This window comes from Macaca thibetana, chromosome 12 (assembly GCF_024542745.1).
Source record: "Macaca thibetana thibetana isolate TM-01 chromosome 12, ASM2454274v1, whole genome shotgun sequence".
In the NCBI taxonomy this organism is placed as follows: Eukaryota; Metazoa; Chordata; class Mammalia; order Primates; family Cercopithecidae; genus Macaca; species Macaca thibetana.
Window position 1 is genome coordinate 15,798,839 of NC_065589.1, and position 144,179 is coordinate 15,943,017.

At 40.9% G+C, this 144,179-nt stretch overlaps 1 protein-coding gene and 1 long non-coding RNA gene across 3 annotated transcripts; one reads left to right on the forward strand and one right to left on the reverse strand.

Annotated features, from left to right (window-relative positions):
- Positions 1-10,487: 10,487 nt before the first annotated feature.
- Positions 10,488-21,924, reverse strand: LOC126932900 (uncharacterized). Its single transcript, XR_007718360.1, has 4 exons — positions 21,850-21,924; positions 14,337-14,480; positions 12,879-13,039; positions 10,488-10,729 (listed from the first exon to the last, which is right to left on the reverse strand). It is a non-coding gene; the product is annotated as an uncharacterized LOC126932900 (long non-coding RNA).
- A 1,174-nt stretch (positions 21,925-23,098) lies between these two features.
- IRS1 (insulin receptor substrate 1) lies at positions 23,099-89,505 on the forward strand. 2 transcript variants are annotated; one of them, XM_050752147.1, is made up of 2 exons: positions 23,099-27,105; positions 84,750-89,505. In XM_050752147.1, the coding sequence occupies exon 1, from the start codon at positions 23,332-23,334 to the stop codon at positions 27,082-27,084; it is 3,753 nt and encodes a 1,250-aa protein (XP_050608104.1). In that variant the 5' UTR covers positions 23,099-23,331; the 3' UTR covers positions 27,085-27,105; positions 84,750-89,505. The 2 variants fall into 2 exon arrangements, with proteins under 2 accessions (XP_050608104.1, XP_050608105.1); XM_050752148.1 differs by lacking the exon at positions 84,750-89,505 and adding an exon at positions 29,691-29,923.
- The last annotated feature ends 54,674 nt before the right edge of the window (positions 89,506-144,179 follow it).

The window sequence follows — 144,179 nt, forward strand, 5'->3', positions numbered from 1 at the left end:
AAGGAAGAGCCTGAGTGGCAGACATAGGAGAGGATGGGGGTACCAGAAGCCTGGAGGAACAGAGGGAAGGTCTGACTGATGCCAGGGATGCTGTTTGCTCACCTTCCTGATCCAGTTACAGGCCCCTTTTCTTCATCATTATTCTTTGACACACCAGCTAACTTTCTGGCAACCCCTTTTTGATCGGTGTTAATGGCTTTTCTGATACTACTTTCAAAAGTAAAAATCAGTTTTTAAATTTTTTTAGTGACAGGGTCTTGTTCTGTCTCTCAGGTTGGAGTGCAGTGATGCCAGCTCCTGGGCTCAAGTAATCCTACCCCCTGAGTAGCTGGGACTACAGGTGCATGCCACCATGGCCGGCTAATTATTTTTTCTTTTTTTTCTTTTCTTTTTTTTCTTTTTTCTTTTTTTTTTTTTTGTGGAGATGGAGTCTCGCTGTGTTGCCCAAGCTGGTCTTGAACTCCTGGCCTCAAGAGATCCTCCCGCCTTGGCCTCCCAAAGTGTTGGGATTACAGGCATGAGCCACTGCACCTGGCCAGTAAAAGTTAATTTTTAAAAGAAAGTTACTTCTCTGTAGAATTCTTTGGAGTTTTTACCTGAGAAATATAAGACTGAGCAAGATGGAGTCTTAGGTAGGAGTTATAACTGGCTATCAGCCTAAACAATGTTGTCATGGAAAATAAATTCACTTACCTTTCCTTTTGTGGGTGAATAAAGCGGCTTAAAAGAAAAGTCAAAAAAAGGGTTTATGACTTCCTTTTTAAAGCACTTTTCTTAGGTCCTGTGGAAATACTGTTTGGTCAGTACAGAAAGAAATTCATTGTCACTAATTAAAATAAGGGCTATCATTTATTGAGTGTGTGCCATGTACTTTATTCATCAAACTACTTGTGTCCTTTTAATGAGTATATGAGGTAGGATTATTATCTCATTTTACAGAAACAAAGTAACTAGTTCAAATTCACAGTGCCAAAACGGGAGAGACTTGAAACCCAAACTTAAATTACCATGAATTCACCCACAGATTTTTAGCTGCCCTAGCTAAAAGAGAGACTTGAATTTCAGCAAAAAAAAAAAAAAAAAAGCAAACAAACAAAAACAATATGTAGTTTTCACATTTAAACCTGAACTTAATATTTTACCAACAGGTTTTTATCTTGGATTTTCTTGAGACATGTTTTTAGTGCACATAATCAAGGGAGTGAAAGTAATGAGGGGAAAGGCTTATTTTGCAATGCCATGTCATATTTGATCTAGGAAAAAGGATAGCATGTTCACTTTTCAAGGTTCTACTGAGAAATAATGTGAAATATTTTAAAGTATATTTTTTATGAAGTAGAAAAAACATAGAGAATGTTGACCATTGAATATTCTTGGGCTGTTAAGCACCTGGGATTGATTTCAGATGAAATTTTTTTGAGACTTTTTTAAAAAGAGCAGTTTTAGGTTCACAGCAAAATTAAACAGAAAGTACAGAGATTTCCCATACACCCCCTGCATAGCCTCCTACATTATGAGCCTTCCCATCAGAGGGTATATTTGTTACCATTGATGAACCTACATTGACACATCAGAATTACACAAGGATGAGTTTTTTAGAGTGGTTTTTAAAGTGGTTAAATTTTTGTAAACGACTGTAAACAGCTATGTTTTCTATAAAACAACAGCCTCTTAAGCAGTATCTTTCCTTTTGCTGTAGAAAATAGAAAATAAAATATGTACATCAATTAGACATGGAAATTGTGTAGTCTCCTAGAAAGACTTGAGTTAGATTGGACTTTCTTTTGATTAATGAGCATTCTTTAAATGAATTAGCCCAGATTCTGCCCAGGAGCATAGTATGTGGATCCCAGGGGAATGCACCAGAATAAGTCTGAATGTGGAATATCTGTCTTCATCATCAAATACTGTTCAAAAGCAATTGGTTTTGAAGTACCCTTAAGACAGGGGTCATAAACTCAAGTGCCTAGAGAATATAGGCAGGTGATATAAATGAGTCAAGTGGGCCAGATGGAAGAGAGCATCTGAAGCACCGTGGTGACAAATGGCGCCTGACATTTGGCCATGGTGTCAGGGAAATGATCTGGAGTCATGGGACTATGGAAAACTACCCATTGAAAGGGGGCAGCTGTTTTTCAATTCTAGCTGACTGAGGTCTTGTAGAAATCAGGGCTCAGTACTCTCAGGTCATCTGTTTTTATTTGTTTGTTTGTTTGTTTTTTGAGATGGATTCTCACTCTTGTTGCCCAGGCTGGAGTGCGATGGTACGATCCGGTCTCACTGCAAGCTCCACCTCCCGGGTTCAAGCAATTCTCCTGCCTCAGCCTCCTGAGTAGCTGGGATTACAGGTGCCCACCACCACGCCTGGCTAACTTTTGTATTTTCAGTAGAGATGGGGTTTCATCATGTTGGCCAGGCTGGTTTCAAACTCCTGACCTTCTGATCTGCCTGCCTCAGCCTCCCAAAGTGCTGGGATTACAGGCGTGAGCCATTGCACCTGGCCAGGTCATCTGATTTTTAAAGAGAAACTAGAATTTCAGATTTTGGTGTATCATCTTCTAATGTTTAATGTTGGCAAATAATTTAAAAAATACTCGACCGGGTGCGGTGGCTCATGCCTGTAATCCCAGCACTTTGGGAGGCCAAGGCGGGAGGATCATGAGGTCAGGAGATAGAGACCACCCTGGCTAACACGGTGAAACCCCATCTCTACTAAAAATACAAAAAATTAGCAGGGCCTGGTGGCGGGCGCCTGTAGTCCCAGTTGCTCAGAGGCTGAGGCAGGAGAATGGCGTGAACCCGGGAGGCGGAGCTTGCAGTGAGCAGAGACTGTGCTACTGCACTCCAGCCTGGGCAACAAAGCAAGACTCCATCTCAAAAAATAAATAAATAAATAAATAATGTTTGGACCACTTAAAAGACTATTCATGGACCAACCACATCTGACCAGAAGTTTGCAACTCCTGATTCAAACAAGTAATAGGAGAAAGAATCCCCTCCAAATTATCATATCATTCTGAATTCTTATACCTCTAAACTAGCTTCTGTATAACCTTAACAATTAAGTTAGACTTTACCAATACAAACAGGAAAGACCTAGGGATCTATGTGAAACCATAAAGGGTATCTCTCAACATGTGAACTGTAAACCACTGACTGCGGAATTCACTGAAGAGCTTGTTAAAAAGGTGCATGCTGGATTTTTTATTTATTTGGTCTCATGTGGATCCTAGGAATTTAACTTTGTGTGAGCACCCCAATCCCCAAATGATTCACATATAAACATGAGTGGAGTTTCTCCCTTTGAGAATATACTGGTTACAATGTCATTTAACTGCCAGCCTTAACTGCTGTTGTCTTCCCTATTCTTCCATGCAGAGACAGCTCCATTTAAACAGGGCAAATTTGGGATCCTTTGGATCCCTGCTTGGTTGGGTGATTCGGAACTCATCTGTGCATTTGGGTTGTTCAATTACATAGTTTCAGGTTGATACTTCATGATGACAAATGTCTACCTCATTAGCTACCAGTTTATGGTTGCTCTTCATTTAGCTAATGCCTTAGTGGGTTATTTCCTCTTGGTTCCCTGCTGAGTATCAGTGTAATGTACCTGATCGGTGCCCAGTAATTTTTGATTGACTACTATAAGGCATTAATTAGAACACCATCAACTAGGCCTACCAGATCAACTGTCTGTGACTGAGCTGAACAATCATTTACTGTAACACTCTAGGCATTTTAGTTAAGCCAATAACTGGACCAATTTTTAGCTCTCAGAAAAGTTATTTGCTGACATTGACCAATGAACTCATCCCCAAAGAATTAGTATAACTTCTGACTTTGCCTGCTCTTAAACACAAGGAATAAACATATTACTAGTAGTATATAGCTCATTATGCACTCCTACATGGGACAAAAATAGTATAATGAAGGTGGTATAGATGATGTCACACCACTTCAGACACTGGAAGCATTAGCCGTAGAAAATGCCAATAGACTGGTGTGTTCAAGAACTATACATTTTCGTATGTTTAAGGAAAACCACCATTTAAATGTAAATTGTTATTTTACTTCAGTGAGAAATGAACTAAACTGCAAGTTGTCCCTCAGAAAAAGGTATTAGACGTGTGTGTGTGTGTGTGTGTGTGTGTGTGTGTGTGTGTGTGTGTGTGGTTTTTTTGAGATGGAGTCTTGTGCTGTCACCCAGGCTGGTGCAGTAGTGCGATTTTGGCCCACTGCAACCTTCGCCTCCTGGACTCAAACGATTCTCCTGCCTCAGCCTCCCGAGTACTGGAATTACAGGTGCCTGCCACCACGCCCAGCTAATTTTTGTATTTTTAGTAGAGATAGGGTTTTACCATGTTGGTCAGACTGGTCTCAAACACCTAACCTCAGATGATCCACCCACCTCAGCCTTCCAAAGTGCTGGGATAATAGGCGTGAGCCACTGTGCCTGGCCTAGACCTGTGTTTTATATTTTCTTTGTATAACCTGTAAACAACAGAGTCTTGGATATGGGGCAGTTTAAGAGATTATTCATTTCTTAACTTTGACCATAAGTAGGCTGTTTCTTAAACCATTCCAGGGATCCTTAGACAGAAGAAATTTATGACCTTCAAAGTAACCTTCTCCAGAAAATAAACTGATAATTTATTGCATAGCTTATTGTTTTTTTTTCACCATTCCCATACCATTCTTGTTAATGCAACCAGGTTTGCAGTTCAGAATATTCAGATATGCTCTTGGTTTCTGGACACGGTGATGAGTCTTGAATTCCCCCTAGCAGAGGTGAAGTAACATTAAATTTGTCACTGCCTAGCCTAAGTCAGCACGATGCCACTGTATAATATCCTTAGAAATACTAAGTTAAGAAGTTCATGGGGAAAGAAGGTGAAGAGAACATCAGCTCCTGACATCAAACTGGTGCTACATGTGATGACCTTAGTCACAGGCTTTGTAGCCTGCAAGTCAACCTAATGTTGTTGAACCCAGCTTCTAGCTGAAGGCAGCATCACCTACACACTAATAGACATGCTATCAGCATCATGTCACAAACTAGAGACAGAGCAGGGGGCAATTCATAAGAAAACCTAAAGTTATAAATAGATTCTGTTATGTTCTACTCTTCCACCCCACCTTTACTTTAATGTCTAAAGAATCCATGAATATGTTGTAACAGAGAGAGAAAATTTAACCTTTAGTAGCAAGTCCTAAAAATCGTACTTTGAAGAACTGGAAAATTTCATCTTCCATTTGTTGAGGAACTGGAATTTTAAAACTTTAGTTTAGCTAGAAACAAATATAGTGGCCACTCTTCAAATAACATTTTTTTTTTTCTCCAAAGTACACACTTACCAGAAATAGCTTAAGATAGAATTAATGGACTGGAATAGAGATGGCAAGTTCTAATCTTTACTTTTGCCTCCTCTTATGTGGGTTAAGTTCACAGTCTTTAGAAATCAATCAACTTTGATATGCTTCAATTAATACAATATAAAACTGTCTAAAATACTTTTATATTACCTAGAGGAATTAAGAAGTAAAATATTCAATGTATTTTTACAGTTTGGATGAAATATATAATAACTTTATTATCTTACATGCTAATCTTTATTTTAGAAAAGAGAATCTGCAAACTACATAAAAAGTGGGATTCCAGAAGGAAGATTCTAGGAAAGTATTCATGACAAAATATTATAAGAGAAAAATAATATCAGCTGTACTTATTACAGAAATTAACTTGTCATGTCATTAGTGGTAAGAAATTAAGATGACCAATGCTCTCAAAGTTACCAACAATTAGAGTTCAAGAATAAGGAGCATGGAAAGAAAAAAATTACTTAGATTAGCTTTTGGTAAAGAAAGGAAAATAAATTCAGGCCATTTATAGTTGGAAAGTGATCAGAAGTGTGCACTTTAAAAGAATGGTGTTGGAAGGAGCATTCACCATGGGATAGAAACAGTCTGAAAATTCTTGCTGAGTGGCCAGATTGCAGGCAGCTCCATCTCCAAACACTGAGCAGCTTCTGTAGCTGGTCATACAGGCAACCCAGTAGGTCAAGGTGCCCATATTTCGCCACTTGCTGGGCGCCTCCATGGCCCTGGGCTCCTCTTCCGTGCTGTAATCTAGTGTGTGCAGCACCTGTCTTGGCCACCTGCATCACCAATGTGGACTTGCAGGGTTAAGGAACTGACGTAAACATGCTGACTTCTGGCTAAAGATTTTTCTGTGAGTAATTAACTTATTGGGTAAGGAGATGGGGAGAGTGGTTAGATGTCTCACTAGCCTACCAGTTGCTCAGGATTAAAATCCCAGTCATCTTTGACTTTTCTCTTGCCATTGTCCCAAATATCCAATTTGTTTCAACAGCCCATTGTTTCCTCCTCTGATTTTTTTCTGCACCTGCTTTCTCCTCTTTATTTCCACCACCACAAGACTAACTGAGCCCCTCATGCTCTCCATCTCCTTTGGTCTATTGAAACAGACTCCTAACTAACCTACCTTTGCTCAAGATTTCCATTTTACTCTATACGTCAGTTCTGCTTATGTTACTTCTGTTGATCATACCAAAGGCTCCTCATTACTGACAAACTAAGTCAAAACTTTTGATCTGTATTCAAAGTCATCCATGTGGGCCCTCAAAGTTATTTAATCCCATTCTATTCTTTAATTGAATACCAAGTGCCTGCTATATCCCAAGTGTGGTACTAGATGCTCTGAATGCTTCTCAAGGGAAGAGGACACTTTCCTTTCCCTCTAAAAGCTCAAACTCTCTTCTTGGAATGACTTTTGTGATGGTTACAGGATGCTGAATGCTTCAAATGCGTGATCCCTCTTATAGACAAGACATCATGTTCACTTTACTCCATTTCGCATGGAACGCCATCTTTCCTTCATGACTTTTCTCCATTGTTCATACAGTCCCACTCATGGACTGCTTTCTTCACCCCCTTTATTGAACTCATATTTATCACTGTCCCAAAGACAGCAGGCAACAAATCAGACACATTACATACTCTGAGAGAACAAATAAACAGAAAGTATATCTGGTGATATTGTAATATTTAAGAAAAATAAAATAGGTTAAGGAAGAGTCAAACTGGCCAACTCTTGCCCCTTCTTTACATATGAAATTTCTGTAACGATTTTGTAATCCCCACCACTATATGCTAAGCCTTGTTGTGCAAAGGAGTCAGGTATTAATGTCTGGGGGACATGAGGAGTGGTGTGACTAATCCCATTTAAAATACATGGTTGAGAACAACAACAAGAAGGAGGAGGACAGCTGATATTTATTGAGCACTGATAGCACAAGTATCATCTGTTTAAAACTCCACAATAATTCAATGTGAAACTATTACTATTCCTATAGTATTGATACTTGAAGCATGAAAGGCACTAAGTTGTCTGCTTTTACAATGATGTCAAGTGGCAGAGCTGAGTGAAGGAAGGCAGTCCAGACTTAAGCCTAATCTAAGTGGCATTCTATTAAATGACTGGTGATATTGTGTAGAGTACCCCTGGCAAAAGATGGAAAAAGTGAATGCTGGATGGACACCCTACAAATCTGCATGACAATAGCCTATCTGCCTCCAATCTCCTTTCTTGTAATTCCATCCCTCAAAACTATAAGAGTGATCTAACATGAAAGCCCAACTGTGTGGCATTGTCCTGATTCCGTGGCTCCCACTGCTGGAGAGAGAAACCACTGTTATATACTTGCTCTCTGATGAAATATATGAGGTGGTGTTTACCTTGACAGTCAATTTAAGAAAATCACTACACCTAATCTAAGTACCTGGTACAAAAGGAAAAGTTTTTCTTGTGTGTGTGGTTTGTATTGCTAGCCACTATTCAGTCTTTATTGGATATCACCAATAGACTGCCTGCAAGGAAATCTAGTTTTTACATGGAAATTCTTCCTTATGGATATTATAGCAAACTCACTTTAGCACAGATATGCAAAAGGGAGAACAGTTAAACACAAGGGCTTTGGAGCCAGAGGATGGACTCATGGCATCATTACCCTTTAAGCTTCATCAACCTCATCTGCAATTTGAGGAGAACTCCTCCCTCCTAGAGTTGCTCCAAGGATTGAATGAGATAATATATGTAGAGGGCTTAAAATAGTACCTACCTAGAAATTCCTAAGCAAGTGATATTTATGCATACACCTCTAAGGTTTTTATTGTTCTATATTTTAATCACATTTAGTTACAGCTTAACCCAAGTAGAATACACGGATGTGTTTAACAAAACAAAACAAGCAATATGGGAGAATTTTTTAAATGAGTCCCCTCCCAGAAAAAAGCTATTGCAAAGATATCTTGTTTGCCATTCTAGAACTTTTCCTGTGTATATAAAAGCATATGTGTGCTTTCCAAAAAAGAAAAAAAAGAAAAAAGAGAACATCTATGATACAATTCTGTACCTTATTCTTTTTTCCCCCCATGGGGATTGTTCCATAATGGGACATATAGATCTACTAAATTCTCTTCCACGGCTATGCAGTATTTCTCTTTTTTTTTTTTTTTTGAGACAGAGTCTTGCTCTATCACCCAGGCTGGAGTGCAGTGGCGCAATCTCGGCTCACTGCAAGCTCTGCCTCCCAGGTTCACACCATTCTCCTGCCTCAGCCTTCCGAGTAGCTGGGACTACAGGCACCCGCCACCTCGCCCGGCTAGTTTTTTGTATTTTTTAGTAGAGACGGGGTTTCACCGTGTTAGCCAGGATGGTCGATCCCCTGACCTCGTGATCCGCCCCTCTCGGCCTCCCAAAGTGCTGGGATTACAGGCTTGAGCCACCGCGCCCAGCCGGCTATGCAGTATTTCAATATGTAAAGGTAGCATTAATCATTTAGCAAGTTCTCTATTGATGGACACATGTTGTTTTGACATTTTCTATGAGAAAATAACATTTCAATGAATACCTTTTTATGATTACTACTGTAGAATTTACTTCTAGAGGTGGAATTGTTAGGTCAAATGCTATCAGCATTCAAAATTTTTATAGTTCTTGTTCAACTGCCCTCAGAAGAAGCTGAAATAATTTATACTCCTACCCCATTGCCATATAGAGAAGCTGTATAAACTTTTTAGAAACCATTTCATTTTTCAAAGTCAGTTTTCTCACTGCCCCAGGAAATCCCAAGCTATGTTCCCGTCTCCTTGCCTGTAATCTTGTACTCCTAGCCTAGAATTCCCCTTCTCAATGGAATCTACCTGCATTAGTAGAACTCATTCAGTTGCAAGTGACAAAACTCAAATGAAACTAGCTCGAGGAAATTTAAAAGGTGGATGTTGGGGGATAATTCTTGAGAGGATCCTGGGTAGTTGACAGAATTGACAGATGAGCTGCAGGTTCTGGGACAGTCCTGGAGACTTTGGGGACTGGAGCCTGCACACTCCTCATCCATTCTAAACCCTGCTGTCTCTGTATGACTTAATTCTCTTCTGTGGTGAATTGGTGCACCCCATAACTGTCAAAACTGTAAAACTTTACATAAATGGTAGCAATCAATAAATGCAAACTTCAAAAGACATTTGGCACTGGTGGCTTATGGCTACTCCTACTTTCAGGGTCCTCTTATCTTTCATTAGATAGAATTCAGTGGAGAAGTTTAGAAAGCACTGGCCAAATGTCCAGAAAAGTCATTCTCCTCAAATTTCAAGGAGCCAGAATTCACTGTTACTCCTTACAATAATGTCTTTTATTTTTTTATTTTTATTTTTTTTCATGATTAGATGCAATATTTTTATTTTAAAAATCAGTTTATGCTTTGAGTATTCTAAAGATGCAAATATTAATACTTTAGTTAACTTTATTGATCTTCTCATTTTAAAAGCAGTGCAAGAACCCTTAGAAAAGTAATAACAAAACATTACATAAAAGTAATTGTAAAAGTCTATTAAAATTTCAGAATGGAAGCATTTCTTTCATAGGTTTAAAACTAGGATTCTGATCAAGAGATGAGACTTATCTTTTCTTGCACTGCTTTTAAAACAGTAATGTCTTTTAAATAAAAATTGTCCAGCAACAATTCCAGGATCGGCCGGGCGTGGTGGCTCACGCCTGTAATCCCAGTACATTGGGAGACTGAGGCAGGTGGATCACTGGAGGTCAGGGATTCGAGACCAGCCTGGCCAACATGGCAAAACCCTGTCTCTACTAAAAATACAAAAAATTAGCTGGGCATGGTGGTGCACACCTATAATCGCAGCTACTCAGGAGGCTGAAGCGTGAGAATCGCTTGGACCCGGGAGGCGGAGGTTGCAGTGAGCCGAGATAGTGCTACTGCACTCCAGCCTGGGTGACAGAACGAGACACCCTCTCAAAAAAATAAAAACAATTTCAGGATCATCTCTTTCCCCACCTGCATGACTAAAACGCTTTGGTAGTTCCCCTTCCTTGCGCTCTCCGTGGTCCTGAACCATCTTGAGCTCTGTTTTAGAGTCCCTCGAAATGTAATAGGAGGGGAAACAGGGAATAGAAAAAATGAGGCTATTCGGGGAGAAAAGAAATGGCTTTTATTTTGGCAATTTTTAAATACTTTCAGTTATCAACAAATAAACCACAACCAACCACGGACAGAATGAAAGAGAGCAAGCAATTTTGTGGAAAACGTTAATCTGAGCAAATATCCACATGCACAAGCAAGGTCACCTGGGGGAGTGGGGCGAGTCACCATGTGGCAAAAGTGAGATGAGTCCTCTGCCATTCTCAGTTGACCTATAATAAATTGTACACAGATTAGTTTTACTTTTGCTTTTATATCATGATGGAAAAACTGCAAAATGAAAACAACAGTAACATTAGTTTTACAACTCCCAGGGATGTGTTTAAGTATACAGCTGGTCCTTGAACAGCAGGGGTTTGAATGGCATGGGTCCATTTATCCACGATTTTCTTCTGCCTCTGCCACCACTGAGACAGCAAGACCAAACCCTCTTCTTCTCCCCCCTCCTCAGCCTACTCAATCTGAGGATGATGAGGATGAAGATCTTTAGGACGCTCCACTTTCACTTAAGGAGTAGTAAATATATTTTTTTCCTTATGATTCTCTTAACATTCACTTTTTGTGTGTGTGTGTGTGAGACGGAGTCTTGCTCTTTTGCCCAGGCTGGAGTGAAGTGGTGTGATCTCGGCTCACTGCAACTTCCGTCCCCCCGGGTTCAAGCGATTCTCCTGCCTCAGCCTCACAAGTACCTGAGATTATAGGCGCCTGCCACCACACCCAGCTAATTTTTGTATTTTTAGTAGAGACGGGGTTTCGTCATGTTGGCCAGGCTGATCTCGAACTCCTGACCTCAGGTGATCCATTCACCTTGGCCTTCCAAATTGCTAGGATTACAGGCATGAGCCACCGTGCCCAGTCAATATTCACTTTTCTCTAGTTTATTTTATTTTAAAAATACAGTATAAAATGCAGATACAAAATATGTGCTAATCAACTGCACTATCAGTAAAGTTTCTGGTCAATGGTAGGCTATTAGAAGTTAAGTTTTTGGAGAGTCTAAAGTTATATGCAGATTTTCAACTTTGTGGAGTTGCCACTCCTAATGCCTGCATTGTTCAAGAATCAACTATATTTTGTAGTTCTATAGAGATTCCAAGAGTTATGTTATGGTTTTTACACCTTGGTAAATTGTGTGTCCTGCCAATGACATGGTGATTTTATGTTACATTATTATTATATTGTTGGGTATTTATGTATTTTACATAAGATTTTATTTCACATTTTCCAACTTAAAACTAGGTGTTGGTATTGGTATTTGTCTTTTGCACTAAATTACCTTATATTAATCTTTTAAAATAATTTTTAAAAAGATGAAAGCTATTATTTGTTATTTTGTAAGTTTTAAATCAGTAAAGACTAATAAATCCAGAAGTATATTCCTAGATATAAACTTTAGTCTAAAAGATTTTAAAATATTTGGTTTAAAAATTAGGACATATCTTGGTAATTTTTCCTATTAATATGAATATCTCTCTCTCCCTCTCTCAAAATCTTAAGAATGTTTAGAAGTCCAATCTTAGAGACAAGAAGACTAAATTGCATAGTGAGACTAAATATAGCATCCACTGTACTTTAGTATCTCTATCCTCACAAGAATTTTTCAAGTTAAAGTTATTTAGGAAATATGAAGTACGTTGCCATAATTATTCCTACAAACTCTACTAACCTACTGTACACATCTGAGTATGTTGAACTTTTGTGATTCTACTAAAGAATTCAGTCAGATCATAAACATTGTGTGCATCTGTGATCAATGTTAATATCTTACACATAACACAAACATGATGCTAGATCTTATGTCAATTCCAAGTCTTCTTCTGACTTGATCATCGGCAGCAATTGACTCAGTTGTTCACTCTCTTTTTCCTGATACAGTGTCTTCCTTTTGCCTAAAAGAGAGCAACTTTACGGTTGTTCTTCTGTCTCCCTTGCTGGCATCTTTGTCCTATTCTTTTCTCTATCTACTTTCTCTCTTGATGATTTTATCCAGTATTATGGGCTTTAAATCCCACTCATAGGCTGACAACCTTTACATTTATACTTTGAGCCCAGACTCATCTTTTCAACTCTAGTCTCATGTATACAAATGCCTACTTGATATCTCCACTTGGAGGATCAATAAGCACCTGAAACTCAACATGTCTAGAATCAAACTCCTGATCTTCCCCCATCTTCCCCATTCCTGTTCAGTCACAGTCTTTCAATCTGTGGTAGTTTAAAACAATGACTACAAGTGTTTTTTTTGTTGTTGTTTGTTTGTTTGTTTGTTTTTGACACTACTTCCATCAAGAACTGTGGTCTAGGTTTCTTGCCCTTTTATCTGGGTGGGCTCATGTCTACTTTGATCAATAGGATACATACAGTAGAAATGAAGCTCTGACTTCTGAGATAAGATCACAAAAGGCTACACAACTTCTCTCTGATTCTCTTGGAACACCTCCTCTCTAGAAGCTCCCTCTTGGCATGTTAACTCTTGAGATGGTCTCTCTTCAGACACTCACCTTTGAAATCCAGCCTCCACTCTGTGAAAAGTCCAAGTCACATGGAGAGACCAGATGTAAGTACTCTAGTTGATGTAGCCTTCAGTCATTCTAACCCAGGTGCCAAATACATTAGTGAACAATGTTTCAAATGATTCCAGGCTCCTGCCTTTCAGGTCAAATAGTTCCACAATCATCTGAGCCATCCCAACCGGCACACAGACAAGCCATCCACACAGTGCCCTGTCTGAATTCCTGGCCCATAGAATCCTAGAGTATAATAAAAGAGTTGATGTTTCATAATTATTTCTTTTTTTTTGAGACGGAGTCTCACTCCGTCACCCAGGCTGGAGTGCAGTGGCGCAGTCTCGCCTCACTGCAAGCTCCGCCTCCCGGGTTCACGCCATTCTCCTGCCTCAGCCTCCCGAGTAGCTGGGACTACAGGCGCCCGCCGCCACACCCGGCTAATTTTTTTGGTATTTTTAGTAGAGACGGGGTTTCACCGTGTTAGCTGGGATGGTCTCGATCTCCTGACCTTGTGATCCGCCCGCCTCGGCCTCCCAAAGTGCTGGGATTACAGGCATAAGCCACCACGCCCGACCTCATAATTATTTCTTTAGAGCAGTTTCTTAACCCAGCCATAGAAAACTGATACACTGTCTCAGTTGATGGGGATTTTATCTTTTCAGTTGTACAAGTAAAAAACATCTTGGAGTCATTCTACACTCTTTTTCTTCCATGTCACATCCAAACCACCTGCAAATCCTGCTGATGCTGCCCTCAAAATATATTCAGAACTTTATTACTTCTCACCATCTTTACTAATGACCATAATCTCTTGACCATATTTCTGCAGTAGCCTTTTATGAGGTCTGCTTCTGCCATTATCCCTGTCCTCCTCCCAACAGTCTATTCCAACAGAGCTTCCAGAGTGTCTTTTTTTTTTTTTTTTTTGACGGAGTCTCGCTGTTACCCAGGCTAGAGTGCAGTGGCGCGATCTCAGCTCACTGCAATTTCTGCCTGTCTGGTTCATGCGATTCTACTGACTCAGACCCCCGGAGTAGCTGGGACTACAGGTGCCTGCCACCATGCCTGCCTCGGCTTCCCAAAGTGCTGGGATTACAGGCCTGAGCCATGGAGCCGGGCCCAGAGTGTCTTTAAAATATGTCAGATTACATCACTGCTCTATTATACACCCTCCGGTGGTTTCCACTCACAGAGTAAAAACCAAAGTCCTTATAAAGGCCTACATGATCCCTTATGATTGTGTCCACTGTTATCTCACTAAGCATGCTTCCTCCTATTCTCCCCTTCCTCACTCTGCTCCCACTGCACTTACCTCCTCACTCTCCTAGAATGTGCCACATGCCCTCCAGTCAGGAGCTCTTTGCATTGGCCATTTCCTCTGCATGGAACGTTTCTTCATCATAGTAAATATTTGTTGAATGAATTAAGGGGAATTAGCCCTTAAAATTTTAATTTCCTAGGAATCAAAGATATTTGGTAAATTAAGAAATACAAAATAGGAACATTTTATCTAGTTTTTATGAAACTAATGTTATTAACAAAACTAATAATTTAAATTCCTAGTAAGCAGTTTTTGAAAACTTGTCTTCTTTATAAAAGAAAACAGCTATTTTCTCCTTTAACCCCAGTCCAAAACTGATGCAAATATAAAATACAAATTTACAAGAATATATTTTAAATATATTTATAATCTCTAACTTCTTTTCCTCCAATACTTTATATAGCAAACAACATTAGCTCAATTATTACAATGAAAATAATATTAGGAAGTGAGGATACATGTCTATTTTTAAAAACAGTAACTCAATCACATTCAATGTTCTTAATTTGCCTTTTGCCTGTCTTTAGATTTCCACTGTATGAAAACTGTAAGTGCATCAGATCTTATTGCTTAAAAGGAACAGACTGGTGCCCAACCACTTAAGAAAAAAAGCAGTAAAAAAACATTCTTGGTTACTACCAAAAATAATGTTAAGTAAACTTGAATCCATTGGAAGCATTGTGAATTTCCTCCTTAGGTGTTCTATGGGTGGTGCAGCCAAGGATCTAGAGATGATCATTGTTCTGTTGTTTTTGAATTCAGAAATATTCAGATAGAAAGTTGGTGTTTTCAAACTGTAGGTCATGACACCTTAGTGTGCTGGGAAATGAATTTAGTGGGTCTTAGAAAGCATTAAAAGAAAAAGAGAAAGTGTGAGATTGAGAGAAAGAGAGAGAAAAAGAAAGGGTAAAAAGATCTGAGTGCATTGCAGGTAGTAAGGCTAAGTTGTATTTAGTCATGAGTGAGTCTGACTGTGTGTGTATGCACTGATGTACAATGTGTTTCTAAATGTATCTTTACTGCAGGTCATGGTCAAAAGTTTTAAAGTCACTGCAGTAAAATATTTCAGAAAAACTATTGACCAAAGTTGTGACAGTTGCTGGAGGTCAATATTGCATACATTTCCTAATATCTTCATTTGTAATCTAGGATTTTAGAGATAGGCCAATCAGTGGGTTTCAAATCTTAGCATACATAAAACTCATGGAGGTGGGAATGGGAAATGGTCACACACATGTAGGTCACACATTGACCTACAGAGGATCTGATTTAGAAGCGTCAGAGGTGGGATGCAGGAAGCTTTGATCTGAACAATTCCACAGGCGATTCTGATATAGGTAACCCTCTGCCCACTTGTAGAGTCAGACCAGACAACACCACAGGTAGTGATGTAATTACAAATCTCTTAAGTTCAAATTAACTTGTATCTTCCCAATCCACACAAAGCTAATGTCCTTAAGCTTCTAGTTAGTTTTTTTTTTTTTTCCTTTCTTAAAATGAAGAACCTTGGACTGATGAGACCCAGTAAAAAGAAGAAGGAGGAGGAGGAGGGGGAGGAGGAGGAGGAGGAGGAGGAGGAGGGGGCAGAGGAGAAAGAGAGAGATGGTCCTTAACCTTGCAGTTAAGGAGAGGATGTGGGAAGAATGAGGGGAACATGGTGACCCAGCAATTCTTTGTTAGTGAAACCAACTAGTTCTACCACCAGACCCTGCCAAGTGAATAGAGAGCATGGGACATCCATCATTACTGAGAAAAAGAGATGATTATTCGCCTTGCAATTGAGGAGGGGATGTGAGAAGAATGAGGGGGCCATGGTGACCCAGCAATTCTTTGTTAGTATGACCACAGTAAAACCAACTAGCTCTACCTCTAGATCCTGCCCACTGAATAGAGGGCATGAGACATTCTTCATTACTGAAATTCACATTAAAAAATAAACAAATGAAGTTGAGAGATTACTGTGAAGACATTTTTGGGCTATCAAATTTTAGACTTTAAATATAAATTTAAATTTAGAAAGTTTAGAGGGCACTGCACCAAAAAGACAAATTTAAGATAAAGAAGGGGGCAAAACCAGCAAAAGGTGTTGTAAAGTCTGCAAATCTTTCTAAGCATGTGCTTCTCTAGATATAACACTTGGCTCTTCAAATATAAGAAACAGTGGCTGGGCATCGTGGCTCGCACCTGTAATCCCAGCACTTTGGGAGGCCGAGACGGGTGGGTTACCTGAGGTCAGGAGTTCAAGACTAGCCAGGCCAACATGGTGAAACCGCGTATCTACTAAACATACAAAATTTAGCTGGGTGTGGTGGCACATGCCTGTAATCCCAGCTACTCAGGAGACTGAGGCAGGAGAATTGCCTCAACCTGGGAGGCGGAGGTTGCAGTGAGCTGAGATCGCGCCATTGAACCCCAGCCTGGGTAACAGAGTGAGACGTGAGACTCTGCCGAAAGAAAGAGAGAGAGAGAGAGAGAGAGAGAGAGAGAGAGAGAGAGAGAGAGAAAGCAAGCAAGCGAGTTGGAGGTTCTTTCTCTGGATTAAATGACCAAAAACACTACTGGCATTGTCTAAGATAACAAATTGACTGGCAGACCCCTGATTCTTATCAAACAAGACTGTAAAAGAAAATGAGAATATACTAGTTAAGGAAATCAAGAAAATTAAAAAAGGAAAAGCTAGTCGTCTTTTTATTCATATTTAGAGACAAAGTCTCACTCTGTCAACCAGGCTAGAGTGCAGTGGCATGATCGTAGCTCACAGCAACCTTGAACTCCTGGACTCAAGGTTCTTTCTGCCTCTGCCTCCCAAATTGCTGGGATGACAAGCATGAGCTACTATGCCTGGACCAGGACCAAGTTTTTTAGACAAATATCACTTATGGATTCTCCCCACCGCCCCCAAAATCACCAATTAATCACTAGAATTTCTGAAGCGAAAGAATTAAACAGTGGCATGGAGTTTTCACCTCCCTCCTTTCCTCCAACCCCATCCATCTGTTTATTTCATCCTTTATTTGCTCCCCAAACAGCAAATGTTTTGAAATCATCTGTTGAGGGCATTACTGTCTTTCCGAAATCCCATGTTAGTTCTTGGTGCATTTATTTCCCCTCAGTTCTCTAGAATAGATGAGGGATGAAATCAAGATGAGAGCAGAACTGGATTCTCACTAGCTGATTGCCAGGAATTGATTTTCTTCAAAGGAAAATCAATTCATATTGGGAGATTCATGCAGGTTTGGGTCATTGCCTGCTCTACCCGGTTGTAGTAAACAGTTCACAGGTGAAGATCTTTGTTGACTGGTTAAGGCTGTGCATTTGCCAATTCTGGAAGTATATAATTACAATTTTTTTTGTATTTAAGCCAATGATTCTTAAATTTTAATGTAAATAATAATCTCTTGTAATGCTGCTTAAACTGTGAATGCAGGGGGGCCCATATATCGCTAAGAGATTTTGGTTCAGTAGGACTGGGATGAGGTAAGAAATCTCCATTTTTAATTACACCTTGGAAAACACTAACACAACTGTTTGATAATAACTCTTCATGCTTACCAGAAAGATTTGATGCCTGTTACTGAAAAGAGAGAAGCCCAAACACAATGATGCCTCAGTTAAGTAGAATTTTTCTTGCTATTGTTCTCTTTATACATGTATATAATACTAAAGTATGAGTGCCTTGGTTGCATATCACAGCACCAAATTATTGTGTCTTTCAATTAAGCATCAGTCGTTAGAACTATGCTACTTACCCAGCAGAATCAGCACCACCTAGAGTATGTTAAAAATGCAATGCTTCAGCCTGCCCTTGACCTTCTGCATTTAACCAGACCCTGCATTTTAACAAGATCCTAGGGTTTGAGAAACCCTGATCTAGCCGATTTACAAGCCAAGTGTGACTTTTCAGCTCACTTTCAATTGGCCTATTTTATATTTTTTAAATAAAACAGATGAAAGATTTTAATTACATGAGAAAACAAAGTTTTTAAGGGAAGAGGCACCTTTCAGACTCCCAAATTGTACTGTCTGTGACTAATAATGTTTATGTCAGAAGGCAATTTGTTGTTACGTGATCTCATTTGCCCTGTGCCTATTTTTTCCACAAAAGACAGCATAGTGCTCTGTGCTTGTGTTCATCTGCCATTTTCAATGTAAGTTTCCTGTGGGCAGCATGTCTTTGATATCTAAATCCTCAGTGTCCAGCCTAGTGCCTAACGCAAGTAGGTGTTCCAAAATACTTGAGTGGGATAAAAAGTGCCAAGTATCTGAGTTATAGCCCATTTCAAGTTCAAGCTTAAGGCTCCTCTCTTCTGTAAAAATTTAGTTAGTTATTTCTTCCATCATGAAAGTAAATACCAATTGTTTGTTATTCAACATCTCTCTCTCTGTCTCTCTCTCACACACACACACATTTTAGTCATCAATTATTATTTTGTACTCTTTTATTACTCCATCAAAGCTGTAAGAAGCTGTCTTTTTATGTATTTCATATTGCCTTGCAGAGTAGGCATTCAAATGCTTGTTACTATTGAGCCATCTTAAAATAAAAATACATCTTAAAGTGAGAAAATCCACATTCAGTTGTCCTTCAAGCCCTGTTCTAAATTGCCAAAATTAATTCTAAGAGATGCCGGTATTTAAACAGCTCTTCCAGTTATGACCCATACATCTTAAGGAAAACATATGTTTTGATACAAGCAGTGTTTTATAATTTTGAAATGTTTAGCTTTACATCTACCCAACTCAAGCCCTTTACAGATATATGTAATAATCTATAAATTTTGCATTATTTTCCTGGTAGTATCATACATAAACCAATAATTCAATTTTAAAGCTAGTTGTAGAGGTATTGCCCCAAAGTGCATCCATAGCATGTAAACTCTTAACTCCTTTAATTAATATTGTATTAGTGACATCAACATAGCTGTTGCAATGTTGTGATGAATCACTATTTTAGCCCTCTTTTAAAATGCACCTTAGCGTATTACGCAAATCGGCTCTAACTCTCCTATAGATGGCAGCATCGAGCAACAGATTTTGGTAACAGCTTGTTCTTCTGTTCCGTGAATTTTCAGTGAGGAGTAAATTTTCCATACAGTGTATTTCATTACAATACACCAAAAGACTAATTTAGCTTAGGTGACAGAATAATATTCATACCTGCTCAGCATTACTTCAGTGAGTTCCCATAAACGCGTCTTTTTCTATTCTATATATTACATGAACCAAATGTAAATGCATTTCCAGTTAGCCCATTAATTTAAAAAAATGTAAAGAACAATTGAATTTACTGTAGTATAATTATAACAAATGTTAACCACCTTTAAATTGGTAGTAAAACATCAGCAAGTAGAAAAATGGCACTAATATCCTATGATCAGTGACTATCTTCCATAGGAAACCCATGGGTCTGAACATAATTTGTCACAGCAGTGCGGTTTATTTCATAATTTTATCGAATATTTAGCAACTGAAATTGTGTTTTTTAAAGCAGAAATGCTTTAACCCTGAGAGATATATTTTTAAAACGGTTTATTATCATAATTAGCTTTTTATGATCAAAATCCTTCCTATGAAGATAATTGTAAAATACATGCAAATAAATTATCCAACCCTCCCCTCCTTCTAGAAAAGAGTATTTTTTCCCCCATAGAGGTACAGTACCTTTATTTAGCTTTTTTTTGGTGGGGAAGGGGGGAGGTTGGAGGGATGAAGGTAGGGACCGGGCCATTTGAAAAGTAAATGTGTATGGATTTGATTTGTTGTCTTACAAAACGTTAAATACTCCACTACCCCCATCGCAGCGCTAAACATCAAACCTGTAAAAAGCCCTTTGGCCTTATCTGGATTACATTTTTACTAGTAAACAACCCTTTTATCATCTCTCTTTTTTCTTGTCTAGGGTAAAACCAGGCACACAGTTACACTTTTCCACCAACTTCAGGCGTCTCTATTCTTCACCTCCCTGCCCCACCCTCCATAAGGCACTCTATACCCCCAGAATTTCGGTCACTGTGAGTGCCGCCTCGCTTCCATTTCCAAATATCTGCTATTAATAGCCTTGCTATAGTGGGCACGTGTGCCCACATCACCAAGCTGTCAGAGGAAAAGGAGGGAGGGCTTTCAATTCAACATGTGTACTCAAATTATAGATTAACCAGGTTTAGATGAGGCTGCAGAACGACCGGGAACAGGAAGGAGAGAGGAGAAACGGGAGGCTCCCAGGCTTGGGTAGGGAGGAGCCCCTCTGCAGATGCCCAATCCCCCTAATTTACGTATCGCACACCTCTGAATGGCGCTTATGGTTCTTTTTCTCCTTCATCATCATCATCTTCTTCTTTTTCTTTTTCTTTTTTTACTACGCTTTGCAACCTACCTTGGTACCCTCAACCCTTCTCCCCCACCTTCCCTCTGCAGTGCAAGGCTTGAAAAACAGGCCATCCCACCAATCAGCAGGCCGCCCAGGGAAACTCGCCCCGCCCCTCAGCCCGCATTGGGCCGAGGCGCGCTCCCCCGCGGCCCGGAGGGTCCGGGCCACTGAGCATGCCCAGCGCCTGGACTGCAGAGTGCCCCGCCAACATCCCGCAGTGCTTGGAAGCCCCAGGCCGAGGAGGGTCTCGTAGTAGTAAATGGGCGGCAACCCCAAACGGGCCGGGCATCAAAATGAGACAGCATTAAACCGAGTGACATCTGTGTGGGTCCTTAGTGCCAGGCGAGCAAGCAGGGACAAACTGCTTGTTTATAGGTCAGCTTAAAAAATAAAAAAACTTTGGGGAACATTTGCTTGTGGGGAGACTGATACCGCAAGGTGACCCTGAAAGGGGCGCTTCAAGGAGACCCAGGCTGCTGATCTGGTCCATTCATGAAGTACCCATTTTCCTGTACAGTTGAGCTGGCACCATCCTTGTTTTCTCCCTATTATCCTTGTGGTCAAGGTTAAAAATTTATAGGGTGGTTCAATGGGTGTGGGAGCTGTGTGTGAAAAAAACATTTCAGCCAATATTTGCACAGTAGGGTTTTGGCCTTATGAACCCTCTGAAGGTCCCTAACAGCTTTTTAAAGTCACGGATAGACTTCGGAATATGATAAGGGACCTCTCATTTCCCCTCCCCCATGCCCTCAGCCTTATGTGTGAATCCCCCCTCACTCGGATGGGCAAGGGGAGCAGGAGAAACGGTGATATTTACATTTTCTCCCTAATTGATCAGCAGCTAATCCCACAGCGCCGGATGTGAGACACTTCCTGGGGATCCCTGTTCTCCTTTTGCAGTGACCATAACTGCTCCGAGTCACTGCCCTTCGGCGTCCCTCTGTGCCTTCCAGGTACCTCACGGCAGCAAATCTGGGGATCCCAAGGTGGAGGGCTGGCCCAGAAGTCCTTTAGAAAACCTTACAAAAATACAGATCCCTCACCATGGCCTATCGCCCTGAAGCCGAAATGTAGCTTTTAAATTTCCTGGGAGAAAAAGCCTTGACTAGAAACCTCCCTCCCGTGGGTAAGTCTTACCTGCTAGGTAAGAGGCAGCCCAGCTCCCGCGCCCCCGCCTTCCCCCGGTCTCCCACTCGGGGCTCTGTAGCCGCAGTGCCCCCCCCGTCGCCCCCCACCCTCACTCCTGCGTCTTCTCGAGCTCGCCCCCTCCCGTTTTCCCAGACTCCCCTCGTGCGTTCGGGTAGCCACCCAAACACCCCCGCCCGCGCCCACCGCGGGGATTCCTGCGGGCCGGGGGCGCCCTGGGTGGCGCGCGGTGAGGGAGGCGCTGCGCCTGGGCTGGCGGCCGCGCAGGGGCGCTGTCCTAGCGCTGCGCCGGGGCTCGGCGCGGGCGCCGCTGCAGTACGGCCGGGGGGCGGAGAGGGGCGGGCGCGGGGCGGGCTCGGCCCGGAATGTAGAGACCCGGGCGGGAGCCTCCCGGCGGCGGCGGCGGCTGCCCGGCTGCCGAGCGCGGAGGCTCCGTCACGTGTTTTTCTCCTCGGAGTGAGACGGCGGCGCGGTCGGAGGGGGCCGGCGCGCAGAGCCAGACGCCGCCGCTTGTTTTGGTTGGGGCTCTCGGCAACTCTCCGAGGAGGAGGAGGAGGAGGAGGAGGGAGGAGGGGGGAAGTAACTGCAACGGCAGCGCCTCCCTAGGAACAGGCGTCTTCCCCGAACCCTTCACAAACCTCCCCCATCGCCTCTCGCCCTTGTCCCCTCCCCTCCTCCCCTGCCGACTGGAGCGAGGGGCAGGGATGAGCCTGTCCCTCCGGTCGGTTCCCAGCTGCACTGGCTGCCCGGTAGCGTTTCGCATGGAAAAGCCACTTTCTCCGCCCGCCGAGATGGGCCCGAATGGGGTCTGCAGAGGACGCGCCCGCGGGCGGCGGCAGCAGCAGCAGCAGCAGCAACAGCCGCAGCGCCGCGGTCTCTGCGATTGAGCTGGTATTTGGGCGGCTGGTGGCGGCTGGGACGGTTGGGGGGTGGGAGGAGGCGAAGGAGGAGGGAGAGCCCCGTGCAACGTTGGGACTTGGCAACCCGCCTCCCCCTGCCCAAGGATATTTAATTTGCCTCGGGAATCGCTACTTCCAGAGGGGAACTCAGGAGGGAAGGCGCGCGCGCGCGCTCCTGGAGGGGCACCGCAGGGACCCCCGACTGTCGCCTCCCCGCGCCGGACTCCAGCTGGGGCGACGAGAGATGCATCTTCGCTCCTTCCTGGTGGCGGCGGCGACTGAGAGGAGACTTGGCTCTCGGAGGATCGGGGCTGTCCTCACCCCGGACGCACTGCCTCCCCGCCGGGCGTGAAGCGCCCGAAAACTCCGGTCGGGCTCTCTCCTTGGCTCAGCAGCTGCGTCCTCCTTCAGCAGCCCCTCCCCGGCGCGGGGGGCGGCGTGGATTTCGGAGTCGGGGTTTCTGCTGCCTCCAGCCCTGTTTGCATGTGCGGGGCCGCAGCGAGGAGCCTCCGCCCCCCACCCGGTTGTTTTTCGGCGCCTCCCTCTGCTCAGTGGCGGTGGCGGCGGCAGCAGCATGGCGAGCCCTCCGGAGAGCGATGGCTTCTCGGACGTGCGCAAGGTGGGCTACCTGCGCAAACCCAAGAGCATGCACAAACGCTTCTTCGTACTGCGCGCGGCCAGCGAGGCTGGGGGCCCGGCGCGCCTCGAGTACTACGAGAACGAGAAGAAGTGGCGGCACAAGTCGAGCGCCCCCAAACGCTCGATCCCCCTTGAGAGCTGCTTCAACATCAACAAGCGGGCTGACTCCAAGAACAAGCACCTGGTGGCTCTCTACACCCGGGACGAGCACTTTGCCATCGCGGCGGACAGCGAGGCGGAGCAAGACAGCTGGTACCAGGCTCTCCTACAGCTGCACAACCGTGCCAAGGGCCACCACGACGGAGCTGCGGCCCTCGGGGCGGGAGGTGGCGGGGGCAGCTGCAGTGGCAGCTCCGGCGTTGGTGAGGCTGGGGAGGACTTGAGCTACGGTGACGTGCCCCCAGGACCCGCGTTCAAAGAGGTCTGGCAGGTGATCCTGAAGCCCAAGGGCCTGGGTCAGACAAAGAACCTGATTGGTATCTACCGCCTCTGCCTGACCAGCAAGACCATCAGCTTCGTGAAGCTGAACTCGGAGGCAGCCGCCGTGGTGCTGCAGCTGATGAACATCAGGCGCTGCGGCCACTCGGAGAACTTCTTCTTCATCGAGGTGGGCCGTTCTGCCGTGACGGGGCCCGGGGAGTTCTGGATGCAGGTGGATGACTCCGTGGTGGCCCAGAACATGCACGAGACCATCCTGGAGGCCATGCGGGCTATGAGCGATGAGTTCCGCCCTCGCAGCAAGAGCCAGTCCTCGTCCAACTGCTCCAACCCCATCAGCGTCCCCCTGCGCCGGCACCATCTCAACAACCCCCCGCCCAGCCAGGTGGGGCTGACCCGACGATCTCGCACTGAGAGCATCACTGCCACCTCCCCGGCCAGCATGGTGGGCGGGAAACCAGGCTCCTTCCGCGTCCGCGCCTCCAGTGACGGCGAAGGCACCATGTCCCGCCCAGCCTCGGTGGATGGCAGCCCTGTGAGTCCGAGCACCAACAGAACCCACGCCCACCGGCATCGGGGCAGCGCCCGGCTGCACCCCCCGCTCAACCACAGCCGCTCCATCCCCATGCCAGCTTCCCGCTGCTCGCCTTCGGCCACCAGCCCCGTCAGTCTGTCGTCCAGCAGCACCAGCGGCCATGGCTCCACCTCGGATTGTCTCTTCCCAAGGCGATCTAGTGCTTCGGTGTCTGGTTCTCCCAGCGATGGCGGTTTCATCTCCTCAGATGAGTATGGCTCCAGTCCCTGCGATTTCCGGAGTTCCTTCCGCAGTGTCACTCCGGATTCCCTGGGCCACACCCCACCAGCCCGCGGTGAGGAGGAGCTAAGCAACTACATCTGCATGGGCGGCAAGGGGCCCTCCACCCTGACCGCCCCCAACGGTCACTACATTTTGTCTCGGGGTGGCAATGGCCACCGCTACACCCCAGGAACAGGCTTGGGCACGAGTCCAGCCTTGGCTGGGGATGAAGCATCCAGTGCTGCGGATCTGGATAATCGCTTCCGAAAGAGAACTCACTCTGCAGGCACATCCCCTACCATTACCCACCAGAAGACCCCGTCCCAGTCCTCAGTGGCTTCCATTGAGGAGTATACAGAGATGATGCCTGCCTACCCACCAGGAGGTGGCAGTGGAGGCCGACTGCCGGGACACAGGCACTCTGCCTTCGTGCCCACCCACTCCTACCCAGAGGAGGGTCTGGAAATGCACCCCTTGGAGCGTCGGGGGGGCCACCACCGCCCAGACAGCTCTACCCTCCACACTGATGATGGCTACATGCCCATGTCCCCAGGGGTGGCCCCAGTGCCCAGCAGCCGAAAGGGCAGTGGAGACTATATGCCCATGAGCCCCAAGAGCGTGTCTGCCCCACAGCAGATCATCAATCCCATCAGACGCCATCCCCAGAGAGTGGACCCCAATGGCTACATGATGATGTCCCCCAGCGGTGGCTGCTCTCCTGACATTGGAGGTGGCCCCAGCAGCAGCAGCAGCAGTGCCGTCCCTTCTGGGAGCAGCTATGGAAAGCTGTGGGCAAACGGGGTAGGGGGCCACCACTCTCATGTCTTGCCTCACCCCAAACCCCCAGTGGAGAGCAGCGGTGGCAAGCTCTTACCTTGCACAGGTGACTACATGAACATGTCACCAGTGGGGGACTCCAACACCAGCAGCCCCTCTGACTGCTACTATGGCCCTGAGGACCCCCAGCACAAGCCAGTCCTCTCGTACTACTCATTGCCAAGATCCTTTAAGCACACCCAGCGCCCTGGGGAGCCGGAGGAGGGTGCCCGGCATCAGCACCTCCGCCTTTCTGCTAGCTCTGGTCGCCTTCTCTATGCTGCAACAGCGGATGATTCTTCCTCCTCCACCAGCAGCGACAGCCTGGGTGGGGGATACTGTGGGGCTAGGCTGGAGCCCAGCCTTCCACATCCCCACCATCAGGTTCTGCAGCCCCATCTGCCTCGAAAGGTGGACACAGCTGCTCAGACCAATAGCCGCCTGGCCCGGCCTACGAGGCTGTCCCTGGGGGATCCCAAGGCCAGCACCTTACCTCGGGCCCGAGAGCAGCAGCAGCAGCAGCAGCAGCAGCAGCAACAGCAGCAACAGCAGCCCCTGCTGCACCCTCCGGAGCCCAAGAGCCCAGGGGAATATGTGAATATTGAATTTGGGAGTGATCAGCCTGGCTACTTGTCTGGCCCGGTGGCTTCCCGTAGCTCACCTTCTGTCAGGTGTCCATCCCAGCTCCAGCCAGCTCCCAGAGAGGAAGAGACTGGCACTGAGGAGTACATGAAGATGGACCTGGGGCCGGGCCGGAGGACAGCCTGGCAGGAGAGCACTGGGGTTGAGATGGGCAGACTGGGCCCCGCACCTCCCGGGGCTGCTAGCATTTGCAGGCCTACCCGGGCAGTGCCCAGCAGCCGGGGTGACTATATGACCATGCAGATGAGTTGTCCCCGCCAGAGCTATGTGGACACCTCGCCAATTGCCCCTGTAAGCTATGCTGACATGCGGACAGGCATTGCTGCAGAGGAGGTGAGCCTGCCCAGGGCCACCATGGCTGCTGCCTCCTCATCCTCAGCAGCCTCTGCTTCCCCCACTGGGCCTCAAGGGGCAGCAGAGCTGGCTGCCCACTCATCCCTGCTGGGGGGCCCACAAGGACCTGGGGGCATGAGCGCCTTCACCCGGGTGAACCTCAGTCCTAACCGCAACCAGAGTGCCAAAGTGATCCGTGCAGACCCACAAGGGTGCCGGAGGAGGCATAGCTCTGAGACCTTCTCCTCAACACCCAGTGCCACCCGGGTGGGCAACACAGTGCCCTTTGGAGCCGGGGCAGCAATAGGGGGTGGTGGCGGTAGCAGCAGCAGCAGCGAGGATGTGAAACGTCACAGCTCTGCTTCCTTTGAGAATGTGTGGCTGAGGCCTGGGGAACTTGGGGGAGCCCCCAAGGAGCCAGCCCAACTGTGTGGGGCTGCTGGGGGTTTGGAGAATGGTCTTAACTACATAGATCTGGATTTGGTCAAGGACTTCAAACAGCGCCCTCAGGAGTGCAGCCCTCAACCGCAGCCTCCCCCACCCCCACCCCCTCATCAACCCCTGGGTAGCAGCGAGAGCAGCTCCACCCGCCGCCGCTCAAGTGAGGATTTAAGCGCCTATGCCAGCATCAGTTTCCAGAAGCAGCCAGAGGACCTTCAGTAGCTCAACTGGACATCACAGCAGGTGCGTTTCATGGTGACAAAGTCAGAAGACAAAACTGTTTTTAACCTTGTGCTTCAATTCTGTTCTTCGCCTCTGCCCCTTCCTGTTCTTTCCCACTGCTTCCTCAGGGAGAATGCGCTTACATTCTCAGGGTACACAAGATGCTCACCCCACACTGACATCTGGCAGAGAGTCAAACAAACATGTAGGAGCAGCCACAGGAGGGCTTTTTCGTTTGAGAATTTCCAAGTGAAGGAGTTACTGCCATATTTTTAAAACGTATATCCTATGCCAGTTCTGAGGTTTGTAAAGTTCCTACATAAGAAGCTTGATTGGTTTGTTGAAGTTTTCTTTTCACTATATATTTAAGTCAGCCCCTACAGGGACCGTTCTACAGAAAATATTTATTAACACAGGGGCTAAACCCTTCCTTTAAGATAGTTTCTGGGAGCCCTTAAGGGTGATCTTATCGAGTTGTTCTCTGTCCTTTCGTTCTGTGATTTCATAATACCAAGGCAACATAAACAGTAGCGGGAAACATTGATTTCTATTCATCCTGCCCTAAAAAGATAAGGAGTAAGAGCTTTTTAGAAATACATATTTAGAGAGAAGTACCTATCTATTTTTATGATCTCTCAAAGTAATTATGGGTTACATTGTCCTTTTGTTCCTGTACCAGGATTTGTGAAATATTATTCACACACCAACCCACCATCCCACGGGCCTGGCCTCTCTCATACAGGATATGCAGGAAACTCTGTATGTGTCTGGGACCCATGATTAAGAGTTATGGGAGTTCATCCTAGGATGTCTGCCTTACAGTTACCTCTTCTTGCATTGAGACATTACAGATATCATTTGGGGGCTACTATACATCTTCTGTAAAATAGCTTTTATTTGTTGAGAAGAATGCATACTAAGGAACATGCCTTAATATGTTTTGTTTTGTTTTGCATTGAATAGAAGGGCTAAACTGTATACCCTCCACTTTTAGGGTATTTGTTGTGTTCCTTTAAGTTCAAGAGTAGACACTGCAGTAAATGCTGAAAGTTGGCTTTAGGTCTTCTGTGGCTAATGCCGTATTGAAAATGAAAAACATTTGTAATAGGAAATTAGCCTGCCCTTCGTTCTGTTGATCCTGTTTTCTGGTGGTCATGATTGTGGGTAGAAGAGAGGAGTACAGTTTGCAAATAATGTGATGAGTTGGCAATACAGAAGTTTCCAGCATTTGGAAACATTTTACTCTGACAAACTGATTATCTTGTGAATTTTATCTATGCTCCACAGAATAAGCTTTTCAAAGCATTGATTTTTCTTAATTTGTGTCAATTCATAAGAAATTAATCTGTGCCCTGGTTTCCTATTGATAGGTATTTGTTTATCATGTGTTCGTAGTCTTCTTAATTCTGTTTCCAATATTCGATCCATATCATTCTCTATTTTGTAGAAGAAAAAGGTATATGAACACTGAAATGAAGATTTTAGGTGATATGTTATAAAAAGCATTTATTTGATAAGCATTTATTTCAACATTTATTTTCATCATTCACTAGAAGATTTAATTGTGTATGTCAACGTCAACAGTACAAATCTTGTTGTATCAAATGATGTTTTTGGGAGTCAGAATCCCTCAACACTTTAAGCATTTGTATTATAAAGTGCCTCATTGGTAAAATAATGAGAATTTGAAGGAAACAAGCCCAGCAGAACTAAAATTTTGGTTTTAAAGGAGATGAAGAAAGTTTTTCTTACTTGTCATCTTAATTTTTTTAGGTTTCTTTTTATAGAGTAGAATAAATAATGTTTGCTCTGAAGAAAATTGATGTCCAACTAGAATTTTCATTTTTAAAAAGGGCTTTAAAATAAAATTCTCCTATGTGTTGGATGCATTTTAAAAAAAACAAAACTCTACAACCTTCTATCCTTAACCTTCTTTGGGAAAATAAAATATTCTGGAATAATCATATAATCCTATTTCTAATAATTCTGGAGTAACAATAGACCATGCTTTGCACCGTACCAGGAAAATTCTACAATGCATATTTGAGATGTTTGTGTTGGTGTTTAAAGTGAGGCACCAAATGCTACCTGGCACATTTACATCCTGATTTCTGCTTGCTTGCCTGTGCCCTGTTGAGTCCAAAGATGTTATTCCATAGTTATCTGAAACAGACAGAAGTCAGACCTGTGAGTGGCAAACGGCTTCTGCTCCGAATGAGTATGTGTGTGCAAACATTATTTTCCTCACTTCCTCAGCAATTGCTGTCTTTGCGCTTTTTCCTCATTTCTCAGGTAAAACCTGAGACTCGGTGAAAGGAATAGAGGTGTGATGAGGGGTGTGCGCTGTTGAAACATCTCGGCTTGTTTAAAATTTTTCATTGTGTTAGAGGACAACACTTGTGAAGCACTGAGCTCAGGAGTTCGACTTGTTGGAAGCCTTTCTGCTTTACCTGTAGTCCAGTTACCTTTTCTGCCTGCCCTTTCTGTTGCATCGCCTCTTAGTTCTGGCCTGCTCGTTTTCTAGTACTATCCCCTGCCATCCCTTTGTTTCCACCTCTTATTTCATGTTCCTGACAATGTCCTTTTTTTCTTTTGCTCCTTTTCAGAATTTCGCAGTACTCGTGGCCCCCTCTCTGCAGAGAGTAAATTGAGAGCCCAAGAAGCAGGGCAAAAAGAGCCTCTCAGACTCGGTCATAGCAGCCCCGCCACCTTTACCCGGCATCAAATTTGTCTTTTAGTTTTGAAACTGCAGCTGACAAAGACACAGACCCCAGCCATGCCTTTTGGGTTCAGTTTTTTGTTTTTGTCATTCTTTGTTATGCCCTCCCCCTTTAAAAGACCAAAAAAAAAAAAAAAAAAAAAAAAAAAAAAAAGAAAAAGAAAAAAAAACCAGAAAAAGACTCTTTCCATTTCTTTTTCATTCTGTTTCCTTTTATGTGATGTCAAGGATTCCGTACCTCCAAGGTTGCCTCCCCTCCCTCCCTTTTCCCCAGCCGTGTGGCCTTTTTGGCTGGCGCAAACCCTCTCAGCCCTGGCACTTTCCCTTTTCCGGGTCACCTCCGCTTCCTGCATTCCTTCTCCTCCCTCCTCCTAGCCCCCTTTCGCCCGGGGTGGGGGAACCTGCAGCCAGGCCGCCCTCGGGTCTCCCGCCCCCGCCCGTCTCGGGTCATCCCGGGCGGCCGGGCCGGTTCCCGGGCCGCATGGTCGGCGCTGGCTGGCGAGGCCCCGCCCTCGGGCACAGCCGCGCGGCTCCGGGTCCCGGGCGGGCGGGGGGGCTGGGCGTTGATTGGCCCCCACCACAGCCAATCAGCGTGTGAAACGGCTGAGCCGCGGCGGGCGCGGGGCGGGGCTTTCCGCAGGTCCCCTGGAGGTGGTAGCGGGCGGGTGGCCCTGGGCTGCTTTCTACCACCCCGCCTGACACCTCTTTCCCACTGGTGCCCGCAGGTTGAACCACAGGCCCCCTCCGTACCGCGCCCGCCGACTGAGGACGTTGTGCCCTCAGCCGTATTCTTGCATTTGGACCAGAATCCTAAGAACGAAAAAGTCCAACCAGCCCACGGACGGGGGCCGGAAACACACACTTCCTCTTATTTTTAATTGAGAAAAATCCAGGCCGTAACCATGTGACGAGCCCCATTTTGTTTCCCTCCTCTCTTTACTACGGTTTACTACGAGGCCACGTTCCTTCGTCTTCCTGTCTCGAGATCCGCGAGCAGGAAGGGAGCCCCGCACGTGGCTGCGGGCCTGCGGGCCGGGTGGGGTTGGTCCGCGATTCCTGCCCGCCCCCCGCCACCAAGGGAGGGAGAGAGACCTGCGAGTGCTGCGGCTGCCGTCGTTTTTGGTCACTGGGGGAGGGGAAGTTCCTTTGGCTTGAAAGTGCCCTAGGCTCCATAGGCTTTACTGCAAAGCACCTGAGCTAGGTAAGAGCTGGGAAAACGCGTCCTCCTGGGCTGTGAGGGAGCTCACAGAGAAATGAAAGACGGGACTGCGGCTTGCAGATCCTGAGAACTCGGTGTGACAAGGGTTTGGGTAGTGTGTTCCTTCAAGGCTTAGAGGAAATGCTGTCGCGTTCTTAGACACAGATTCATTTTTCCATCATTGACAGTCCCAGTGACAGCCCGTCAATTTAGGCTAGGCACATCGATTTTGAAAGCTTGCTAGAGTTGTGTTGTGCACCCTCCAGTAACCAAAATTATGTGAGATATATTACTACATGGGATGGAAAATGTGTTGCGATTTGGCCTTTCTAAAATAAGGAAAATAAGAAAGAGAAGTGCTGTGGGCGTATTTTCTCCTCCTTCCCTCTCAAATAAGCATTTCTCACCAGCCAGCATCCCTCTTGCATCACTGAATCATAGATCCCAGGGCAGCGCTTTTTCTGAGGGGCCAAGTGAAACATCACAGGTGGAAACGTACCAAGCAGGTGCAAATGCTATGCCCCAAAACTGCTATTGAGCAGTGGGAGAGAGTTTCTCTGTTATTCCAGAAAAGTTTGAGCATGTAATAATTTGCTTAACTTTTGCAATTGTTTAGGTAGCCTTTTATATTTAAAAAAATCCATAAAATGTTGCATATATTGTAGTCATTTCTCTTAGTTTACCCTCAATAAATACTATCTCCAGCATTGCCTTACAAGAAGAGACTTGGGATCCAAAGGGCATGCCACTTTTTTTTTTTTTTTAAGATCAGAATTCCAGGAATATAGCTTTGTGCTATCTTAAATGATGCAATGGAAAAAGCAGTTCTTGGGAGCCAGAGATCTTGGGCTCCAACACAGCCTGTGCCCTTCACCAGCTGAGTGACCTTGGGCAAGTCACTTAATTTCTCTGGACCTATTTCTTCATCAGTAACTTGAGGATTTTGTTCTCAATTATTCTAACCTCCTTTGCAGCTCTAAACATAGGAATGTTGTGGAGAAAATGACTGATACTCTTTAATGGGTCAGTTGCAATGAGGATTCTGAAGAAGAAGTTGTTGACAGGGTCATCATAAAGCATTAGAATAGCCTGTTCTGTCCATTTCTAACCTTTGGATCAGACATTCTTTACGGCCAGACCAGGGCCTGGAAGGAAAACATCGTTTGATTCGGGCCTGACATTAACCTTTCTTGCTTCAAAGGGGCGTTTTCAAGTTTTAACAGACCCCAAGACAAACCCTCCTGACTAACCAGCCTAAGTTTTTGGAACCATCTCTAGAGTGGATTATGCTCCTCTTCCTTCCACCTTTTTAAAAATAAAATGTGTGTGGGAAGGCAAGGCACCTGCTAGCTCCTACATCCTAAGGTCAGCTCTCAGAAACATCCCACCCCTCCCCACAGTATAGATTAAGCTTTAACCAGTGCACACTGCGGAAATTAACACATGCATCCTGTTGGAAATCACCTCTTTTCCAGGGGTGGTGTGTTTGTGGATAATGTTTCGCATTTGTGCCATCAGTGTTCTTCAGTGAGATAACCATTTAAGTGAATGGAAAGGAAATTTGAGAAGCCAATTGGGGACTATAGGAGGTCTTCCAAAATTTTTTGTTTAGCTTTATTTTTCTCGCTTAGGTGTATGAAACAACTCAATATTTCTCTTGCTGGCAAAATTAGTGTTGTCCAGATTTTTTTTGTGCTTTAGGATTTTTGATTAGTTGAGCCAACACTGCTCTTCCAACCCTGTGTTATCTTGGCTGTTGAGTTGCCAGTATATTCAGAAGCTCCTGCCTTTTTTGTCCCTCCATGTGGATTTCACAAGTCATTAAAATAGTCTCTTGCCTCTTAAGAAACCCCATGGACTTATTCTCTTCCAATCCTCTCACTATAATCAGATATGTCTTAGTTGAATAGTATATAAATCGTTCCTTTTATTTTGATGGGTTGCTAATTTAGTATATTGGAACATTTCACGGTTTTAAGGTTTTGTTTTGTTTTAAAGAAAGCCATTTCCTCAATTATTTCCTCATGTTACAAAGTTACTGGAAATTGTATTCAAGGAAAATAGCTTCTTGTGAATCATGCTTGAAGCCAGTTTCACACTAAAGATCCTGTAACTTTTTTTCATACTAGTATTTTTTTGTATGTAAAATAATAGATCCTGCCTCTATCACATTTATAATTATGTAACTGATTTATTCTTTTGTTACCTTATTAGTCCATAATTATGCAGCAGACTTTGAAAGTTCTTTTTAAAATGTTGTTGAAACATGTTCAGAAAGTATAATCATATTGAATTTTAACTTAAAATTACCTTTAAATATTAGTATGATGTAATTGTATACTAATTTCATAGTATGACGTAGTTACTAAAATTTATTGTAAAGCTTTTTAAGATGATAGATTAGTAAGTATCATCTATTTGCTTCTATTTTCGTCTTACACCTTGGAAATGGTAGTATCTCTCCCATTCTTAATTCACTGAAAAAGGGAGAAGATGGATTAGATAAGTATAAGGTACTGTCATGTGTGATAAAAGGAACACTTTTCATTTTAATAGTAGTCTTGCAGCAGGCTCTGCTATAATCTATTTGTTGAAATAAATTTGGTTGGATAAATGTTATTTGTGCTTATTCAGTGAGTCAGTGATCTTCAAATAATAGGGCTTTGAAAAAGATGTGTTTATGTTGAAAAGGCTTTTTGACCCTTTTTCTGTATTTTCCATTGATAATGGCAGTAGAGTTGAACACATAGGTCAGACTGTGATTTTAGTTGCAGTTATCTTAAAGCAGAATGGAGATTTTGTGGTTTTATTACTCTACCAGGAATGTTTTATTGAGTAAGCTGAGTTGGATTGCATTCATTGTATTCCTTTTACCATCCCAAGTTTTTTAAATATTGAATATTACATATGTATCCTTGCACTCCGCTTTTATTGTTGACCAAAGAATACTTTGATAGGTGTTCTCTGATCCTCCCTGACATATTTAGGTCATGTTGCTGAACAGTATCATTTAATCTTGAGAAGTTTTCTCACGTTTGTTGAAATGATCAAAGAGACTTTTTTTTTTTTTCCAAATATATGTAATGTGGCAAACAAATTATGTTTTGCACAGAAAGTCATGATTTTACTTTTAGGAAGGATATGATCTAAGTGAGCTAGCAAAATATTAAAAGCCATTTATAAACATTTAGCAGTTAGTTAAAGGCCACTGGAATATTCAGTAATTGCTCTGTAGTCAACTATAATTTATCTACTCTTCTTCAATTGTCATGTCCCTATTCACTTCAAAATTATTTGGAGGGCTCTATGGATATGAAAAATAATTATATTTACCCTTGAGTTTTAGGGGTTGTGGGAACAATCAGAAGATCGGAAGATCTTTAATTGTCTTTAATACTATTCAAGCCCATCACCCATTTCTCAAGCCTAACATAAATTATCTGCTTTTGGTCAAATAGGCCCTAAGCCATTTTTTGTTGTTTTTCCCCTCTCCTGCCTTTTACTCAGTAAGCACTATTGAGCACCTATCATGTTCCATGTAGTACATCTTTTAGTGAAAGGGGATGAAGGTAGATTCATGGAAATGGAGGGAAAAAATGGTACTGAGAGGAGATCACCAAAGTAGTTACCAAATTTCTTTGACAGAAGTTATCCGGGAGAAACAAATCAAGATTCAGATTGTGTAGTTCACAAAAGTTGGCATTTTTCATAAACCTAATGGGCAAAAGTGCCCATCTACCTTAAAGGTTTGTGTTTTTCTAAATCTTTCTAACCATGGCTTCCTGTCTGACAATACCATCAGCATACTAAATAATCAGGAAGGCTGTTGAAACTCTCATTTGGAAGAATGGCCCGTTTTTGGATATTAAGCTTGCAAATGTAATATTGACAAAAAGCAGGAAAAAGATATCTTGGCTTTGGATCTTTAGTCCCAGTGAAAGTAGCCAGAAGAAGAGGCATCCAGCTGTTAAATGAAGAGGGGTTGAATGTGGACTTGTTATGGGCGGCCAGTGTTAGGAAACGTGGGGTGAAAGTGGGGGTTACAAAAGAAATTTTAAAGTCTTTTCTTGCTATCTTAGCTTTGTTATTCCAGGACTTCTTTCTTTTTTTTCCTTTGGGTGGGTGGTTTTTATTTTTAATAAAGAAAGGCTCCAACACTTTTAACTGTGGTTCCTTGCTTGCTTCTGGCTGGAAGTATAATCACTTTTGAGATTTCTCTCCCTCTGTTTTGATGATATGCAGTCATATTTATTTTTAAGTTTGTGGTAGTCTCTTACAGAAACATTTTTAAAAAGCTTCTTTTAAGACTACCAAGTTTTATAATAGCTTGCTGGGTCTCTTCACACTATTTTTTCTCTATATTTTTGTATAGGTGATACATGTACATGCTATAAGTTTCAAGTGGTTTTTTTTCTTTTTTAACGTAGAGAGTGAAACATAGAACTTCCTCCCACCTTTGTCCCCAGTTTCTCATAGGCCGCCATCACTGCTGGGTTTTGTTTATCTTTCCAGAGATAGACTGCTTATAAATTTTGAAGCTTTGTAATAGAAAGTTGGTTAAATGCCCAACTGCTCCAAGTCTTCTATGGAAGAATATGCTCAGATCCCAAATTTCAGCACTTAAAGGGGCACAGCAGATAATACACCTCGTACAACAGACTTACTTGTTTTTTGTTTGTTTGTTTGTTATTCTTAAAGGGAAAAAAAGGACACACTACTTTCCATGTCTCTTTTCAATCCTCAGGTTCAAAAATTTCTAGAGATTAATCAGTCTATCATAACAGTGAAAGGGGAAAATATAGGTTAAAAAATGATCTGGTGGCTGGGCGCGGTGGCTCACGCCTGTAATCCCAGCACTTTGGGAGGCCGAGACGGGCGGATCACGAGGTCAGGAGATCGAGACCATCCTGACTAACACGGTGAAACCCCGTCTCTACTAAAAATACAAAAATTAGCCGGGCGCAGTAGCGGGCGCCTGTAGTCCCAGCTACACGGGAGGCTGAGGCAGGAGAATGGCATGAACCCAGGAGGCGGAGCTTGCAGTGAGTGGAGATCGGGCCACTGCACTCCAGCCTGGGCGACAGAGCAAGACAAAAAGAAAAGAAAAAAAGATCTGGTTTTTCAAGTTGGAAATGTGCAAATTAAGACACGTGTCTTATTTATTTGTTTATTTTTGTTTGCTTTTTGAGATGGAGTCTCACTCTGTCACTCAGGCTGGAGTGCAGTGACACAATCTTGGCTCACTGTAACCTTCGCCTCCCAGGTTCAAGCCATTCTCTAGCATCAGCCTCCTGAGTCACTGGGATTACAGGCATGCGCCACCACACCTGGCTAATTTTTGTATTTTTAGTAGAGACGGGGTTTCACCACGTTGGCCAAGCTGGTCTTGAACTCCTGACCTCAAGTGATCTACCCCCCTTGGCCTCCCAAAGTGCCGGGATTATAGGTGTGGGCCACCACACCTGGCCAGAAAAGTTTTAAGTTTTTAAACATCACCAATTTAAATCTTTATTACTTTATTTTCTTTTCCTGTTCACTTTCATGGTACTTAGGCATTCATTCCCCCAAGACTGAGTGAATAACTAGTTCTTAATAATAGTGTAATGGGATTAAGTATTAAGGTTAAGGATCTTTTTGAAGACTTTCTGGATACCAATGTCTCATATTTTTCAGTGCTCAAAAGAATTAATGCTTTTTATTGGAATAGTCTTTCAACATTTCAAATTCTGGGAGCAATTTATTTTATACATAGGACTACATACAGCTAATTAATGAAATTTATTTATACTAGCAATGTCCTCTCACTTATTTTCTCCAAAGTTATTAATACTGGACAGGAATGGAATTTAGAGAATCTACCGTGTCTCCTAAGGAAGGTGTGTATTGCTGAGATAATTTCTATTTTGAAGCAAAGAGGAGCTTCTGTAATGGTCAAAAACATTATGACTGATACCCTGCTATTCTTGCTAATTGTGGTCCAGGAAGAGAATGAATAGAATGGGGTAGCTCTTGTTACAAAATAGAAACTTTCGAGAATGTGGTAACAGATAACATTTGAATTAGAGGCTGGGCACGGTGGCTCACGCCTATAATCCCAGCACTTTGGGAGGCCGAGGTGGGTGGATCACCTGAGGTTAGGAGTTGGAGACCAGCCTGACCATCATGGTGAAACCCCGTCTCTACTAAAAATACAAAAATTAGCTGCACGTGCTGGCAGGTGCCTGTAATCCCAGCTACTCGGGAGACTGAGGCAGGAGAATCACTTGAACCTGAGAGACAGAGAGCCGAGATCACACCACCGCACTCTAGACTAAAAGACAAGAGCAATACTCAATCTAAAAAAAAAAAAATGAATTAGAATTGAATTAGAATCGTCAGCGTTTGATCGTGTTTTTGGTGACTTACCGATAAGAGTATACTAACAGCAGTAGTATTAGTTTTCTTCCAGATTAAAGTAAGGAGGAATGAAATTCCTCAATATGAAGGAAAGTTTTTTTTTTTTTTTTGAGACGGAGTCTTTGCTCTGTCACCCAGGCTGGGGTGCAGTGGCGCGAACTCGGCTCACTACAAGCTCCGCCTCCTGGGTTTACGCCATTCTCCAACCTCAGCCTCCCGAGTAGCTGGGACTACAGGCGCCCGCCACCTCACCCGGCTAGTTTTTTTTGTACTTTTAGTAGAGACGGGGTTTCACCGTGTTAGCCAGGATGGTCTCGATCTCCTGACCTTGTGATCCGCCCGTCTCGGCCTCCCAAAGTGCTGGGATTACAGGCGTGAGCCACCGCGCCCGGCCCGAAGGAAAGTTTTAAAAAGCTGTTAAAAGAATTTTGTGTCTAGTTTCTCAGGAGTATATATCATTTAGCTTTCAATATGTAACAAACCACAACCAAATAAAGTGCTTTAAAACATTAGTCATTCACTAGGTCACAATTCTGTGTGTTGGTAATTTAGGCTGAGTTGAGCGGGGCAGTTCTTCTGCTTGTCTCATCAGGCTAAACGCATGTGGTTCAGTCAGTTGGAGGACTGACTGGCTGGTTGTCTAGGATTCTCTTCCTAACATATCTAGTGGATGATAATGGCTGTCAGTTGGTGCTTGCTATTGACTGGTCCACGTGTCCGCAGCAGCCTGACCCAGTCCTCATGTGGTATTGAACCGGTTCCCAGCAGCAAGAGCAGGGAAGCAATGAATGCATAAGTACTTTTCAAGCTTCTGCTTACATCACATTTGCTACTAACCCATTGCCTAAAGCAAGTCACATAGCCACATCCAGTATCAAGGGGATAAAATAGATACTATTAGAAAATCCGTATTTTCTGACTTACTATGATACCATAGTATACTAAATGCAGTTATTTTGTTGTCATTAGTAAATGTTTATCAACTGCATTTGAACATTTAGAATCAAATTATTCTTAGATGTTTATAGTGAACAGTTCTACTTTTGGGTGAAATATCAGCGATTTCCTTCATACTAATTTTTTTGGAAAACATGAACACTTATGTTCCCTTAGATAAATGTTCATTGAGTTTATTCTGTGAGCCGGGCAGTGGAGACTGAAATAGATGTGTCCCTGCCTTTGTGGCACTTTATGGGGGCAAAGAATAGACAAGTAAATAAAGAAATATGCTACTGCAAAATGTGGCATGAGGAAGAGGAAGGGCAGAGTGTTATGAAGTAGAATAATGGGCACTACTGTAAATGTAGCGGCAGGAAATGATTTCAGAAAATACTTAATGTACTTCTGTTATTCAGGTTTGTAAAGGAGAAACACATATTTTTATATTACATGCTCTGTGGGCCAAGTGCAGATTCAGGTCTTGATGGCATCTTTTTAAGAGTTAGATCTCCTTAAGAATACCTCTTATTAGATGAGTGAAGGCTGAAAGCTCACCTCTAAGTAAAACATTGAAAAATGACTATTGAGGTTTCTAGTAGTAGACGCGGTTGTCTCTATTTTTAGTGCCATTGGTGGCTGGTGAAAATATACTGTTTGTTCCAGATGTCTAACATGAGCTAGGTTAGAGGATTATACTTTTGTTTCGTTTTGTTTTGTTTTAGGACAGAGTCTCACTATGTTGCCCAGGCTGGAGTGCAGTGGTGCGATCTTGGCTCGCTGTAGCCTCCGCCTCCTGGGTTCCAGCGATTCTCCTACCTCAGCACCTGAGTAGATGGGATTACAGGGGTGCGCCACCACACCAGGCTAATTTTTGTATTTTTAGTAGAGACAGGGTTTCACCATGTTGGCCAGGCTGGCCATGTACTCCTGACCTCAAGTGATCTGCCCACCTTGGCCTCCCAAAATGCTGGAGTTACAGGCATGAGCCACAGCACCCAACCAAGGATTACACTTTGTAACAGTCCTCAGGTGGCTCACATAGGACTTGAAAACGAATATGGTACTGGAAGGGAACCCAGAGCCAGGGGATATCTTCCCACTGTCCCTTCACCAATGGCTGACTGCCTGTTCCCACTTATACAACAAGCTGAGCCACATGAGAACTGGTGCAGGGCGCTGGACATTTTGTGGGGAGAGGTGGATAGCAAGGGCCTAAATGGAGTCAGAGACTTTGAAATGGTTTGAAAGGGCTTTTGCTGCCTGAGCAAAAATCTAGATTTGGGTAACACAGAGTTGCTGATTATTGGAAGGCAAATGCAAATGGTTTGCCGTATCCCACTCAAAGCAAAGGCAGTACTTTAGTTAACTCTTCACCCAGCTCTCCCATCAGCTACTATTTACATTTCTGTTTTACCAGAATCTCAAATACCTTAAATGTTCCTGAGGTTACAGAACAAAACAAAACAAGACACTGTATAAAATATGTCATGGAGGGAAGCCAAGAGGGAGAAACTGAAAGTTTAATGTGGTGGTATTTATATTGTTATCTTGGCAGCTCCAGTCCACCCCACTAACCCACCCCTTACTAGCTCCCTCTGCCCCGCTTCCCAATTCCAGCATACTCTTTGAACCACAGCTAAACAATAACTTCCTTTCAAAGCGAATCCCATTCCTTCTGGTTAGGTTAAGGAATATTAATATTACATTTTTAAAAGAATGAGTAATAAATTAATTTCTAAAAATATTTTATTTCCACTTGTAGAGTACCCTGGAAGTTACCAAGAGTATAATTAAAACTACCTTTTTCCCAAACGTGTGTGTGTGCGTGCGTGCGTGCGTGTGTGTGTGTGTGTGTGTGTATTGAGGGGTGAGGAGGAGGACTAGGGAGTGGAAACTGCAGTCCAATAAAAAAGGTTACATTCCTAAAACTTGGTCTTTAAAAATATTTTGCAGCCTGAGCCTTTAGTCCCCCACAAGTCCCTACAAAGGCCGACCTTCAGAAAGTGTGCAGGCTTGTTGTTTTCTTGGGCCTTTGAACTGGGTGAAAAATGTGTCTCAAGATGGGGAAATGAATGGCTGGTGCTTTAGCCTCCAGCTTGAAGCTCGCTGGAGGAATGTTATTGTGTCTTCAAAGCCTGCTTCCCACCACGCCGTATTAGTTAGATGGGCTCATGGAAAACGTCTTTGCATTATCAAGTACACAACAAAAACCCATACCACCCAATTCGATCTAATTCACTGGCTCCTTTTAGGTGGATTTTTAATTAATGTGTCTCTTCTCTATGAATAGAGCCTCATTCCACGGCTCCCTCCCTAGCCTGACTCGTAGGATTTACTGTTACTCACCAGTTTAGGAAACTTCAGCATTTTTCTTTTCTTTTCCTTTTTTGTGGATGGGAAATACTATTTTAAAAAATAGTGGCGGAAGGTATTTAGGAACAACTCTCTTAGCTAAGAAGAGTTCTGAATGGATTTCCAGCAAAAGTAAGTAAAATTGCATTTGCAATGTAAAATCAGTGCGTTTAAATGCATTGACCAAAGAAAATGCCGAAATCTTTTATTAGCTGGGGTCAAGTGTACCTACCACCCTACCTCTCTTTTTAGTTCAGAAAATTGACCCCTTCCTGAAGGATGATGGAAGCGGTAACACCACCTGTCTTTGCTCCAGTTACTGGTTTTATGGCACTCCTTCCTACTAAAAATTGTGAGCTATTTGAGAGTAGGCTCACTCTTCATTTCATGACTCCATTATCCAAGTTGGTGCTCACAAAACACTTGACACATGGAAAACGTATTTATCAACAGTTCAGGGAAGAGTCTTGCATCAAGGGAGAGGGTGACTTTAGAAAAGTTTCAAACAAGAACAATAATGTGGATATTTTTTGAGTACCTCAAACCGTTCCATTTGTCAAATATTTAAAAAATTCAGATTTAACAATATCAGATATATTAAAAACAGTCAATCAAAATTACAAGAGTTTTTGTAATGTGGTATGACTGGATATAAAAACTTGGATAAAATTAATTGCAACTTTCTATGTATCTTAAATCTTGGACACTTCCTTCGTTCCCCCAAACCATTCCTTTGAAGATTGACAGGAACTTTGCTTTGTTTTGACAAGATTTATTTTTGTGCTTCCAACAGTAGCTCATCAGCTTTTATTCTACTAATATAGTTCTTCTGATGTTAATTGTAGCTTACTGATCTAGGTCATAGTGTAGCATCTTCACTGAGGTTTCAGATATCAAAAGCAATGAGAAAATTATTTGAAAAATAGCATTATATCACAGCTACCTCTAATTTTATTTTATTTTATTTATTTATTTGAGATGGAATCTCGCACTATTGCCTGGGCTAGAGTACAGTGGCGCGATCTCAGCTCACTGCAACCTCTGCTTCCCGGGTTCAAGTGATTCTCCTTCCTCAGCCTCCCGAGTAGCTGGGATTATAGGCGCCTGGCACCACGCCCAGCTAATTTTTTGTATTTTTAGTAGAGACAGGGTTTCACCATGTTGGCCAGGCTGTTCTCAAACTTCTGACTTCATGATTCACCTGCCTTAGCCTCCCAAAGTGCTGAGATTACAGGCATGAGCCACCACGCCCAGCCGCTACCTCTATTTTTAAACAGAGGCCAGTTAGAAAGTTTATGATTCATAGATTTCCCTCTTGATGTGTCCCATTGCTCCTCCTTTTTCTTCCTCTTGGGAATATTGTTGCTAATTAGTCCCTCTACTAAAATATGGATAAGGTTTAGGAAAAGGAATTATATTTAAATGAGTCCATTTTGCCAGTGTAGCCCTTGGTAGCTCCTCTGCTAAAATGTTACCTTGATCTGGAAAATTGAACCTAATTGCTTTGAGACTTTTCCCCTGCATTCCCTGACTTTTGTTTCCACACTTCATTGAGGCTGAACTGGTGTGATGACCAAAATAATGGAATGTGTATTCTAAACTGGTGTGCCAGCTATTGTAGCAATTGTTTTTAACTATTGTTGGACATTTGAAGTATTGAGCTAAAACTTAGGATCCAAGCACTTTTATAATACTTATAGCAGAACATTTGCCACATTTGGGTATGAAACCCACACCTCCACAAGATCTGTAATATAAATTAGTTCTGTTTTATTTTAAATAAGACTTCAATTTTATTGGCTCTTCACAGTAATTTAACATTTTTGCTGCTTTCTAAAACTTGAAGATGTGTGTTCTTATAGGTATGTGTCTGGTATTGAGCTAGGCTCTTTCTCTTTTCACCAGCGTGGCTGAATAGATTTGAATGCTCAGTGGAATGAGTCTGGCATTTGGTAGATACTGTTTGTTGTATGTAAGTAATGAATGAATGTTGGACCATAGGGTTTTAAAGCACAGTATGGGAAATATACCAGCACCTCATTTGTCTGTAGATCAGAATCATACTCTATTCAGGAAAACAAAGTTTTTATTAACTACATTACTACTGCTAACACTTGGTGGGTATTGAATATTTTCTTAGATTTTTCCATTCATTGCAGAAGTAAGCTGTTGTAATTGATGAACCTGAAATTTAACAGAAATCATAACCGGTCATGAAGATCTTGGTGGGGAGTCGCTGAAGACTCAAATGTTTGTAGACCTGTCATGAGAGAGCATTCTGGTTAAGTAGTACAATAAGGAGTTAGTGAATTTCTACTGAGTTCCAGGCGTACTCCTAAGTTCTTGAATTACAACTGTGAAGAAAACAGACAAAAATTCAAGCTTTCTTAGAACTTCCTTTCTTGAGGGCCATGTGAACGAGAAAGCTGTAGAGGACCAACTTCCCCAGGGCACATTTTTGTGATGTAATAGGGCAAATTATAAAAGAGAAGGAAGCAAGAGTTGAAGTTGATGTATATGTGCTTCATAGAGAGAGTCTTACATGAAAGTCAAGATCTGGAACAGGTGACATATTGCGAGAAGGATGTTAGGAGTATGTGGTACATCTGGGAAGCCCTAGAGAAGACTGAAGGTGGCCACTAGTGTGGCCATCTATGTGTACTAGGCATTAGGTGTTGGAGGGAGCAGGGGTGTCATGAATCATAGCTTATGTTGCAGCATTGAATGGTAGTAATTTTCACTGGGTATTATTAAGAGTTTTCTTTTTAAGACTAGTGTGCAAAAGTGGTAATGTGTATACTCTAATCTTTCTTTTTCCAAAAGTGTTTTTTGAAAATTCTGTTAGAAAAGTATTTAATGTTTGGGAGGAAAGACTTACCTTGAAACTACTTTTATATAAAAGTTTACTTTGGTATTGCTGTGTATTTTACAAGTAAGGATCTTCAGGCATATTCCTGTTAAATCCATACATCACAAGAAGAAATCCCACAATTTTAAGGTTGCTTTTTCTAGTGGATAACAGCTTTTATGGTGAGGAAATTCCTTTATCTCTAACTTAAATCCTTCATTTACATGTGAGAGAATTTCCCTCATTCTGATTTTAGTAGTGGTGACAAGTGGCCCTTTTTTAAAAAAATGAGGCTATAAATTATATTTTTATCAGAATATTTAAATTATAGAAATATACTGTAAAGTACTATTAAGTTCTAAAAACAAATTTAAAATAAAACACGATGACCATATGTAGATATGCAGAAGAATAAATGGAAAAATCATAACCTTGGTACTGCATAATCAGTTTGCTAAAAGAGGAAATAAGATAGGAAATGAATTTTCTAAGAAATTCTTAGAAAATATTTATAAATAGAAAGTATTTTATAATTGATCAGGCAATTCTAATTAAACTGACTATGACTTTTCTGGGTTTCAAATATAACATATATTTATTTGCTGAAATAGGGTCAGTGTATTAGTCCATTTTCATGCTGCTGATAAAGACATACCCGAGACTGGGCAATTTACATACTAAAGAGGTTTAATTGGACTTACAGTTCCACCTGGCTGGGAAGACCTCACAATCATGGCGGAAGGTAGAGAGGAGCAAGTCACATCTTATGTGGATGGAAGCAGGTAAAAAGAGAGCTTGTGCAGAGAAACCCCTGTTTCTAAAACTATCAGATCTCATGAGACTCATTCACTATCATGAGAACAGCACAGGAAAGACCCGCCCAATGATTCAGTCATCTCCCACCAGGTCCCTCCCACAACACATGGGAATTATGGGAACTACAAGATGATATTTGGGTGGGGACACAGAGCCAAACCATATCAGCCAGTTTCCTCTGAAAGAAATTTTGCGCATCCAACTATTCTCTGAAGAACAATAATTCATCAAATACAGTTTACAATTTGGGATTCTCTAAGTGGTCAGGAACTTTAAATACATTTGAAAATCCCTTGGAAAACAAAATACTTGAATATTTATATAGTCACCTAAGCTTGTTTTATCTAATATTGTTTTCATTTTTAACTCAATAACATTTTTAAAATACACTTTTTAATTTCAGGACAGTTATAGATTTACAGAATGATCGTAAAGGCAGAACAGAGATTTACTATGTACTTCACACCTAGTTTCTGCCTTTATTAACATCTTGCATTAGTATTATACAACTATGTGACACATCATTATTAACTGAAGTCCATACTTTATTTAGAGTTCCTCAGTTTTCCCCTAATGTCCTTATTTTTCTGTTCTGTGGTCTCATCCAGGATACCACATGGCATTTAATCATTACATTATGTGTCTCCTTAGGCACCTCTTGACTGTGTCAGTTTCCCAGATTTTTCTTGTTTTTTATGACCTTGACAGTTTTGAGGAGTAGAATGTCCCTCAATTGGGATTTGTCTGATGTTTTTCTCATGATTAGACTGGGTAATGTGTTTTGGGGATGAAGACCACAAAGATGAAGTGCCATTTCATCACCGATGAAGTGTACCTGTTATCAACAGGATTTCTTAAGGCTGATGTTGACCTTGATAACTTGGCTGAAGGAGCGTTTTTCAGGTTTTTCTACTATAAAGTTAGCCTTTCCCCCCCTGTCCATATTGTGCTCTTTGGCAGAAAGTCACTATACACAACCCACAATTAAGGAGAGGGCAGTTATCTACCCCCCCTGCCACACACACACACACACACGATTTTTCTGCACAGGAGATTTGTTTATTAATTTAGTCAATTATATTAGTATGGACTCATGGCTGTTTATTTTATACTTCAAGTTATAATCCAGTAACACTTTATTTTGTTGCTCAAATTGTCCCAGCTTTAGCCCTTTCAGTTGGCACCTGTGTCCCTTTGACATACTCCCATCATTGTGGGTTCTTGCTTTTGTATTATTTTTTAGCATTCCCTTACTTTTTGACACTCCAATGTGCTACAGGATCACCTTGTTTATTTCCTGCCCCAGTTCTAAAAATCATCCATTTCTCTAAGGAGCTGCTTCCTTTTATTGGAGAACATACAGTCTGCCCTCTGTAACCTTGGGTTCTGCATTCGCAGATTTCAAGCACAAATCAAGACTATTCAAGAAAAAAAAAAGGATAGTTGCATCTTTACTAAACATATCCAGACTTTCTCCTTGTCATTATTCCCTAAACAATACAGCGTAACACTTATACGTAGCAGCTACATTGTATTGTGTATCATAAGTAATCTAGAGATGATTTAAAGTATACTGGAGGATGTGCATAGGTTATATGCAAACACTACACCATTTTATACAAGGGACTTTAGCATCCATGGATTTTGGGAGGCACAGGAATCCTGAAAGCAATCCCCCACAGAAAATGGAGGGACAATTATATTGGAAACTTAAGATCTGGGACCTAGCAGTGTTTGTCACTACTGAGATGTCATTTCTTTTTTGTCTTCTCAGCTGACAGAGCAAGGAAATATATGTGTGTACTAACCCATACATATACACATATCTGTATATATTTCTACATGTAACCATCTGTATCTGTACTAAGCTAAACATGAGTTCACATTGCTGTCTCTAACTCCAGTCCATTTCCACATGGACCATTCTCGCCTCCTTATCTGTCACCTCCCATCCCAACAGTGTGAAGTCTGGCTGCTACTATCCTTGATCCATTTAATTGTTCAATTTCACTACATATGTATACATAGCAGTTCAGGATTGTTAACTCTAGCCCCATGGGAAACAACTTTATCAACTAGAGTACAATGCTTCTGTCAAGTTTCTTTTGCCTTTAGTCTTATAGGTTCTTCTCATTTCCAGAGTTACTTAGGTCAGCACCTTATTCTACCACTTTTACTGAAGTCTTTTCATGAATTTGTAACACATTTAGATTATTTTGTCACATTCTACATTCCATCCTGTGATCAGTGACTTCCTAGGTGTATTTTTTTTTATTTACATACATTAAAGTTTACTGTTTGTGCTATAAATTCTGTGGGTTTTGACAAATGCTTACTTGTATTCACCATTACAGGATCATGCAGAATAGTATCAAGGCCCTAAAAATGCTCTGTACTTCACTTATTCAACCCTTCCTCTCTCTCCCCAACCCCTGGCAATCTCTGATCTGTTTATTGTCTCTATAGTTTTGCCTTTTCCAGAATGTCATAAAATTGGAATCATTATAGTATGTATTTTTATCAGGCTGGCTTCATTTACTTAGCAATATGCAGTTAAGATTCATCCACATCTTTTGTGGCTTGATAGCTCATTTCTTTTTATTGCTGGTTAATATTCTTGTATGGATGAAACATAGTTTATTTACCTAGACCACCGACCTTTTATGGAATGTTTCTCTACATGTGTTTGAAGACATTTGTGAAGTCAGGTCTCAGTTTTCCTTTAATGCTAATCATTTTTAGGTTTTACTCATCATTCTTATTTTTCAAATCTTCAATTAATTTTGTGGCTCTTTCCCAAACCTTGAATTTTTTTTTTGTTTGCTTGGTTTTTTTTACATCATTTTCCTCCCCCAAATTGTCCAACATTCTGTAGTACAGTGTTTCAAACCAACCCCAGACTGGACATAGTTAGACATTTGCTTCCTGATTTCCCCATGTTCTCTCCATTTTAATTTGCCCCATGTTAGTGTTTTACTTTTTCAATGACAGAACTTTGTAGATTATGTACCACCTTGGAGCCACTATGATCATCAGAGCCTTTTTAAGCTCTCTTCCTTGAAGGATAGTTATTTGCATTTTAAAAAGCAGATTTATTTGAACCCGTCTACCAGTAGTCTTTTTTAAAACGTATTTTGTGATTTTAATTCAGTATAGACATTTATAACGTTTTTATTCTTTCTTACTATAATGGACTCTCAAGTCTCAGGAAATCAAGTTAATGAAGTTCATTGAAGCTTGGCTGTTGTGCTTTCTGGACATCCAGTGGGAATCTGGAACTGCCTGGACTGCCTGGTCTGAGCATCCCTGTCTGGATTTGTAGTGTAGGAACAGGGCTTTCTCTGTTGGACCACAGGGAATTACCTCTGGGATCATAAGGAGGGCCGCTCTGCCATGCCTCACTGTCTATCACCTTTATGTGAAAAAAGGCAGCTACTATCCAATTAGCTAAAAGGGCTTGAGGATCATATTTATACAGTCTTTCAACACTCAACAAATATTTTTGAACCTTTACTATGTACAGCATGGAATCAACTTTAAGACTACTCTCCTGGAGTGGCTACAGTTAACCAAGGCAAAACCCCTTCTCTGCCTTCCTGGGATAGATGTGTTGGGGAGGGGCTGCTGGGTAAAGGCAGGGGGTGTGTGGGAAGGAGGTCACAAAAGCACACATGTTTTGTTTAAGGACCGAGATGCAAAAGAAAATAAAATCCTAGGTATGCTCCATAGTCCCATTCTTTTTTTTTTTAACTTGCAAGCTAACAGATTATACAGTCCCGTTCTATACAATCTTTTCTTTATTTCTTTTAAAAACAGAGACATTGATTTTTCTTTCTCTCTTACCGAAATTGTCTCAGCTTATTGTATAATTCTGGCAGTAGAATTCTTGACATGCTAGATCATACAGATTACAGTGAGGCTTCTTTTATACTACTGTGTATGTATGTGTTTTCTCCATATATTTAGAGTTACATGTATAATATTTCAAACACATTCCCTTATAATCAGTTTTGCTGCTCTGTACTCTTTGACCTTGAAGGGTCCCAGAAAAGTTGTTTCAAATAGAGAACCCAGCTGTTTCTATATATACATCCTAGTCACCAAAATGAATCTTTGCAAAAAAGTTGGGTTTTTAATTGTTTAAATATTAACTAACCGAAAACAAACCTTATGTACCTTTATAAACTGATAGTGAAAAACAGGAATATATATCTGCTAATGGCCTTTGTTTCAAAGTTTCCAGAAATAGTCCAGCTAGAGTTACATAGGTCATTAGCTACAGACGGTATTCGCCTCAGAAGGTTCTGTGGCTGTTTGATTTTGCATGTTTCATGTTGTCACCAAAGCCTAAAAGGAATTGGTATTACTGGATTGTATTTGCATTTTAGAGTGTGACCAGTTCTCTGGAGTACATATGCTGGGCTATTTATGAAACAACTTCAGCTGACAGCTGAAGATCAGAAGATGCTATTTTGGGAAGTGTCCTAAATGTGAGGTTCTGTGGTGAAAAAAAATTTAATGTCTTACAGATAAGATACTTAAAACAGGAAGCAGTGGTAACTTATTGCTTCCTGTGTAAATATCCTTATCAGTGTGATAAGCTTTAGGTTTCAGTTCTGCTTTCCTGATCCCAAGATTTATTTTCCTGTAATCATCTTCTATAAGAGGGCTTAGAATTAAAAAAAAAAAAAATGTCCATGTAGGGGGAAGAGAAATAATTTACCAGCATCATTTTTCCTGTCTTGATAAGGTCCTTTCATTTCCTACCACTCATAGTATTTGCTTGGCTAAGAGACAAATTATACGCTACTGTTCACTCATTCATTAGCTATATCTATTGTGTGTGGATAGTATTGATTTTGTATTTGTTTTAGTGCAAGACTAGGTTGACTATTGTAAGTGAAAGATCAAATGAAAGTATAGAACCATTATGGACAAGAAAAGAGATGTGAATTTTATTCCCGATTCTGCCACCTCCTGGGAACTGTCATTCTTTGACCTGATTTTCTGGTTCACAAAATTGGAGATAGTAATATTGCCCCAGTCTGTCTTATATTGTTGTTTTGTGGATCAAATGAAATAATACATGAAAGTAAATTTGTAAACTATGAATTCCTCTCGTACATAGAGTTTGTCATGGTTTGAGTTATATCCCACCAACGCCCCTTTCACCCTTAGAACATAGGGGTGGTTTTGGTTTTTGTCCTTCCTTATTAAAAATATTTTTCGAACTCAGTAAGCTTCTTAGATTTCTTGGCTGTAAGAGTATGTCATGATTGAGTGCCTGAAAAGATACACCAATGTTGACTCTCTTGTTCAGATATTTATTTTACGAAGTATGAGTATGGTGTACTGTTAAATTCTAGGAAACTGGGTTGCATTTATTAGTTTGGCATAGAAAAAGCAAAGTTCTACTCGTGGGCTAAATTCTGTTATAAGCTGTAAGTATAAATCGGGATTAAAGGCTGAAATATATTTATTAAACTTTAAAGGGAGCTAGGTACATGCATTTTATAGTTTCTGTGGATTTAATTATATATTAAAAATTGAAAATAAAAGTATGACTGGGGAGTGCTGAATGCTTTCTTCTGTAGAATTCTTGTCCCTGCTCTTGAGTCTCAGGACTCTTTGACAGAGAGATCCAGTGCTATGTGCTGTGCTGGGCAGAAGGCATGAGCATCTTAAAGAGATGGGTTTATATATGTATATAAACATATATAGATGTTTAAATATACATATATAATATATATATTCAAGAGACATATATACAACAATTTACATAATCCATGCTGTAAGGAAAGCAAAATAACGAAACTACTAAAATTCTAACTCCTGGCCTCTGGGTAATTATAAATCAGTAACTAACTGTGGTTCATGGCTCTCTATAAAACTGTCCTGTGAATTTCACCCCTCCTCCAACCTACTCCTTTGTTCCTCTCATTTTTTATTTTCCTTTTCCTTGAGTGGTGGGGTCGAATGCTCTAAAGTAATTCTGGAACACAAATGAGCCTACTGAGCCACCGGACGGCCAACTAATACCATGTGCTTTGGGCACAGGAAAGGGGCCCCAGCTATAAACTCCTCAGCAGCCATGCCATGCCCCATCACCATCATCCTTCCTCAACACCTTCTGACCTTGATAAACACAGGCAGGACCAAGAATGAGCTCATATTTACATACACCACTCTCTCCCATAAAAATAGGGTAACCTTTAAAATCATAAACAACACAGCCCACACTACCAACGTTCTTCCGTCACTGACAGTGACAGGATCTAGCTAGTTCTCACTCTCACTCTAGTTATATATATATAACTTTAAAGAGGGAGGGTCTCACTCTGATGCCCAGGCTGGAGTGCTGTGGCGTGATAATAGCTTACCCCAAACTCTTGCTCAAGAGATCCTCCCACCTCAGACTTCTAAAGAGTCTTGAGTTTGTTGAGAAAAATACTCAAGTTAAAAGTATCCCTAAAGATAATAAAGCTCAGAATGTTCTTTCTACAGACAAATAGACTCAGTACCAGAGAGTGTGAGTAACTTGGTCAAGATGATACAGCTGTTACATGGTAGAGTTAGCAAAAACAAAAACAAAACCAATATTTTTTTGATATTCTATTTTGATATTCTATTTCCAGGTTAATGTTTTCTCCCATGCTATACTATATCAGGTTGTGCATGTGTAAAATGCTTTGTCTGTTTTATATCTATATATACAACATGTTGTACATATATGTTGCATATTCACATATATATGTGTCCAAAGACTGTATGTTATAGATGTCATTGTTCATTCATTTGATCCTCAAATATTTGTAAAGCCATTCACTATTTTGGGTGCTGGGAATAGGGCTAGGAATAAGACTTAGTTTCCATGCTTCTAGAGCTTATATTCTAGTGGGATAAATAGGCACTACACAGATCAAGTTAATTCAGATAGTGGTAAGTACTCTTTGGAAAAATCAGGCAGGGTAGAGGAGTTTATGAACAATGTATCATCCTAAATTTGTCAAAGAAGCTAAGTGGACCACACCCATATTCAGTTTTATTGTTTTTGAAGTTTCTTTTGAAAAATTCTACTAGGCAAGATGCCATTCAGAGATTCATACATATGTCTGAGGGGAAAAATTATAATTTATTAGAATAATTAAAGGCTTTAAAAGGTAGCTTGTTAAATGAAGTTTTCTCTTTCATATGTAGAGTGTTTGATTTTTAGTCCTGCTTGCAAATACTTTCTGAACACTGGTAATCAATTGCCTCTATCTATGACATAGTCAACCCTAGTCATAAAGTTTTCAAAATGCATTCATGACTGCTAGGACTTTATTAGTGCTCTTTTTTTTCAACCTCTTGTTTCCTTTCTGGGAGAGGAGTAGGTTTCCTAGTGCCTCCACTGCTTACCAGACAGGAGAGCAGTGAAACTTGGAGGCTACATTTTATAAGACTTGAAGGGTCATACCTTATATGGCAGTAAGGCGATCAATGGCTGATATGTCTCAACTAAGACGAATGTATATTTGTGATCAGTGAGTGGCCCGATACATTCAGAAAAGTTGGAAGACTCCATTCCATGGGCTTATGACTAATTTTTATATGTACCTGTTTTTCTGGAGTCATAAATAGAAAGTTTTCTAGAGATAATGACAAGAGTAGTCCTTCCCCATTATCTGCCTCATTCCTACTAAAACAATAGCTTTGTTAAACAACTTTGAGGTATAATGATGAGTTGGTAAGTTGTTGGTTTTCAAGTGAAAGTTAAGTTTCTAAGCCTCCCATGAAATGCGTAGGAAGCATTAAACGACATCTGCATGTCTACATCTTCCATCCATGTCTGGTTGGCTGGAAGGACAGCCTCGAAATGGCTCTGTGGTTCTGTGGGGTGCTGCAGGGGCCTGCATTGCCTTGGTCTAGTCTTCTATAGACCTAATTGCTTCTTGAAGACACTCCAGGCAGTCTTGCAGCAGCTTCCATTTCCTTGTCGGTCACTGATTATTTGAACCTGGACTGTCCTGAGTTCAATGTCCATGTGTGCTGCACTGCCAGTGACCATCTTTGGCAGGGCAAGGCTGGTGGCCTTAGTTGTCTTCAGTTTCATCATCTGTTCTTAACTCTTTTTTGACTCTGCTTAGCGGATTTTCATCTTTGCCTGTATTCCATGCTTTTAAGAATATATTTATGGTCACAGAGTGATTTGGTTATAGTGGGAGTATGGAATTAGGAGAATCCTATTACTAGTTTCTAGGTTCTGATTGTCTCTTCAGTTGCATAAACAATATTGCAATATATTGAATATAGTTAAATAAAACATATTGAACATGAGTTGCTATTTTGCAAACAAGTATTATGACATTGTTGTTAGAGAATGGGTCACCGAAGGCACCATCTCTCTTGTCTCAGTGAGCTCTGGTTACTTTAAAGAAGGATCCGCCGGGTACAGTGGCTCACACCTGTAATCCCGGCACTTTGGGATGGCGAGGTGGGAGGATCACAAGGTCAGGAGTTCGAGACCAGCCTGACCAACATGGTGAAACCCCGTTTCTACTAAAAATACAAAAATTAGCCAGGCGTGGTGGCATGTGCCCGTAGTCCCTGCTACTCCAGAGGCTGAGGCAGGAGAATTGCTTGAGCCCAGGAGGTGGAGGTTGCAGTGAGCTGAGAATGTGCCACTGCTTTCCAGCTTTGGGTGACAGAGAGAGACTCTATCTCAAAAAAAAAAAAAAAGAAAAAAGAAAAAAAAAGATGAAGATGTTGGAGAACTTCTGATGGCATTCAGATTGATTTAGTAACAGCCGGAACCTAGTTTCAAATGGATTTTAAGGTCAGCAGGTACAGAGGAGAGCTCAGGGTGGTTTTACCAAGCCGCTGGTGGTACAATATTTAGCTCACAAACATTCAAATTTTTGATTAGCCCTTTGGCTTTGGTTTGGTTTATTTTAGTCTTATTGATTATTATTTACTTATTATTTTTGTTTAATATTTCATTACTTTATAACATATATTAGTATCAATGCAATGAGTATATGTCCATTCATTTATTCCAAACATCATTCCTTGTTGAGATTTGCTGTGTGCCCAGACACATTTTTGGAAAACAGAGACTATATGGTGAATCAGACAGACAGTAGGTTTCTGTGTTCGTGGAGTTTATATTATTCCAAGGGAAGAAACAAATGATGACCAATGAAACAGTGTAAAGGGATAGAGAAGAATGGGTAGGGTGGGCCATTTTTGATAGGGGTAGCCAGAAAGGAGGCAGTGACTGAGCAAACACCTTAGTGAGGTGAGGGAGAGACTTATGGGGTGAGGCTGTGTGCTGGTGAAGAGTGTCCCAGTAGAAGCAGCAGATGCAGAATCCTATGCTGGGAACGATCCTATGTTCCGGTGCATCTGGAGCAGCAGGGATGGGGTAGAAGGTGAGATTAGGATAGTAGGCTAGGGTCTCTCAGGGCTTCATAGGCCATGGGAAGTTGCTTGAATTTCATTCAAAATATGATGAAAGCCCAGGAATGTCAGCGTGTGTGCCTGGACCACTCACCATGCTATTAAGTTCTATTCTAGAGGGACATGGACTTCTTCTGTGTGACCTGTTACTCCTCATGCCTTTCAGTTTGATAGTGCCAACAGCTGAGACCTCTTAGATATGAACTAAAGCCACCTCTACCCTAGATTTTCATACATTCATTACCAGCATCACCCAGACATATTTTAGGGGTGGCTCCAAAGGGTTTTCTTTTTAGTCTTGCCACAGCGCCAGGCTGCACTAGCTTCTGAGATACCCTTTAGTCAAACCAGGCCCTTTGCATATTGCCACCAGAGTTGATTCCTAGTTCCAGGCCTGTCTGGATGCTTGGCCACCCAGGTTATGATCATTGATGCATTCCTTGCAAGACATGTGTGCTCTGGTCTCTTTAAAGCAGGATCTCAATTCTATAAAGAATGGCTAAGGGCCCTTTTTTTGGGGGTGGGGTGTAAGGTGCTCATTTTAAGCCTCCACCAAACATTCCAGCTATCAAGAATTTATCCCAGTTCTTATGTATCTTGAGTTGGCCTTTTTTTATTTTGGAAACCATGTCACCTGACATGACCCGTTCTCTCATTGGCCCTTATTATGACTTGCGTTTATTTCAGCACTCTTTTTATCTTAAGTGGTTTTTAGGTTATGTGATCCAAATTTAGCCTTGCTGATAACACTTGGCTGCCATTTGACTGGCACTGTGTAGAAGTCTGTATGTTTTAGGAAGCAGAGTATTAGTTCATTTTAATCCTTTAATCTTCCTGTAGGCTAGATACTGTTCTGCTCTAACACTTACATATCAGGCCTTTTTTTGGTGACATTCAAAACCTGTAGTAGAAACATTTGGCACTAATCAGGTAAATGTGAGTTAGCTTTGACCTTCATTGCCTTTTTTTTTTTTTTTTTTTAGTTGATTTTACTGACTTCCTGGAAAATTATGTTGGCTGAGTAAACTTTTAATGATGTTTTTTATTATGCCATTTGCTTTTAGGTGTTAATTCTGTGACCATTCTTGTTTTGAGCTGCTCTAGACAGCTGGCTCTATGGTTTCATGAAGGCACGCTAGTGGGTTGATGAAACCAAATCCTACCATATGGATGGTGGCAAGAGAGTGATCTTCATTATTTGAGTTCCTGCAATTATAAGGGTTTAGTAGGGAATAGAAGATATAAAAATATTCACAAATGAACTAAGCACTTCTAAACTCTCCCCTTGCTTATTATCTCTTTATATTTAATACCAGTGATCCTTCGTCCAATTTTATTCAGTGTGGAAATATACTGTTTGTGAAAGATGCAACATTTCATAAAGTCAATGAAAGTAATGCTGGAGGATTGCTGGGTTTCACAAGTAGTCAATGACCAGTAAAGATCTAGCAGAATTAGATGTGTCAACTGTTGAAGAAACAAATAAAAGATAATGACTACTTTAGTACTTCCAAAATGCATGATAAAAATCGTATAGGATTGGCTGGGCACGGTGGCTCACGCCTGTAAGGCGTGGGAGGCCAAGACAAGTGGATCACTTGAAGCCAGGAGTTCAAGACCCACCTGAACAACATGGCAAAACCCCATCTCTACTAAAAATACAAAAATTAGCTGGGGTTGGTGGCACATGCCTATAATCACAGCTACTCAGGAGGCTGAGGCACAAGAATTGCTTGAACCTTGGAGGCAGAGGTTGCAGTGAGCCGAGATCGTGCCATTGCACTCCAGCTTGGGCAACAGAGTGAGACCCTATCTCAAAAGAAATAATAATAAAAAAATTATGGGATTAAGAGAGGGCCTTGGGAAAATTGATAAAACCTTTGAATAGTTCTACAGAAATGATTATTTTTATGATTGTTCCATGAAGACCAAGCAAGAAGTCCAAGTTGAAACATGAAGGAAAAGTAATCCAAAAACATGAACACTTGATCAAACTTTGTTCATTATAAGAATTATCTAGTAGATTCAATTAAAACATTCTTTGTTAAACATGAGGTAAGATAGTTTTTTCATATATTTCAGTTTTATTCCCTAATGTAAAATTTCAGTTAAATCCATTTACAATAAAAATTAGGTCCATGTTTTCAACAGATTTACTTTTTAAAGTGGCTTCTCTTTGGTTCCGATTATGTTCAGCCGATGAAGACATCCTGCGTAGTTCTTTTATGGAAGTGGCAGAGGAGAAATGTGGGAAGGCCTTTGCTGTTCCTCCCCAATTTTTGCAAAGTAGGAACTGGAGTTTTCTCATTGCTCCAAAGCTGTGAGGCCAGCTGTTGAGTAGGCAGGTGGAAGAGCTCCATGGATACTTTACTCTTGTGAGTCTAGGAAAGGCCGTTAGTGCTCATGGGGTTGTTTTAGAGAACTCAGAGAGCAGTGTTAGTCAACTTTGTAGGAAACCCAAATAAGTTGGCAGTTCCCCACAGGGCGCAATGAAAAGTCTTCCTGACCCTTATGTGGACCAGTCCTGGGGTAGGATGCACAGAGTACCCTTCAAAGAAGCTTATATGACAACAATAGTGATTCAGTAAGAGTTTTTGCTACCTTTTAGTCAATAAAAATTTAAAGGCATTATCTTTTGTCTCATTTCCATTTCAGCTCAACTATGTATTTCCCGAGGGAGGTAAGTCTTAGCAGATTTTTTTCTAAGGAAAGAATATGAATTGGTGATCTGGGCATAGTGGCACATGCCTATAGCCCCAACTACTCGTAAGGCTAAGACCAGAGGATTGGTTGAGCCCAGGAGTTTGAGTCAACCTGGGCAACATAGCAAGACCCCATCTCAAATGAATGAATGAATGAATGAGTAATATTTATAAAAAGAATATGAATTGGTGAAGCTATAGGGTAAGCTTGGGAAAGCTAAATATGTAATTCAAAAGAAGTGACATAGAAGTATAAGATTTTCTTGACTTTGAGGAAAATTAACAAGAAACAAAGTTTGTGCGATAGACTTCTAAGTACACAATTGACGGCATTTCTGTAACCACCGCTTAGATATACATGTGCACTGTTGTCTTTAAGGAGTAGTTGATTAGTGTCTTATGGTACATCTTGTAGAACAACAAGCTAGGCAGCTGGTCCATTTCTGATCTGCTCGCATATAGATGAGCAATTAAACCTTGATGACGGCAACCCAAGAGGTGAATTGCACGAGGATTCACAGAGGTTATGGTGTGGTGCACCATCACTGTGATCTGCTTTCACTCCCTTTTCTAGAACTGGTAATGTCACTCTCTTTAATTCTCTCTCCTTATTCCGGTCTTCATTGAGACTGATGACGTATGTTTCAGGCTTTGAGATACTTTTTCTGATAATTTTAAAAGTCTCTCTGTAGGTAAATAGATTTTCTTTTTTTGAAACAGGGTCTTGTCCTGTTGCCCAGGCTGGAATGTGGTAAAGTGATCATGGCTCCCTGCAGCCTCGCACTCCTCGACTTGAGCGATCCTCCTGCCTCATCCTCCCGTGTAGCTGGGACTACGATGAGCACCATCATGTTCAGCTAACTTTTTATATTTTTTTGGAGAAGGGGTCTTGTCATGTTGCCCAGGCTGGTCTCAAACTTCTGGCCTCCAGCGATTCTCCCACCTTGGCCTCCCAAAGTACTGGGATTACAGATATGAGCCACTGTTCCTGGCCAAAAAGCTGTATTTTTAGCTCTGATTCTTGCCACATTCCATCAGTGATCCTTCGATGTTTCTAAAGCAACGTATCCCTTAGCAGTACAGTAAAAGCAAAAGGAAAATATTACTTAGGAAATCTGGTATGGGGAGTAATCACAAAACCTACTTTCGGACTGAATGGAAATGATTCTTGGAGTGTGTTCTACTGAAGTTTATCCGTGCTCCATTTTTCATCATTTGGCATGAACTACAGAGTTGTGTATAGGGATTTTCATTTTATTTGGATTTGAAGTTCATTTACTATACAACAGTCACACAAATGAGTTTGGAAGCTCTGATTACTAAGTGATTGGCCCCAAAATTATCATAGGATAGATTAATACCCTGAGATTCATTGTAGTTTTCCACAATGAAGAAAAGAGTAGCTTGGGTATTGCTAAAGAGAAATTTGATTCGAAAGTCAGTTTTTGTTTGTTTGAATGGAAGACTTATGTAGGGTCTTTTTTTTAATGGCAGTTAAAGTTGATTTGGAATTACTGGGAGGATAGTGAATAATTCCAGATGAAATAAAACTTGACTAGTATCACAGAAACCAAGAGAGAAAGGCCAGAAAATGTGGATACCTGGGCCATTGGCGATGGGATGCACTCACCATGATCTAATATTTTGGAGTGTAGGTGCTAGTCAAGGAGAGAACTAATTCTGTGTCTGTGTTGCTTTTGGAAAGCAGATGGCATCTTTTTAAAAATATCCTTGAAATTCAAGCTCCCTGGATTGCTCGTTTCATTTTCATGTTGGCATTCAAAGGGGGTAACCACCAGGATCTGAGATGTGGCATGAATGGCAGTTTTTGTGGATTTCGTTGTAGTATTTTTGTCATAAATGTGGACAGTAGTCTTCCAAGAGAGCCTTAATGCAGGACTCTGAGAATCTTGTGTAATTCAAGACTGTAGAAACCACAACATGGTATAAAAAGAAAAACCCCAAAAATGTAGTAATTTGAATAAAAAGAAACCTAAAATAGGATGGTATGAGAAGTGTTTAGGGAATGGTGAATTAAAACTAAGACGACCCTCCAGCAGTACAAGGCCTTCAGCAATGCATTCTCTTCAGTTTCTTTTTTCCTGAAACCAACCATCTTCCCTTTCTTGCCTTTGGAGGTACTATCTCATCATTTTTCCCCCTTTATCTTTCTATTCAGAAAGTTACTGTACATTTTTGTTGTAAAAGCGTTTAAAGGAAGATGATGATATAAATGTTCCCAAATGAGTTTTCCCTTCTGGATGATCACAAGAGTATGATACCATTTTGTAAGAATAACAAATACACGCCCGTTAACGCTCTGGCAGACCACTTGTTAGCTAATATTTGTACCTGATTCCTTCCATTGGAAGGTGTTTTATATTTGTAGGCATGTCACTTTGAGCTGATTTTTGTGCTTATGATCAGCCCTTTTTGGATTTTTATTCCTGATTTACAATGAAATCTGTATTCGGCTGGTGCAAAAGTAATTACAGGTTTTGTCATTTTAAAAGTAACGGCAAAAACTGCAATTACGTTTGCACCAACCTATAGTTCTACTGACTTTACAGTAGACCAGGAGCCAGCAAACTAGGGCCAAATCCAGCTGCCACCTGTTTCTGTAAAACTCATTGGAACAACCATTTATGTATTGTCTGGCTGCTTTTGAGTTACAATGGCAGAGTTGAGTTGTTACCATAGAGACTATACATGGTCCACAAAGCCCAAGATATTTGCAATCTGACCCTATCAGAAAGTTTGCCGACGCTTCACTGGTTAAAACTTTTAGTGCAATGAGTAAATTATACAGATGCTTCACTAGTGTTACCTGTGATAGGTAAAGCTTATGTTTAGATAAAGATTTGCTCTTTTTTTTTTTTTTTTTTTGCGTTTTTATGTTCTGATGGCATTTTAGATAGTAATATCTCAGGAGGTATGAGCTATCTGTCTATTAATTATCAGTGCAATAAGATATCAATGGTAACTTCCCAAAGAATTCTGGCCAGAGATTCCAAGTGAGGATGCCACCCTTGAATGGCGATAGAGCATATTTACAGTCACTAAGGGCAAGGTTTTGAGTAACTAAATTAATAAACCAAACTCACATCTCCATTTTTCTGGAAAATAATGATTGCCAGTTGTTGGAACAAAATGAACCTTAGGGTGCCTAGTGCTTCTGTAATGAGCAAGGGCTGTGTTGTTGCAGGACAACAGCTCAGCCTCTGTGCTGCCATTTTAGTTCTCTCTGACTTGCTTTTTGGACAAGCAGAATGCAGTGCCCGTGTAATCCAGTAACCAGGGGTCTTGGCTAAAGTAATGAAATACTTTAATTTTTCTGTAGTTTATGATGGAACGTAATGCCACCTGGCAACCTTCATTATTCATGTCTGTACTTATGGCTCTGTCATGATTTCCAAACTGCATTCATCAAACAGTCATTTAAGTTTCAAGATTGACAATTTGTAGCTTAATTATGTTATGGAACTCTTCCAAAGTTTTGGATTTGGGGAATTTCGGGTTTATTGAGGTACCTATAAAATTGTAGTGCTGTTCAAATTTTAGTATCTGAATCATCTACAACTTAGGATTCTTTGTGGGAAGAGAAAAGGTCTTTGGAACCTCAACTAGCTTTTATTTGATTTAAAGTTTGATAAGAAACCAAGCTGTCACTATAAGTAACAGTTGACCAGAATGGAGAAGGGGGCCAGAAAGAAATAGAGGAATATAGCAAAATAGGAAAGTATCAGAGATACAATGGATCATTTTTTTTCCCCCTGGGATAGAGATCTTGGAAGTTGGTATAGAATGACAATAAAACCGGCAGTCACCTGGGCTGTGTACGGCACAATTCCATGGAACTGTTTTCACACCCAGAATGGTGTAAATAGTGCCCCCTGTAGTTGTCCTCTCAAAATCTCTGTTACAGCAGCCAAATTTATTACCAAAATGCATTCCAAAGCAATTATGTTGTTGTTTTGGAGAGCTGAATTTTATTGGTCTGCTCTGCTCGTTAAAAACCGAGAGTTAAGAATTGGAGTTGTCTATATAGTCATATTCCTGCCCACAGCTATTTAGGTGGTGTAGCTCGATATAGAACCCAACTTGATTTCTAAGTTTAGCTTCACATCATGAGCTGGCAGTGAACCCTACAAGTGTTGGTTTTCATGGAAGCAGCATAGAAAACCTCAGCAATTCCTGCATCTCTGCTGAAATGCACATATGTGAATCTGCTGCTCTGAGGAGGACAAAGGTCTAGGGTTAGGTTTCACAATGATTCTTTCACAAGATTGACCTTAGCATTCTGCCTATTTGGTTCCAAGTCTTCTGGTGACAGGCAAAGACAGCACTTTGGACTTCAGACAGCTTGTGGTGGCAAGTTTTCAAGCTTTTTTCTTGCAATATCTTTTCTACAAGGAATTGTTTGGGGTCTAATAAAAGTACGTAATTCAATTTTTTAAAAAAGCAAATCATATCCTTCCTAGCATCATCTGAAAATGGATAGAAGAGGGTGCTCGAGGGATTAAACATTTAGCCTTGCATATGCATGCATGCAAGTGGTTGCCCTCATATGTGCCCAGATTTCTACCAGCTGTGCACTTGTTCATCTTTTGCAGAGGGGGTGGGGTTGAGGGTTTTCCTCTGATGCAGAGACATTCCAGATGGACAAGAGTGTAAATGCCAGGTTGCATTTTTAGGGGCTTACTAATGGAGCCACAGCAGATTAAGAGGGTAAAAAAAAAGTATGACTGCATGTATTTGTAGGGAAGTGTGGACCGGACACTGTTGGATTTGCTATCTGTGAGATCCTCTTGTATTGGCATTTTATAAAGTAATTGGGTATTTTCAACTCTCTCCGAGGAGTAAGAAGGAGATTCTTAATGCCGGCTTTTGTCAAAATAATGTTTCAAGGGACGTTTTAGTAAAGCCACTTATTGAATTGTAATTTTAAAATTAAGTTTTAATCTTGCAATAAGACAAAAAAACAAACATAATGAAAAAAATTTAATTTGTGCACATAAATTAAATGACTCATTTGGATGGTGGACTTATTCTGTAAGCATTATTCTTCTTTTTTTTTTTTCTGAGACAGGGTCTCAGCCTGGCGTGCAGTAACACAATCATGGTTTACTGTAGCCTCAACCTCCTGGGCTTAAGTGATCCTCCAGTCCCAGCCCCCCAAGTAGCTGGGACTACAGGCATGCACCACCACACCTGGCTGTTTTGTACTTTAAAAAATAGAGATGGGGTTTCGCCATGTTGGCCAGGCTGGTCTCAAACGCCTGAGCTCAAGCGATCTGCCTGCCTCGGACTCCCAAAATGTTGGGATTACAGGTGTGAGCCACAGCACCCAGCACATAACTCTTCTTTCTCAGCTAAGCCTATGTACAAGTTCCAACAGAGTGCTAGGAGACAAAATGTTTCAGTGCATTTTCATGGCTTTGCTTTTCATGGCATATTTGCATTTTATTGTGACTTCTGATTCTCTTGTGTTTTCTCGGCTATAAAGAAACTACATAGTTTTAAATTATATCAGAAAAGGGTGTTTATTTGTCCTTGCATGAATTTTGAAAAAGTTTCTATGGTTGACCATTCATTTAAAAAATACATCTGAAAATGTATATCTGCTTTAATCGTAAAAGCTTTTCTCTGCTCACATGATCTTCATTCAGCTTTAGTGAGAAAATAAATTTGGGCACATACCAACTTTTACTATACGATAGGAAGTGCTACAGAATTGTGGAATGTGACTTGCTTCAGCAGCTGTTTGGTGGCTAATGGTTCAGAGCATTTGTCAGCTGCCATGGTTCTGCCATGGTTCATTGGGGCTGTGTCAAAATCCTTGAAAACTTCAGGCTCAAGAACCCAGAACTTATTTGTCCCTTTATTAAGTGCTGGTACTATATTTAGAAGTTTATTTGCTGCAAACCTCTGTGAACGTTTTCTCTAGACTAAATGTTTTCCTTTGTAGAAAGAATTTTTCAATTTTCTAGCATAGCATTATAAAAATCTAGCAACCATATCTCACATTTATATAAGTAAGCATTTGAAATTGTCTTTCAAAGCCACATGGGTGCCTAGTGAATATGACTTGCTAGTTGTGACTTTTATTTGTGTTTTGAGCCTTGTGTAATCCCTTGCACCAGCCCCGACACAGGCAGTTTTGGATATTAGAGCTGACTTTTTCATTATCACCCATTGGGCCTCTTTGAGTCATACTCTGGACACAAATAGAAGTGAATGTATGATTACACAACCACTTATTCCACAGTTACTGGGCAAAATAATTTGTAATGTGCAATGAGCATCTTTGCTAAAGGAATTTACAAGAAGATCTTGAAAGATAATCCCCGTATCTGTCTGTAGAGCATCATCACAAATTTCACTTCTTTGGACATTTTAGGAAGGGTAGATGGGGTGTGTGTCCTGTCTGGCTAATTTGGAGGTTATTTCCATTTGCATCCAATCATTTAACCTCATCCCTTCACTGACACCTGTTTTTAAAACTCCCCGCAAACATGATGGCTTTTATGTTTCATTTCCACATTTCTAGCAGTATATACTTTAGGCACATAGAGATACCTTAGAAAATATTGTGTGTCATCACAGCCTCTTGGAAACCAAGAAGGGGATCAAAGTCATTGATTCATTGTAATTCTTTCTGTATTATATTGAAGTTTAACCCTCTAATAAGAGGAGAATTTCCACCCAAGTCTAAATATTTATATGTAGGCATTCAAATTTTGCATATTCCTGATATTCAACTGTATATTGGGAAAGTATTTAGGCTAAAAGGTAATATAACATTCTGCCTAATGTTTTAGAAAATAAAGGTATTTGGTTTTCATTTATGGTGTTTTTATGATTTTAGACATACTCATCACATGTTGGGTCATGGTGGTGATCATGGTGGTCGACTAATGATATAGCTGGTATTCTAGAAATGTAAAATATTATTTTTGTCTCATTCTTCAAGTATTATTTAAAATTGTTTGTGTGATAATAATTTATATAACAGTAATCTACCAACATCATGAAGTAAAAATACAACGACCTTCGTACATGAGTCCTGAAATGTGAAGAATCGTTTTCTGAATTCAAATGGAATCTGTGAATAATTAGGGGAAGAAGTTCTCTCTCCACTTTTCAATCCATTTTTTTCTCTCTCTGCCTTTCTCATTTTCTTTTCCTTCAAAATCAGAGAAGCAAAGAATTCTTTTGACATATAAATGTTTTGGCAAATTGTAAATTATTGATATGTTAGTATCTTTCTTATTGACGACAAACCATATTAGAAATTTAGGGCTAAAAACACAAATATGATATTCTTAAATAAAACATTTTGTTGTTAATTTTTAAATCTTTTCTATTCTAAAACGTATTCTTTTGCTTATGCCTATATATCTTTTGTCTAATATTTTATCAGAATGCTTTGTGAATAGCAAAGGTCAAGGGAAAAGGCTTTTTGAGGGAAAATTTTAATGCACTATTTCTCAAAATGTATTTTAAAGATGTTAGAGTAGTTAGTACAGACATCAAATGAAAACTGCGTATTTTCTGATTATAAGTGTAGGAAACACATGGTTAAACAAAATGTCAAAGCTCTAATATGAGATGAGAGATGTCAGGACAGAGATATGTCCTAAATGTCTTTGGACACAAGACACTTATTTCTTTCCTTGGCTCACTGCAACCTCCACCTTTCGGGTTCAAGCGATTCTCCTGCCTCAGCCTCCTGAGTAGCTGGGACTACAGGCACACCCCACCATGCCTCGCTAATTTTTGTATTTTTTAGTAGAGACTGGTTTTTGCCATGTTGGCCAGGCTGGTCTCGAACTCCTCACCTCAGGTGATCTGCCCACCTCAGCCTCCCAAAGTGCCGGGATCACAGCCGTGAGCCACTGTGCCACGGCCTCACAAGACTGTGTTTCTCATGGAGCTCATGTTCTGTAGAACATGTTTAGGAGCTGCTGGCCTACTGAATGTTCAGGACCAGGGCTCCAGGAGCGTTCAAACCATACCATCCTCTAGTAGTGAAAGCTTCTTGCTCTGTATATTATAGGTACCTTCAGATGTTGTATGACTTGCAGTCGTTGTCATAAATTATTAATTGCAGTAGTTTATAAATAGTAAAGTATATCTGTGCTTCTTACGCACGTACTTTGTCATTGGAAGCAAGCACAGAAGCAGTTAGGCCTGTCTTTGGCTACATACGGCCTGTTAGGGAAAGCAGCCATTGTATTTATTTATTTATTTATTTATTTATGAGACGGAGTCTCACTCTGTCACCCAGGCTGGAGTGCAGTGGCGTGATCTCGGCTCACTGCAGCCTTCACCTCCCAGGTTCACGTGATTCTCCTGCCTCAGCCTCCTGAGTAGCTGGGACCACAGGCGCGCGCCATCACACCCAGTTAATTTTTGTATTTTTAGTAGAGACAGGGTTTCATCATGTTGGCCAGGATGGTCTCTATATCTTGACCTCGTGATCCACCCACCTCGTCCTCCCAGAGTTCTGGGATTACAGGCGTGAGCCACCGCTGCCCGCCCGAGCCATTGTATTTTAAAGGAGACAATTCTGTTCTTGCTTATAACCTATCCCAGTTGTGGATTGAATCCCTGAGCCTTAGATCATGTTGCTATTGTTCTGCATCAATAAGCATATTATAGTTGATCAATAAGTCATCTGATTTAAAAAACCATGTGTCCTACTTGTCTTCTATTGGGAAAATATGTTTGTTTGTTTTCTTTTTTTCATTCTCATTAAACCTTGGGCATGTATTAACACCAGAGCCAATTCTTTGGGTATCAAGACTTTGACTTGTAGTGGCAGGGCTCGTGATTACCTATAATCCTCGGAGATTTTTGAGAGATGGTGATTCACTGACTCGGGATGTTTCACCACCTTCAAAGGAGCATGTATGTTTTGATTCAGTGAGGTCAGCAATACCAGATTTTAGCAACAGAACTTCCTCAGTCAGATGAGTTGGTGATTCACCTTGGGTTGTACCTTAGACATGTGGGTATAAGATAAATGTTTTCTTAATGATAATTCAGGGCACCCAAATCTTGTATCTGCCTGAACTTATTAGCCTTCTTACCATTGATACTAATTTGCAGCTTCTGATGGAAGTTGGCCTCTATTATGTTAAAACTTACATCCTTCTCAGGATGAAGTATTTCTCTTTATAAGGATGATTGAAAGTGAGTGCAGAAAGTCTGTGAATGGGCATTGTGTTTTGAAAACTTTCTGCCAACTGCTTATCTCTTGAATATGTTACAAACTAGAATTTTAAAGACGTGGCTCATCCTTGCTTCTCTCCCACATACATGTATGTTTTTGGGAGGAGGAGCTCCATGCTCTTAAGCTTAGCTTTCTGTTGGGTTAGCATTTTAATGCTTGAAGGCAGTAATTTTTAAAATGGTTATTGGTATGGGGCCACCCAGTTTTTGAAGACTGAGTGTCAGTCATGAGCTGAGCAGTATTTGTGGGTGGCACTAGTTGAAAGGGGAAAGCTACTGAGGGAAAGGAATAAAAAGTTGTGGGGAGGGGAAGGAGGCGATGAAGAAACAGAGGGCCCCCAATAATTGAACCTAGTTTCATCCAGCTTCAGAGCATCCAAGTTTAACTTGAAAAAGCTTTTTGGATTATTTTGATTTGTTAAACCAGTTGTATTCTATGCTCTATAATAAGGAACATATATATTTTAGATTTTTGTGTAGACAGATAATTAACACACTTAATTATAGCTCTCAGTTTGAGCCATTCAGATGAGTTGCTGCCAACTAGAATGATGTGCATAAACTTAGCTCTGTTTATATGTAAACTGTACAATATTTTAACGTTAACGTCATTGTTTTCCCCTTCTCAAAGTACAGCATGTTTTGATCTACAGAGGGAATATTTTTAAAAAGTGGATGTCTAAGAATGTAAACACTGGGAGGCGAGATGCAGCTGTTTATGATTTAGTTTTTAATCTTCTGTTCTTTCGTGGCTTCTAATGTCAAAGGACTTTTATTTACCTATTATAGCATATGGCTTATGACTTTGTAAGTATGCCTTTTCTGGTTTTTATTTTGGCTTTCTAAAAAAGGACGGAAGGACTGAAGGAAAGTTGTTGAATAAAAATATCCCCATGCCTACCAGGTCATGCAGTGTGGCAGGAGAGCTAAAAGGGTTTCTATTTTATGGGATCAATAAATGTCAGGCCTCACACTTTACCTTTTGGCTGTTTGTGTTTGTCAAAATCTATTAGTCACACCCAGTTTGTTGTGTCTACCACTGTCTAGATTCTTCTGGAAATGAGATTTCATATTTAGTGTTTTTATAGGAGGACATATAATAAGAGATAAAAACGTGCTTTTATAATGACAATCTCTTTTGCAGCTGTTTTCTAGAAGTGAAGGTATTTCTGATATCCAAGTACCTATTAAGTGAAATGTTGTTTTAACTGATTTAGTTTAGATTTAACAGAATGGCATTTCAGTATGTAATTTCTCATTACCTTTGTAAACACAAAGCTTACCCTGTTTCCTTTTATAAACATAACTTTGTATATTCCAGTGGACTCTATTTAGATGAAAGGTTTGACAGCACTTCCACCCATGCTTTTTATAGCATTGTCTATAAATTTTTGGTTCATAGCATGAATTTTGAATCCTAATTGCCCTTTTACTAGTTTGAGATCTTGAGGAATTTATTTATTCATCTTTTCTAAACCTCAGTTTTCTTGTGTTTAAAACAGGAATGATAATGCAGTCACAGGATCATGGCTGGAATGAAATGAAATAATGCATATTAACACTGTTCACATACTGCCTGACACGTAATAAATGATGGCTATATTGTTTTTGGCGATTCTAAATTACTGTGTATGTGTTTGTGGGTTGGGTTAGTTTACATACCCCACCCCACTCCAGGAACGGTTTACTAAAATATGCTGGGAGGGAGGAGGATACTAGTGTAATTTGAGAACAGTTATCATCAATATTAAAATTGCTTTATTTTCTTGGTAGAGAGATTTAATTTGTAGCATTAAAAGATAGGCTGAGGGCCAAGGATGGTGGCTCGTGCCTGTAATCTTGGCACTTTGGGAAGAGGATCACTTGAGCCCAGGAGTTTGGAACCAGCCTAGGCAACGTGCTGAGACTCTATCTCTACAAAAAAATATAAATAGGCAGGCATGGTGGCATGTGCTTGTAGTCCCAGCTACTCAGGAGGCTGAGGTGGGAGGACTGCTTGAGCCCAGGAAGTTTAGGCTGCAGTGAGCCATGATCACACCACTGCATTCCAGCCTGGGTGACAGAGCAAGACCCTGTCTTAATCAATCAGTCAATCAATCAATCAATCAATCCGTGCTGAGTTTTAAAAAACATATTATCAAAAGAAAATAACACTTTCAAAAGGTTAACAAACCCCTTTAAACACTGCCAACCATGAGGATCTCGTCACAAAGACTTCGGAGTCCATTATTTTTGATTTGGCTGAAATTACTTATCCTTAATCAAGTCATATGAATCTTAGACTATATATATCAGTACCTATGATTTTCTTATAGATCCTTTCTTGGTATACACATTTATTAATTGAGTACCAGTTATATATAAAACACTGTAATGGATCAGGTAGGAAGTTAGAGATAAGAAACTTCTTAAACAGTTTAGTAAAGGATTGTAATCAAATGTAAGTGTATTCACAGTCTCAGAAAATTACATTTCATGGCATATTTGGAATATGGTATGATTCTACTCTGCCTAGACACAGTTTTACCTTTCAGCTAATGAAGTGTAATAATGCAGGTTACAAAAGTTTAGGGTGCTTCTGAATTGCCCTTTTAGTTAAGGACAATCCATTTTAAATAATGAGTCAATGATTAAAATTATAAGTTTAAAGCAAAATAGGAAGTACCTTTATACCCAGTGATAAACAGTGGTAATTTGGTAATATTCCTTATTGAAGGCCTGTGATAATCACATGATTCATGTAATTGTCTGGGTTTTCATGGCATGATTTTTTGAGGTTCTTTTCTCTGCAAACAGATAGAACTGCAAAGAAGCAGAGCTTCAGTGTCAAGTCCCTTCGATCCCTTTTCAGTTCCTCTTTCTGCCACCCCCTCGGGGCCATTTTGGTTTCTGCTGACTTCTTGCTACTAGATAGAATGAATTGATGGTCCTGTCATTTCTTAGTTGCTAGGATCTGTGCCACGTGCTTTACCGTCGCCATCTCATTTAATCCTCACAACAACACAGTGAGTTAGGTAATTTTATCACTGTTTTACCATGAAACCACAGCTCAGTGAGGCTGATCAAGTGCCCGAGGTCCCACGTCAGTAAGTGGAGCTGGGGTCTTCCTGCTGTCCAGTGGTCACATGGGTCCAGCAGTGAGTACCTTACAGGTAGGATTATATACTGGATACCGTTTTAAAGGTTATATGTTACATTCTCATTGTATCCCATATCCCTTGGTAAAATGTATTCTCACTCTGTTCAACTGGTTAGGAAGACAACTCGTGTGAATTACATGATATGTGAATTGCACTGCCCAGAAGTGGTTTGGAAATTAGCTCTTGGGAAGTGTCTCTGGCCACCTCATCATTTCCTAAAGCCTTTGGTAGCCTATGCTTGCAGACCAGTGGTAAAGCTTCACCTTGGGGTTAGAGACCAGAGTGAGGCCTGGTGAATGAAATTGCCATGTAATAATTAAGGCCTGTTGACTGCCATAAAACTTCATTGACTGGAAAAGAGAATCTTGTAGCTGACTTCCTAATAAGTAGGGCTGACATGTGTGCTGTTGATTCAGGGCCTGTTTGCCTTCCTATAGAAATCAGGGACCAGTTTGCTACTGTCTGCTGGCCTCAGTGGAAGTTATTAGCACACACAAACCATCCTTTCTTTTTTATTTTTTAGTCTTTTCTAAATTTTGGTACCTTTGAGTCATTATGCCTCTGTGCTCCCCCTGATAATACAAAATGTGCTGTTTCGGGATCTTTCTCTGCAAGCATCTACAGTTCTGGGAATGAGCTACCTGCACAAGGAGTCCTCCTTGTTCTTAAGAAAGATTCTGAGGCTGAATTAATACTCAGCAGAAAATGGGAGCTAGCATGTCTTAATATCAGTACTTTTGATATTTCAAAGTTGAAGGTGTCATAGACCATGAGAGTCATTTACCTGTTATGTCAGTTCTACTCATTTATTTGGGATGAGATCGGAGTTGGCAGGTTGGTGGCTTTTTATACCTGCAACCTTCTCAAGTAGTAAAGATGTGGAGTTGGGAACTAGCCTCCAATTTGTGCCTTGTGGTTTATTTGGTAAAACATGGCTGTAGCGCAGGGCGATGTATTTCACTGAGTTTGGGGAATGCCTGGTTCTTTTTGGTTCTGTCACTTTTGAGCTAACGTACATGGCCCTACCTCAGTTCCTCCTAACTGAGCCTCTCCGGTGTCAGAGTCACCCGCATTCATTTTGTAAAGAGATAGAAATGTATTGGGTCACAGTTTCGATCCCTCTTCCTTCCCCCGTGCATCTGCCTCTGTCACTCGGCCTTCCTTTCTCTTTAGCCTGAACACTAAGAAGGGTTTTTAAACAAAATACCCGTGTGGAGTCTTTTAAGGGATTCTAACTACTGTAGTTTCCCCCAATGTCCTCTTTGCAGTCATCCAAATCTGTATTGTTCAAGAGCCCTGGGGGCAGAAGTTTCTCATTCTTCTCTAGTTAACGCTTACAAAACCTTATCCACCTGGAAAATGTCCTTCATGTTTTAATTCAAAACTTTTTCTGCAGTCGAAGCCCATTCACCCCATAGACATGGCTTGTAGTGTAGCCTCCTTATTGGCCCTCAACTAAGCCCTCTTCGTATTCGTTTGCAGTAATTAAATAGTAGGTTTCCTGCTTCCTTTTTGGTTCTTTACTCCTTTGCCACTCAGAGTGTGGTCCTCAGACCCCCAGCATTGGGGTTACTTGTAAGCTGGTTAGAAAGGCAGAGTCTTAGATCCCACCCCAAATGTAATGAAGCAGAATCTGCACTTTCACAAAACCCCCAGGAGATCCTACGCACATTTAAGTTAGAGAAGTGCTACTTTATTCCATATCCTTATAATCTGGATATTTTCTCTGTGCTTTTCTTTGGTATGGCTTAACAGTGGACACTAAAGCTAGACATGCTCCTATATTGATGACTTGGACATTACCAAGTATAGTGGAAATGTTTTACCTAGTATTTATGTGCTTCAACTTCCTGTTAATTTAATACCCATGATATTAAAACATTTTGAACTAAATTTGATGTGTATTCTTCCTTTACAATACATTTGTAGTCACTGACGACAGTTTTGGGTCTTTTTTACTGCTATATGTTTACCCCCTTCACCTGTGGAAGTCCCTATTGTTTAATTTAGTGATTTGGCATTTAAGAATCTTCTTTGGCGCTTATATTGAATATCACCTTGTTTTCTGTCTTTTGTTAGGATCTTTCTGTTTCTCTAAATAGTTATACTGTTAAGATTTCACTGATTTGGGAGTGAGGAGACCCCTTAGTCTCACCCCAGTGCTACTACTAACAAGTTGCACGAACTCAGACAACTTATTTAATGATTCTTTTTCTTTTTTTTGAGACGGAGTTTCATTCTTGTTGCCCAGGCTGGAGTGCAATGGCGGGATCTTGGCTCACTGCAACCTCCGCCTCCTGGGTTCAAGTGATTCTTCTGCCTTAGCCTCCAAGTAGCTTGGATTATAGGCATGCACCACCACACCCGGCTAATTTTGTATTTTTCATAGAAACAGGATTTCACCATGTTGATCAGGCTGGTCTTGAACTCCTGACCTCAAGTGATCCACCCACCTCAGTCTTCAAAGTTCTGAGATTACAGGCGTGAGCCATGATGCCTGGTCACTCATTTAATGATTCTAAGTCAACAATACCATACAACCAAGGAAACCCTCATAATACCAGGCCTGGGACTTTTTGATTGCTCTGTCCATATTAATTAATGAGCTTTTTATGGGGTAACTTGGTTATGTGGTGGATACTGCCTGTAGAAATGAGAATAGGGCATTTAAAGCAAACACTGGAATAACTCATCCAGGTGCATCTTTTGGTTAGTCATCAGTCCATCTTCCTTCCCACTTTTATAGAACTCTCAGGTGGGAAAAATGGACTAAGTTGAATTTTTGTTCAGTTTTCACTTTATTTCTTGGATCTATCTCTGGAAAAAATGCAAGTAAACCACTAAATCGTCGAAGGCGGAGGAAAGAGGCCACCATGGGGAAGGGTCCCAGCTTATTGACTTATGGCGAATGGTTCTCAAGTCAACTTCCTATTGACTCTTTCTAACTATGCATTAGAGAGGTGGGAAATTGGCAAGGACTTAGCAATCCTCCCATCTCTACTCAAGAGTCCCTGGGAAGGTCCTTGTTTCTACTAGAAATTCCCACAAAGAGAATGCCAGAAGAAATGATGTGGGGCAAGTCAGTGGCTGTGTTTAGGGGCCCTGGTGAGTATTGCTGATGGTTGGGAGTGAAGAGAATTCGGAAGGAAGAAAACTGTCTCTAAAGGGGTAAGGCTTTCCAAGGACATTTGCCTGGCCACAACTCTTCCTTATAGTGTTACAGAAGGAAAGCGTGGAGAAACCAAATGAACAGGTAGGCCGTGGCCAGCTTGTGACATATAATAATTTTATGGGGAAAAAAAGCTTCAGGCAGTTTTTGAGGAGAATAAGCAGATTTCACCATAATGCTGTTAATTAAGTGATAATTATAGCCTGTTGATATTTGATAGTAAGGTGAAATTGTGTGGCTCCCTTTTATTTTGAAAGCATTTTGTCAGCGTCTCAGGCTATGGTCTAGAAAGAATAGAAGCTGTTGTTTTCTTGGTGTACTCTGGGACCTGCAGCATCTCCTGTTGCTGTATTTAAGGAGGATCTGTTCTTCTTACCACTGCCTTAGGGTTCAATCTGAAAACCCTGGTATTTAACCACCTGGAAATCAACTTGTTCTGTTCATTGTCTAATTTTTAGAATCTGGAACCCTGTGTGCTCACAGATAATGGTATATATGCCCTGCGTATCCCCCCTTTGCTGTTTTTTGTCAATATTAAATTTGGGGAAAGCAGACCTAAAAGCGTCTTCCTGAGAAGACATTTTAAACCACAGAAACAGCAACTACAATTTATATCTCAGTCTTGCATTTTACTATTGGGTTTTGTGTGTGTGTGTTTTGTTTTTTGATCATAAATTATCTTCCGAGGTGTGGATATTTATCTTATAAAGTGAGAAAACCTCTATGAAACAGTGTTCTGATTTACGAACAGCCTCTTAGAGAATAAAGTTAGTGGGTTTATTTTTTAAAGTCTATAAATTCTGGAACAGAGGGAATCTAATATTTAAGGTTTTGCTGGGTTTGTTTGTTTTTGTTGTTGTTGTTTTTGAGACAGAGTCTTGCTCTGTTTCCCAGGCTAGAGTTCAGTGGCTAGATCTCAGCTTGCTGCAACCTCCACCTCCTGGGTTCCAGTGATTCTTGCGCCTCCTGAGTAGCTGGGATTACAAATGTGCACCACCACGCCTGGCAAAGTTTTGTATTTTTAATAGATATGGGGTTTCATCATTTGGCCAAGCTGGTCTTGAACACCTAAGGCCTCATGTGATCTGCCCTCCTTGGTCTCTCAAAGTGCTGGTATTATACAGGTGTAAGCCACCACGCCTGGCCCTTGAGGATTTTTTGTTTTGTTTTGTTTTGTTTTTTGACTCTCAGAGGTTTCAGGGCAATGAGCGTGATGAATGGGTCGTGTAAGTAATATGTGTCTCCTCGTTCACTGCAGCCTTATCTCATTATCTCCCTGAACTTTGCAAATGATTGTGAAACCAGGTATTGTCTCCATTTTGTTAAACTGTTAATTTGTTGCAGTAGGCTGTCCACTGTGTTGTAATGTGTCTAGTAGTATTCCAGGCCCTTACCCATTAGAAGCCAGCAGCATCTCTCCCCTGCCACCCCATCCTGGTTGTGACAACTAGAAATAGCTGCAGACATTGCCACATGTTCCCTGTGGGGCAAAGTGTTATCACCCACACAAATTGAGAACCACTGCCACCCTAGAGATTTAATGAAATGCTTGGAGAGTAGAGGGTGTCTGTAAAGAGAAGTCGGTTGAGCCTCACGAGCGTGTTTCTGCCAAAGGCCAGATGGATGACTTCTGTCTGGCCCTTCCATGGGCCTGAAGGTTACCCCATTTATCTCCCTTGGGACTGCAGTCCCCTCAGAGTCTCTGTCTTAGTTTGGGCTGTTATTACAAAATTGAGTTGATGGTGGCTTAAACAACACATATTTATTTCTCACAGTTCTGGAGGTGGGGGAGTCCAAGAATGAGGCACCACAGACCCTGGTTTGGTGTGCCCCCTTCCTGGTTTGTGATGGCCGTCTCCTCATTGTAGCCTCTTGTGATAGAGAGCAGAAAGCAAGCTCTCATGTTTCATCATAAGGGCACTTATCCCACCCATGAGGGCTCCACCCTCATGACTTAATTACCTGCCAAAGGCCCCACCTCCTAATGACCAGCATGTTGAGGGTTAGGATCTCAACATATAAATTGCAAGGAAAGGCATGTTTCAGTCCATAACAGTCACTATAAATATTTCTTAATGACGGTTCCTTAGCTAAAAGTTGTCACCACCTGTTTATTAAGAATGGGGCACAACAGTCCACGGGGAGCTGCTTTTAGCTCAGCCAGAGAGGCAGCTCAACACTGCAATAATGTGATATGCAATTTCATTTAAGAATGCTGTTACGGGCTGGGCACGGTAGCTCACACCGGCAATCCCAGCACTTTGGGAGGTGGAGGCGGGTGGATCACCGGAGGTCAGGAGTTTGAGACCAACCTACCCAACATGGTGAAACCTCATCTCTACTAAAAGTACAAAAATTAGCCAGACATGGGGGTGCGCACCTGTACTCCCAGCTACTCAGGAGGCTGAGGCAGGAGAATCGCTGCAACCTGGGAGGCAGAGGTTGCAGTAAGCTGAGATCACACCACTGCACTCCAGCCTGGGTGACAGAGCAAGACTCTGTTTCAAAAAAGAAAAAAAAAAGAATGCTGTTAGGGAACTTTTAAGCAAGAGGCTTTTTCCACATTAAAAAGAAAGAGGCTGAAATGTCAGATAATGGAGAAAATAGAGAGGGGCAGGAACGAAGTGGAAGTAAGACTTGAAAGATGAAAGCAAAGGCCCAGGAGCTTTGGGGTCAGGAGGTGAAAGGTCGGCCCCTCTTTGTCAACTGGAAAAATTTTGCCTCTTTACACAAGGCAGTAAAGAAGTGTTTGCAGTCAGTTAGAAATTTGCACCATTGTCTGCCTCAGTGACCTTAGAGCTGCAAGCAGCGGATGCATTATCAATTATTTTAGATTATCTTTCTGAGATTTTCCCCCCTCCTCTTCCAGCTGCCAACGATTAGATGTGCATCTGGCAGCAATTTCAGTTTTTCGTCAAGTTACTCAGGCAGCAATGACTGGCTAGATCACACTCCTGTTCAGTTCCTTCAGATGAGAGATTGGGGAAAAGAATTCGGAAACAAAAGCCACCCAATTCCCTGCCCCCACCCCCAACAATTATAAACATGCTTTAGAACCTAGAAATAATGCCTAAGAATCTCACTGAACACCGATTTAAGCATATTCATGTGATTTCTTTGTACATTTTTAGAAGTCTTTCATTAGCAGACTAAGAAAGAGTAGGGGTCTTCAAGCTTCTGATTTTTTTCAAGCAATAAAAGTGGCCTTTCTGATATTTCTGTAGACAGCATTCATTTGAGATCTTCCCCGTTGTAGGTGACTGCTATTGTCTCGATACTGAATTTGTACTCTTGCCTGTGTAGGTAGACAGGTCCTTGTATAACACTGTATTACAAATCATATCTTTAGCCTTACTACTACTGTGACTTTGACTTTTTCTTTTTGTTCTGGCATTTTCCCATTCCTCCTTTCTGAAATAACTTTGTCCTCTCTTCGCAAGTTGCATCCTAATTTTGGCTTCAGATTCAGTCCTTGCCTAGCATTTGGTTGGTGGAGTCATCCATGCTTGCTAGTTCCACCACAGTGTTTTTGGCTGGTGTGTTTTCAGGTATCAGGAAAAGATATGGGATCCAAGGGTTTCTAGTTCTTCATAACAGTGGTTACACTAAGAGCTAATGATTGAAGGCTTATTATGTGTCAGGCACAATGATAAGAAAATGTCATGTATTATCTCATTTAATCTCAATGATAACCCTGTGAAATGGGCAATGCTCTCCAGTGTTAGAGATGAAAACATCTGGGATTTTGGAGGGTGAGCAACTTGCCTGAAATCACAGAGAAAAGAACAATGAGAGATGGGATAATGGAACTTGTCTTAGTTTCCTTTCAAATTTTAATTCAGAAATAAGGTTTGACTTAAACAAAATTATCAGTCTTTAAAAAGCATGACAGCCATGTAATAGCTCCGTCTTCATTCTGAAAATAACCTTTTTTGGGGTTGAATTCCCTGAAGTACATTTTTTAATTCAAAATCGCATGCAGGTTACTCACTTGTCACTCAGAAAGAGGCAACTCCGGGGAAACACACATTTATTGCATTATTGCTTTACTGTAAGCAACAGTTCATAGCTTTCTCTTGAATTCATCAGGCTAATTAATATGGTTCCTGCCTATGTATGGCCTTCTGAAATCTAAGATGAATGGTATGCTTTTCCTTGCTCCTTTTACATTGACTTTTGTTTAAGAATTACTATCATAGCCCAGAAATCTTTAGGACTTGCATTTCCATAACAAATATTCTTCAGGTAAAGCAAATGAGAATTGTGGGTCAAATACATTTGAAATATGCTGCCATATACTTGTATTATAATCAGTTTCAATTGGTTTCAGAGAGGGAGTGCTTCTTCAAGAGTTAGACCACTTTGTTTCTTTTTTTTTTTAAAGAACAGTTCACTTCAAAGAATCCCAGATCAAATTCTTCTCAACATTTTCCCCCTGATATTTTCCTCAAAGCAAAAAGGAAAACAACGGCTAAACCTTTTTTGCTTCTGTAAGATGATGGCTTCCTGGAGAGGATCCTTAGATCAGGGGTCTCCAACCTTTTTGGCACCAGGGACAGGTTTCATGGAAGACAGTTTTTCCATGGCTGGGGGTGGGGGGATGAGTGGTTTCATCAGGCATTCTTTTCTCATAAGGAGCATATGCAACCTAGATCCCTTGCATACATGGTTCATGATAGGGGTCACACTCCTGTGAGAATCTAATGCCGCTGCTGATCTGACAGGAAGCAGCGTTCAGGTGGTTATGCTCATCCACCATTCACCTCTTGCTGTGGAGCCTGGTTCCTACCAGGCCATGGATCTCTACTGGTCCACAGCCTGGGAACTGAGGACCCCTGCCTTAGATGTATGTTGTAGGGAAAACCTACTGAGCTTGAGCCTGCCCCTATTAGGAACTAGTGGGAGTGGCATTGTCCTGTGTTAGGCCTGTTTAGGAATCAGAAAAACCTATGGGCAGATCATGGCGCCACAGCTGAGGTACCTCATGCTTGTTTTGGAAGATGCTTGGTCAATTCAGTAGATTTTTCTTACATGACCAAGTTCTTCCATAAAGTCAACCACAACCCATACTACCGGGGACTCCAGCTAAAACTTGCGGTGAGTAGGAAATAGATTAAACACAGGTTTTCCCACTTCTCTAGCTGCCAAAAGTGACGTCAGTGGTGTTAATGATTCTTACCTCAGTTCGCTGCAGACCGGGGATGTCTATGCAAATGCTTGTTCCGTGCCTGATTCCTGGGCTGTTATGGAAAAACTGATGATGGTTGAGAAACAATTGGGTAGTCAGACAGTTACTCAAATGTAAAATCAGACGCTTGCTTTCTTGAAGCAAATGGACTCCAGGGAGAGGGCAAAGAATGAGATACCTATTAGTTTTTAACAAAAAGTAAAGGCAGTGAAAATAGGGTCTGCCTGATTCCCTTTTGTCTAATTATAGAAACAGTATTGCACACAATTTTCACCATCCATACACTAAATGAAGTTGTGATTGTAATGTAAGTCTACTGGTTTGTATCAAAGCCAGACCTATAAAACCTGTATCCTGTAATCTGACGATTACAAACAAAACCCAAAACCCAAAAGTGATGTGAAATTACAATAGAAACCTCAGAACTGAAATGCAGTTTCTGTGAGTGAAAAGACGCTGCGGAAATAGTGCTCATGAAAGCAGAAGGAAGACATCAGTATGACATTCTCACTTGGTAGGGGCTGTTCTGCCATATTACCTTTATGTCTTTTCGTAACAGGTTTATTTTGGTTGAACTCTGTTAAAATTAAAGCTTCCTGACTGGGCGCGGTGGCCCACACCTGTAATCCCAGCACTTTGAGAGGCCGAGGTGGGTGGATCACCTGAGGTTGGGAGTTCGAGACCAGCCTGGCCAACATGGTGAAACCCGTCTTTACTAAAGATACCAAAATTAGCCACGTGTGGTGGTGTGCACCTGTAATCCCAGCTACTCAGGAGGCTGAGGCAGGAGAATTGCTTGAACCCAGGAGGGGGAGGTTGCAGTGAGCCGAGATAGCACCATTGCACTCCTGCCTGGGTGACAGAGTGAGACTCTGTCTCAAAAAAAAAAAAAAAAAAAAAAAATTAAATCTTCTTGCCTGAGAGTACATGTGGTCTGACTGGAAATGAAGAGGGATTTTTTGCTTTTTGTTTTTTTTCCTGAGTCCTTTTACCTTGAATCTGTCATGTACATAGGACAAACTATAGTATTGGTAAAAGGGAGATTGGAAACATTTTGATTTACATTTGAGGGGAGGAGCTGTTATGGTCTTAACCTCATTTTCTTTATCAGCATGCTTCCTGTTAATAAAAAGAATGGGAAATAACGGAAGTGGATATTCTTTGGCTTAAAAGATGTATTAGTATTTATTCAGATGTCCTTAATATATCATTGACAGACTACTTTTAATTACTGAGAATTAAATGTTGTTTTAGTCTGTCTTCTCCACAAATTCCTAACCATCCTGAAAAGTTTCCAGAATCTCCTTCTGCCTTTGGTAGCTGGGGAAGGAGAAATTCACGGGACTGACAGAATTCAGCCCGGTAGCCTCAGCCAGAGCTGACAGACTTGATGGTCGCCTTTTGGTCTTTTTTTTTTTTTTTTTTGTAATGCGTGTGCCTTTCTTCATTGGTGGTCTCCTGAAGTCACCAGCCCTGCCAGAAGCTCTTTCACTGGGACAAAAGGGGAACTGGAGCGAGATGGCCTCTCACATGTTGGCAACTCTCCCTGAATTTTCTTCCTTGGCAACCCTGCACACTGGAAGGTCTGGCCAGCAACCTTGCTATTTTCACCAGCCCTCTCCCATGTGACTTGCACCAGGCAAAAGTGCTATTTAAGCAGCTCCATTAAAGTACTGACTTGGCTGGTTGGCTTAGCCTTTGCCATTTAAGACCACAAAACCAAGTCTTTCCAGCTCAATCCTGGCCTATTTTAAAAGAAGTTGGTTTCCTTTCTTTAACTAAAATGGCTTTCTCCTTTCAACATCCAAGTAGCAAACATGTTGGTCTTACCTCTAACTTTAGCTCAATCTTCACTTGATGTGTGTGAGTATGATCTGAAGGCTTTAGAGTTGAGAACTGAGAATTCACTGGTTAGTTTTCTCCTTTTCCAAGCTTCAGCTTGCCCCCATACCTCCCAGCTGTCCCTTGTAAAGAACAGAGAGATTATCCCATGTCCCAGACTTTAGAGGCTCTCTGGATTTAGCTCTTCTTTTTTGTGTCAGCAATATGACCATAGCTAATAGCGCTGGACCAGGAGAATGCAGCTTACTCCTATGCTACTAACTCAAATGTTAGAACCAAGGCTTTAAGCTGGGAAATTCCTTTAGTAAGTGTTTCACAGTCTGTCCATAGGTCAGTGGTGGTTTCTATTCATCTGAGATTTTATAGTGGGATTTTATCAAGGTATGAATTTGAATGAGGAACACCCATCTATTACCAGAACTATAAAGGTATTTGAGACTGCTGATAATATGTGTGTGTGTGTGTGTGTGTGTGTGTGTTTTACTGGGCTCATTTGCCAGATTCAGGTATGCTGAATGTGTGTGTTATAAGGTGCTTTATTAATAAGCATTCTAGAAGACATGATTTGCTTCCAGTTAGTGATACTGTGAATTAAGTGTATTGGCAGTGAGGTAACTGAAGAAGTGAATTGTGGTAGGAGGGAAGGGTATGCAGTTTAATGTAATTGTGTGAAATAAGAAATCAACAGACGGGGGAAGACGGAATAGAGAGAGGTCACAGGCATCACTGTCAGAATCTTGCAAGGTACAGAGCTACCCACTGACCCCTCTGCTCTCATGAAGGGAATCTTTTCTAACCTGAGAGGAATCCTTCTGCTCTCCTGGCTCTTCCAAATATTTTGCCTGTGCCATTCCCTTAAATACTGAGGCTTTTGGAAACTAAAGCCATGGAGCCAGAAGATTTTTCTACTTTCAAATTCCTACTCTCCCCATATTGTACAGTGCATTGGGATGATGGGGAAGGGATGGAATACCAGGAGGCTTTAAAAAGTTGGATAACATTTCAAAAAAATTTCTCATCGTGGATTTTTAAGAATGGGAAAGATCGAAGTATGATTAAAACAGTATTTTCCTCTCCTACTTAGACTTTTTTGGGGGACATTAAATGTAGCATTTTAAAAGTTCAAATCCTTTAAGTGGATTGTGGAATTACAACCACAGCTGAGTAGTGGTTTTCCTGGTGGCGGGGAATATAAGTCATGTTTATTCCTTCTTTACATCTTCCTGTATTTTATACATTTTCTGTATTATATTCAAGATACATTTTTAAAAAAACACAGCTGTTTGTGTTAACTGAAAGCGAAATATGCTGTTTTGATTCATTTCTTTAAGTGCAGGAATTTAATTTATATGAATTTTCTACTTCCATCTACAATATAAGATTTCAAACAATGACCTCTATTGAAAAAAAAGTCATCACTACAGTCATTTTTTTAAAGCACAGTTGGATAAGGAAGAGTTACTTTCTAACAACTTAGTATATGACAGTAGCCAAGAAACTTAAAATATTTTACTCTTATTTCCCTAGTAAAAGTAGAAATGACTAGCAATGCTCCAACTAGGTTTTTATTACTATATTGCACTTGATTTAACATATTGGCAAGAAGTTTCAAAACATATGAATACAGGATAAAAACATTTGTCAATTGTTTTGACCAAGAACGCATTGCCGAAAGTGTACAGACCTTTCCATCATACTTATACCCTCGTGCTGTTTCCAGCTGCTTTCCCAGTAAAACGATCAGTAAGCTGAGACAATGGAAAAGGAAGCAAAGCCTCTATTTGTTTTTCAGCTATTGTAGGCATAGTTTAAGTCGGTAGACCCCAGAAGATGTAAATTCCTACTAGACGCAATAATGCAATAATCCATAGGTCTCAAGTCGCATTGCTTAAGTGTTGACTTATTTGATAATGCTTTAAAAATTACATTTTTCATTACTGGCAGCAGGATTAGGTGGGTTTTATCTTACGAGAATAGACACGCAGAGGGGCATAGTAGATACTGATGTGGTGATGAAATTTTGTCAAAATGTAATTTCCTGCTACTAAATCTCATGACAGGTGCATTGTATTTCTGCCTTCAGAAGTTATTCCCCAATGATGTAACCAGAGAGAATGTATTGTAGGAACATCACCACTTGATATTTGCAGTGTCTTCTGTTAAGGAAATGTTTTGCCTTTTTTTTTTTTTTCAGTTTCTGTGTGTTAGAAATGAATTTTTGCATTTGTAAAACTTTGTAGCAATATTTGCTACCTCTGGTCAGTCAATTGTCTCCCTTCAGTCAATGCAAGTGGTGTATATATAAAGTGTATTAAACATGTATGGCTATGCGGGCCTTTTCCCTGCTTATTCCAGTCTTTATCATTGTATTTATGCTTACTGCATTGAATGACGGACTGCAATACCCTAGTATGGGCATTGCTGTTTTTCTTTTTTAAAAATATATTAAGTTACGCAAATGTTTGCCTTTTTTGAGTGAGTTGCTTTATTCAAGTTCAGCCTTGCTTGATTGTGAGTGTGTGGAGCTAGGGAGATACAGACAGATGAACTTTAGTCTCATTAAGCTTGTGTTGAGGTCTGTCTCTAAAGTGAGGAGACTTCCTTACCAACAAACTCATCAGAGCAAGTGTTGTATACAACTCTGCTTTCGGAACTTCAGTCTCGGAGCTCTTTGGCTTTAGATAATACCTCACTGGGAACTATTACCCAGCTTAGTCAGTCCCATTATTCACCATATTTGGCTCTTGAAGCTTTTTGGCCGTCTCCAAAGATCAAACATGTTCTCAGAGGGCTAAGACTGGCTACTATAGAGACTATTCAAAAGAATATGCCCAAGGCTGAGCAGGCATTCCAAAAATGCTGCAAACAATGGCTGCATGACTGGAATAAGTACGCAGCCCCCAAGGTGGCTGTTGTGAGGACAGTTCTCACTGAAGGATGTCCATGTAGCTAAACTTTATGTGCATACACAGATACACGTGTCCTGTACAAAGACAAACAGGTGTGAACTTCAGACTTTCCCTTTATGTTTGTCCAGGTCTCTACTGCCTGTTCCCATTGCCACCCCCTCGTCAGCATTGCCTCACACTGTTTACCACTTACTTTCACTTTTTCATAGTCTCTGATGTTGAATGCCACCAACGGGCAGCACTTGTGGCTGAGACAAGTGTTGATCAGGACTTCAGATAAGGGACTTTGAAAAGTAGTGTGCTAAGTAAGACTTTGGAAGGAAGGTATCAGTGGACCTGATATGTCCTTTTATTCCCTGCCCTTTGAACATACTTGTGGATAATGACAGGGATCATTTCCAAGTGGCCCAAAGCAATAGATTTCAGCACCCAGTGAAGCCACATTTTTTTCCCTCTCCTCAAAGGGCCCCGGGTTTCTGTCCTTATGCATCCATGCAGGTTGGTACATGTGATGATAAAAGAGGGTACAGTGTGTTCCTGTACAAAGCTGTTCACCCACCCCTCCTGGAGAAGAGCCAGATAGGAAATGAAAAACATACCATATGCCCTTTGCTTTTCCCCCATTTTATATTCAGCAGTTTGATTGTTTGTCACAAGTCCTTTAATAAAGTATGGCCTTCCTGCCTAATTAGAGGCCCAGAGCTGTGAAGCTCTGTTAAGCGCTAATCTAGAAATTCTAGTGGGAACATTCCTATATGCATTCAGGAGAAGCTTGACAGTAAGTAAGAGATCTGGAGCTTGTTGTGGTGAGTTTCCTAGCATACCAATGGCTTGTGAAGGGATGGGCTTTCCTTTCATTTGTAGACACCACACAGAGTAAATCCTGTTTCTCTGGCAATTAAAGGGGCAAACTTGGAATGCTTTCATTTTTTGTTTGTTTTTACATTGGGATCGTCATGCCAAGTCTTCATTAGTCAGTTAAAAAAATAGTTTGTTTACCTGTCTTTTAGAGGCAGAGTTAATATTTAAAAATAAACAGAAATCTCCTAAAACTAGAGTCCTCATTTGGTAAACTTTGACTTATCAGAAAACCATTGCGTAATGAATGGTGACTGATCCCAGCCATGATCATTCCCTTCAAGAGGAGACAGAGGAAAAAAGATACTAGGTTGGTCCAAAAGTAATTGTGGGTTTTGTAATTTCATTTATGACAAAAACCACAAATACTTTTGCACCAACCTAATATATTGGTCCACACTTATGTTTTGTGTATTTTGGAAGTTGTCACTATCCTTGTAGGTGATGTGGATTATTACTGCTACATCTTGACCATATGTCAGTGTAGCATGTCCTTGTTGTCTCTATAATTAGATAAAGACCTCTTAGCTTGTCATTCAAGGTTCTTCACCATCTACCTCAACCTACATTCGTAGACTTAATTCCTTCTATCCCTCCTTAGATATCTTGGGGTCCAGAGAAGCCACTTCCTCTACTTGAGCCTGCTCACGGCTGCGATCTCACCCCGTAGGACCTTGTCATATGTTCTCAATGGGAAGTGTCCTTTTCCTTTTCATGTATTTTACTCCTATTTATTAAGTGCCGCTATGTGGCAAGCCTTGTGTTACGTTCTGGGACTGCAACACTGAAGCAACATAGACACAATCCCTGTTTCTACCTCCCCAAATTATTCTTTTTCTTCCAAAACCAAGCCAGGTGTGTCAGTGAGGTGCTTCCCTTACACCCCCAGCTGGGAGGATTCTTTCCGTCCTCCACGTGTCTAGAGCTATTGCCCCCACGCGTGTATCATAGCATGTACTGATGTCTACTTCACATGCCATGTACTTATGAACAGAACTTGCCTTCCTTTCTAGAATTACTAAAAGGCAGAGTTTCCGACAGAATTCAACTCTCTACAATTCCTAGTATTTAGTGCAACCATGTACTCATTCAACAAGTATTTCTTATTTACTCTCTGCTAAATACCCTTTGGTGCACTCCATAGATACTGATATTTATAGATAAGTTTTGAATGCATGAAAAATAAGGGCCTCTAAAAGACTATGTAATGTAATCCTTGAGTAAAAGATGCTCTATGAGGTTGAAAAAGAGTCTTCACTCTGAAGGGGAATCATGGATAGTGCCCCTTTAAAATTTACCTTCTTGACTTGCGAAGAAGAAATGCTGTGCTTCTGCCTAAATAACTTATTTCTATTAGACGTAAATCTGAATCCTTTTGTTTTCTTATTTAATGATTAAGTAGGTCTGTTTTGCTTAGGTCTCCCTTTGCATCTAAAATTCTCATGTCAAACAATGTTTGTGCACATTAAAAATTGATTTCCGATTCTGTCATGTGAAGCTCTGCAACTCTGCAGCTGACTTTTAACCAGAGGGAGATGGAACACAGACTGACTACAACCCGCTCATACTGGATGGTCATTTTACATAGCAACTATAATGTATGTTTTTGCTTCCATCACAACACCAAAGAATTTTCTGTTTTTCCTTTGTTAAACCTCTGAAACATCCAGCTCATGTTGATTGGTTTACAGATTCCACATTGATGACTTTTAGTTAGTGATTTCTTTAGACTCTTGCATTTTGAAATAAATAAAAAGTTAATACAGTTTGTTGATTGTATTTAGGTGGACAGTACTATTTGTTCCTGTAATTTCAGTTTATATGACACTGCTCCTTGTAAAAGAAAGGTTCTGAAATAGTGATTGTGCGGTTTGAGATGCCTGTGGTGATGAATTCTTTCATTTTTCTTTTCAGAATGAAGACCTAAATGACCTCAGCAAATCCTCCTCTAACTCATGGGTACCCAGACTCTAAATATTTCATGATTCACAACTAGGACCTCATATCTTCCTCATCAGTAGATGGTACGATGCATCCATTTCAGTTTGTTTACTTTATCCAATCCTCAGGATTTTATTGACTGAACTGCACGTTCTATATTGTGCCAAGCAAAAAAAAAAAAAAAAGAAAAAAAAAAGAAAAGAAAAGAAAAGAAAAAAAAAAGCACTGTGACACCAGAACAAGGAGTCTGCATAAACTTCATCTTCAACCTTAAGGACTTAGCTGGCTACAGTGAGCTGATGTGCCCACCACCGTGTCATGAGAGAATGGGTTTACTGTCAATGCATTTACAAGATCCATTTCATCTGCTGCTGAAACTGTGTACGACAAAGCATCATTGTAAATTATTTCATACAAAACTATTCACGTTGGGTGGAGAGAGTATTAAATATTTAACATAGGTTTTGATTTATATGTGTAATTTTTTTAATGAAAATGTAACTTCTCTTACAGCACATTTTTTTTTGGATGTGGGACGGAGATATACAATGTTCTGTTGTAAAGAGTGGAGCAAATGCTTAAAACAAGGCTTAAAAGAGTAGAATAGGGTATGATCCTTGTTTTTAAGATTGTAATTCAGAAAAAATAATATAAGAATCATAGTGCCATAGATGGTCCTCAATTGTATAGTTATATTTGCTGATACTATCTCTTGTAATATAAATCTGATGTTGAGCTGAGTTCCTTATAAGAAGTACTCTTAATTTTGTATTTTTTCCTATAAGACAATAGGCCATGTTAATTAAACTGAAGAAGGATATATTTGACTGGGTGTTTTTAAGTGTCAGCTTAAAATTGGCAATTGAATGGAAGCAAAATTATAAGAAGAGGAAATCAAAGTCTTCCATTGTATATATTGTAAAGAGAAGGAGATGGGTGATTCCTTCAAATCGAAAACTGTCTTTGGAATGAACAATGTGGGTGTTTGTAAATTCTGGAAATGTCTTTCTATTCATAATAAACTAGATACTGTTGATCTTTTCTTCTCTTCCTCCCCCCACCACTTCTGTAAGTTTCTGCTCTATTCCCACCATTTTTTTTCTGTGCACACATGATATATTTCATTTCCTGCATTGTCTTGAGAAAGATGATAAGACAAGTGAGGTCTTGCTAACCAGAAATTAAAATTCCAGAAAGTGTTTTGCATTATGACCAGGGCTACGTGTCACTTTCCCTAAGACCCTTACCTTATCTCGTATTTTTTGAGAACTTCCAGTGTTACATTATTTAACTGAATGTAATTGGCCCATTTGCCTTGGTGGGTGCTGGCCTATTAGTGATTAGTTAATAAAACACAGTATACAGAGAGCACATAAAAGCTTAATGATCTGCTACTGAAACATCTAGCCAGCAGTGAAAATGTTAATTCTTTTCTTGTTTGGAAAGTATGCACATCTTGGAATTTTTTCCATGTGAAAAAGAAATGGCAATGAATGCATTTAAAGATATTGCCGACAGATTTTTAAATCTTTTTTACCAGGAAACTTCCGAAAGGTTAAATGAATTAATGCACATATCAGGCTCCTTCTGAGTCTGTGGGAGCCTCTATCTCTCTCTCAGGAATTCCCAGCCCTACTGTTGGAAGGAACAACATTTTATTTCTCTGAACACCTAAGCTCCCTGGGTGGGAGTGGGGACTACAAAGTAGGTGCCAGGGTTGGAGGGCATTGTGGTGGCTGCTGCCTCCTGATGAACTGTTTGGGGACCCCAGCTCTACTCAAAAGGGAGCAGAGATAAATGGAACCCCTCACACTGCTGAGGCCCGTGTTACTGTTCATTCAACCAGATGGCATGTACCTCACAGACTGTTGTGCAATGTTCATTGTTGCAGATTTTAATCATTTGCATGCTCATCAATTTCTAAGATAAATAGGGTCTAGAGTCATAAGAATCCATTGTTTTCAAGGAACTTGCAGAATTACATCATTTCCTATTAGTAGAGAGGACTACCCATTTTGAAAATCTGATATGAAAGTTGTTTTTCACTTTTGTAAAAAAGACTTTCTTAGTCAAACTAACTTTTCATATTTTCAAGCATTCTGATTCATACTCTTGCTAGTGGAAGAAGAGAGCAAGCTGCCCTGCTCTTTTCCTTTGAGGACTGAAATAGTTAAAGAGAAATCAATGAACAAAGTCACTCCCAACCATTTTTTCTGTAAAGCTGGTTATTATTTCTCAAGGAACCTACACTTTGAATATGTGTTACCGAGATACCTCTGCATGTGGAATTATCAACATGTTTTGGATGAGAGCAGAAATGAACAGACTGGAAAAATCTATCTCTTGGTTTCTATTTCTCTGACTTTTTGAGTCAAATAGCATAAAGGTAGAAATTCTTACTTAAGCTGCTTCTAGTGGTGCCTGAGCTGGTTTTGATGGTGGCATCAAACTACCAATTTAAAACTGGAAGTTGCTGGTACTCAAACCAAAAATTCATGCTCTGGCAACACGAAGGGTTTCCTTTGAGCAACGTCAGCTGCTAAGTCCTTGTGTTCAGTTCCCATTGAGGAGAGTTGGCTTTTATCCATTTCAAAGGATTTGTACGCCAGCCAAGGGCTTTCATTATTGAGGCTTCTAGTGGCCTCTGGTTAACCTAGAAGTTAGTGGGTTTTTCCTCCTGACACCAACCTCTCACAGCGTTCTTCCTTAGAGACTTAGGCAGAGTTTTAAAATCCTCTTTTGTGAAAAGAACAAATATGTTTCATGACTTTGATGATATCTTCATTCTGGGCAAAAGAATGGCCCTAGAACCAGCTAGAAGTGAAGAGAATCCATTAATGATCAACCACCTGAGTCAATAATGACAAATCAGTACTGATGTTACATTTGTGGCTATTTCTTGCTGACTTTCAAAGGTCAAGGACTCTCTTGACTAATCTAGTGACTGCAAAAATGGATCTACTAAAAATCATCTAGCCAGAAGTAGAGATTTTTAACCTTTCCTTCTCTGGCTTTTGTCTTCTAGCGATCATTTAAATTTGAGACATTGGAAGTATTAAGAAACAATTTTTCTGTATGGTGAGAAACAGTATTTTACAATACTGAAGCCCTGTTTTATTCAGTCTTGCATCCTGAATGCAATATACCACAAAGTCGGAAACTTTAATTTTATTTACTGCAGGTGGTTAAAAAAAGGGCGGCGGCGGGGGGAAGGGTTTCACCATCCACTGACAATGAGAGCCATGAAAAATAGTATCCATGGGCAGTCTTCCAACTGCTGGTGACAGTGATCCTATATTTGGTCTCATGCTGCTTTTGCAGAGCGCTCTGTAGGTCAGTCCATCACACAAGGAGGCCCTGAATCCAGACACTGTGAATCAAGACCTTGACTGGTGAGAGACAGGACCCTTTTGGTAGGAATAGGAAGGAGAATGGGTGGAAGCCAATATGAAATTTCTTCTTTGCAATGACTTGACATGGGAGTTAATGTTCCTAGGATACCATGAATGATGAATGTTGGAGGTAATGTGTGTGTGTGTGTGTGTGTGTGTGTATGTGACGTGTGTGTGGGGGGTGTGTGTGTATATAGGTATATATACACACACACTAGATATATAGATGTATATGTATATGTATATATACATCTATATATGTATATATATGTATAGGCTTGTGAGAAACTTGAGAGGAAGAAGCATGCTCTTCTAGGAATGTGAGGAAATATGACCTTGCCAAGACTAAAACACCTCCAGAATGTGAGCTCAGTTATGGATAACAAAAACAGCCTCATAGTCAGTAGAACACCGAGGATAAACACTGGTGCCGTGGGTCATTTCCGAGGCAGCGCCACAGAAGATCTTCGTAGTCCTTCCATAGTTCTGTAAGTCTGTCTTCTAAGTACGGGTAGAGAAAGTGTAGCCTGTTGTGTGTCTCCCACTGCTTGTAAACAGAGCATCACATTAAGTGCAGGGAGGAGGTGGAATGATATTGGAGGTGCTTAACCCTCCTTGAGAAATTTATTATGAATAAAGAGCTTATAATTAGCTAATATGATTAGGAAACACATGACTTACGTGGAGAGTTATCTTTCTTTTCTAGTTTGTGAATGACTTGCGATTTGTGATGGATACACCAAAAAGATCTGGTGTTTTAGACTTCTGCCATTCACCTGGCATTTAAATCTCTCTTTGCTTATGCTGTTAACCAGTATGCCATAGGATAGGACAAATTCAGTAAACAGGAAAACTTGTCCATATTTGCATAGACATTTGTAGGTTTTTTTTTTTTTTTTTTCTTTTTAGAACTTCGCCATTGGCTTAAGAATGTAGTTCCCAAAACAATTTTTTCTTGCAAAGTACTTTCCTTACACCTCTGGGCTACAGGGTGGGCCAAATTAAACACATATGTATTTTCATTTAATGTATGTGTAGTTTGGTTTATCTTCTTAAGATAGTGGTGCTGTCCCCGGTGCTACTTCATCTGTGTACACAAAGACCAATGCATGGTCTGTATTGCTACCAAAACATTTACTGTATATATGTGTATAACATGTATTATGTATATATGTAATGGGTACCAGGCCAGGTATATATTTTTTATTTAGAAGTGTTTCACTTTTCCAAGTTTTCTTTATAGTGTTATGCTTATTTTCAATTTTTTTTCCTGATTCTGTCTGGTACTTAGAATTGTAGTGTCTTCATCATCAATTAAAGAAAACTGTCTAAATGAATTCATGGATGTAAATGTTAGTGGTCCTTAATGTCTTTGATTGCTGGACGTGAAACAAACTGCCAATTAAATGTTGCTGGGCTGGGACATTTGATTGGGTAAGAGCAGTGTATGCTATTTAACATACTTTCCTAAATGATTTTGGAGCAGATACATGGGCCTCACCCTACCACTCTTCAGTTGGCTTTCGATTGGCCAAGTGTATAAAGAAAAAACCTCAGTCAAGATTTTAAGCTGCTTTTGATGGTATGCTGGCAAAGGGAGGGGGGAGAGGGGAGTAAAAATCCATCCTCGCGGTGGAAAGGTTTCTGTTCCCTTGATATGCATACTTGAACCTTTAGTGTGCACATAGATCTCTTAAAGAGTTTGTTCGGCCGGGTGCAGTGGCTCACGCCTGTAATCCCAGAACTTTGGGAGACCAAGGCGGGTGGATCATGAGGTCAGGAGTTCAAGACAAGCCTAGCCAAGATGGTGAAACCCTGTCTCTACTAAAAATACAAAAAAATTACCTCGGCATGGTGGCAGGCGCCTGTAATCCCAGCTACTTGGGATGGTGAGGCAGAGAATTGCTTGAACCTGGGAGGCAGAGGTTACAGTGAGCTGAGATCACACCACTGCACTCCAGCCTGGGTGAAAGAGCGAGACTCCATCTCGGAAAAAACAACAACAACAACAAAAAAAAAAACCACAAAAATAACCAATGCAGATCGCCATCTCAGGTCCTGGGGCCAGGCCTGAGATCCTGCACTTCTACCCAGCTCCCAGAAGAGGCCAGTCCTGCTAGTTCTGATGACACTGAGTACTGAGGCAAAGCAGCTGGTGTTTCTCAGGCCTGGCTGCATATTAGCATGATCTGAGTGGCTTTAGAAAACACATCCATGGCCAGTCCAACTCAGGAGATGCATACTGACTGAATTGGTCGGAGGTGGGGCCTGGACGTCCATTATCACTGTTGTTGCTGCTGCTGTTTTTCTTGCTTCCCAGCAGATCCTAGCAAGTGGTCAGTGCTAAGAACCAGTGCTGGAAAGAGTTACCCAAACTTGTCAGATTACAATAGAGCAGCTATTAGAGATCCTGATTCCCTGGAGTGGTCTAGGCATGTGTACTTTTAAGCAGGTGACTTCCGCTTGGAAGGTTTGGGAAATCCTGATTTCTGTACAACTGGAGCTTAGTGGGTCCTTTCACCACTAGAAAGGATAATAACACCTATAATTTTTGAAAATAATAAATCATGTTGCCAATATCGAAGCAGTCAAGCCCTCCCCTGCTTCTCTGAGCTATCTTGCTTAAACAACTTAAAATAGAAGATGATTGATGTATGTTGTAGGGCAAACTCGCATTACTGGACACTTTAGTATTTAAGGCTGGGCATGGTGGTTCACACCTATAATCTCAGGAGGTTCACACCCATAATCTGGGAGGCTGAGACAGGAGGATCACTTGAGGCTAGAAGTTCAGGACCAGCCTGCAGAAAAATGTGAGACCCTATCAGTAAAAACAATTAAAAAATTTATCCAGATGTGGTGTGCACCTGCAGTCCCAGATACTTGGGAGGCTGAGGTGGAAAGGTTGCTTGAGCCTCTGAGGTTGAGGCTGCAGCAAACTATGATTACACCACCACACTCCAACCTGGGCCACAGAGCAAGACCCCATCTCAAAAAAATTTTAATTAAAAAAATGTAATAATATTACAAAAATTTTTATGAGCATGATGCTCCACTGAGAGTATAAAGATTGACTTTTCCGCCCTTATTTGGTGCACCAGGGTAGAGGGATTTTCCTTCTGTCTGCCAGTGTAAGTGATATTTTTATTGTGAGAAAGCAGCACACAACACGATCTAGTAAATACTTAGAAGTCATTATTTGATCTTCACTTTATATTATCTTCCTCCATTTATACTTAAACACTGATTTTTCCCTCCCAGTGATATTGCAAAGCAAACATCACTCTAATCCCTATTGAAATTATATGTAAACATCACTAATTAGTATTAATTTGAGGGAAGTCTAGTTGGAAAGAATTAATAGTGCAATTTATAGCATAATTGTCTTATTACCTTTATATACATACAGAAACAAAATAGCAAGTAAAACGTCAGTGAAAGGCCTTCGAGAATTAATGGTCAAGGAAAATTTGTAATTACTTCACTGATCCTATTACAAACAATGGCAACGTTCATTCTGTATTCATTGTAGGCTAGCCACTAGAATTTATATCAATTACTTTATTTTCCCAGCAACCCAGAGGTAGATAAGGAGTAAGTCTGTGGTCACAGGATGCTAAGGGGAGGAACTGCTTTCCACACTGAGGACTTCTTTTTTTGTTTTTTTTTCTAGACGTAGTCTCACTCTGTCGCCTAGGCTGGAGTGCAGTGATGGGATCTCAGCTTACTGCAACCTCTGCCTCCTGGGTTCAAGAGATTCTCCTGCCTCGGTCTCCCAAGTAGCTGGGATTATAGGTGCATGCCAACATGTCAGCTAATTTTCATATTTTTAATAGAGACAGGGTTTCGCCGTGTTGGCCAGGCTGGTTTTCAACTCCTGACCTTAAGTAGTCCACTCAAGGACAGGACCCCAGCCTCCCAAAGTGGTGGGATTACAGGCGTGAGCCACTGTGCTTGGCCTGACGACTTCTTGATGGTTTATATTCTCACTGCAAATCTCTGGTTTCCAAGTACTTAAAAAATAATTTTCCATTAATTAAAAACATTGTTACTCCAGCTGCCTTGTGTAGCAAATTCGCTGAGCAAACATCATCTCACATGAGCCTGAAAGTGAAGCTCTGTCCAACTGATAACTTTCACCCTACAAGGTAACAGGGGCTTATTCTATTTATTTCCATTCTTTGTCTTGGTGTCTAGCTTAGATCATTTGTGTCAAAAGTCATTTTCTGGTTCCCTATTGATTTTCCCAATAAGTGCACCTCTTTTCAGCAACAGGATTGAAATATCTGGCTTTATTTTAGGAACACACGGGACTGTAGGTTAAATGTGAAAGCCACATGAAATCCTAACAGCTGTGGTTTTAGACATTAGGTTTTATGTATTACCTCCCGTAAACCCTTTTAAATGAGAACTTCTACTATTATCTGTTAGGGATATCAGTGATTAGAAAAATGGCCAAGATTGGCAATGGGAAAAATGGGAGGCATATGCTTGAGTATCATCTGAATTGGAGAATGAGTCCTCACCTGAAGCGAATGAGTGATTGAAGCTCTTCTCTGATATACACTCAGTGTTTTTCAGAGCTTCAGCTGCACACCACCTGCATTAGAGTTTCAACAGGGCATAAAACAATACCTTTAACAAGGGCTACAGGAAACTATATCAATAAATGGTTCCCCAAAAACACACACACACACACACCCTTCTCCCTTCTCTCTGGGGTCGTTCTACACCTGACCTTGGAGAAACACATTATTGGAGTTCATTAGGCAATATCCTATCTGCTTCCATTTCTATGTTAGTTGCCCCAAATCTCAAGGACTAAAGTCCCATAATTGTAAATGTGAGAGAAGAAATGATACAGCTGGAGTTCCTCATTGCTCCTGAAAAGCAAACAACTCATAAAGAAAAAATTAGCAAAATTTGTCTAAACTTATGTAGGAAGTAGCATGAAAATAAGGGTATTAGGCAAATTTTTATATATACAGGATCACACAGAATTTTCCTAATACTATAAAATAAGCATATATATATATGCATATATATATATGTAAATAGAAGGCTCTGTTCCAAAATATTAAGAAGTGGTATGTCTGATGGCATTGTGAATAATTTTTCTTTTCTATTTTTCTGTAAATGTTTATAATAATCATATCTCTTTATCAGGAGAAAGAAAACAATTAAATATTATTTAAAAATACAAAGGCGGTTGGAAGAGAATCTTAGTGAATCCCCACATTGAATCTTGCTACTCCACAGTCTATAAATCAAAGATCAATTCTCTGTTAGGACCCTGAGGCCAAATCCAGCCTGCTGCCTGTTTTTTTAAATAAAGTTTTATTGAAACATAACTGCACTCATTCATTTACATACTGCCCGTGGCACTACGACAGCAGAACTGAGTGGTTGCAATAAAGACTGAATGGCCTGAAAAGTAAAATACTCTTTGGCCCTTCACAGAAAATGTTTGCTGGCCCCTGCCATAGATGTTTGCAAGATAGAAGTGGGATCTGAGGCAAACTCCCTTGCCCTGGGCTTCTGAAATTCTCCTGGACCTGCTGAAAAAGCTATCCTGGAAGATGCTGGAGCTTTGTTGCTGCAATTACAAGTGCTGTTGGACAGAGTTCATGATCCCCTCTGACTCCTTATGCAATTCATTGCTGAAGTGCTAAAAGGACTTCTTAAAAGTGTTTATCTACAAACACCAGAGCATTTACAGCTGGGCAAGTAAATACAGTTGAGCTGAATTAGAGGAGAGCTAGGATGATACTTTTTTGTTGATGCCTCAATTTTTCTAGATAAAAAGCAAAAGAGGCAGCAATCAGTTAGAGTGGTGCTTTTCAAATAGACACTGGGTTTCCTCAAGGGTCCACAGGAAGTTCAGAGCCAATTGCGGCACCCAGAGTGACAGGACCTCACCCCATAGGAGGGACAATAAACAGGCAGGTCTTTTCCATTCTCTTTTTCTAACTTAGGGGATCAGCTGCAGTGCTGAGAATAGAGATGAGTTCCAGGAACATGAATTCTGTCCAGGAAGACAGTGCACGGTAACCTATCAGAGGAGGATAAAATATTTGGGGATTACCGGGTTAAAAAAAAAGAACCATTGTTCTAAACTGAGTCATAGATAAACTAGGAAGGCATTTCCTTGGCATTTTGATCATAAAATCCCAATATTCATTCATCACACCCTAAGGTCTAGAAGGGGACTTGTCCAAGGCCACCCAGTTGGAAAGTGGGATTCCAACTTAGTTTCATTAATAATCCGAACACATGGAAACTGAAAAAGAAATCCATGTCCTTTAAAATCCTGACATACCTTTACGTCACTTGGTTGACAAAAAACGCCATGGAGAATCTCTTGATTTTCAGTTTTGATGCTCTAGACACAAGTCGTGCCCCTCCCCAGGTCCCGCTCTTCAGTCCAACTTCCTTCTCCAGCACTTCTGAAGGCTTCTGGTTGAGTCAGGATGGAAGCGCTCCTTGGCTGTCTCTTATTAACCTCTTAACACACACCTCTTAATTAAAAGTTTTTTCCTACCCTAATGGGTACACGCTGCTTCTCATTTGCTTTTCACAAAAAACGGAAGCCAAATACACACACACACACACACACACTCCCTCACCCCACCCACCCACACATACAGCCAGCCACACACAAACACATTCCACCCATACACACACACCAACAAACACACCCCATTCATATACACGCACAATTCAAGGAGGAAATGTTAATGATTTGTCTAAAAGGGGCACTTTTGTGTGTGTGTGTTTTGTTTTTTGTTTTTTGTTTTTTTACATCAGCAGGGTGTTTCTGGTTTAAATTCAAACGTTTCATTTAATTATACATCCTCCTCTCCTCTCCACCACACACGAACTATTCCAGTTAGGAGAGTCCCATCCCCCATATGTGAAAAAAAAAGATGTAGCGTCGTGAGTCTGGTTTACTTCATCTGTTGAAAAATAAAGTAAGTTTGGCTGAGCTAAACAAACTTCTTCCTGAATAGAGTAACCCTCCCATTTCTGTTTGCCGAAATGTTTGACAGATGGAAATCTGACGGGGAGCATTTCTTTTAATGACCGTGTGAAAACTTCAGATCTTAGTTTTGTCTTGCCACTAACTAACTGTGACTTCAAGGAAAGCGCTTCTCTGGCTCTCCAGCTCTTTGTTTATAAAATAGGAGGGATATCTGATCTCAACCTGGGGTTCAGAATTTTCTCAACGCTCTCTAATCGAATGCAGTGTTTTTTGTGGGTGTGGCCGTGTCCATTTTTGCTTCCTGGGGAAAAGGGATTGTGACTTCCAGTGAATTCACCAAGGATGCTGTGATTGCAGAGAAATGGTTTGTAAAAGCATAACATTTCATGATTTAAACTTTCAGCTACGCTGAGGGGTCAGCTGAGACAGCAAGTGAAGAAAGAAGTCATCCTCCTTAGGACAGCAGGCTGTGAGCCAGCATCCCTTCCAACTCCACAGTCAACAGCACCTTACAGGGACAGGCAGAGGGAGGCCACAGGCTCAAGCAGGAGACGTGTTAGTTTAGCCGTTTCTTTAGATTGTTGATATTAGCTCCTCAGACATGTTTATTAGAGAAAAAAGGCTGTGATTGGGTTTTGTACTTTGTAGTTGCAATAAAATTCTGTGTTTGAGTTTGAAAGAATCATGATTTTTGTGATTCCCTAGCAAATTTTATAGAATTAGGAACTGCCCTAGCACACCCTATTCTTTCTCCCCTCATTGCTACACCTTGGCTGAGAGTGGGTACTCCCCCTTACCAAATGCTTTCATGGGACCCAGAGTCTTTCTGGAATGGAAAACACTTGTCTGATAAGCTTATTATTTTCCCCAGAGGTGTATGAAATTCATGTATTAGCTCCTAGGTATTTGCCTCAAAAAGAAAACCTACCCTGAGGTAAGAAAGAGGACACTTTAGCAAAAAGGGACTGATTGCTAATGGTGGCATTTTAGGTATCAGTTGGGGACATATTTTAGGGGGAGAGTTGAGACACATCTAGCATGTTATAGACAGTGAGCCTTGCAAACTGTGATGAGGAAGTGGTCCTTTTCCCTTCCATGTCATTAAAAACAAACAAACAACGACAACAACAGAACTGTACTTTGAGCCCAGTTCAGTGGCCACATCTGTAATCCCAACATTTTGGGACGCCAAAGTGGGAGGATTGCTTCAGCCCAGGAGTTCGAGACCAGCTTGGGTCACATAGTGAGAGTCCACCTCTACAAAAAGTAAAAAAAGGTAGCCGTGTGTGGTAGTGTGTGCCTGTGGTCCCAGCTACCTGGGAGGCTGAGGTGGGAGGATCACTTGAACCTGGGAGGTCAAAACTGCAGTGAGCTATGATTGCTCCAACCTGGGTGACAGAGTGACACCCTTGTTTCAAAAATAAATAAATAAATAAATAAATAACTTTATTTACAAATGATACAGAACTTGCATGTTTGCTAAATGAAAAAACCTCCTTTCTAAATTTTTGGAGTAATTTTAATTCTGGATAAATTCACCACAGATATACTTTTCCTCTCTTTTGTTTTTGGAGACCGGGGGTCCCTGCTTGACTGGTGCTCTCAAGTCCTGTCTGAGTTCAACACCCTTTTTCTCACATCTCTGAAGTCATCTTCTATAGACGACCCCCGATGCCACCAGTATATCAAGCTGGCTCTGACGTAGCCCAACATGAACCTTGCTTAATTATGTTGGCAGAAAAAGAACTGAAACAGGAAAAGAACTAAAGAATTTCCTTCTGGCTGACAAACAACTCCTTGTTGCTACTAATGGGAAATCTATTTTTACTCTTCCGTACCCCAGCGATGGAGTTGATCTTCATGACACAAAGAAACCCTCAGCCAAAAATTTTTAAAGTACAGGCTGGGTGTGGTGGCTCATGCCTGTAATCCCAGCACTTTGGGAGGCCGAGGCGGGTGTATCACTTGAGATCAGGACTTCGAGACCAGCCTGATCAACATGGTGAAACTCCATCTCTACTAAAAAAATACAAAATTAGCCAGGCATGGTGGGGGTTGCCTGTAATCCCAGCTACTTAGGGGGCTGAGGCAGGAGAATCGCTTGAACCCAGACGATGGAGGTTGCAGTGAGCTGAGATCGCGCCATTGCACTCCAGCCTGGGTGACAGAGTGAGACTCTGTCTCTGGGGGAAAAAAAAAAAAAAAAAAAAAAGTACATTACTCGTCGGAGATTATGAGCTCAAAATATCTTCTCTAAGAACCCACACTATAGCATGTCAGGTAAGAAGCCTGCGCACCGTGTGCTTGTTCCATAAAAATGTTGAACCCCCAATGAAGCCATAATCAACCATTAAAGATTTTCACCAGTGATGACCATGCCATTGAAATCTGCCATTTAAATTTTTTTATCAGTTATGGAGAGATGAGTTTATATTTTCAAAATGGGCTTTGGCATTGAAATGAGGCAGCCCTAGGCCAACCTGGAAATTCCACTAACTCACGAAGAAGCCATGGGAAAATTGCTTAACTTCTCCATGCCATAGTTTTACCATCTGCAACGTGGGGGTGATGATACTTTGCAGAGGTCTGGGAAGTTATTAAAGGCACCCCGCCGTAGGCAAAGCATTTTGAAAATGCTTCATCCATAGCTGGCCCTGAGTACTTTGTAGACATTACGTAATAATTTTAATTCTCAACAGCTTTACAACTTTTGGACAAAATCTCTTCCTTCATTCCAGTTTGCTCTACCTTTTTGTAACTGTGAAGTTTAAAAGGCCTTAGACAGGAGGAGAAATTCCTTGTTTGTAGTCCTTATCCTATCTTTGTGGTTAAAAAAAAAAAAATGTTCAGGGAAAGTTCAGGATGAAGTCAAGATGGGATTTTTGTGATCATGGCACTACTTCTCAGAACTGCACTCATACAGTTTCTGAGCACCAGACTGGCCCTGATGAGGAAACGGAAGTCAGGAATAAGGAGCAAGCCAGCTAGTTCTGGCTTTAATTCTAACTACTGTACTGCTTCCTCCAGACAGGAGTTGCGACCGGAAACTCCCATCAATCCAGGCTCGCTAACCTTTCAGGTGCATTCATGTATGGTTCCAGACTCTCTCACTCTCACACTTCTTGCTCATTTCAGTGCTACTCTTCTGTTCTGAACCAGAAGTGTTCTTTTGGAGATGCTGGTCCATTAGAAAATACCTCATACACCATTTTGCCACTGGGGTTGGCCAGGTTTGAGTTCAGTTCTTTTTATATTTCGGATCAAAATGTAAGAAGAAAAATATTTAAGAAGAGCCTGTTGTTTCTCTTTCATTTGTGCATTGGATTCCCCTCACGACAGTGCCTTTAAAAAAGGGAGATCGGCAGGGAGGGTGTCCTGAGAAACCCTGCCAATCCCGGCTCTGTTACCCAGATGAAGGGAGTGTCCTGAGCGTGAGAAAGGAGCCGAGAGCCTTGAGCAGGGCTGCACTGAGCAGGCCTTGCCCTCTGCCTCTTCCTCCTATCTTGTTTCTTACCTTCCCCTACCGTCTTTCATTTCTGTCTCCCTCCATTTTTAGGCGGGGCCAACCTTTCACAGCAGTATTTTTAGTTTTCGTATGGGAACATCAACTTGTTTCTCTCCTTGCTTCTTTTTCCCTTTACCAAGGATGCGTGAGATTTTCCTGCTTGTGTGTTCAAGGGCGTTGGGAACATTGTGTGCTTATATTTAACCCCTTACATTTCCCCGAGGTGCTTTGTTCATTGCACATGAACTTTTAATTCTTTCCAGGCTGTGTGTTTTGTCCAGACTGCAGCTTTCTGGGGCTTGGCCTGCCTCCGTGTTTTGTGGAAGCTTATTGCTTCACAGTGAGACCATCTGACAGTTGTTATCTGCGACCTGAGAGACAGAACTGCCAGCGATGAGTGCCAGAGGCCGTGATGAGTTGTTTCTCTGCAAGACCTCCCAGTTCCCCAGTCCCCCACCGCCATCTGGGACCACCCGAGGAAAGAGACCAGTGTGACACCAAATGTTCACGGGAGGATGGAAAATGTCCCCACCCACCAAGGCCAGCCTCAGTCTGGACTTGAGTCCCTGACAGTGGGGAGAACCATCAGATTCATCTGCGTGGATGTCTGTCTGCTGTGATATTCCCTACCTCCCTCCTTCCTTGCTCCCTCCAGCTCTCCTTCCTTCTCTGTCTTCTTTTCAGACTTCCTTCCCTCTCTCCACCTCTACCTCTTGCAAAAATCTTTAAGCTGGCTGCTGGGTAGCATCTCTCCAGGAGGTAGGTATGATTCTGAGTATGACCCAGTGAACCATGCTTCAAGGAGATTTCCAGTCACACTGCGGATAAAATCCATGCTCTTTATCAGGGCCAACTGGGTCCTGCAGGGTCTGGCCCTGCCTATATCTCTGTATCCCACACAGCACGTTTTCCTTTGCTTACTCTGCTGTCCGCTCATTACCCACTCAGAGGCTTCCCATTTGCTGTGCTGCCCCCACCTCTGGGATGCTCTGGCTTTAGAATTTCTCATAGGTAGGTGCTTCCCTTTTATCCTTGTCTCAGCCCAAATGCTCCCTTCCTAGGGGCCTTCCCTTATCTCCCCCAGTCTCTCTCACTCTCTGTTGCATATCATGTTTTCTTTTCTTCACAGGATATCTTTATCTGAAATGATCTCTGCACTTATTTGTCTGCCTGTTTATTTGCTGCCTTAACCCCTAAAACTGTCTTTTTTTTTTCCATGTAGTCAACCAGTGCCTGTGACACATAGTTTGTCCTCAATAAATACCTGTTGAATGAATGGATAAACAAATACATTAGCAGGGGGCATAAGAAATAACAAGAATAACATCACTAGTAATGATAGCAATAAAAATGATTGAGTTTTTTCTTTTTCTGGTTTGCCAAGCACTGTCCTCAAAACAATTATGAGAGAGAGGATAATTTTACATTTTGCCAAAACAAAAAATGGAGGCTCCCAAGAGTTGGTATTTTCCTAAGGCCACCCACTTAGTGAGGGATGGAGTTGGGATCTGTCCTCAGACAGGTCTGACTCTAAAGCCAGCAGACTTTCTTCCCTCTTGACCATGACATGTACCACACATAAACAACTATAATATAAGACAGAGTAAGTCTCATGGGAAGTACAGATAAAACGTCATGGGAATTCAAAGGAGGAAGAAATGGTCTCTGGACAAGGGTTCGTGACAAGGTGATTTTCTTTTTCTGAACTATGGTGAGGGGATCTGGACTGTTGGAAGGAGAACGTGAAATCCCAATGCATGTTGATAGAAAAGGCCAGAAGGCTCTCATGTTGTATGTGTCTGTGCATTATAGTAGAGGATGGTACAGTAGAGAGAAAGACAAAGTGAATTTAAATTCTATTCAAAAGTAGTAGTTGTAGTAGGAAGTATTTTCTTATCGTGTACAGTCCTAACTTGGATTCTTATTTAAAGACAAAAGTGCACATCTGTATCTGTTAGGGTAAGAGCTTCATATACACATCTACAATCTCACATTTCTGTTCAAGCAACCTTATTATTAATATACAAAAATGCATTTTCCCATTGAGTCACATTTTAATTTCAGATATAATCTAAATGTTCCTAAGCCTGTCTAGACTGGGGGCTCCCATTGACCACTTAAATCCAAGTTTTAGTGATTCAATGTCCCTACCTACGCAAATCAATCAGACTTATACCCCCCTTTCTTTCTTTCTTTTTTTTTTTTTTGGACACAGAGTTTCTCTTTGTCACCCAGACTGGAGTGCAGTGGGGCAATCTCCTAAGATTCCTTGAGGTCAGGTGTTCAAGACCAGCCTGGCCAACATGGTGAAACCCCATCTCTACTAATAATACAAAAATTAACTGGGCGTGGAAATTATCTCCTTTCCTAAGATTTTTATCTTAGGAAAACAAGGAAGGTTTGCCACTGTAAACTTTTTCAATGTAATTTGTTACATTAATAGACTAAAGAAGAAAAATCAGGTGTTTGTCTCAAGAGATGCACATGAAACTTCCTGTATGTGTTAATACCCATTTACTATGTGATATGGTTTGGCTCTGTGTCCCCACCAAAATCTCATGGAGAATTATAATCCCCACATGTTGGGGGAGAGACCTGGTGGGAGGGGATTAGATCATGGGGACAGTTTCCTCCATGCTGTTCTCATAATAGTGAGGAAGCTCTCACAAAGTCTTGGTGGTTTAAAACTGGCAGATTCCCCTGTGCACTCTGTCTCCTGCCACTTTGTGAAGAAGGAGCCTCCTTCCCTTTCACCTTCTGCCATGATTGTAAGTTTCTTGTGTCTTCCTAGCCATGTGGAACTGTGAGTCAATGAAACCTCTTTTGTTTATAAATTACCCAGTCTCAGGTATTCTTTATAGCAGTGTGAAAACGGACTGAAACACTCTGAAAAGAGTAGTAGTCCTACAGGTTTAGAGTTTCTTTAAATTGAAATTCTTACCAATGCCTTAAGGACCAAAACACAAAACAAAATCAAGGTGTATACAGTGGAAAAAAAGAGATAAAATTGTTATTGTTTGTTGATGGTATGATCACAAATCTGAAAAAATTAAAAATTGGAAAAATTTTTAGAACAAATGAGAGAGTTAAATAAGACTGCTGGATGCAAAATCATTCTCTAAAAAATCAATAGCATTTCACAACAATATCCAACTAGAAAATGTAATAAAAAAACCCACCCCATTCACAATGAGAACAAAAGTATAAAGTTTCTAGGAGCTAGCTTAACCAAAAATTCACAAGATCTTTATGGAGAAAATATTAATACAAGACATGAAAGATATTAAGAAAAGTGGAGAAATACCTATGCTCTTGGTTGTGACAAATTTCCCTACAATTTCATGGCAAACCTAATCAAGAGTACATTTTTATTTTTATTTTATTTTATTCTATTATATTTTATTTTATTTTTTTGAGATAGGGTCTCACTCTGTCACCCAGGCTGGAGTGTAGTGGCGTGATCTTGGCTCACTGCACTCTCCACCTCCTGGATTCAAGTGATTCTTCTGCCTCAGCCTCCCAAGTAGCTGGGACTACAAGCACGCACAACCATGCCCAGCTAAGTTTTGTATTTTTAGTAGAGACGGGGATTCACCATGTTGGCCAGGCTGGTCTTGAACGCCTGATGTCAAGTAATCTGCCTGCTTTGACCTCCCAAAGTGCTGAGATTACAGGCATACACCACTACGCCTCGCCATACATTTATATTTTTAAAGGGAAGCTTAATAAACTTATCCTTAAATGTACATGGAGGAATAAAAGTCTATAAATTATTAAGTCAGTTTAAGAAAGGGGACTAGAAGTAAGACTTGTCCTATAAAGTACTAAGACATACTACATAGGCAGTAATAAAAAAGAAATATTTATACCAATTATACCAATAGAACAATGACACGAATAAAGAACTCAAGGCTGAAGCCTTGAATGTACGGTCCTTAATAAATTATACTTAAAGCTAAAGCTCCTGTATTAGTCAGAGTCCTCTAGAGAAACAGAACCAACAGAATGTGTGTTTATATAGAAAGAGATTTATTTTAAGGAACTGGCTCATGAGATTATGAAGGTTGGTAAATCTAAAATCTGCAGGATGGGACTGCAGGCTGAGGACTCACAGAAGAGTCACCAATATTGCAGCTCACGTCCAAAGTTCATCTGTTGCAGAATTCTCTCTTGCTTATGGGAGGTGGTCCTTTTGCTCTGTGCAGACCTTCAGCTGATTGGATAAGGCCTACCTACATTACGAAGGGCAACCTGCTTTAATCAAGGCCACCAATTTAAATGTTAATCTAATTCAAAACACCGCCACTTTGGAATCAATGGCCCAGCCAAGTTGACATGTAAATTTAACCTAATATTATAACTACATATCCAGTTAAGGTGGTAGTAAGAAAACTTGGAGAAAAATACAACTGGGTCCTTCCCTGATACCTCAAATAAAGGGGGATTCTAAATAGATTTAATTAGAAAATTAAATCTAAGAAAAAACTCTTAAGTTAACAGAAAAAATACAGAAAAATACCTTTGTTACCTAGAGCAGGGAAAGATTTTTTAAAATAAAACTTCAAAAACAAGATCATAAACTAAAAACAAAAAAATTCTGAGAAATTTGATTAAATCAAAATTAAGGATTCCTGTTCAGCAAATATCATTATGACTAAAGTGGAAAGAATAATGACAGAATGAGAGAATATCTTTGCAATGTCTAAAGCTAAAGATTAATGCCTGGATTAATCAAGAAACCCTTGAAAATAAAAAGAAAAATACAATAAGTTCATTAGAAAAGCGGGCAAAGGATATGAAAAGATATAATACCTATGAGGATGCCCCCAAAACTAACCAGTAGCTGAAGAAAATTCACAATTAAATAACAGTGGTACATCAGTGTGCCCCTACTGGACTGACAATAATTAGAAAACTAAATAATCGGTGGACTTGAGGGAATAAAAATCCTTATGTACTGCCGGTGGGAGTGTAGATCGGTCAGATCTTCTGGAGAGCAAGTTGGCACTACTTGTTCAGATTAAATAGACACATAGGCTATAATCTAGCAATTCTACCAAATGAATTCTCACATATGTTCCTTAGGAGCCATGGATAGGGGGTCAGATTAAATAGACACATAGGCTATGATCCAGCAGTTCCACCGGATAAAGCCTCACATGGGTTCCTAAGGAGGCATGCGCAGTGGTATTAACTGCATAGCCACTGGTGGCAAGAAGGTCACCCATCACAGGAAGAATAGTGATGTCACATCAAGTGGATCCACTCCTTGGAGTTGACTGCACCAATCAGAAGCTATGGATTAGATATTCACAAAGTGACATGGATGCATCTTAAACCATAGTGCTTGAGGGAAAAGATAACAAATAGAATGAGATTTATAACAGCGTCATTTGTGTAAATAAAAGAATGCATGCACTTTGCAGGTTACAGAGATTTTAAAAAAATATATACATTACACATATTAGAATGGTTGCCTATATAAGAGAGAAAGAGAATGAAAGGGAAAAGAGGGTGAAAAAAATACGTGTTTTTAAAAGTAAAAACATGGGCCTTGTGAAATGAATAGTAATACTGGGTCATGAGTTAAGGGGCATGTATGACAAACCCAACCTTCTGTACCAGAGGCTTAAAAAACAAAACTAAACTAAAATGAAAACAGGCCCAATTCTATAAACAAAATACAAGTTTGTGAAAATGAAACCTCGGAAAGCCCCTGGCCCTGGATTCATAAAGTTCTCCCAAACCCTCACAGAGCAGATAACTCCAGTGTCACTCAGGTTGTGTCACGGCAGAATAAGGGAACGCTCCTAAATGCTTTTTAATGAGGCCAGGATGATACTGGCCTCAAAACCTGACAGAGCAGAAAGAGAGTGCCATAAACAATATTACATGGCTATCAGTGCAAAAATCCTATATAAAATACTGGCAAATAGGCTCCAGTAACACATAAAAGAATAATTCGCCATGATCAAGTGGGGTTTATTTTAGAAACATAAGCATAATTTAAAATCCAGAAGTTTAACATAATTTAGCAACCCAGTGGCTGAAACCATGAAGGTCATTTGTCTCAACATATGCAGAAAATATTTTTGATAATATTCAACATACATTTTTTAAATGAAAAAGATCCTTTAGTAAAAGAGAAATAGGAGCTTACCTCAACACACACACACACACACACACACACACACCCCATACACATCCCATACACACACCACCAAACCCACACCCCCACATACACACCATGCACACACCACACAACACACACACACCCCACATACACACACCACACACGTGCACACACACCATATACACACATCACACACATACCACACACACCACCACATACACACTCCCATAACCCACCCTCCCACACCCATACACACCACACCCACACACACATAGCACCACACACAAGCCACCCCCCCACACCCACACCCACACACCACCACACACACATCCCACATACACACAATGCACCAACACAGACACCACACGTACCACCACACACACACGACACACACACCACCACACACACCCACAACCCACTTGCCCTACAACCACACACACCACACTCACACCACCACATACCACACACACATCACATACACACACCACACACCACACATCCCACATATATGTACCACACACCACCACACACACACCATGCACACACATAACCCACTCCTTCCTACCCACACACACCACACATACTACCACACACCACACACACACAGCTCACATACACACACCACACATCACCACACACCACCGCACACACGCCATACACACACATAACCCACTCCTTCCATACCCACACACACCAGACACACCACCACACACAAAACACACACACTCCACATACACACCACCACACACCACCACACACACAGCTCACATACACACACCACACATCACCACACACCACCGCACACACGCCATACACACACATAACCCACTCCTCTCATACCCACACACACCACACACACCACCACACACCACACACACACACCTCACATACACACACCACACACCACACACACACACTCCACCACATAAACACACACACCACATACACCCCCCCACACACAGACACACATATCACACATCCATACCACACATGCCATCATTATGCCTAGTGGAAAAACACTGGAAGAATTCCAGTAAAGATGAAAAGATATCATTAAATGTTATGTATAAGATTATAACATACATAACAACTATATTACGAGAATCAATAGCCTTTTTATAGATATTCGAAACCAGTATGAAAGTATAATGATAGAAAAGATACCATTTAAAATAGCTTCTAAAAAGATAAACTATCTATGTGTAAATTTAACAAGTAATATGCAAGCCAAATGTGAGAAAACTTATAAATTCTGAGGAAGAAAACATAAGACTGAAATATATAAAAAGACATGCCACAATTTGGGTCTGGAAGGTACAACCTCATAACCGTGTCAATCCTCCTTAAATTAACCTGTGCATTTAACATTGTCCCAGTGAAAATACCAATTGTTTTGTTTTCCTATGTAGGAATATTTTTTTTCTAACATTTACATGGAAAATTATGCAAGTAAAAATAGCCAGAGAATTTCTGTCAGGAATGAATAATGGGGGAAGGGCTAACTATAAAAAACTAAAATACACTTATGTAAATTTTGTTTACGAATGAAGGGGCATTTCAAATCCATGGGGAATATATGGTTTACTCTATAAATGATTTTTCACCTATCAGATTAGCAAAAATTTCAAAAGTTAAAAACACAGTGGGTTGGCAACCCTTCCCTGCTGAAGAAAGTGTAAATTGGTACTGTATGAAAAGCAGTTTGGCATTAGGTATCAAAATTACAAACCCACATACCTTTGATTCCACAATCCTGTCTCATGAATTTTATGCAGTAAATGCATTAGCCAATGGGAGTACACACACGATTCTTTACTGCAGCATTGCATGTAATAAAGAAAGACTGGAAACCAGTCTAGTCATCAGTGGGACTAGTTATATAAATGATGATACGTACACACAATGAAATGTTACATACACACAATGAAATGTTATATCCCTATAAGGATAAGAATGAGGAAAATCTTTGTTATTGATGTGGAAAGATCTCCAAGGTGCATCATTTGAAAAAAGCAGGGTGCAGAAGACAGCGCGTTGTATATCATCAGTGTGTAGAAAAGGAGACAAAAGAGATCCATTGTGTTGCCTTGCACATATAAATTTATAAACAGTGTCCAGAGGGATAGTAAGAAAGTGAAATCACAGCTACTGGTGCCTACATGTTTTAGGAGTCACCGAGAGATTTGGAACTGGGGTGAATGAAGGTTTTTTACAGTATACCCTTTTGTACACTTTCTTGTTTGAGTCACATTGATGTATCACCTGTTCAAAAAATCAAATAGATAACTTAAAAAGGAAGTTAAAAATTCTGTGCTAATATGATTATATGTATTCTCACTCTAAGTGACAATCTTTAAAATGTTCTTTTCTGGTACAGTGTTGCATTCAATTGAAAATAAATGAATGGTCACCATCATTTTGAAATTGTAACCATAGGACCTTTTGTCTGGAGTTGATTTTAATGATCATCTGATGAAATCCCAAGTAAGTGGTTTGTCTTGCCTATTGTCAGAGTCGGGCTAGAATTCAGGTGTCTTGCTTTTTCCTACTGATTCACTGAATTTATAGGGTTCGTTTTCTGCATTTTGGCTCCCTCATTTTTACTAAGGTGGTTCTTCCTCAGTGTTCATGGTGTAATAACTACTCCATCTGTCTCCCAAGCTTTTTCCCTGTGTGTAAAATTAGATCTCCAAATTTCATGACAAAAGGCTGGAATGACAATCCAATTTACCTGCATACAGAAACGTTTTGCTTGGGGTCTTATCCTGAAATTATGTATCATATAATAACTCCAAGGAATTGGAATTTAACTGCTGAAGCCAAGAATTTTTGGCAATTTGGAAGCCCTGTGCAAGCATTCTGTTGTTTAAAATAATAATAATTAATAAAGCTAACATTTATTGGGCTCTCTCTATAAGCAGGGGATTGAGCTAAGTGCTCTACATGCATTAACTCATTTAATCTTCACAGCAGTCTTACAAGACAGACTACCATAAATCTATTCTACAGAGGAAGAGCCTGAGGCTTACAGAAGGTAACTTGTGCAAGTTCAGAACTGGACGGTGGTGGAACAGACTTGCAGACACAGAAAGCCTGACCCCAGAAGCACATTTTTCATTATTTTTCAGTTGTCTCTATCATAAGATTTTTTTCTTACATCTCTGAACACTGCTTTTCCTTTCCCGCTTCTCCTCTCACACCTACTGAGTTAGAAAGTTCTTCTTTGTGCTTTCATGAATTTCTGAATGCAGTGAGCTCTGCTGGCAGCTTACCAACAGTTCTCTTCTTTGACACTTTATCTAAGACTTCACTTAAGAAGGACTCAGAATGCTGCAAGGATATTTCTCTTTGCCAAATACCCAAATTTTAGCAAAAACAATTCTGTGTAAAAATGTTTTTGTTAACACATGCTTAATGTAGGTTATAGTCATAAGACTAATATGTTCATTTGTATGGATATTTTTCTTTAGAGAAATTAGTTATTAAGTATTGGAGTAAACTCAAATGCATTAAAAGTCACACATTATGACTTTTAAAAGAAATATCACTTGTGTTACTTTCAAGTAAAAATAGTAAGTCAAATACAGGCAATACTTTGTTGCCTTATAAGGACCTTAGGTTATCTCTTTCAATACATAGGATGATTTGTAACATACATACAAATAATATTTTAATTTTAGTAACTAATAGCTATTTAAGGTGTTTAAATACTTTTCTTTAGTGGCATATTTTTGCCACCTTTTATTTATAAAAATATAATTTATGTCCTTATGGAACAGGATGCTGACCTGGAATTTTTAATGCAGTGTCAAGATACAATAAATGCTCACACTGTGTACAAATGTCACTCAAAATTGACCAAAATACCTTATTTTAACAGCAAGAATGATAAAGCTCTTAAAATAAGACATAGGTATAAATCTTTATGACCTTATATTAGGCAATGACTTCTTACATATGACACCTAAAGCACAAAGAAAAAATAGATAAATTAGACAACATCAAAATTTAACACCTTTGTGCTTCAAAGAATACTACCAATAAAGTGAAAAAACAACCTACAGAAAAAGATAAAAGATTTGTAAATCATATATTTGATTAATCTAGTGTTCAGAATGCATAAAGAACATTCGAGTCAACCATAAAAAGACAAATTACCCAATTAAAAAATAGCCGAGAATTTGATTAGACATTTCTCCAAAGAAGATACCTGAATGGCCAACAAGGATATGAAAAGATGCTCAACATATTAGTCATCAGAGAAATGCCAATTAAAATCACAAGATTCCACATCATACCCATGACAATGCCTATAATAAAAAAGACATTGATTTTGTATCCTGAGACTTTGCTGAAGTTGCTTATTAGCTTAAGGAGATTTTGGGCTGAGACAATGGGGTTTTCTATACAATCATGTCATCTGCAAACAGGGACAATTTGACTTCTTCTTTTACTAACTGAATACCCTTTATTTCTTTCTCTTGCCCGATTGCCCTAGCCAGAACTTCCAACACTATGTTGAATAGGACTGGTGAGAGAGGGCATCCCTGTCTTGTGCCAGTTTTCAAAGGGAATGCTTCCAGTTTTTGCCCATTCAGAATGATATTGGTGGCTGTGAGTTTGTCATAAATAGCTCTTATTATTTTGAGATACATTCCATCAATACCGAATTTATTGACAGTTTTTAGCATGAAGGGCTGTTGAATTTTGTCAAAGGCCTTTTCTGTGTCTATTGAGATAATCATGTGGTTTTTGTCTTTGGTTCTGTTTATATGCTGGATTACATTTATTGATTTGCATATGCTGAACCAGCCTTGCATCCCAGGGATGAAGCCCACTTGATCAATCAATGTGCAAAAATCACAAGCATTCTTATACACCAGTAACAGACAGAGAGCCAAATCATGAATGAACTCCCATTCACAATAGCTTCAAAGAGAATAAAATACCTAGGAAGCCAACTTACAAGGGATGTAAAGGACCTCTTCAAGGAGAACTACAAACCACTACTCAGTGAAATAAAAGAGGACACAAACAAATGGAAGAACATACCATGCTCATGGATAGGAAGAATCAATATTGTGAAAATGGCTATACTGCCCAAGGTAATTTATAGATTCAATGCCATGCCCATTAAGCTACCAATGACTTTCTTCACAGAATTGTAAAAAAACTGCTTTAAAGTTCATATGGAACCAAAAAAGACCCCACATTGCCAAGACAATTCTAAGCAAAAAGAACAAAGCTGGAGGCATCACGCTACCTGACTTCAAACTATACTACCAGGCTACAGTAACCAAAACAGCATGGTACTGGTACCAAAACAGAGATATAGACCAATGGAACAGAACAGAGCCCTCAGAAATAATACCACACATCTACAGCCATCTGATCTTTGACAAACCTGACAAAAACAAGAAATGGGGAAAGGATTCCCTATTTAATAAATGGTGCTGGGAAAATCGGCTAGCCATAAGTAGAAAGCTGAAACTGGATCCTTTCCTTACTCCTTATACGAAAATTAATTCAAGATGGATTAGAGACTTAAATGTTACACCTAAAACTATAAAAACCCTAGAAGAAAACCTAGGTAATACCACTCAGGACATAGGCATGGGCAAGGACTTCATGTCTAAAATACCAAAAGCAACAGCAACAAAAGTCAAAATTGACAAATGGGATCTAATTAAACTAAAGAGCTTCTGCACAATAAAAGAAAATGCCACCTACAGAATGAGAGAAAGTTTTTGCAATCTACTCATCTGACAAAGGGCTAACATCCAGAACCTATAAAGAACTCAATCAAATTTACAAGAAAAAAAACAAACAACCCCATCAAAAAGTGGGCAAAGGATGTGAACAGACACTTCTCAAAAGAAGACATTCATAAAGCCAACAGACACATGAAAAAATGCTCATCATCACTCGCCATCAGAGAAATGCAAATCAAAACCACAATGAGATACCATCTCACACCAGTTAGTATGGCAATCATTAAAAAATCAGGAAACAACAGGTGCTGGAGAGGATGTGGAGAAATAGGAACACTTTTACATTGTTGGTGGGACTGTAAACTAGTTCAACCATTGTGGAAAACAGTGTGGCGATTCCTCAAGGATCTAGAAGTAGAAATACCATTTGACCCAGCCATCCCACTACTGGGGATATACCCAAAGGATTATAAGTCATGCTGCTATAAAGACACATGCACACATATGTTTATTGCAGCACTATTCACAATAGCAAAGACTTGGAATCAACCCAAATGTCCATCAGTGACAGACTGGATTAAGAAAATGTGGCACATACACACCATGGAATACTATGCAGCCATAAAAAAGTATGAGTCCGTGTCCTTTGTAGGGACATGGATGCAGCTGGAAACCATCATTCTCAGCAATCTATGGCAAGAACAGAAAACCAAATCGCACATGTTCTCACTCATAGGTGGGAACTGAACAATGAGATCACTTGGACACAGGAAGGGGATCGTCACACACAGGTTCCTATTGTTGTGGGGTGGGGAGGGATAGCATTAGGAGATATACCTAATGTAAATGGTGAGTTAATGGGTGCAGCACACCAACATGGCACATGTATACATATGTAACAAACCTGCACGTTGTCCACATGTACCCTAGAACTTAAAGCACAAAATAAATAAATAAATAAATACATAAAAATAAAAAAGACAAACAAGAAGTGTTAGCAAGGATATAGAGAAGTCAGAATCCTCATACCTTGGGACTGTAAAATGGTTGCAGCCATTTAAAAAACATCCTGGCATTTTCTCAGAATCTCAACATAAAGTTATCATGTCATCCAGCAATTCCACTCTAGGTATATACTTAAGAATTGAAAACATACATACACACAAAAACTCTTATGTATTATTTACAATAAGCCAGGTTCTGGAGGCTACATCCTCAACATATTTAGGGGACCATTATTCAGCCAACCACTGTTTGCAGGATCAAAAGCTTCCTCATGGGTACATCTGAGCCCTTCTTTTAAGGCATGGATATAATCACCGTGCCAGCAAGCTGTGCTATTCTAGAGGCCCCAAGGAGGAGTTCATCTACTTTTCTGAAGGCCTAATTTATACCCACAGAGGGGCTTGGGAACCAGGTTAGATTTTTATCCGTAACAACTACTACCACTACTTTATATTCAGTCTGCATGACTAACCGGAATAAGCAGTGTTTGCCTGAGTTTGTGTGGAAATGGAGGGAAAGAAAAAAAAGATGATTGGTGATCCCTTTCTCTTCTCTTGTGCCCTTTGTTTTTCCAAATGCAAGTCTAATCACCTTGCAGGAGCGCTGACAAGAAGCCCTGCTGCCTGGGATCCTCCAGGGATCCTGTATGAGGCTGTGGCCTTCGCTACTTTCCACTCCACAACATAGAGCCCCATCTATGACACTGACTAGTACATTCCCTCTCAGACTTCTTGCCATGAGCCCTTAGTGCATGTGACCTACGGTACTAGGGATGCTATATGGAGGAGGGGTGAGTGAGGCCTATAGTTGGATATTGTGAATTCCAGATGATGTCAGACAAAGAACCAGCTTAATGCTTAACATGGTTTGGCTGTGTCCCCACCCAAATCTCATCTTGAATTCCTAGGTGTTGTGGGAGGGACCCAGTGAGAGGTAACTGAATCATGGGGGCAAGTCTTTCCTGTGCTATTCTCATGATACTGAATAAGTCTCATGAGATCTGATGGTTTTTCAAAGCAGAGTTCCCCTGCACAGGTTTTCTTTTTGCCTGCTGCCATTCATGTAAGACATGACTTGCTCCCACGTAAGACATGACTTGCTCCTCCTTGCCTCCTACCATGATTGTGAGGCCTCCCCAGCCATGTGGAACTGCAAGTTCATTAAACTTCTATCTTTTGTAAATTGCTCAGTCTCTAGTATGTCTTTATCAGCAACGTGAAAACAAACAGATACAAGGCTTAAGCACCCAGGCTCTGGAGTTAGATTGCCTGGGTCTAAATCTGGACTGTATGATCTTGGGCAAGTCGGAAAACCTTGGAATGTCTCAGTTGCCTTATCTATAAAATGGAGACAATTGCAGTTTCTAGTTCTAGGGTTGCTGCAAGGATTGAATGAGATAATCTGAGTCAAGCTTTCAGCATGGTGCCTGGCATCTAGAAGCACTCAACTCATGATAGCTCTTCTGGATAATGTGTCCCCCCTTGGGGACTCTTAGGACATGGATTTGCTGGTTGATTCACCAAGGTTATGCTGACAATATGTGTGTGAGAAGAAATGTACTGAGTCTCATCTTTAGTCTTGTGGACAGAGACTATTTACAGGAGGCAATGCTATGAGGAAGGGAGAAATGTATAAAATTTAGACCCAAACTTCCTGGTACATAACATGTGAAAGAGATGATAAAACAAATATAAAAGTTTTTTTGTGTTTTTTTGTTTGTTTGTTTGTTTTTATAATTGTCACAAGGCTAAGGCAGCTGGGTCATACTGTAAGAATCGAGAGGAAACCAGAGCGATCTGGGGCTATGGGAAGGAGGGACAGCTTCCTACAGAATGCAATGCTCCAACAACTTGTATATCTCTGTGCATGCCATTCTTTTGATTCTCTGAATTTGTTTCCTTTTCTGATTAGTTGATGTCCATGTATAGTGAAGCGTGCTACATGGAAAGATGATTGGGAGCCGATTCCATAAGGACAGAGCTTGCTGACTTGCAGGCCTCACAGGAGAGTGTTCAATAGGACCATCAGCCAGAGCAGTTGGCTTCTCCAGAGAAATGTCTTCCCATCTCCTGCCTGAGCCAGGAAGAGGTGGATATAACAACCCGGAAACTGAGTTTCAAAGCTAAGTAGGAAAAGGAGGCTGATGAAGGTGTCTGCCCATTCACTTCACCTTCCTGTGTCCAGGAAGTTGCCTTCCTCTCTCAAGCTTCTCGGATGGCCTCTTCAAATCAGGGTGACTGTATTAGCTTCCCAGGGCAAAATGCCACAAACTGGGTGGCTTAAAACATAAACGTATTCTCTCACAGTTCTAGAGAACAGAAGTTCCAAATTAAGATTTCAGCAGGGTGGTTTCCTGCTGGAAGGTCTGAAGTAGAGTTCCACGCCTCTCTCCTGGCTTCAAGTGGCTGCTGGCCATCCTTGGTGTTCCTTGGCTGGTGGCAGCACAGTCGCCGGTCTCTGCCTTCATCTTCGCATGGCCTTCTCCCCTGTGTCTCTGTCTGCATCTTTTTTTTCTTTTTCTTTTTTTTTTTTTTGAGACAGAGTCTTGCTCTGTCACCCAGGCTGGAGTGCAGTGGTGCGATCTTGGCTCACTGCAACCTCCGCCTCTGGGTTCAAGCAATTATCCTGCCTCAGCCTCCCTAGTAGCTGGGATTACAGGCATATGCTACCACACCCAGCTAATTTTTGTATTTTTAGTAGAGACGGGGTTTCTCCATGTTGGCCAGGCTGGTCTTGAATTCCTGACTTCAAGTGATCCACCCGCCTTGGCCTCCCAAGCTGGGATTACAGGCGTGAGTCACCGCACTCAGCCCATCTTTCTGTCTAAGAGCTCTTCTCTTTTGATTCAGGGCCCATTCTATTTCAGAGTGATAGCATCTCGAGATCCTTGCCTTTATAATACCTACCAAGACCCTTATACTAAGGAAGGTCACATTCTGAGGTTCTAGGTGGATGGATAGCTTGCAGGGAACACAATTCAACCCAATACAGTAAACGCATAGTTTTCTTTCAAACTAAGACATGTTTGGAATCTACAAATACTAAACTGGACGGAATGCCACATAGTAAGTATCCTTGCCTGGGCACAGTGGGCTGTATGGCCGCCCTCCAGCTAACCACTCTCCCCGCATTTTCCCCTGGGAGGGATGAGGAACAGCTGCAGGCCCTGTGGGTTGAAAAAGTGAATGTAGAGGTTGAACTATTCTTACTACAGACTGTCAGAGGCACTAGTGTCTCTCATTTTTGAGTTTTCCCAATGATCTCTTGCAAAAATGCACTCGCTTCTTGTTGAGTCCTCTCTTTCAAGACCACAGAAGTTGAGACCCAAGTCACTTTCCACTTGTCCATCTGCTTTCCCTCTTCTAAACTTGTAATTTTTTTAATTAAAAAAAACTTTTTTTCAGACAGTGTCTCGCTCTGTCGCCCAGGCTGGAGTGCAGTTTTGTGATCTCGGCTCACTGCAACCTCTGCCTCTCGGGTTCAAACAATTCTGCGTCAGCCTCCTGAGTAGCTGGGATTACAGGCAGGCAACACCATGCCTGGCTCATTTTTGTACTTTTAATAGAGATGTTCGTTTCACCATGTTGGTCAACTGGTCTCAAACTCCTGACCTCAAGTTATTGGCCTGCCTTGGCCTCCCAAAATGCTGGGATTATAGGCATGAGCCACCGTGTCCAGCCTTCTAAACTTTTTTTGATATCCTTTCCTGTTATTCTCCTTTCTTTCCTCTTTATTAACCGTTTTACTGTCATGTCAGTAGAAAAATGACAGTGAGGAACATGGTTCTTCAGGAGTGGGAAAGGAGTGGAGATAAGTCTGTGTGCCCCATCTATTTTCATGTAGAAAGATGTGTGCAATAGAAAACTGCATTTTGATTTTATCTTGCATATTAAAACATAAGACACGAATAAATGTAAGGGAAACTTCAGCAATAAGTTTCAAAATTTCCAAGAAAACTACAATATACTACAATAATTAAATATCACTCCAATAGATTCCTTTTAGAGCGATATTTGATGTTATTGAGGATATGGGAGAATAAGAAGTCTCACACACCACTGGTGAAATACTAATCAGCAGACTTTTCTAAAGAATAATTTGACATCAGCTTCCAAATACCTGAAAAATGTGCATAGCCATTTACCCGGTTTCAACTCTAGGAAGTTATCCAGAAGAAAAATAAAAAAAAGATTTGCTAAAGTCTTATACATGAGAATATGTATCACAAAAATTGCATAAGTCAAAATCATTCCAAATATGAGAATGGGAATAGTTACATAAATTAGAGGGTGTCCATATGATATAGCAGTCCATGCATCCATTAAGTATCATGTTTTAAAAGAATGTTTAATGATATTGCCAGATACCATGATATTATTTAAAATTTAAAAGGCAGGTTACAAAGGAGTGTGTTCCTATTGACTCCCAATTTTTTAAAAATGTTATGCATTGTTGGCCGGGCGCGGTGGCTCACGCCTGTAATCCCAGTACTTTGGAAGGCCAAGGCGGGTGGATCACGAGGTCAGGAGATCGAGACCATCCTGGCTAACACAGTGAAATCCCGTCTCTACTAAAAATACAAAAAACTAGCCGGGCATGGTGGCGGCACCTGTGGTCCCAGCTACTCGGGAGGCCGAGGCAGGAAAATGGCGCGCACCCATAGGGCGGAGCTTGCAGTGAGCTGAGATCACACCACTGCACTCCAGCCTGGGCCACAGAGCGAGACTCCGTTTCAAAAAAATAAATAAATAAAAATAAATAAAAATAAAAATGTTACGCATTGTAAATGCAAGGCAGCTTGGGTATATGTCAGAATGTTAAAGTTTAGCATCTCTGAGTGATGAGATCATAAGTAGTATTAATTGCTATTTTTGTGTTGTTCTGCTTCTATATTTCCCATACTAAACATGTATTAATGTGCACTGCTGCTATATTAAGAAACAAACACAACAAGGCAATTTGTATTTGTCAATACAAAAAATGAACACAGTGACAGGAAAAAAAATAATCTGAGTTCTTATCCCTTCCCCTTGTGCAGTGTTCTTTGCACGGTAGAAGGTTAAGCTATTTAGGGAATGGAATCTATACGTACTCCCCAGGGAAGACAGCCCTGTTCCTACCAGCTGTCCCCTCTGAATCAAGGCATCTGCTTTGCAGACTTTCTGACCCCAGAATGTTTCTCTAAGCTTGGCTCGTTCACATGTCAGTAAACTCTTTGGTCCTTGGGGCTGAAAGAGATTGCTTTTCTTTTCACTACTAATTTAGAGAAAAATTTTGAACGGTCTTTTGCATTCCCTTTCTTTCCTTCTGTAGTGAGCTCCTTCTACAAGTCACCTAGTTGAGAGGACAGCAGTAAGTTGCGACCCCTTATTGTACAGCGATTTCAGTAGTTGTACCTACTGCCATAGGTTGTGACATGACATTCTTTCTTAATGTGCAGTCATTAACCTTGTCCCAAAAGCTAATCTTTTGGTTAGATAAATAATCTTGAACTTATTCCGCTTCGGGTATTAATCAAGTATTTGAGGCTTCTTTTTTCCCTCAAAGGTATTGATTGAATGGCTCCCTACAGTAATAATAATAATAACAATAATAATAAAAACCCAGCCACCTAACTCTCCCTTTATCCCATATCTTATCTCCCCTAATCCTATTAACCAGAGCTGAGATGCTATATAATTTCTGATACTTGTATCATTGTGCCTATTCCTGTTTTCACCTAACTTATTACGCTTTCAAGGCACCCTCCTCCTGCTCAACTTAGTTTCTTGCTCAGTTTTTATGTGTGTGTGTGTGTGTCTGTGTGTGTGCAGGTATGTGTTTTAAAACACACAGCCAAACAGGCAAATAGTAGAACAATTAGATATGTTTGTGCATACTTGATAATCTCTTTGGGTTTAAAAAGGTAAGACTCCTTGTTCAAGTTATTTCATGAGCATTTCTATATTGCTCTTCTTTTTGTGTCCTTAGATTCTGAGACGAAAATTAGGACATGTGGTTTGATAAAGCATTTTTCCCCTAATGTTTAAATATCTATTTGTTCAAAATACAAATAAGAGATACAAATTAAAGAATAATTTAGTTTAAAAGTTACTTGTGTTGATAATAATAAAGTGAGATAACATCTAGACCGTTTTAGCAAACCCGTGGCACCCGGCTATTGGATTGTTACCCTTCATTTGATGAGTGTGTGTGTGTGTGTGTGTGTGTGTCCTGGTGTATTATGTTCAGAGATGCTCAATCTACTTTGTATACAAGTAGCATTATATAAATAATTCCATGGATATTATAATATGTAATATCTCAAACCACAGTTTACATTTGCCTAATCAACTCATTAACTTATCAGCTCCAAACACATTTAACACTGAGCAGCAATTGTCCATGGCAGGCTATTGCTTGCTATTCTCAGCTGCCAGATGAAGGAATGCTAAAAAGAGCCTTTGTAGATTGGGAAACCTATGCTTTAAAAGAAATGACGCTGCCTACAAGGAACACAGAGCAGGCGTTTTTAGAACAAGAGTTCCAGATTCCTGTGACTCAGGTGAGTGTGTTACTCTCCTGCCTGCTCCAATGTTTATCTGATTATGGGAGTTGCTCATTAGAAATAATTTATTTTAAAAAGTGAACTATAGGAAAGTATAGGAAAGTATAAAGAAAAATAACTGAATTTCAGCACTCAGAGACAACTTCTGTTGACATTTTGACTTATTATCTTTTAATAATTTTCTGTAGCTATATAATTTTGTATCCTGCTTTTTTTTTTCTTTTTACTTAACATAAAATGTCAAGCATTTTTCTATTTAACTAAATGCTCTCAAGGACATTTTTTTTTTTTTTAACTGTGCAAACTCCAAAATGTTAGAGCTGTTTATTTTGCTAACCAGTGTTTATGAGGTGACTAAGGTAGTGCCTGGACATGGTAGGCAATTAATAGAGAGTAACCAAGTGTTCGTATATATTAATGAATGAGCTTTAATTAGCTTATTTACTCTTTAGTTGTGGACAATATTTTAAAATAAATAATATTGCCATGAATACTTTTGGACATATTTATAAATCACCTGCTTTGGGGGTTCTTTCCTGAAAATTGATTTCCTAAAATTATAACTACCAAGTCATACAGCACAAACTTTGTTATGGCCCTTGATGCAAACGGTTTTTCACTTATAGTGCCTAGCTTCAAGAAGACCAGTAGATTATGGATGAAAAGAATTTCTATGGATAGAACACAAGCAACCAGTTAATAAGATAATCAAACTATGACTTTGCTGAAATAATTTAACCAAGAGAGCTTACTAGTCAGAGATAGTAAGAAACAGTTGTCCATGTGTCCACATGTTCATCCTACATTTAACATTAGGAGGATTTATTCATTTATTCAATAAATACATACTGTGTGCTAATAATGAATTATGTACTAAGCCCCGGGAAAAACCACAGTGAGGACTGTCTCCGGCTTTATGAGGCTTATAGCTGAGTTGGGGAGATAGAGGCCTCTGAAGAGGTAGGTGCCATCTGGGAGTACTGAGTCAGAGGGAGACCTCAGGGTTCATTTCTTTGAGTAATTTGGGAAAACACATGTAATTTGCCTATTTCATAACATTTAGTGGTTCTTCTCAGGGAAGGGATATTCAACATCATCAGAATTTGGAGAGGAATGAGAGTTAGTGTGAAGCACATATGAATTCAAATCAATAGTTAGAAACAGACATCTGAATAGACTCAGTAGGAAAACTCCAGCAACTGGCTGGGAGCAGTAGTTCACACCTGTGATCCCAGCACTGTGGGAGGCCTGGGAGGGTGGACCCCTTGAGGTCAGGAGTTCAAGACCAGCCTGACCAACATGGTTAAACCCTCTCTCTATTAAAAATATGAAAATCACCTGGGCATGGTGGCAGGCGCCTGTAATCCCAGCTACTTGGAAGCTGAGGCTGGAGAATCACTTGAACCGGGGAGGTGGAGGTTGGAGTGAGCTGAGATTGCACCACTGCACTCCAGCCTGGGTGACAGAGCGAGACTCCATCTCAAAAAAAAAAAAAAAAAAAAAAAAAAAAGGAGAAAAACTCCAGCAGCTCTAGCCTGGGCAACAGAGACTCTGTGTCTGAAAAAAGAGAGAAAGAGAAATGGAAAAGCTCCAACAGAAGTCTTGGTGGTGATCGTTTAACTTCCCAAGGCCTTGGTTTTTCACCTATAAAATAAAGAATTAAAATTTCAAGCCCAGCTCCAACCCTCCTCGAAATCTAAGCTTCAAGGGTCTTTGCCTACTGGTTTAGAGATAACCTCCACACTGCCTCATAATATTCACTGCTCCCTAAAGGCAGAACTTCAAGGTCCTAGACAAATGAGACTTAAGAATCTTCCTGGCCGGGTGCAGTGTCTCACACCTGTAATCCCAGCGCTTGGGGAGGCCGAGGAGGAGGGCAGATCACGAGGTCAGGAGATCGAGACCATCCTGGCTAACACGGTGAAACCCCGTCTCTACTAAAAAATACAAAATTACCCGGGCGTGGTGGCGGGCACCTGTGGTCCCAGCTACTCGGGAGGCTGAGGCAGGAGAATGGCATGAACCCGGGAGGCGGAGCTTGCAGTGAGCCGAGAGTGCACCACTCCACTCCAGCCTGGGCGACAGAGCGAGATTCCATCTCAAAAAAAAAAAAAAAAAAAAAAAAAAAAGAATCTTCCTGAGCTACCCCATGATTACCTTCTTCAAAATATTTGTCTTTATAATCAGTTGGCAAAATCATGTCCCCATCCACCTTGTGCGCACTCATCTGAACAGCACATCCATTTCTCTCTGGTGTGTTGGCCACACTCAGCCTAGAGCATCCCGGAGCACATAGCTGATTCTCTGTACACTATTCCTCAGCTTAGAGTGTGCCTTAGAATGAAAAAATGACAGATTTCTACTGTCGTATAAATATTGATGCATAACTTGTTTGTTTATTTGTTTGTTTTTGAGACAGAGTCTCACTCTGTTGCGGAGGCTGGAGTGCAGTGGCGTGATCTTGGCTCACCGCAACCTCCGTCTCCTGGGTTCAAGAGATTCTCAAGCCTCCACCTCTGGCGTAGTTGGGATTATAGGTGTGTGTCACCATGCCCAGATAATTTTTGTAGTTTTTAGTAGAGACAGGATTTCGCCATGTTGGCCAGGCTGGTCACAAACTCCTGACCTCAAGTGATACACCTGCCTCGGCCTCTCAAAGTGCTAAGATTACAGGTGTGAGCCACTGTGCAGGCTGATACATTGTATCTCTCTTTTTTTTTCTGATGTGGAGTCATAGAGGATGCTTCATGCATGTCCCCTCCTAGATGAGCAGTAGCCTGGGACACTTGTTGGATGGTACTGAGAGGGCCAGGGATGGCCATCTCATGCCCTTGGTGCTAATGCTTAGTAACTGAAGGAAGTAGCGTCTAGGGTAGAACAGAAATAAAATCAGATAAAACCATCTAGCTTCATTTGTCAATCTGAAGGATGCATGCACAGAAAATAGTCCAGTCAATAGGAGGGAAACCAGGTGAGTCAAGAGGGTTGGGAGTGGCTGTGGGGGTCTCTGTAGCAGCCTTTTCCAGGCACCTTATCACCACTAGGGATGGCAGAGAGCTACCACTAAGGCAACAACTGGACCTGGCCAACTATTAACTGACTAGAACAGTCCTAGCAGGCAGGATCCTGACTGGCTGGAAGCCAGCAGCAGATTTCCCTGGAACTGTCACACCAGCTCAGAGCCAAGGAGCATACGGGGGAGCCCCTGAGTCATCTGTGTTCTGTTGAAGCGCTTCAAGAGACACTGTGCAATGCTCACAGTTGGGTATTGAGTGACACCAAATGACTTTGTTTGGCCTGCTGTATAAACTATCATTACAATAGATTTTACTTGATTGTAATACACTTCCTTAGGATACTGTGTCGCTAGGAAGCTCATTAACGGGGAGTTGATGTCAGCCTTCAGGGCTGCTCAATGGATAGCCTTTGTCCAACCATTCTGGACAGATGACCAGGATGACAGACCGCTAGACTGCTCTGGTTTGGAGGTCCTAACAGTCATTAAGAGAACGAATGAAGTTGAGTTAAAAGAGAGAAAACGTCTCCTTCATGAGATGTTCGAAGAAACCGGCATTCCTCATATTCCCCTCCCCTCCTCGGGCCCACCCTCCCCACCCACTTAAAAGCCAGCAAGAAAGTGATGCCTCTACACAACCGTGATCATGCCAGGGAGGCTGTACAGTCATCTCACTTGTCCTTGTGTGTTTGGACGACTTGAACTTTTACTCTTTCTTCATGTTAATAACTCTAGGGCTAAATTAGTACTGTGTACTACTTTAAAATTTTCCTGTGGGAACCTGCACCATCTCTTCTTGTACTAGCTGTCCTTCCTTTAGTGAATAGTAGCAAATATGCTACCCAGTTTCAAAGCCATATTTGGTGACTTCTCTACGATCCAGTCAGAAGTGACAAAAGGGGTAATGTGGCCAGCTTTATCTGACTTTTGATAAGAAATTTAATTCTTTTTCAAGAAAAGTGTGCCAAATGTTTACATTAAAAAATAAATATATCGGCCTGGTGTGGTGGTTCACCCCTGTAATCCCAGCACTTTGAGAGGCCAAGGAGGGTGGATCATGAGGTCAAGAGATCGAGACCATCCTGGCCAACATGGTGAAAACCTGTCTCTACTAAAAATACAAAAATTAGCTGGGTATGGTGGCACGCGCCTACAGTCCCAACTACTCGGGAGGATGAGGCAGGAGAATCACTTGAACCTGGGAGGTGGAAATTGCAGTGAGCCGAGATCGCACCACTGCACTCCAGCCTGCCAACAGAGTGAGATTCCGTCTCAAAATAAATAAATAAATAGCAAATGCCATTTTACCCAAATTAGTACAAGCTATGTTTTGAATTTAGTGATGAATTGTTTACCTGAATGAAGATTTATTCAATAATCAACAAACATTAATTGATTTCTCACTGCTGGCTTAGAGTTGTGTTAAATCCTATGAGGTTTGTATTGATAAATGAGATAACTCCTGCTTTCCAATAACTCACAGTCTCTTGAGGGAGACATATTATAAAACATTAGTGTGACAGAGTGATTCATATTTGGGTGTAAGTAAGCACAGGGGCATATGGAGTCACCTTGGGGACTCTGGAAAGGGAACATCCACCTCAGAAGAGAACCCACTGAAATGCCAAGGACTTCTACAACCACTTGTATGAATCCTTGTTTCTTTGAGCATATTCCATGGTCTCTACATGTTACGTGGGTTGATATCCCATTCTCTTCAGGTTTTTCCTCAAATATCATCCTCCTATTGAGGCCTTCCCTGACCACCCTATTTAAAATTGTACCCTCTGCCTTGGCCCCCACTCCATCTTCCCCAATCCTCTTCCATGTCTTTTTCTTTCTACGTAGCACCTGTCACTATCTGACATCATATCTATTTTACCTTTTATTTGTTATTATTATTATTAATCAACTATGTCCCTCTTCCCCTCACTAAAAAGGTAATCTCTAGTCTTTCACAGCGGTATTCTCAGCATCTGGAATCATGGCTGTCATACAGGAGGTGCCCAATAAATATTTGTTGGCTGAAAGCAAGGATGAAAGTTGTATCATTTGTGCAAAGTTAAGAATATATCCAGTGGCCTATGTGTTTTTCTTTTATTTTTTACATATCCAAAAAATTTTAAGAAGAAAATATTAGATACAAGTGAGGTGAAAAAGAGTCATCTTGCAACTGATAAATTAATACATGTTTATTTAGTGTCCACTGCATCAGAGGCATAGTGAATATAATAAAGTCCAACCGAGATCTTTGCCTTCAAATATTTTACAATTTAATTGGGGAAGAAGACATGAAACAACGTATGAAAAGATAAATAACAGGGTTTGAGGACCAATATAGAAAAAGAATATGAGACATTTCTGGTAGAAAAAGAGAACTAGCTAAAGGAATATTGTCTTAGTCTGGTTTGCTATAATGAAAGTGTTATGGACTGGGTAGCTTATAAACAATAGGAATATATTGTCATAGGTCTGGAGGCTGGAAATTTGAGGCCACGGTGCTAGTAAGTTTGGGTTCTGGTGAGGGTCCTCTTCTAGGCTGCAGATTTCCTACTTCTTATTTTATGCTCATGTGGTGGAAAAAGGGTTACAGAGTTCTCTAGGGACTCTTATGAGGGCACTAATTCCATTCCTGAGGGCTCTACTCTTATGACCTTAATTATCTCCTACAGGCCCCACCTCCTACTACCATCACATTGGTGGTTAGGATTTAAACATATAAATTTGGGGGGGACTCAAACATTCAGTCCATAACAAATATCGAATCAGCTTTGGCTATGAGTTGACAAAGAGTAGGATTCTTCATCAGGAAAAGTTTCCTGGACAATACAAAACTTAACCTTTGGTGCCAGATTTAAGGAGAAAGAGATGAGACCTATGGGGCAGGGATGATGGTGGTAGAGGGGTAGTGTGTGTCTGAGGGCACATCAGTTGTGGGGAAGTCTGTGCAAAGTTGTGGCGCTGGGAAGCGCACCATGGCATGAAACAGTCATTAGGTGTTTACCTGTGGGTTCTTTAGAAATGTTTTCTTGGGAAACTGTAAACTAAAAACTCATCCCAACGATATTATCTTTGCCCCAACTATTTTGAAATGGCTCTTTGAAAATGATCTTCAGAGACTGACTTGTTCTTCTGAACTTTCCTGCTGCCTAAGAACATATATGATATTTTGAGAAAAGCCAACGGTAGTTGAGGGTCAAGCTGGGTAAATAAAGTGACTGATCAAGCCAGGCAATACTGTTCAGGGCCTCACACTCCAGTTCTTATCTATCATTTCTCCAAACTACTTTTGCTAGCCCTTTACATATGGAAATGTTTTCTCTGCTTCCATATCTATTGGGATTTACCCCCTTTGAATTTAGATTACTTGTGATGGCAAGAAATTATTCCTGTGACTCAAGAACAATGTAGGACAAAGAACACAAATTCATCTTTTAACTCCAATTTTTCATAAAATGCCATTGGAGTTTTGTAGGTCATTATTTAATTATTAGATGAGCTTCACTGGCTTGGTCAAAGGAGGTATTTAACTTTGACTCTGACCTTAATCAAAGGGAGCATTTGGGAGGTGGCTCCACCTTGTGAACAGGAGATTTGAAGACACTCAGTGACCCATTTCACTTCTCCCATCCCCTTATGCCCTGCTATACCCAAGTATACTCATCAAATAGACATTGGCCTCAGGCCTGAGTTCTCAAATACTCATATGACTGTCTGTATTGATAGATAACCCCTAAAGTTTGCTTGCCTCTGCTTTCCTGGGAAGATATTATTTCCAAATTCTCCAGCATTTGATGTGTGTGTGTGTATGTGTGTGTGTGTGGTAGAGGGATTATAATTGCTAAACCATGCCTATTTTACATATAAATGGAAAGACCGGGCCAGGCATGATGGCTAACACCTGTAATCCCAGCACTTTGGGAGGCCAAGGTAGACAGATCGCCTGAGATCAGGAGTTTGAGACCAGCCTGACCAAAAGGGTAAAACCCTGTCTCTACTAAAAATACGAAAATTAGCTGGGCGTGGTGGCAGGCTCCTGTAATCCCAGCTCCTCGGGAGGCTGAGGCAGGAAAATCACTTGAACTTGGGAGGCAGAGGTTGCTGTGAGCTGAGATCATGCCACTGCACTCCAGCCTGGGCACCAAGAGCAAAACTCTGTATCAAAACTAATAATAATAATAAAATAAATAAATAAAGATCAATAATAGATTAAACATTTAGAATTCATGGAATTTCTTTCCTTTATAGAAACTTGAAGAAAATTTTGACAGGACCAATACTAATGGATAACATTGAAAAGGCAGACTCGGTTACTGTGACTTTGAAAGTCATTCATCTCCATGTATCTAACCCAGCGTGGACTATCAGGGAGGGGAGAAGTCAGTGTAGATATCAGTTAGGGTAGAGTTTCACTAGCTGCTGACAAATAGGTTCTAAGTGCAAGGGATCACTTGGTAAGAACAGGCCTTGTGAAAAGTGACAAGGTCAAGTTTCAGGAATGGCAGTTCAATTGTCACTTCGGCTCTTAACATCTGCAACTTACAGCCTGTAAGGCATAAAGGAGCCCACTAGTTACACAGTCCTGGAATCTATAAGGCATTAAAATAGAAAGGGAGCCAAGGAGGATAATTCATTTTCCAAAATTCACACTTAATTATTCTAGCATTTTTCATTGCTGCCTAATGTGGGTTAGACTTGTTTCCAAGATTGGGTTGTATATTCCTTGAATATAGGACAGCATATTTGTACTCATATCATCTTTACTTGGGTTTTAGCAAATGTTGTACCAAATGGAAACACTCAGTTAAAGATCTGCCGAGTTACTGTAGGGATTGACCATTTGTAATGGGCTATTATTGAGTCTCATAGTATCTGTAGAAATAGACAGAGGGCAGAAAAGAAGGAGGGGGAGAGCAAAGTACATACTGCTACACAAAACAACAAAAGACAAATTATTTTACAGCAGACTTTTCTACCCCACCACAGCTCTCATAGCTGTGCAAGTCATTTAGTTACGTGGTTTTAGTTCTTATTTGTGATTGCTGTCAGATCTATAATTTTAAAGGCAATGTAATAACTGGTGTTTAAACAGGAAAATAGAGACCGCGGTATTTGCAATGAAATGCAGGAAGGACAGGAAAACATGAGCTGGTTGGCATTTTGTAGATCATTATTGCCCTTGCTTAATAATGTAATAGATGCTTCGAAATTGCTTTGAAGTAGTTGCCAACTTCTTCACAGTGCTGTGAAATCTGATACTTCTGCCTTTAAACAGTGTGTGAAAGTGCAAATGGTAGTACTTGTGAATTCATTCAGCAACTTCCAAACTGTAGTCTGGGCAGGGAATGGGAATATGAAGACTGAGAAAGGAGGAGGAAATGGTCTCTGCAAGATTCCATGGTTGGATGTCAGATTTGGCTGACTTAGAGTTATGCAGACTTGAACTTTACAGAGATAAACAGTGGTCTCCCCAAAGGATCTAAAGGAATTAAAAGAAGGGACTTTGATCTTCTTAACAATTTCTATTTAATTTAATAAGCTCATGGTAGAGTTAAGTGAAAGGCAGCTGAACCCACATTTAACAAAAACACTTACTGGGATACCAAATTTAATAGATGGCTTTCAGAAGGTGGAAATTTGTATCCAAATCATAAAGGCAAGTAGGTCAGAAGAGTATTTCTTGTGCTTGAACTGAGATGACTACAGCAGAAGACTGGCCCAGTCTTTTGTGGGAATAGTTTTCTGTTATCTGACTTCCCTTCCTGAGCAGGTGGTCCATGTGCTGAAGTTTTCAACAATGTCAAGAGGCATTTTTATAAGTGTCATAAATGTCATACAGGAAACTAGGGAAGCTTTCTTTGCAGAGCTGTGTTATGACCTTGGCTATACACGTAATCCCTGTTGCATTTAGGGAGAACATGATAACTAGATTTTTGTCCTTGCCCAATTTGCCTGCTAACCAACTGGGTTAGAACCAAGGTTGACTGCCTGCCCGCTCACTGCCTTCTGCATTGTGTAAGAGAGAAGTCTGAATCTGTGGCTTTATATCTTTCCGAAGCAACAAGCTACTAAGTTAGAAGAGCAAGTGATGGCTCTCTTGTGTGACAAACTGGGACATTCAAAGTAGTCATGTACTAAAATCAAGAAGGCTTTATTTGAACACTGGTGAAGAACAGTGAAGTCTCCTTGCAAGAGTGTATCATATAGGGACAGTGTAGATCTCCATAAAACTTTCCTCAAAAAAGGAAATATTCTATATTTGCATTGTCCAAGCATGGTAGCCACAAGCCACATGTGACTACTGAACCCGAAGAACTGAATGTTTAGTTTTACTTATTTATAAATTCACTTAAATCTAAATAGCCCCGTACGTTTGGTGGAGTCTATATTGGACAGCACAGTCCTAGAAAAACAGCAGCAGGAATGTGATCACCTGCTTCATGTACAATTTAAAATTGAGGAGACAATGTTCAGTTTATGTTTTTAACGTATTGGGAGTTTCCATTAATTTTTCTCGTGAAGTTGCAAGCCTGATCATAAAATAAGACATGTTTCTGCAATATAAGACTCTCACTAAAAAAAGAAAAGAAAATTTAAAAACCCTGAGGTTACAGGTGTTCCTGGAGAAAGACTGATGATTATTTCTTGGCCAACAATTTGCTGTGATGAAAAGTGGTATGTTTCAACCATTTTACCACTGACAGTCATTTTTGGATGCTGGGTTTCTGCACTTTCGTCGGTCCTGGAGAGCTGTCTAATTCCTTTCCAAGCCACACATTAGGAAAACAATAACAGATAGAGGAAGATGTGCTCAGTGTGAGAAAACGTTGAACAGGGCAGGTCCCAACTTGCTACCAGGTCAGTCCATACGTGACTGTACATCACTTATTTGGAATTTGGAACATGCCGTCTTAAGGAAGCACTTTTATAATTTGCTAGTTTCCAAGGCTCATCCATGGTAGTCGATTTTGCCCATGAGGGGGCTGAAGAGTAGTATATTTATAATACAAATATCAGGAAATGCTTCTGTGGAATAGAAGTTAATGGAAGCCCACATCAAAACCCAGCAATATTAATTCACTGATACTACTCTCCATAAAGAAATAAACATTACATAGAAACTAGTTTTTGTTTTGTTTTGTTTTGTTTTTAAGTGTTGACTGCTCAGTGAAAAGCAGATTAAGCTTAGAATTAGAGGGAAACTTCTGGGGACAGTCTAAAGAAGACATTTTGAATATTCTGGGCTCATTTTTAACGGTGTTTGCATTTATTTATCTTAACCCTATATTTTGCTCCAAATATTTCATTTCACAGTTGATGGTTTAGCTTTTCGTATTCGTAGGCATGTTAGTAATGCTCTTCTTAGACTCCCTAAGTAGCCTTATTTTGATTTGTGAGTGGAACAAAGAGAAGGAGAGAAAGAAAAATTGAGAGGAAGAAAGGAACTGATATATAATGGACAGAAGTTGAAAGAAAGAAAAAAGGACAATGTCAAAATTTAGGATGGCTGCTGGAGGTGAAATTCACAGTCTTGTGAATAATAATAACCACCCCCTACTGAGAGAGCACGTCCACCCATCACCCGGAGCCGGACTAGATCATTTACATTAATTATTTCATGTAATTCTCATGACAACCATCTGAAGTAGGTAGGTGTTTTCCCTTTATTCCTCAGATGGAGAAACCGAAGTTTAGAGATTAAACAGCTCACTCAATGTATATCCCACCCCCTCCAGGTAAAAGCAGCCTAGATTTGCACCAAGCCTCCTGACTGCCAAAGCCTTTGCCCCTTCCATTACGATAGACTTAGTGCTACCCTGTGTGGGGTGAGAGATGGAAAGGTGGGTGACCATGGGGTGTAGGAGTCTTTTGAGAAGGACGAAAAGAGGTGCTGAAGGGAAGTGTTAAATTGATTTCTGGTGCCAATCACCAAGTCCCCAAGAGAGTTTAGGAAATGAGTTAAAAGCAGGTGAGGAGTGAGGTGGGATTGATTGCAAGACCATTGGCTGGCAGCAGGTTTCGAAGTTTTAAGGAGCCAGGGTTCCAAATGCAGGGAATGCCTCTTCTGTTGGTGTTAATGAAAGCTCCTTACCACAGAGGAAGCAGCTGAGACAATTTGCAAACGCTGACTGCTAGAGCCATTGCTGGGGATGTGTGGAATAGTTTGTGGTTTTGCAATGCTCACCTTTTTCAGGGAATTTGCTTCAGAGAGTGTTCTCTGTGATCTCAAAGAGTAAACAATACAAAATGGTATGTTCATTCAAGCAATCCACCCTTTTGGGGTATGTGCTACACAGCATGAGTTCTTCTACATTCTACAAAGATTTAATGGGCATCTACTATATCCTGGGCTCTCAATATTACCCAGTGTGAACGTCAGCTCCACATACAGGAAAATGCCTTCAGAAAGTCAAATTTTAATTTACTTACCCTCTTACTTTAATACAGGCTCCCTCTACTTTTTATACCACAATGCTGTGGTATTAAAATGCTTCTTAAAAGGAAATGAGAGCATTTTCCTTGTAGTGTATTTATAACTTCCTCTAGATTTAGGGCTTGACATAGCTGAGTAGAAAACTAAATATAACCCCTGTTTGTATTTTCCCTCCTAAGCCTATTGGGCATTGAAAAGGAAGGACGAGAATATGAGCTTTGTGAAAAAGGCTTCCAGTGTTAATGAGCAGCTGTATCTCAGGGAAACAGTTTGTTACTAAAAATAGAGTCTATCTAACTATAGCAACTCGAGCATTTAATATCCAGATTCTGCATGGGCAGAAATAAATTCCAAAGGAGTGTATGATTAAGAAGTGGTAGTGCTGAAGTGATGAGAACTGTGGCCCCATATCTAGGGTTGCATCAGTCTGCTCATCGGCTTCCATCAATTGTGCTTACTGCATTCACAGGAGATTTTCCTAGTCTCAGAGACAATTAAAAATTAGTGTGCAACAATAAAGCTAAAAGGAAAAACAGTGCACATAGGCTATTTTTAGCACACTGAGCCAAATTGTTAAACTAACAACCCCCACCCTCCACCGCCCCACCCACCCACCCACACACACACACACACACACACACAAACAGATACAGGGAGTGAGTAGAAAGGAAATGTAACTGCTCAAAGAGAAAGATAATGTAAGCTTCTTGGTGTGTAGCCATAGTTTGCTAAAGATGCAAGGTATGTACAGAAGGACATTCAGGGTCTTAGTTTTAAAATGACCATCTCTGTGTTTTATTAATACTTGTTAAATTAATATCTATAGAAAGCTGCATTATAAGATGAATTAGATCTTTTAACTGTTTGTTTGTTTGTTTGTTTTGCTGTTAATCAGTGCTTTGGTCTGAATTGTGTCTACCCTTCAAATTCATATATTGAAGCCCTAACCCCCAATGTGGTGATGTTTAGAGGTGGGGACTTTGGGAGATAGCTAGCTTTAGATGAGGTCATAAGGTTTAGATCCTCAGGATGACACTAGCGCCCTTATTTATTTATTTATTGTCAGTTTTATTTATTTGGTGTTTTTTTCTTTTCTTTTTTTTTTTTGAGATGGAGTTTTGCTCTTGTTGCCCTGGCTGGAGTGCAATGGCGCCATCTCGGCTCACTGCAACCACTGCCTCCCACGTTCAGGTGATTCTCCTGCCTCAGCCTTCCTGAGTAGCTGGGATTACAGGCATGCGCCACCATGCCCGGCTAATTTTGTATTTTTAGTAGGGATGGGGTTTCTCCATGTTGGTCAGGCTGGTCTCGAACTCCTGACCTCAGGTGATCTGCCCACCTCGGCCTCCCGAAGTGCTGGGATTACAGGGGTGAGCCACCGCACCTGGACATTTATTTTGCTTTTTAAAATTTTTTATTTCCATAGGTTTTTGGGGAACAGGTGGCATTTGGTTACATGAATAAGTTATTTAGTGGTGATTTCTGAGATTTGGTATACCCAAGCATTATACACTGAACCCAATTTGTAGTCTTTTATCCCTCACTCCCGTCCTACCCTTTCCCTCTGAGTCCCCAATATCCATTGTATTATACTTACGCCTTGGCATCTTCATAGCTGAGCTCCCACTTATAAGTGAGAACATATGATATTTGGTTTTCCATTCCTGAGTTATTTCACTTAGAATAATAGTCTCCAGTTCCATCCAGGTTGCTGCAAATGCCATTAATTTGTTCCTTTATATGGTTGAGTAGTATTCTCTATATATATTTATCTCTCACAATTTTTATATCCATTCGTTGATTAATGGGCATTTGGGGTGATTCCATATTTTTGTAGTTGCAAATTGTGCTGCTATAAACATGCATGTGCAAGTATCATTTTCGTATAATGACTTCTTTTCCTCTGGGTAGACACCAAGTAGTGGGATTTCTGGATCAAATGGTAGTTCTACTTTTCGTACTTTAAGGAATCTCCACACTGTTTTCCATAGTGGTTGTATTAGTTTACATTCTCACCAGCAGGGTAGAAGTGTTCCCATTACACTGCATCCATGCCGACATCCATTATTTTTTAATTATGGCCATTCTTGCAGGAGTAATGTGGTAACACATCGTGGTTGTGATTTGCATTTTCCTGATCATTAGTGATGTTGAGCATTTTTTTTCCACATGTGTTTTGGACATTTGTATATCTCCTTTTGAGAATTGTCTATGCATGCCCTTAGCCCACTTTTTGATGGTATTTTTTTCTTGCTAATTTGTTTGAGTTCATTGTAGATTCTGAATATTAGTCCTTTGTTGGATGTATAGATTGTGAAGATTTTCTCCCACTGTGGGGGTTGTCTGTTTACTCTGCTGACTGCTCCTTTTGCTGTGCAGGAGCTCTTTAGTTTAATTAAGTCCCATCCATTTATCTTTGTTTTTGTTACACTTGCTTTTGGATTCTTGGTCATGAAGTCTTTGCCTAAGCCAATGTCTAGAAGGGTTTTTCTGATGTTATGTTCCAGAATTTTTCCATCATTCTTCGCAGAACTAGAAAAGACAATCCTACAATTCATATGGAACCAAAAAAGAGCCCGCATGGCCCAAGCAAGACTAAGCAAAAAGAACAAATCGGGAGGCATCACATTACCTGACTTCAAACTATACTATAAGGCTATAATCACCAAAACAGCACAGTACTGATATAAAAATAGGCACATAGACCAATGGAACAGAATAGAGAACCCAGAAAGAAACCCAAATACTTACAGCCAACTGATCTTTGACAAAGCAAACAAAAACATAAAGTGGGAAAAGGACACCCTATTCAACAAATAGTGCTGGGGATGATTGGCAAGCTACATGTAGGAGAATGAAACTGGATCCTCATCTCTTACCTTATACAAAAATCAACTCAAGATGGATCAAGGACTTAAATCTAAGACACTAGTGCTCTTATAAGACAAAGAGAAACCAGAGTCCCCTCTCTTTCTCTCCACATCATGCGAGGACACAGCAAGAAGGCAGATGTCTACAAGCCAGAAAGATGATGTCACCAAGAACCAAATCCACCAGCATCTTGATATTACATTTCCAGCCTCTAGAACTGTGTGAAATAATTGTCTGTTGTTTAAGTTACTCCAACTGTGGCATTTTGTTATATCAACCTGAGCAGACTAATAAAACTTGCATTGCCACTGTTTTGTTTAAAAAGTATATGGTTATGGCTCAGTAATCAAGGAATGGCCAAGTGAACATTTTTTCCCCTCTCCATATTCTTTTTCCTCTCTTATCAGAGGTTGAAATCTTTCGGAAATGTCAACTGGTAAAGACATCTCTGAATACATTCTCTGATCCTAACTGGCCTGGACTTGATACAATGTTTAAGTCATTTTCACGATGCATATATTTTAAATGTTTAATTAAAAGGCAAGACCTGAAGTGCTGAGTATTTCTCATTTTATGGCAATTAAGTACTAAAAAGAGGAAGATCTAGACTGCCGATGTTTAAACTACCTATGGCCACATCTTTGTTTTGAAATAACAATTGTTATGATCTTGGCAATGGAGCATGACCTAGTTCCATACATACAGTTAAATACATTAAGGAAGAATTCCAGCATGGTAAAGCTTACTTATAATGTATTTGCCTAATGCCCTTCTTGTAACAACCACCACCAAATTATCTTGAGAAATTAAAATGTAGTGAAAACTTTAAAAGAATATAATCATTCCTCCACTTCACACATTAAGTCATTTTAATTTGTATTTTGGGCTAAACTTATAGTGCCAGGCATAATAGCGCCCTTTACTGATGGAGACATTCAATCAGAGAAGTTCAAGTTGAGACAATTTATTCCTCTGTGTTAAATGCTTCCTTAGAAATTTTAAAACAACAGCCATCCATTTCTGGAGAATTTAACGCAATGATTCTTAAATTCTACTGATGGACTTTTTTGTAGTGTTGAGGTACTCTCCCTGCAATTCTTCTGAAGAAGAAATTCCATCACTATTCTCAGATGTACCTATCCAAACATGAGTGTAAACAAGGAAGCATTTACAACAATGTATATTGTTGCAATCTTCTTGGTTAAAATGGAATGAAATGAAACAATATAAAACCATTTTAAAGCTGTCTGCTTCCTCCACCTGCAGACCCTTAGGGTAGATCGGGGTAATTTTTGTCAATCTGTTTTCCAGATTTAAATGTTTAAATGCAATGTGAATAATATTAAATTAAATCATATGAAATTTCTCTTTTTATGGGTCAGAAATGGTCAAATATTGGCCATTTCTGATGGTCTTACTTAGAATCGTTATTTCTCGGTTTGTATTGCCCAGGGTGATTGCAAAAGGGATCAGTAGTGGCTCAGGTATTATGTTACGCTGTTCTTGCATTGCTGTAAAGAAATACCTGAGACTGGGTAATTTGTAAAGAAAAGAGATTTAATTGGCTCACAGTTCTGGAGGCTGTACAGGAAGCAGGGTGCTGGCCTTCGTTCGGCTCCTAGGGAAGCCTCAGGAAGCTTTTACCTATGGCGGAAGACCAAGTGGGAACAGGTATATCACATTGTCAGAGCAGGAGCAAGAAACTGAGAGCAGGGGGATGGGAAGTGCCACACTTCACAACAAACAGGTCTCGTGACAACCCACTCACTATGGCAAGGACAGCCCCCAACCATAAGGGAGGTGCGCCCATGACCCAAACACCTCTCACCTGGCCCCACCTCCAACATTGGCGATGACAACTCAACATGAGATTTGGGCGAGGACAAATATCCAAACTATATCAGACATTTTAACTTTTCTCTATGCCCCACCCCCACCACCTCCACACACCGCTTTACTACTATAGTTATTGACGTTGACACAACTACTGACAAAGATTCTTTCCCTAGCCAAACTCTAGCCAGCGTCCTCTGAGTCGAGTCCTCAACCTTGGCCTATGAAGAGCTGCACAAGTAGTAACATAGTTTCAAACAGTGCAAGCTGAACCCTAGGATGACCCCAGCACTCCTTGAAGTGTCCAGCTGAGAAACTGAAGGCTGCCAAAATTTTCTTTTCTTTTCTTTTCTTTTCTTTTCTTTCTTTCTTTCTTTCTTTCTTTCTTTCTTTCTTTCTTTCTTTCTTTCTTTCTTTCTTTTTCTTTCTTTCTTTCTTTCTTTCTTCCTTCCTTCCTTCCTTCCTTCCTTCCTTCCTTCCTTCCTTCCTTCCTTCCTTCCTTCCTTCCTTCCTTCCTTCCTTCTTTCTTTCTTTCTTTCTTTCCCTTCCTTCCTTCCTTCCTTCCTTCCTTCCTTCCTTCCTTCCTTCCTTCCTTCCTTCCTTCCTTCCTTCCTTCCTTCCTTCCTTCCTTCCTTCTTTCTCTCTCTCTCTCTCTCTTTCTTTCTTCTTTCTTTCTTTCTTTTTTTTTTTTTAAGATGGAGTCTCGCTCTCGATGCCCAGGCTGGAGTGCAATGTCACGATCTCTGCACATTGCAACCTCCACCTTCCAGGTTCAAGCGATTTTCCTGCCTCAGCCTCCCAAGTAGCTGGGACTACAGGTGCCTGCCACCATGCCTGGCTAATTTTTGTATTTTTAGTAGAGACGGGGTTGTGCCATGTTAGCCAGGCTGGTTTCGAACCCCTGACCTCACGTGATCCACCCACCTCAGTCTCCCAAAGTGCTGAGATTACAGGCGTGAGCCAACGTGCCTGTCCAAGAATATACTATTTTTTTCCAGTCAACACCTGAAGATAGGGCCCCTGTCTCCCAGCCTCTGTGGGACGGCAGGAGCCTAACTTTAGTAAATGTCAGTAACCAGATGGTTTCACATGGAATGACGCTTCCCTCCCTGCTTTTTGTAATTTTCACTTCCCTGACTCTTCTGAGTCCTTGGTCACCCTTCTCCTTTTTCCCTCTTTCTCACTTTAAAACACCCAGCTACAAATCAAGGTGGAGTTCAGTGCAGTAGTGTAGTACTGATTAAAATCCATCCTTACCACTCTGACTAGTGTCCGGCTTTGTTCATCTTTGATACCACATACTTCCTGTATATTCTCAGATTTCACTGAAACTCCAAAATGGGAGGGGGCAAATGGAGGAAATAACAGCAATAACGGTTCTTATCATCGTAAGAATTAAGGGTCCATGGCATAGATAACTTGGGTCTTAGTAACTTACTATAATAACTTACATTTTATTCCTGGTGCAAATGTCCATAGGTTTTTCTTGCATAAAAAGAAGGGTAAGTACAGTTGCCACTATTATGGGAATAACCTGGAATTGGTTCTGACTTATTAAAGGAGCCAATCATTTTCTAATTTCAGTAATGATTTATTTCCAGAATATCTTGTGCTTGGCTAATATACATAGTGTCACAGCCTCAGGATTGAGAACGCCTGGTATTGCCTACCAGACCATGGGGAAAAGGGTATAATTCTAAGGCTTTTTGCATGTGCCCTTAGGAGCATGTTGAAAGGGGCTACCCAGGAACTATCAGGATGTCCATGAGTTCCACATGTAGAGGAGACCTCTTTCAGTTTGGATACAATCTGGAAATTAATGTCAGTTGCTTTAAAAGTCCCCTGAAATGCTGTAGCCTCTGAGGCTGGACAGGACTCCAATGATGTAGTGACTCTGGGTGCAGAATAAAGGCAGACTTTGAGTGCCTTGCAAGCTCAATGACCATGTCCATGTTGACAGGTGGCTAGCATTTCAGGAGGCATTGAATGAAAGCAATCATGGTAGGAATAAGGTTGCTAAAGACTGTGTACTTAAAATTGCCGCTTAAAGCAACTGCAGACTGAGAATCATTTGCAGCCAATATTAAATGGCTTGCTACAAAGAAAGAACACACTGGTGCAAATAGGTTTAGAGCCACTAGAAGTAGGTCTTTAGGCAGCAGAATTGAGACCGTGATAGCAAGAGAGGATAAGGACAGGCTAAACCAGGGCAGTACCCTTTTCTGGACCTGGCTAAGAATTTTTATCAATTCCTTTGTAAGAAAGGTTGAGAAGTGAATATCAGAACTTTATAGTATGGTATTTGTAATTTGTTTTTTGGGTGTGGTGGTAGCAGCTGTGGCACTGCTGTGACTGGTGTGTGTGTGTGTGTGTGTGTGTGTACATGCTTCTATTAATTAGTAGTCTCCCTCTGAATTTTTATTTTGTCACTGTCAATAGATTCTTTATAAAATCTTGAGTTAAAGAACCTGTTCAGATATTTTTATACACATATCAGTACCAGGTGGAATGCACTGATACATTCATATGAGTTTCAGATCCTCCGAGGAGGCTGACCACATACATAGCTCTCCTCCCAGAGTGTGCCTCAGATAAGCTTGTTCCACCCTGGACACAGTCTATGTTACATAAGTCAGCAGCACTCTTGCTAGTGGTCCTGCATGAATTGTTTATATTTGGCAGAGACAGGGAAGGAAATCCATTTGCATATTTTCTTTTTCCTCAAAGAAGTTTCAGGAGAGAATCAAATTCTTAAGGCTTTCAAAATAGCAGTATAAATGAAGTCATGATATGATTGAATATAAAGTAAGACTTGAGTGTTCGGAGCAAATATGTGGCCTACTACTTAAAAAAAAAAGGCGATTCCTCAAGGATCTAGAACTAGAAATACCATTTGACCCAGCCATCCCATTACTGGGTATATACCCAAAGGATTATAAATCATGCTGCTATAAAGACACATGCACATGTATGTTTACTGTGGCACTATTCACAATAGCAAAGACTTGGAACCAACCCAAATGTCCATCAATGACAGACTGGATTAAGAAAATGTGGCACATATACACCATGGAATACCATGCAGCCATAGAAAAGGATGAGTTCATGTCCTTTGTAGGGACATGGATGCAGCTGGAAACCATCATTCTCAGCATACTATTGCAGGAACAGAAAACCAAACACCACATGTTCTCACTCATAGGTGGGAATTGAACAATGAGATCACTTGGACAGAGGAAGGGGAACATCACACACTGGGGCCTGTTGTGGGGAGGGGGTAGGGGGGAGGGATTGCATTAGGAGATATACCTAATGTAAATGACAAGTTAATGGGTGCAGCACACCAACATGGCACATGTATACATGTGTAACAAACCTGCACTTTGTGCACTTGTACCCTAGAACATAAAGTATAATAAAAAAATTACCCAATAATTTATTAAACATTTATTACAGGCCGACCTAATTACATAATTACAATGCATAATTATAAATAAAATAAAATGAATAGAATTAAAAAAAAAAAGCAACTCCAAAAAGAAGGTAGTAGAAGACCAATAAAATCTAAATGAAGACTTAAGATTAAGTCAGCATTAAATCATCAGGCTGTGTCTCCTCTTTCTTTTTCTCTCTTAATTTCAATTTCCCAGTTGGACAATGAGAAATTATGTTAACAAAAGGAAAGGATGAACTCCACTTGGTCTTTTCTACTCCAGGCAAAGCTGAGTCTGATCCTTACCAAGACTCCCACAGTGAGGTGGTCTATCCTCCAGGTGAGACACAAACTCATTTGGTGAAAACTTTCCTGATGTACACATGTAATTAAACTATTAAAGTGGTATCTGGAACAAGAATTTTGTTTCTATTTTTTGTAAACTAGAAGTGAATCATCCCTCAATGTTGGTGGCAGCAGTTTCTTTGGCATTTTTCTGGGAGGAGCCTCTGCCTTGCCCTGTGCCTGGACTGTAAGCGGAGCTTAAAAGGAAACTCAGGGCAAGGTGCTTGGGCAGCTGTAAGCGGAACAATCACTAGAATTAGTCACACTGCAGCATGATGATCCTAAAAGGCATCATTTTAATAATCCCTAAAACTATTTTTGGAACAAGACAGGACAGGAGGCCAGGCGCGGTGGCTCACTCCTGTAATCCCAGCACTTTGGGAGGCCGAGCCAGCTGGATCACGAGGTCAGGAGATCGAGACCATCCTGGCTAACATGGTGAAACCCCGTCTCTACTAAAAAATACAAAAAAATTAGCCGGGCGAGGTGGCGGCACCTGTAGTCCCAGCTACACAGGAGGCTGAGGCAGGAGAATGGCTTGAACCCGGGGGGTGGAGCTTGCAGTGAGTGGAGATTGGGCCACTGCACTCCAGCCTGGGCGACAGAGCGAGACTCCGTCTCAAAAATAAAATAAAATAAAATAAGACAGGACATGAATACATAAAACAAAAATAAAAATATACATTTAACACTTATGCACAGTTTAAGCAATTTGTGATTAACAGAAGACAGGATAGAAAGAAAAAAAGTCCAACCTGCTCCTCTAGCATGAGAGACTTCCATTTAGAGCCCCGTGTTTTAAAGACTGTAACGGAGAGATGCGACCAGATGCATGAAGTAGAGGGAAGAGACATCAAACCTAGAGAAACAGATTATTTAGCGTAAAAGAAACATCTTTTAGGGCAGAGCAGTGTCGGAGGGGCGCTTGTTTCCAGAGCAAAGGTTCTTACATTTTTTCAGGTCTCTTTGGAAGTCTGGCAGAGCCTATGAATTCCTTCTCAGAATAATATTTTAAAATTATGTAAGACAACACATAGAATGATAGAGATTAATTATCCCAGAATGCGATGATCAAAATACTGAAATTTATCATATAGTAATATATGTATTTCTTTTCTTTTTCTTTTTGGTTTTAGACAGGGCCTTACTCCGTCACCTCAGCTGGAATGCAGTGGCATGATCTCGACTCACTGCATCCTCCAACTCCTGGGCTCGAGGCATCTTCCCACCACAGCCTCCCAAGTAGCTGAGACTACAGAAACACGCCATCATGCCTGGCTCATTTTTGTGTTGTTTGTAGAGACAGGGTTTTGCCATGTTGCCCAAGCTGGTCTCAAACTCCTGACCTCAAGGGATGTGCCCACCTCGGCCTCCTAAAATGCTGGAATTACAGGCATGAGCCACTGCCCCTGACCAATACATGTATTTCTTAATGTACTAATAACGAGATTTAGCAGCAGGTCTGAACTTCTAAAATTTTGTAGTCGTGATATACACAAGGGAGATTCTAGATCTCTGTGCAGTCGTAGCATAGTATGAAAATGTCTGAGACGGCTGTTGCTGACAGAGTCACAAGCCCTGCTCCTGTAAGTCTGGCTTATAGCTTCCTTTCACAACTGAAGGAAATGCTAAATTTCAGCTACACGTTAGCAGGTCCGATAGAGGTTAAAGCAGCAATTTAACAGATAGACAATAAAGAAGCAATTTTTCCCCTCTCCAATTTCATAGGTCATCCTGAGATCTCTCCAGGGACCTCTATTGGCCACCCTTTCCTTATTCCTTTAGACAGTATCCGACTGGTAACTTTAGGAAAAGGAACTCAGCTCAGCTCAGCCTCTTGCAGGGCTCTCTTTTTCTCTCTAGCCTGTCTGCACAATGCTGACCTTCCCATCCACTCTCTGTCCTGCTGGAGCAGCACACCCCCATAAGGGGGACCTGCAGTTGACCCAGTGGCAAATCTGTCTCTTTCAGAGGTGGATGTCTAACATCTTCCACAGTGGTACTAAGCCCTGTGTTCCAACCCGGCTTTTATTGGTAATAAATTTGCCATTTTGATCTTCGAATGTCTGCTATACCCTGCTGCCTCTGTTGACCTCACATTGGATCCCTAGCCAGCTCTAGAGTGCTGCTGAACTGCTGTGATGGTTAATTTTATGTGTCACCTTAACTGAGCAAAGGGATGCCCAGATAGCTGGTAACACATTTCTGGGAGTGTCTGGGAGGATGTTTGCAGAAGAGATTGGCATTTGGATCAGTAGGCTGAGTGAAGATTGCTGTCCCCAGGGTGGGTGGGCACACTCAAACCGTTAACAGCCTGAATAGAACAAAAAGGTGGAGGAAAGGCAGATTGCTCTCTGCTTGCGCTGAGACATCCATCATCTCCTGCCTTCAGACATGGACATAGACACTGGTACCTGTGGTTCTCGGGCCTTCAGACTTGGACCAGAACTACACTATTGGCTTTTCTGGGCCTCCAGTTTGCAGAAAACAGACTGTGGGACTTCTCAGCCTCCGTAATCACGTGAGCCAATCCCTGATTTGAAACTTTTTCTATATATGTATGTATTCCTGTTGGTTGTGTTTCTCTGCAGAACCCTGAACAATGCAAATGCACGGAGTTTGGAGACAGCTTGGGTGCAAAACCAATCTCTACTATCACTCACATTGGACTTTGGAAACTTTATCTTTCTGTCTTAGTTTCTTCATAAAATGGGGGTGATGATAGAACCCACCAGGTAGGGTTGTGTAAGAAGTTAGTAAGTGAACTCGCAGAATGGTTTTAGAAAAATATGGAGAACCTAAGACGTGCTCCCAAGAGGTTAACTGCTTCTGCATGGGGTGTGGAGAAATGTATGCCTCCAGTCTCAGTACCTTCTACTTGTGATCTAAAATATCTGCTTGCCTGCATGGATAAGGTGAACTAAATACCTACCAGATTATATTTATTTGTGCTACTTAAATACAACTCAAGAGTTGAACTTTGCCCATTATTATGGAGATATAATCTCTGCTTCCTTTTTGTACATACTGATGTACATACTGATATACATACTGATAGGACTGTGTTGTTATTAACATAGTGAGGTATTAGCCAGAACCCTATGAAATGGACAGTATTATAAGTCCCAAATGGTTAAATCAGTAATAGCATGTGATTTAACCTAGTACTTCCATCCTAATTGTTAAATAGCCACTCACTGCCTCTCAGTCCTCAAGGGACTCTACCTCCTCCCCAGGACTTTCTGAATTTCTCCAACTAAAAGGGTCCACAGGGTCTTGCTGTAGTGCTGAGGTCATTTGGTGTCCTTATTGTTATTAAAGGGAAGGCTCCTAAGAGAGTCTATTATGTATTACTTGATGACTTGTGCTAGATTTTGAGACTGTGTAAGGCTCTCAACTTACAGTTTGGACTTCATTGTTCCTAAGCAATCATTAAAAAAAAAAAAAAAAAAAAAGCCAGACGCAGTGGCTCACGCCTGTAATCCCAGCACTTTGGGAGGACAAGACAGGTGGATCATGAGGTCAGGAGATCGAGACCATCTTGGCTAACACGGTGAAACCCCATCTCTAATAAAATACCAAAAAATTAGCCATGTGGTGGTGGCAGGCGCCTGTAGTCCCAGCTACTCGGGAGGCTGAGGCAGGAGAATGGACTGAACCCGGGAGACGGAGCTTGCAGTGAGCCGAGATCGCACCACTGCACTCCAGCCTGGGCGACAGAGCGAGACTCCATTTCAAAAAAAAAAAAAAAAAAAGGATTCAAAGCCTACTTTAAAGCATCCATGACATTTCTTGAACTCCTGTGTTGTGTCCCTATACGTCTAATTATCTCGGCTCTCAAACGTGTAAGACTTAATGTTTAGTTCTCTTAGGAGAAGAACAGAGTGAGGACTGATTTAGCAGAGGCTCTAAAAGGATTATCAGCAGGCACATGGCTAAAGAGCCCACCAGCTGAGCACAGCCTCCTTAGGTTGTGAAGTCCCTGTGCCTGGCAAAGGGAAACAGAGTGAAGCGGCGGATCGTGTTATAGTGTTACCTCCTGGCACTGTGGTAGGTCATCTCATGCGCACAGCCCATCTGACAGCTGAGCTAACTCAGGAGAGCAGAGCACAGAATTATTTTGACATTTAAGAACCTCTAGAATTTGGCTCTATCTCCCAGTCTCTTCTCCAACAGGTTGTCCCATGCAGGTTTTCACCTTTGCGTTCTTAGTACCTTTTCTTCCTCCTGAAGTGCCTTTCCTTTCCACCATTCACTACAGAAATGTACAACCCAGCCAAAATGCCATGTCCTTCTTAAAGCCTTACAGCACAGTATGCAGCCTGATGGTGGCTAGTTCACGCAGGCTCCTTTCATTATGGGACACACAGATGAGAGCTTCCTTCTTCTAAAGATTGGGACAGTAGAAGGAAGAGGTTTGAGGGAGACGAGACTCTGCGATGAATCAAATACTTCTGACAATTATTGCTTGATCATTCATAGAGAAAATGTGTATGTGCTCGGCATGTCCTAGGCAGCGGAGACAGAAAGGTAGACAGGACACAGTCCCTACCCTCAAAGAGAGACCATCCCTAAGCTAGACTTAAATCTAGATCTTTCTGTTTGTGAAGGATGATATTATTTATTTATTTATTTGGATGGAGTCTTGCTCTGTCCCCCAGGCTAGAGTGCAGAGGTACTATTTCGGTTCATTGCAACTTCTGCCGCCTGGGTTCAAGCATTTCTCCTGCCTCAGCCTCTTGAGGAGCTAAGACTACAGGCATATGCCACCACGCCTGGCTAATTTCTCTTATATGTTAGTAGAGATGGGGTTTCACCGTGTTGCCCAGGCTGGTCTCAAACTCCTGAGCTCAGGCAATCCGCCGGCTTCGGCCTCCCAAAATGCTACGATTACAGGTGTGAGCCACTGCGCCCGGCGAAGCATGATCTTTAAGTTAGGTTGTTTGGTAATTTTTTCTTTTGGAAGATAATGTACACAAATACAAATGCATATGGAATAATAACCAAACATATTCGTTCCACTGTAAAATCCCCTCCTCAAAATAGATAACTGTGATGATTATTCTACCCCTACCTCGATATACAGTAATATAAAAGAGAAGTGTCATAGAAACACGCTGAAATAAAAGAGCCCAGGTTGCATGTGCCTACTTTCCTTTATGACTTCAGACCCATTGACTTCTCCAATGTCTCCATGGACTTTTGTGTGTAACACCCATGATAACACCAAGCATTTGTCAGTGGGCCACGAAGGCAGTGCATATGCCAGCCAGGCCACCTGCGTGGAGAGGCCTGCTTAGTTTACCTGCCAGCGTGTGTAGATATGGAGAGGTCCAGACTGAACTCAGCAGCGAGCTCATGCTCAGATAAGCAAGGTCAGGCGTCTCTAGGGGGCACAGACAATTACAAAAAAAACAAGGCAGCTCTTTGCAGCTCCACAAATAGGTTGCAATTTGCGCCTTGCCTTCTTTTGGGCATGGGGCCAATGTTATTCAGGGGAATTATATTGTAATATTTATTTCGCAAAAAACGAAAGGCCTGGGCTTTTTACTAATGCGAACCATTTTGAATTTTACAGCCCTTGAAGGGAAGGGAGAATTTTGTTGTTGTTTGGCTGACTTTTGCAACCATTTTGTGAAGTTGATTTTTATTTTATTTATTCATTTATTTATTAATTTTTTGAGACGGAGCCTTGCTCTGCCACCCAGGCTGGATAGCAGTGGCACCCTCTCAGCTCACGACAACCTCTGTCTCCTGGGTTCAAGCGATTCTCCTGCCTTAGCCTCCCAAATAGCTGAGATTATAGGCATGCACCATCACATTCAGCTAATTTTGTATTTTTAGTAAAGACGGGGTTTTTCATCATATTGGCCAGGCTGGTCTCAAACCCCTGACCTCAAGTGGTTCGCCCAGCATGAGCCACTGTGCCCGGCCGTGAAGTTGATATTTCTATGTGCGTTCCTCTGTTACAGATAAGTAAGCAGTTCTTTTATTAGTGAGAGTAACGTAACTGCTATTTATTACTAGGTGAATACATTATATGTGAAGTATTCCATAGACCTTCATGTCCAAAGATACTTTTGATGGGGGAAGTTTTTCAGAGATGCTCATATGAAGTCAGTATTTGGATGGGTAGGATAGTTACAAAGAGTAACTTTGGATAGTTACATATTGATGTTGTAATTTCTAATTAGCA

Bases quoted from the DNA above. Each gene is read 5' to 3' on its own strand.
- IRS1 (XM_050752147.1), top strand. From the start codon at position 23,332: ATGGCGAGCCCTCCGGAGAGCGATGGCTTCTCGGACGTGCGCAAGGTG.